General features: G+C 40.2%; 2 protein-coding genes across 7 annotated transcripts; both read right to left on the reverse strand.

Annotated features, from left to right (window-relative positions):
* Window positions 1–771: 771 nt before the first annotated feature.
* Window positions 772–93,264, reverse strand: eml1 (EMAP like 1). 6 transcript variants are annotated; one of them, XM_072689683.1, is made up of 24 exons: window positions 93,125–93,264; window positions 41,903–42,085; window positions 36,076–36,205; window positions 31,772–31,822; window positions 28,156–28,290; window positions 26,679–26,707; window positions 24,702–24,728; window positions 19,247–19,376; window positions 14,397–14,546; window positions 11,656–11,725; window positions 10,997–11,107; window positions 10,760–10,855; window positions 10,416–10,550; window positions 8,958–9,057; window positions 8,371–8,522; window positions 7,013–7,138; window positions 6,018–6,149; window positions 5,716–5,783; window positions 5,329–5,417; window positions 5,109–5,206; window positions 4,751–4,838; window positions 3,140–3,235; window positions 2,872–3,002; window positions 772–2,239 (listed from the first exon to the last, which is right to left on the reverse strand). In XM_072689683.1, the coding sequence occupies exons 1-24, from the start codon at window positions 93,150–93,152 to the stop codon at window positions 2,114–2,116; spliced, it is 2,481 nt and encodes an 826-aa protein (XP_072545784.1). In that variant the 5' UTR covers window positions 93,153–93,264; the 3' UTR covers window positions 772–2,113. The 6 variants fall into 6 exon arrangements, with proteins under 6 accessions (XP_072545784.1, XP_072545780.1, XP_072545779.1 ...); XM_072689679.1 differs by lacking the exon at window positions 93,125–93,264 and adding an exon at window positions 68,248–68,868 and having other exon boundaries at window positions 10,997–11,104; XM_072689678.1 differs by lacking the exon at window positions 93,125–93,264 and adding an exon at window positions 68,248–68,868.
* Window positions 93,265–105,916: 12,652 nt separating this feature from the next.
* Window positions 105,917–116,009, reverse strand: pkdccb (protein kinase domain containing, cytoplasmic b). Its single transcript, XM_072689701.1, has 7 exons — window positions 115,401–116,009; window positions 113,575–113,691; window positions 110,997–111,268; window positions 110,081–110,160; window positions 109,882–109,989; window positions 107,356–107,532; window positions 105,917–106,046 (listed from the first exon to the last, which is right to left on the reverse strand). Exons 1-7 carry the CDS (start codon window positions 115,941–115,943, stop codon window positions 105,940–105,942), a joined length of 1,404 nt encoding a protein of 467 aa, XP_072545802.1. The 5' UTR covers window positions 115,944–116,009; the 3' UTR covers window positions 105,917–105,939.
* Window positions 116,010–122,276: the final 6,267 nt, after the last annotated feature.

A 122,276-nucleotide genomic window follows, 5' to 3' on the forward strand; every position in this document is an offset into this window, starting at 1 on the left:
CTTTTAAATTAAAGGATGTCCCGATCTGATCCAGTGGATCGGGATCGGAGCCGATCCAGGCATATTTTAATGGATCGGGTCTCGACTATTTTAATCCTGATCCAGCTCAGAGGCTTTGTTTTATCCCCAGTGTTCAGAGTGCCATCTGGTGTCTTCAAGGTGCGCTTAACTGATATTATTGCACAGCCGGCAGAAGTAAGGACATTCTCAGAAGGTAGATGAAAAAGTTTAAAGGCAGCAGTGTGGAGCTGTTTAACAGGGGTGCATTAAAGCATAATTTCTTAAACTAAAATAATTGTGGAAATTTATTTTTTACTGAAATAACCACATAATGTTAAAAAACAGTTATTTCATACCAATAATCAACAAATAACATTTCAGTCAAGAGTGTGTACCACTACACACACACACACAAACAAGACTTGACTGCAGTGTTTTAAAGGAACTGGGAGCTGAATGGTCAAGGAGAAGAGTCAGACTGGATTAAAGGTATTAAACACTATAAAACAGTAATTTTAAGAAAAGTCTGCCCAGAATGTCTCATTATTATTACTGATACTAAAAATAAAGGGATTTTACTTCAGTATTAATCAGCAGCACATCTTAACTAAACTGTGTGGCTAAATTATTTATACCAACACGAAGCTGATACTCAGCATTAAGAGACTCAGATTCGATCAGTGGCAAAATAACCTGATTAAGACATTCCTGTTTTAAATGTCAGTCCAAGAAGGTTTTCAGACACATTTTGCTCATACTGAACAGAAAGTGTAAAGCACAGCAGGTTTTAATAGACTTAATCCTGAACATAGTATCAAAGGTTGGCAGGTTAGAGGCATTACACATCCTGCAAGCGCATGTGTCTACCCAGCCAATACCACTATGGCTACTGATTCATTTACATGCTATTTTAAAATATCAGCCCACCCTGTCAAATGTCGTCTGTGTTAGGAACAAATAACACTCTTTCACAATTTTCAAACCAGGGTTGAGATTTCAACGATATGTCATCAATAACATGAAAAGATGACAACCAAGCTTGTGCATGCTTAGACAGTTTTAATATACCAACTACAGTCATTAAAAAAACCCTGATGAGTTTCACACGCCTTCTCTTTCAGTGCAAAAAGGACTCAAGCATGAATATGGTCGTTAGAGGCTATAGAGAGACAGTCGGACACATAGTAGTTTAAAATGATTACATTATTAGACTCGCTGGCACTGATCAAAAAAAAAAAGAGTTACATGTTAACGTTGTTTAATCTAGCCAGGATATCGATTGATTTCCGTTGGAGCTTGATGATGGTTCTCTCTGGGAGACATGTAGAAATGAATTACATAATGCTCAACAGTTACATAAAATTGCATGAATTGCAGTGATTCTAAATGATACTTAGAGAAGAGATACAGGCTCTGAATGAGGATTATTGTACCTCAAACAGGAAGTGTTGGCTGCTTTCGTAATGTCGTTTTAAAAAGACCCAGGTCATAAGAGCTGATCGTAGTGATACAAGTGGAGATCGTTTGGATCGCACAGTGCTATATAAGGTGAAATCATGCAGTTTCACCGTCCAAAAATGACAACTGACAAATTTGCTGTTCGAAAAGTAGACTGGTAACTGATATCAAACACCTTGTTCCAAAAACAAAAAACATGGTTTTGAGGAAATCATGAATTCACACTGAATTTCAATCACACAGGAGTGCCTGCAATACCTAATGAGGCCAGAAGGTGGGGCCATGAACCACTCTCAACTACAACCCCTTTACGCTTCCTTGTGACTAGGCAAGAGTCAGTTTTGCTTTGGCATCACATCACACGACATCTCTTCTAGAAAAAATGACCTCTCGTTTGTCACTCCAGAGTAAAAGTGCGAGTTGAGTTTTTTTTTCCTCAAAGCTGGGCAGGTTGGGAGACAGCTCTTTATTTCAAATGCTCGGGGGGTCCTGAGTTGTGCGAAAAGCGAATAAAAGCAATTAAAATCGACGAGTGTCACCCGACCTCATCGCATTACAGTATGCCTCTACTTAGTCCCCCTCCTTGATCCCAACGAAAGTGAAATTGGAATAGTCCTGTTTCTTCGCTTCACGTGGTCTTTCTGTCAGTAGTCGTTTACACCACTCTCCACTGCATGACACTCATGTCCTTTCCCCCGGTGGACACCAGGTGGCTGTCATCGTAGAGGAAGTTGACGTTGGTGACGTGACTGCTGTGGCCACCGTAGACATGGCTGGGAGCCTGAGGAGAAAAAAGAATGAGTCAGAAGGAGAGAGTTGATGTGATCCACATCGGTAAAGTACCTCATTCGGGTACTTTCTGGTTTAAAACACTCATGGCAACTCAGGAAGTACTTATCAACTGACGTGTCTTTGCCCCGCCCACAAATGTGTCTTTTTGAGAACTCTTGTGAGATTGAACTGGCATTACATAACATTGTCAAAAACCATTGAGAAACTGGAACATATGAATTCTCAGAATTTGCTGCCATTCAATTAAAAGTGTGCCACTGGCTGCAACACAATGGCAAAGTATGATCAATCCACCTTGTGCTTAACAGTTGGAAAGGTGTTCTTGAAATCTGTAGGCATGTGGTCAGGTCTATTGTCTGTTTAATTCAGGTATAGGGACCTCCTGGGTGGTTTTTGATTCTTTTCCTGCTCAGGCACACCTGATTCAACTCACTAGGTTTAAATCAGGTCAAATACTACGTTTGGTAGGTGTGTTGGGGAAAGGAAATTAGCAAACTGTGCTGGCCTCTGGTCTTCAGTTCCCCAATGGATTAGCTGGATCAGCTGCACTGCAGGGTGAGGTTTGGGGACCGCTATTCTAAAATAATCAGTTGTTTGATGGAATAAGCACAGACTGCTTACTCTGGACTGAGAGCAGGGGAACGAGAAGAGATGAACTTTTCCAAAATCATCTCCGGTGGTGAGCAGCCTCTTCTCATTGGATCTGCACACAGCGTTGATGTCCGTACCGTCTGAGCCATCTGGCCATAACCCTGAGACAGCACACGCACACAAAAAATCACAACCTACCTCAGAACATGGCTTATTATTTAGTTAAAGGACCTCAACAGTCCAGGCACATTTTCAGCAGGATTTACTGTTAGAATTCCTATAATAGTTTGGGCCTTACCAAACACGTGGAAGCTCAGCGTACAGGTGAAGGTGGCCCATGGGATGTCTCGAGTGGTCTCTACGCTTACCACTTGTTTACAGACAGAGGGGATCCCTGGACAAACAAAAAAGAGGCTCTGTATTTGTAGCAATCTTCCAACAAGTTATCAACACTACAGTTTATCACAATCACCCGTCAACAGCCATGCTGGACAAAACACAGAGCGACATTGGCAAAAAAAGAACTTATTATATCTTAATTATGTGTCATATAATGACAATGTAGCCACTGTTTTGTATGTTTTAAAAGATCTGTCTTCTTGACTTGATATATCAAAAAAGCAATGCAGAAGGCCACTTCGCTAATCAAGTGATGGAGTGGGTTGAGGATTGTGGTAGTATAGCTGATGTGATATGATGACCAGAATAACTAGATTTAAATATTACTGAGAGTATTACTTATTAGACTGTGTTAAATGTTTGGAGAGAGAAAAACGCTAACCACTATAGTGGAGTGAAGAAAAGGTGCAGTGATTATCAGTTAATATACACCATATGGACAAAAGTATTGAGACACCTGCTCATTCATTCGTTCTTCTCAAATCAAGGGTATTAAAAAGAGTTTATCCTGCTTTTGTTGGTGTAGCTGTCTCTACTGTCCAGGGAAGGCTTTCTACTAGATTCTGGACCATTGCTGTGGGGATTTAATTGCAATCAGTGACAAAAATGAGGTCAGAATGTTCAATGATCAATACTCAACCTCATCCCCAACTCATCCCAAAGGTATTAGATGGAGCACCATCATTCCAGAGAACACTGGAGTTCCACTGCTCCACAGCTTAATGCTGGGGGTCTTTATACCCCTCCAGAGCACGCCTGGCATTAGGCACGCCCCTGATAGTTTAATGTTTATCTGCTCTAGAGAGTCCTATTATGTTGGCAATACTTCTCTGCAGGGACTAGGCAAGCTGTGTGTGTGTATTTGCCCAACGATGTCAGCAAAGCGTGCAACTTAAAGAAGTTGAATGCGGTCATTAGCAGGAGTGTCTACAAACATTTGGACTTACAACGTGGACATTTTAAGCAAACTGCATTAAAACTAAAAAACGGCCTGAGGTAGTCATCAAGTCCAGAGAAAAACACACTAAATCCTGATGGACACTTATATCCAGTATCATAAATTATTCTAATATTTTATTTGTTATCATTGAAGTGCACTTGTGACACATGTGTGGGTTTTGTATCAAAACTGACATCATATGTTTTGGAATGACTGTTTTCCCACCTCAGTTTATCCCTAACCACTATTTAACAGGCTGTTTTACCTACTGTTGATACCCCAACTACCCCTACTACCTCTGTTTCTATTAGATGCCCTGTTTTATCTATTCAGCCTTGTTTAAGTTATAGAGAGTGTTTTATCCTGGGCTGCTTTTTGAATAAGGCTTAATGCAGGGCATCCAATTGGAAAAAAGTGGCAGCTTATTTTTCATATAGGAACTGTGTAGTCTGGGAAGTGAAAGATACATAAAATGTTCTCGTATTTATAGTACATAATGCTATTTCAAAAGCTTGACTATTCCAGTTGTCTAAGATACTCCTTCTATCCTATTACTCTAGACATACTTACAGTAAAGTATCTCATAGTCTCCAGAATTGGACACAAGGTACTGAGAATCGACAGACCAGTCTAAATGAGTGATGAAACTTGAGTGGCCCTGCAAGAGTTAACAACAACAGAAAATAGACTACAGTTAAACAATAGAAAAAAGAGAACAGTGACAGTTTATATAATGTACACAATTATATAAATTTACATCCCTTGTTGGATATTATAGGACAAAAAATAATATAAGCCTACATATATAATAGTTAAATATATTAAAGTGTGTTTATGAGCAACAGACAACTACATATGGCAGATAGGACACCATACAAAAGAGCATGTGAGGTGTTTTGTCAGTTTAGACATTAAAACAGAAACCTACTGAGCACTTTCCCACTCTGCTGTACTTCTTCCCGTTTTCAGCCACAGCGTAAATGTAGATGTAATTGTCATGTGACCCGATAGCAAGGAAGTTGCCATCTGGAGAGAAAATGCATAATCAAGCTTAATAGCCGAGCACCTCATTTATGGTGATTCTGTCTCTGTATTTTCACATTAAAATAAAATGGGATGATTAAAGCGGCTGTCAGAAGAGCACTAACCTGGAGCAAAGCGCATGACTGAGAGCTGCTCGTTCCCATCTGTGTGCACCGTGACTAGATCCTTCGTTTCCGTATCCAGAACAAGCCACCTGTACATTTATAACAGGAGACTGAAGCGTATAGAGCGGCACTGGCTGAACAGCTTTGAAGGTTATCAAAGACTGTTTTATTTTAATGTGTTTTTGATATAATGATGATGACTTCATGAATAATAAAAATGGCAAAAGATAGCTGAACAATGGCTCTGGATAAGCACTGTGGTGGTGTTTTACATTTGCATAATAATTAGCTGTTTGAGGTCGTCCACGTATCGGACGATTAGAGTTTTGCAGGAATGTTAATGACGTGTCGGAGACCCCTCTGATGAGAAGCAAAGGATTCTCTCACCTGCCTGTCTGCGTTCCTATGGCAACCGTCGCCCCAGAGGGATGGAACCCGGCTGACTGAGCCGCGTCCTTTCCACAGAGAAAACACATGCACGCACGCACACACACACACACACACACACATCTCAATCAGACGCACTCTGCCCAAGCCAACTCATCTCAGGCATATTAACACCTGCAGTCTATTAGAGGCTTTATAAGGATAGAGCATTCTGAAAATTGACTAGGAGTACAGAAGACAGGTGGCTTGTCTTCATGGAGTCGATCCCACCCAAAGTGATTTGTCTAGAGGGCACAGCTCACCTCCATCGTCTTGGTCCAGAGAGGCTGATGTGTGTCAGAGTCCCACAGACATACCAGTTTGTCATGGCCACAGGTGAGGAACTGGTGCTTCAGTGGGTGAACGGCCAAGCCCCATAACTCATCCGTATGACCCTGAAAACACAACACCCTCATCACTCAAGAGGCCAAAAGACAGATTAAACCTAGTCCTTAACTACAAAAAAAGACTTACATTCAGAACGTCCTGAGAATACAGCTGAGTTCATGACTAGCTCGGCCATTTATCTTCTATAATTAACATACATGAAAGCGTCTGAGTCAGTGTGGCATTACTCAACTACCTCTGGAACCCTAGGCTTAGTCTTAAACCCTATTCGGACAGGATAGTTTCGTTGTGCATGGCACAAATACCTCAGGTTGTCTAAGTCTGTGGCAAACCATAATAAACCCAGAAGATGACCCAAAGGCAGCTTTAGGCAAGTCATTGTGTGGCATAGCCTATAGCCTACATCCGTGTTTTGAACATGTAGCTAATTATTAAACAAAATTTTCATTATTATTACAAGTGGGCTATAAGAGTGGTCATCATTATATTTTTAAAGGTGACGGCAGTGTTTAAATTGGGTAGCCACGCCCATCTCAGTCATTTATGCCAAGATTTCTTATCCCTTGTAAACTTATGAAGAGTGTTTCATTCCAGACTGCTTTTAAAACTTGCCAAACTACAGCCAGTACGAATGAAGGTCCTTCACATAGGTCAGTCATAAAGGCACAGTAATAAAAACAGTGTGGTTAAATCAGGGGAAATTAAATAAAAGAAAAATGTAACATATGTCTAGTTAAGAAAGTGAGGGGTGAGTGTGAACATCTTCAAGGATAATTTGAGCTCAAGGTTTTGGGTTCAGTAATAAAGTTAGTTAGTAAATAACAGCATATATATTTTAAAATTATCTTTAGATAACAAAGAAGATTGTACTGCTGCTCGAAATATCTTCACCCATGTCTGCTGTTCCCACCTGGGTGATGGGGGTGAATTCCCCATCCAGACTGCCCTGCAGGACATAGTTTTTGGTTGTTCCAATAAGAACAGTCTCTCCTCTCCCCTCAGCAACCGTGCGAATAGGCCCATAAACTTCAGGAACCTGCGGAACAAGTAAATACATAAAAAAAACTAATATTAGGCTATAAGCCCACAGCAAACAGCACTTTACTGTAGTTCTGCACACAACTGATCAAACACAAAAATTTTTGTTCTTGGTCAATTTAACTCACTGTTCATCCATAAATAATAAAAGGTATTGTTCTCTAAACTATAGTTGTGAAGGGTGAAGGTGTAGTTATAAAGGTGAAGGTGACTTTGTGTGAAGGTAGTTTGTGTGTTGATGAGCACTGATATCACAACAAGGGGTTAAAACGCATGTTGTACTGCATTATTTCCAATGTAGTACTTTGGACCAGTGATTTTGGAATTGGTTGGGCTACAGGGTGTGGAGAAGTGGGTTATTAAGAAGCTACGTCATGTGTAGGGGTCCAGGGCGTATTTATGCTTTACACCCAGTGTTTCCAGGTAAGCTCTGGTCCCACCACGACCCTGACCAGGACAAGCGGATAAGAAGATGAATGAGTGAAAGGGCAGAACTAAGCGGATCCTCTTGTAGACCAGAAAGGAGAACCAATCAGGTTTGTCGCACTTTCAAATTGTGACCTTTTACATACTAACATGCGTGCAAGGTCCCCTCAAGAGAATTCAGCTGTCATTTGCCTTTACATGCCACAAGAATCATGTCTGAAATAATCCTGTTTCTCTGCAGGTTATTTCCCAGTAATACACCAGTGAAATGAATGCCTAGTACAAACGAGCACATAGTAGTGTAATGACTGGCCAGTATTATTGAAATTATGTTAAATGGCAGAGGGAGTGTTTCCTATGATGCTTACTCTGCCATTTAGTGACGACTAAAGCCGTATTCAGACGTTGAGAACCAGGAGCTATGTTGCACACTTTGGAACTGAAATACAGCAGCGTACCATCTCAAAGATATTTTACTGATACAGCGATCCCCACACTCTAAAACGGGTAGGATAGTTGTGCTGCGTGGCCATCCATTACCACTAAATCTTTTGTCACCATAACTGCACATTTTATCGCCGGTGAGTGGAAGCTAGCATCTCATGTGCTCCAAACAAGAGCAGTGTATGAGGGTGACATGGGTGCAGATCTGGCTGAGCTGTTAAAGAATGCAGCAGAGGAACAGTAGATCACTAAGAAAGATTTAGGTGTAGTGATAATGCTCCAACACGCTAGACCTGGCCTCTTAACAAGTGCTCCATACACTGTGGTTGTTTGTCTGATATGATAATGACACTGCCTCACCTCCACTGTTTGAATCTTCTGGTAATTTCCATCCCAAGAGGTGAGCTTGCGGTCCTTCCCCCCGGAAACCAGGGTGCCGTTTCTCAACATGCACAGCGCAAACACGCTGCTTTCATGTGCCCCCTGAATGGCCAGGCTAATGCGATTAGAGCCTTCAAGACAGACACAGAGCAGAGCAGCACATTAGCCAGCATTACCCTCGCTCTCTGCAAGGTCAGAAACCATCACCACTCCACAGGACTGCTCAGCAGAGCATGGCCCAACACTGACTGAAAGCCTTTCAAAACACTTCCGAGACATAGAGTCTAAAAGGCACGCAGCAAAACAAGTACAGCCTTTAAATCAAGTCCAGTGTGTACAGCTGCCTCACCTAACAATTTCTAAAGCACATGCCGGGCCATGCTTGGAATAAACCAGTTTACAATGAGTTTATGAAATATTCATGGCACATCAACAAAAATCCATTTTACTAAACACTGAACAATAATTTATTATGTATGACAGAAAGTACATTCCGGCTTTAAAACGTAGGTTTATTGAATGGCTTTGCGGGCAACCACAATTCAGTTTGTCACTGAATTATTTACCTTTGCCCCATACAAGTATATTTCCGCTGGAGTCACCAGTGATGGCGTCACCGTTTTCTGAAAAAGTCACACACAAGACAAACTTGGGCTTCTCTTGTTTCTGCAAGAAACATAAATATGGCTTTATTTTTTAAGCAGAAATGCACCAGGCTTAGTTCACAAATGAGAAATATTCATGCATCACAAAATATTCATCAGTACACTCACCGAGCACTTTATTGGGAACACCTGCACATCTACTCAATCATGCAATGAGCCAATCAGCCTATTGTGTGGCAGCAGTGCAATGCAAACGAAATCATACAATATGGCAGCGGAACACCACGCCAAGTTCCACTTTTCTCAGCCAAGAACAGAAAGCTGAGGCTGCAGAGGTCACAGGCTCACCAAACTGGACAGCTGGAGACTGGAAAAACATAGCCTGGTCTGACGAATCACAATTTCTGCTGCGGTACACAGAATTTGGCCTCAACAACATGAATCCATGGACTCACCCTTACTTGTGTCAGCAGTCTAGGCTGGTGGAGGTGGTGTAATGCTGTTGGGATGTTGGTGTAATGTTTTCTTGGCACATTCTGGGCCTATTAACATTAATCAATTATCTCTTTAATGTCACAGCCTATTTGAGTATTATTGCTGACCATGTGCATCCCTTCATGACCACAATTGACAATGAGTTCAGCGTTCTTCAGTGTTCTTATCAGTCACCAGTCTGGCATCCAACAGAACGTGTGAAGTTTGATATGTGGTAGAACGGGAGATTTGCTGAATAATGCAATCATGTCAACATGGACCGTTATTTTAAGACCTTGTGGAATCCATAACATGAGGAATTGAGGCTGTTTTGAGAGCAAAGGGAATCTTTAGCCAGTATTAGTAAAGTGTTCCTAATAAATTGCTCAGTGAATGTATATTATATTTAGTGCTGCGCAAAAGTCAGCCAAACGACAGTCATGATTTATTCATCTCAGCAGTAAGTGTGCTTTGCCTGTGATTTAATAAATAAAAAAAAATCTGAGAGAGCTGTTTTACAAGTTATTAACATGTGAGTTAGAAGAACACAATTAGAAGGACGCAGGTTTAGTTGTTGACTTCTCTGGTAACTCTAGACACTGTATTTGTGCATTTCCATCAGCAGCTCACCTCATTTACTTTAATAAAAGACTGATTAGATAAACTAGGCTGGGCTGCATCGAGAAAAAGGAAGGAAATGGTTAAGCTAACAGACTCACGCACAAAATAACACTGGATTGTTTATTTGTACTGATTCTAAAGTTAGAGCTTTTGAACAAATAAACACTTACTGCCAAGATAAACAGCTCTGCATGTAATTTTCTGAGAATATATATTACTAGATTATTACTATTGGTAAAGCATAATTTATCCCTATATTTCAGTTATATAATTAAGCATATGGGAGAAATCAGTGTAAATCACAGGAATATTCTGTGGGCTTACCTCGAACAGTCCCTGTTTCTTCACAAGTAAGCCTTTTTCTAGTGACCAGAAGTAAAGATGGGACTTTCCACATGTTACAATTATGTTAGCATCTGTCGGATGGAAATCAGTAGCAAAAACTGACTCGTTGGAGCACTGTGATAAAAGAGAACAACAAAGAACAGGCATGCTTAATGACATGAACGCTAAATAAAAAGCTAAGAACGTGACCTACAACACACTGCCCTAATAGTCTTAATGATATCAGATGCAGAAGGCATGTCGCCCTTTACTGCACAGGCTTGGCTAAAGGTCAGATTGAGAGTGTATGGTCAAAACATCAAGGGTTTTTATGCATGGCGCACCTTGACTTCAGCTAGTCTCTCTTCCCTCTGCCAGTCCCACACTGAAAGCACATGGTCATTGGAGTCGTCTACTACGCACAACCAGCTGCCTCCATTCTGAGTGGACACAAGAGACACAAACCATATAGTTACACGTTTTCATTTCAGAACAAAGGATGTGTCCAGTGAATAAATTGCTTTTGTCTCATTTTAATTAGGCCTAATTATGAAATACGATATGCAGAAGCTGTTTCTTACCGATTTGGAAAAGGAGAGGCACACAAGAGCCCTGTCGAAGAAGCCAGTGCCCAGAACATGCAGTGTGTTTAAACTCACAGAGTCCCAAACACGCACATGAGGAACCAACTGCTGCCAAAATACAGAAAGCATTACTGTGCAGCTAGAACAAAATATCAGAACATCCCAGTAATAACCAGCTAATATAAACTGAAATTGAAAATTGTGCTTTTGTAGGGTTTTTAGTAACACTGAGTATATTTTTAGCTTATAATATATCATAATGATACATTAAAACTGAAACCCTGAGAACTGACATTTTGGAAGTGAAACTATATAAAGTTACACAAAAAACGTAATAATTATAAAATGAAATACTGAAAATATAAAAAGTGCTGTCACTCGATTAAAAACTGCTGTTACTCATCAGATGCTGCTCATTTTGTTGGATGCTACCCATTTTGACTCTGACTGATGAAAGAACATGACAGTAAGAACCTTTACTGCATAACGTTTGGCCAGTGATTTACTGACGTCTGGAACAGTCAGTGAAGCTCTTTTTCCATCAGCTTTTCCCCCCAGATCTATGATTTTCTCTACAGGGTTAGGTCTCGAATTCAATATGATGAAAAGTGTCATTCCGTAAAGTCGTCTGATGTTTCTTTGATGGAATCTCTTACTTTGCCATCCAGGGACGTGCCAGCCACTTGTCCTGTTGCTATGGTGATTTTATCAGGATGGACAGCTAGGCTTCAGGGAGCGAAAGAGAGATGACAGTGGTGAACAGCAGTGAACAACGGTGCAAAAGGGGCAGCCACAGCGATGATGACGTAGCACTAAGACAGGATATCTGACGATAGCAATTTTAAGATGGTCAGAAGATTCTAACACTGGAATTAGTGCAGGTCACTATTACCACTTTATTTGTACGTTATCTGTAAAGTGAAGAGTAAAATGCATTGAATTTACTTGACTTACAATGAGCACATCATTTCCACATAAGAAGCAACATGAGTATTATCTAATAGTTGGTTAATGACTGTTAATAGTTATATAATTGCTTCAAATGCATTAATAAATGCTTCAATAATTATGCTTCATTTATTTTATACTACAAGCATGCTAAAAATGAACCATTATTATGAATATAGAAACGATTATTAATAATATTTTGTTTACTGTTTTTTGAGACTGACTGTAGCCAAGAAATTATGCAACTTAAAAAGTGCTTACATACTTGCATTCAAAATAATAAATAACAGCTTAGTTAGGAGTTACAGTTACAATAAACTGTGATTTACGAATTATGAATATCAAATAATTATTTACCAAATCCTTAAGTTATCTAATCATTAGTTAGTTTTATTAGAAATACTAATGAAAAAATTAACTCAATTAATAATAGAAATGGAAGCATTTAATAATGTATTTGTAACAGTTATATAACTATTAAAATGTATGAACTAATTAATATACAGTATTAAAGTAGCTATTTATTGTGGCCTGTTATTATTGAATGTTACAATAATACAATACAATACAATAAATCAACAAACTCCAGTCTTCCAGGTTACTTGTGGCAATAAGTATGCCAATTATGTTCTTATGCCTTTTATTAATGCAGAAACTTTGTACACATTTCAATAAAGCACACTCAAATTCAATACTTTTCCAATGCAATTAAAGTCAATTAAAGAGCAATATATGTTAGCTCAGAGCTTCCTGCTTTTCAGTGACTTCTAGCCATTTCAACATCTGAGCATAATGACAACCAAGATTCACACTACTCTATAATTAGCAGATTACTCCTTTACACTGAAAATGATGACTAGCTATCAGACGCCTCAGAGCTGTATTGAGCTGAAGGTAATTATACTGATTATAATTAGAGCCTCTGTCTAAGTAAACAGTGTTCACTGCTGTGCTGCAGCAAGTGTAAATGTTCTAATAATTAGCAATGTTATCACAGAAGGAAGGACACTGTTTACTTTATGTTCCTTCAGGAAAGTCAAGGTGAAACACAGCAGCGGAACATTGAGCATGACTATTTCCACAACAGCAGTAATGCAGATAAGAATAAAAGCTCTGTTGAACTGTGCTACACAAGTTTAAGTCAGGCCACATGTTAGGTATGGCTATATTCCCTTAAAAAAATAATAAAAACGAACTGGAATCTTAAATAAATTGGCAATGAAATTTATGTTTATCATCTATGACTAACAGCATGGTATTAAACAATATTTTCTTAAAACAACACTATGGAACATTGGCATTTATTGTCCTGATACAGTTGGAAGTGTAATTTTTGCTTTGAGTCAACACTAAAGGACCTGTTTTGGATGAGTTCTGAAGTACAGAACTGTCACTGAAAGTCAAAGAAGCGTGTGGGCCAAGTCGGTAGAGTAAGATTATAGGACTTAACGCAAATATGACTCGGGTTACACAGCGTCACGCAGTTCTTATGAGCGTTTTATATACAAGAATTATAGAATTACAACTGTGTTTAGGAGCACTGTGTGCTGAGTCCAAAGTAGCAATGACAGCGATGCTATTCTCCCTATTACAGGTCAGTGGAATATCACAATGCTTTTGAAGCTGTTATTTTAAGGAAAAAAGCTATATATTGTTGCTTTAATATAGGTCATTATTACTTTTATCAATTTACATTGCCGTTTCACATAGCCCTGTAGTATTAACCAAGAGTTCTTTAGAGTACTGTAGTAAAGACAGTGGTTCTAGACACAACTAAGACAACTCAAAGAACCATATCATATTTCCACCCTGCACTATGTATTGTTATTGTAACAATACAATGTGCAGTGTGCAATGTGCAATATTTTTCCCACCCCCACACATTTAACTGCAATTAAGGGTCAATTAGCAATTATCTGTAAATAATCTGTAAATAATATTGTTTTTTTTTGTTGTTTTTTTTTTACTTCTATTATTTATATTGTGTATATAGAGGTAATTTATCTATGTTTTGCATCGAAATGTCTTGCTATCCTTAAGCTGCTGTGACACTGTAAATTTCCCCACTGTGGGACTAATAAAGGATTATCTCTTATCTTATCTTATACTGTGATCATCAGTTAATATGCCAAATACACCCTACAAGCAAATAGGAGTTCTCTATAGACCTGAAAAAGATATTTGACAATTATGAAATGCTTTTTGGTGCTATAAAGATCCCTGATTGTTCTTAATTTCCAAGAGTAAGAAATGCAGGTTCTGTGTTGGTTCCATTAAGCGTAAGAGGTTAAATGGTTCTTTGCCTAGTTAAATGGTTCTTCAAATACAAGGAAAGTCTCCTGTAGATGGTTCTGAATAAAACAGGTTTTATATAGCACCAAAAGAGTGCGTTTGGTATATTATCTGATAGTAACATTATTAATATTATACACAGCATTATGACTCTCACCACTTGATGTCATCAGTGTGTCCAGTGTAGTGTCTTTGCAGCTGCTCGTCCACGTTGTACAGAACCACCACAGATGCAATGAAGTAAACCGTCTCTCCAGTGGGAAGCAGGTAGAGATTGGATCGACAATCACGGCCCCGGTAGCCGTAGCTGGCTGTCAGTCAAGAGCAACAATTAAAGCAAAGGTCTGAGCACAGAAAATGAGGCTATCAGGCACTAATTCAGCTTCCAAAGCAATCATGGTGATGAGTTACGTATTCACTCAAATTTCTCATTTCTCATTTTTCCCCCCACTTTGGAGAAGCGCTGCGGTGCTGACAGATCACCCAGTGCCACCTTGTGCAGCTGAATGCACAAGGTAATCACAGAGTGTCTAGAAATGTGTTTCTCTCTAGCCATGCATAATCCATTTCTGTTGGGATCTGCCTGATGCATCAGGAGCAGGGAGAGAACAGGCAGCAGCAGGGCTGAAAAAAGCAAGCCATATCCCAAGCACTGATAGAGAGAATGCTTGGTCTTCCATGTAGGTTAAGGCCACTACCACTCTTTTAAACTTGAAGTAAAAAATAGTAATTAATACAATCTTCCTTCCTTTCCTTCTCAGTAAGAAACTGATCTGATAGACACACCCACACAGTGGCATGCAAAAGTGTTATTTTTGGGACCCAGTACTTGGTCAAAATTATTATATTACTTTGAATAGTGAGTAAAAGATCACCTGCTTTCCCAAAGGCATGAAGTTAATGCTTTTATTTTAAGCGATATCACTTCCATATTATTTTAAAATTTACAAATTTACAAAGGTAAAAGAGCCTTTTTTTCCCCCTAAATATGACTGGGAACAAGCCATAGACCTAACAATCCAATGAACACCTGAGAGCCTGACAAGACTTGTCTAAGGGGTCAAATCTTTTGGAGTGCTCAAACATTTGTTAATGAACATGGTGTTCCTTTCTTTTTTCACTATAAAATCCTTGTCTTGCTTAGTCTTGTTCACAGCAACATCAAGTACTATATTGTTTTTGTTCTAATTTTGTTAAATGTTACACCCTTGTTCATTTCACTGTGTATTTGTACTGAAATGTAGCTGAAATGACAGTAAAAGCCACTTGACTTGAAAGTTTGAGCAGGGGTGCGCACTTGTTGCATGCCACTGTATATTCATTGTTTGGGAATAGTGTTTTAAAATATTGATTTAAACTGAAATTTCCTCACTTTTAGTTTTTATAAAAGAGCCTGGTGTAGTAGGTAAACACCTTGACATTTTCAAAACACAGCATTCACTGCTCAGTCCATACCCTTCATATATAGAATCTAATCTGCAAAAATAGCCCATTTAAAACTCGAAAACCAACACATGTGCAAATATCGGCCTATTGCGTTATAAGGAATATTTCAGAGGAGTATTCTGAATTGCTACATATCTCCGTTTTAAAGGCACAGTAACAAAAACAGGCCATTTCATTCTAAGGGATGAAGTGAGGTTGCAAAAATAAATCTGGTCATTTATCAGTATATAAGCCCCAGAAGGAAGCCTCAGGAAAATCAATAAAAAAGTAGGATATGGACCCTTTTAGTATTTGTAAAAGCTTCCTTGTTTATCTTTTTCCAATCCAGAATCCTATATTGCTTAAAAGCCTGCGTGTTGTTTATTGTAGTTAAACTTAAGTAGTACTCAAAACTATTTTTAAAAACGGATTATCTTGTTATCTGCAACACAGCTGCTAGATTTCTGAATTACTAACATAATCTATAGTGACAGTTCTGGTGTAGATATTAGAAATAACGAAAATCCAGAATAATGAGTCATACTGGAATGTGGCTGCACATCCTCTCATGCGACAGCAGCCTCGGAACACAAGCTGATTTCCCTCGAGGTCTATCATGACCTCCATGTTGGAACAGAGATGCATTATGCATAGATGGGTCGGAGGCATAACATATCTCAGTGCTGCATCTTTTGATCTGGGAACCAGGGCTACTGTCACGCAGGGAAACTTTTTATATCCTTCATGGAAGCAGATTCCCATCTGTACCTGATTAAGAAGATTAAAAACTGCTATTAAAGGACAAGCGATATTTTGGAAAACAGCATGTGAATATAATGTTTGATGCGGCTGGCGCATAATAAATACAGTACATATATTACAACATGTAAAATGCTTTTAAATGGGGTTTTAGACAGGAAACTGAATAATCTTCCCTGTTGGCAGTTTATACTGGTAGACAAGGTAACTGAATGGACCTCAGAAAGGAATGTGTCCTTGTGGAAATACAAAGCAATGCACAGAAAGTGTAGCATTCATATTTGCTACAGTCTTCCCTGATGGATTGCCTGCTCACTCTTTGTAGAATACTTTTTTTCATTACAAGAAAAGACATTACAGGTTCCTTTTATCCAGGGAAAACAACCATATTCACAGTGCTTCTACATTTTGATGGATTACATTATATAATTATATTAGATTCAATATTTTGAGTGTAACAATTGCTAAATTAGGACAGTGTTTTATAAAAGAGTTTACCAATATGGCTAAAAACTAAACAGAATAAAAGCCTCTACTCTACTGCAAAGGTTTCACAATAGTGTAACTCTGCTCTGAGGATGTGACTGCATTCAACCACAAGAGCATTAGTGGGGTCAGGTCTGGATCACAAATGCCACTCCGTGTCACCCCGATGGTATTGGATGGAGCTCCATTCCAACATTCCAGATAATGCAGTGCCACTATTCCACAGCTCAACGCTGGGGGCTTTATAACCTCTAGCCATTTAACATTTCGGAAGCGCACATTGGGCTTGGTGACAATAGGCTAATGTGCAGCTCCCCTTGACCATCCCTTTCTACTGACAATGCTTTTCTATGGACATTCCATATAGTCAAGGCCAAATTGTTGGCACCTCTGCACTATGTACATACTGTGCCCTTTACTTAGAAGGTTTCTGTAAAAGTTATAATAATGTGCTTCCCCAAAAGCTCTTTTGCAATTTCGAACAATGTTTTCAGCTTTTGATGATTTGGAAAAAAACAGAGGGAGAACTCTGGTCTGGGGCTGGAGTTTAAATGGCTTCTGCTTGTGGAAGGAGGTCAGTCATTCCTCTGCTAAGTGAAACCAGGAATCTTAGATGGGGTTAAAAGGGGAGACGGGGTGGTGGAAGGTTGACTTGTCATAGACACGTTAACCAAGGTAGAATTTAAAAACACCACATTTTGCACTCATCTGTCCACAAGCCATTCTCAGAGAAGGATTGTGGCTTCCTAAAGTAAGTGCCAGTAAACTCCAGTCAAGCTTTTTATGTCTTACTGTCCTCTTGGGTCTCCTACCATACCGACCAGAGTGAGCAGATACTGTTGTACCTTGTGTTTTCAGGTCAGCTAGAATTTGGTTGGAAATTGACAATCCGTCCATGCAATTCTTCTCTTCCATCCACCACTTCCAGGGAGGTTAGCTGTAGTGCCATGGACTGTAAAAACCTCTTAATGACGTTGCGGACAGTGGACACAGGAAGACTGAGATCTCTGGAGATGGACTTGCAACCTTGAGATTGTTCATACTTTCCCATATTTTTTTCTCACTCATTTTCTTTTTGATAATTCTTTGCTCTGCTTTCTTTTCTCTCTGTTCAGTGAGTAAGACTGAGTCCACGTTTCTCCATGGAAACTGGTTGAATATGTGATTTTCATATTTCCAGCATATGTTACTTCAGAAATACAAATGAAATAACATCACATAATTGAAATTCTTATTCTTACAATGGTAAAAAAGGTACGAATAATGCTGCCCAGTGCATTTCTGGAGTTCTGTGTGGAATGATATCAGATTTGAGTTTTGTTCCCATTCAAATAAAATAAATAACTAAACACTTGAATACCAAAGCAAATGTCACTGCAACATGTTTCTGGGAGAAGTGGTGAATTTTCTGAAAGTGTAGAGTGTCGATATTTTTGGCCATGACTGTAGGCTATGTGTGTGCATTTGAATATATGTATCAGTAGTGGGTGATTATGTACTTCAGCTGTATTCAATTTTGGGAATACAGTACAGTGTATCTGATAAACAGATCTGGAAAAAAGACCAGCATATTTAGTTTCTACAAATATGGAAGAAACATTCTTGTCTGTTATATGAGAAAAATGAAAGGAGCTCAGCTGCGTTGTTTCTTGGTTATTGACTGAGAGGTGTGATTCTATAAGCAGTGCTGATCCAAGCTGCTTCTGAAAAAGAATGATTGCTTCCATTTGGAAGGCCAGCACACTCAGTTCTCTTGGCCTGCACTGTACAAATGACCTACTTCAGTGAATTTCTCATGCGTGCATTCAGTCACTGAACATTAAACAAATACATCTTCTAATTATGTTCCAAGTTTAAAATGTTTTAACTTGTTTATGTAAGTCAAATCGTTAAACTTTGTTCACCTTTTTTTGGTACCTTATTTTGATACTGCCAACTGACCCACCCGTTTGTAGCTCCCCTAGCACTAGCAATGCTCCGGACACTAGGAGAGTTAGGACTTAACACGTCTCTACCAATACATGCAAAGTCAGCCACAACTTTGAACTGTCGCCAGTGCGGCATTGCTGGGCAGCCGACATGCTCTGAGTAAAGTGGTGGGTTTCCAGCAGAAGGCTGCGCCGGCCAACATCCCTTAATGATTGATGAGGGGAGAGAGTGCCATCCACCCACCCGAGAGAGCACGGCCAATTGTGCTCTTTCAGACTAGAGTGTTATTCTTGTGCAGGAGAACAGCAACAGTGAAACAAGCAATGCATAAGACCCAAAAGCAATCAAACCATAAACCGTCACAAACCTCATGTCTCCATCATAGGTAGCATTGACTCAAAAGGATACACCCAGTCTAGCTTCAGCTTCTTAGGAGGCAGGTCGGCCTTTGCTTCTAGACAGTACGTATCCACCAGTTCTTTGGGCATGTACATGGTGATGGGCCGTCCCTTCAAATACATTTTGACATATCCTTCTTCTAAAAAAGTGACAGATTTTCAGAACAAGGAACAACACTGCCGTGAGTCTTTGTAACATAGTCTGTGTAACAATGTGAATGTAACATTTTTAAGTTATATTAATGTGAAATATTTCTCATGGAGTCACACATGGTTGTGTGTGTTCACTTGTCAGTGGGTTTATATAGATGTTAAGCAAGGTTAGAACAAGATGAAGAAAGAGGTTTAGAGAATTTACCCAGAGATTTACATTAATAAAAGTACTGCAAAAGAACAGCACAGAAAAAGTGTAAAAAGAAAGAAAGAAGTGAGGTCCTTTTGCTTCATTTTATTACGTTTCTGATATACATGAAGTAGCAACACACAACAAAACAAAAAGGAACAGTTAAGTGCTGCTAGTTTCCTGGCCTCACAGCTTTAGTAAATGTGTATGACATAAAATTAAAAGTGAGCAGACATGCAGGCAAAGCAAATGGGGGAGACATTCACAGTGAGTTAAAAACACACTTAAAGGGGAATTCCACCACAAACAAAACTGCTTTTACTGTGTGTTTGTGTCTCCTGGTGCATTCTGGAATGCTGCTGACACGAATGTCCTTGCTTCACTTACTGCTGGACCATAACCCTTCAGGTGATGTGGAGATGCTTGATAATTCTTGATAATACTTGAGAAATGCCTGTGAACAGAGGATGCACTTCATGTTCCTGAAGGTTTTATCGACTGACTTAAGCCCCTTTATACCTTTATACCTTAACCCTTTATGGTTGTCCTCAGTCATTTGAGCCATGTAGGAACTTCACGAAGATCAAGCATCTGCTGTTATTTCATTGAAAGAACAAAGTGACTTATTTAGATTTTCAGAAAAGACCAAAAGCTTCTGTGGTCCTGGATTTCCAGAGCTTTGTAAAACTGGGGTGTGGCATGTGTCACGAAACTCCAAGAACAATATATGGTTATGGAGATACACTATATGTCCAAATGTTTGTGGACACGCCTTCTGAAAGAGTGTCTAGTTGTCTAGGCCCTGTTAAGAAGTACTGCCAATAAAATAGAACCTATTGGTATCATGCCTAATGCCAAGTAGTGTGGTGGTTGGTGTGGCGCAACAGATAACATCACTACCTACCAGTGAGCTGCCACACTACGTGGGAGACTGGGGTTCGATTCCCGGTCTGGGTGACTACGCTGCGCTACACCAATAAGAGTCCTTGGGCAAGACTCCTAACACTACACTGACCCACCTCTGTAATATGAGTAACCTTGTAAGTCGCTCTGGATAAGAGCGTCTGCTAAATGCCATTAATGTAAATGTAATGCAAGTATGGGCTAGAGGAGTATAAAGCCCACCAATATTGAGCTGTGGAGCAGTGGAACTGTGTTCTGTGGAATAATGGTTGTCCTTCTAATGCTTCTGGAGTATTTTATTTGAATTGGTAGTTGGGGATAAGGATACAGCTTATATAACGTTTATTTGGTATTTATTTAATATTAAAAAGACATCTATTATCCCTTTAGTGCAGTAACTGCCTCTACTCTTCTGAGAAAACTGCATTCAGCTACGAGAGCCACTCATCTTAGAAGTTTTCAACAATTATTCTAGAGAACACAGTTCCACTGCTCCTCAGCCCAATGCCAGGGAGTTTTATACCTCTCAAGCTGACACTACCTCTCAAGGGTGACCTTAACCTCTTGAGACCCTGCATCCTCATATGGGCATTTCTGCTTCTCTGCACCATGATACTTAACTTTTTAAAACCTTGACCGTTTGGCCTAATATGAGGACATTGTTTTAAATGACTTGAAGGAAAGTGTTTAGTAGTTTTAGTGTATTTTTTATAATTATGCAGTGAAAAAAGGTGGATTCTGCCAATACATATCCCAGAAGACGGTACTACTTCACAGCAATGACTGAGTACACATTTATTTGTTTTCTGGTTTTGATGAACATGAAATACAGCAGAATTTGGTGGAATTGCCCCTTTTAAAAAAATCTGACTAAAGCTTAACAAAACCAAACAGACAAATCAAAAAGGTCAACCATGAAACCGAACATGCAGAAAGTGACACAAAACAGCTTAGTAGCCAAATAATAAAAGAAAGAAAAAGAAAATGGCAGAACAAATGAAAATAAAAAAAGTTGTTGAAAACCACTGAACTATTTGCAATATCAGAGCTACAGTCATGATTAGTAACAGATTTGAAAGTACTGGCTGGGGGATTTGATAGGGCTCCTGTAGCTGGGCGTGTCTAAAGGAGAGCAGTTGGACTGAGAGGGGCATTTCCTCAGTGGGAGGGTAAACGGCGGGACCTTTGTGCCACCAGGCCGGACCACTCTGCTGGACGAGTTCTTGGCCTCTGGAGGTGTGTTTGTAGAGCCAGAGGGCACGGCTGATGTGGATTTGGGGGGCTCAGTGGACGCAGTCCCTTTTGCCGGCCGGTGCAGGTATATCTGCACGGTCACTAGGTGAAGTGTTGGGATTGGAGAGGGCCAGTTGGGGGGAGGGGCAGAGAGGTGGAATGAAGTATAACGAATTCACGGTCAAAAATCATCTCTCACATCCTCCAAAACCACCACAATTTCAAGAACATGAGCTACTGGATCACAAAGGAATGTGGGGAAGAGTTTGGGAACACATCCTTAAGGGTTATGCCATGCGTATTGCTATACTTTTACTTTATTTATAATAATTACATGTTTTGTCACATTGTTAGGTTTACATTCTGTATACATATATATATATTGCAATATACTGCAATATACAAACTCATAGTCATCTACAAACATTTGACCACTGCTGTTTAAATTACATGTTCTATATAAGTACACATCCTTTACAGGAAACAAACAAATATGGGCTTAATATGGAAAATGTGGACATTTTAAAATGTAACATTTATTTATTTGCTAAAAAATAAAACATAACACTTTAAATGTGCCGTATATTTTGTAGATGACATATTTTATGTTGTATTTTTTCCCTAGATATGTTACATTAGGCAAATTAACTGTCACTGTGTATTAAGATGTACAGAAAGTAAAGGATGTGTTCTAACTTTCACTTATACAATCAACCACACATGTAATTTGACCAGGAGTGCCCAGACTTTTGCATATGACGGTACAATAGGCCAGGGTGATTTCTTAAAATAATTATTGCACCAGATGTACTTAAATGCTATTATGATTTATTATGTTTATTATGATTTGATTTAGCTTACCTTTTAACTGAATTGCTGAAAGTCATATTCTAAATAATATGATATGATAATAAACCATTTGGTGAGTTCAGCATATGCTTTTACCAGTGTAAGTTGTCTTTAAATCACACATTTACTGTTTTAACAGTAAAACGGAATAAAATCTTCTTATTACTTAATTTTATTTAGCAAGTTGTTCATAACTAAAAGAGTTCTTTGTAGTTCTCTGTCAGTTCTCTTACGAAACATGGATATTACCACCTCTGAAGCACCCATAAATAGTTCATAATCAGCCAGGCTTACACAAATTAAGTCAATCTCTCCACTTATTTTTAATGAGTTAAAAGTGATAATTAATTTAAAATAAAGTGTATGATGTTTATTGCTGTCATCAGCAATGAATTCAGCTTATAAGGGTTAACTTTTTTTATTTTTTTTAATTACGTTACAGTGTTCTCTGGGGAAACAGCTACATCACTGGGGAATTGTTTATTAATGTTTTTAAGGGGAGAAATTTGCTAATTAAGCAACTAGCATGGTCACCAGTATGGTGGTCTACAGCTTTTATCTAAATGTGTAAGAAATCTATTATGAGAAACTTAAAAAGAAGCATTCCCAAGAAAATCCAGAGGCACTCGTTTTTCCTGATGAAAAATTCAAGGCCTCTAAAGGACTGAAAGTGCAACTACTGGAGCCTGAAGTGAGGGCAGCTCTACTCTTATTGCTGACAAGTCTTTAAGTGGGCTGCCGGGTAACTGCAGCAGAATGCGTGTTCCCATGGTGCATGTGAAAATAAGCGCCGTAGGCTGTGAGCAAACACACAGTGTGCCTCTCGCAGGTTAACAGCTAGTGTATCAGAGCCACTGCAAAATCACAGCAATCAACCACAGGCTGACGACACACTCTCGGCGAGGTGTTAGAGAGAGAGTGCTCATTAGTCCATTGGGAAGGCTTGCACTTTGGAGGTGAAGAAGGGGTTTCTGTCACACGCACATCTATCACATCAACCCTGGCCCTCGCCCAACACAGCTCTAGGAGCATTGGTTTTGTGATGTCCTAAAGCCAGACAACACCACTCTGAGTCAGCTAGCATTACCATCCAGTCTACTAGAGAACAGTAGTCTTACAGCTACTAGGCTTATGTAATAGTTAGCGGGCTTTCTACAGGAACAATGATTTTCAAACCTCACCCTGATGGACCCAGATAGTAGTTTTTTCATACTTTTTATACTTCTGTTTGTACGTTTATACTTTTAAATTATGCCTGTCAAAGTAATAGAGAAATCTGGAGCCAAGCATTGATATCAAGCATAGATATCAACTACTGCTACTGCTGGTTTTGTTGTGATGCCCTGTTTTTACAAGCAAAAACACTCTTATTCCTGAGCTAAATTGCTTTAAATAATGTGCTTAGGCCCACAACCTCTGCAGAGTACCATATACCATTGCTGTCATCCAACAATCTTGTATCTCCAAAACGATAACTTTACAGGAGAAGCAAAAAAAACATAATGTAAAAAATATTTCAGGCCAAGTCTGGACCATTTCTATTGGTCCATTCATTATAACATTTTGCACAGGAGCTACTGGAAGTACAATGCAAGCTCATCATGATCCTTTCTACCTTATGGGTGACCTGGGTGACTGCTTAGGGCCACACAATGCCCAGAAGCACCAAAGGTTTGTTTGTTTGGAAATATTTTGATTATATGTTAATATTTGCATTATATCTAGACAGAGTGACTTAAGCATATAGTTAGCATAACACAATGATAATTAATACGCTTCACTAACTTACTTAGTTACATTAGCCGCATAGCTCCGGTGCAACACTAAAGGAGTAAACTTTGGACACCATGTATGTCTTAGCTGATCACAAAGGAAAAAAGTTCTGTACATTTTAACTTTCAACAAATTTTTACTGTAAAGCTTTAAACTACAGTATAATCCAAGTCCAGGATTGAAAAACATTGTTCTAGAGAATCATAAATCTTCTTTGTTGAGGCCAACTGGCATGAATACAGCTCTAAAGATTAACACCAGTGTATTTACAGTCACTATGTGCCTGCATAAAGTCTAGCTTTAGGATCACACAATGCCTACAGAGCCATCTGGGCGGGGGGGGGGGTTGAGGATCAGGGCCTACCTTTACAGTGCGTCACCCGCCGCATCCCTTTGTAAGTGTACAAAGACAGAGACAGAGTGTGAGAGGGCTCTTACAGAAAGTTAGAAAGAGAGAGAGAGAGAGAAATCCCTGCTCATAAGATCCTGGGTCACCCTGTGTGGTTAATTACTCTACAAGGCCCTCCAGGGGAGACGTCTCTTTGGACCTCTGCTCTAGATAACAAATCACTCCTGTTAATTTGGTGTTTGGTTAATTCACTTAACATCTGGACAGAGTGCCGTGATGACTTCAGCTAATCAGCGGGATTTGGCATGAGCATTACAATACGGTCAAACATAAGCTGCATGCCCGAGGCAGGACAGCTGATCGAGTAGCCTTTCACACTAGAGCAGAGACTAGATTTGAACTATTACACTTGTGCTTGCTGTATTGTTAGCATTCAATCATATAATGTTTATCTAGAAAATCTGCAGATATCTTCTGGTATTTGTTATCAAAGCCTCATGTGCCTTGGTTTAAAGTAATATTTTAGCAAATACAAAACAGCCAAGACATGTTAGGTCCCTAACATGATGCTAGGCTAACACTGTCAACAAAAAAACAGATTTAGACTGTCATCAATGTCATCTCTGAATTATGCATCCAAAATGTTTACTTATTTTCTTTAAAAATGTATTGAATATCTGAGTAAAGAAGTTAAAAAAACAATTTGGTAAAATTGCATAGATAGACCTTATTTAAATATTTCATCTAAAATGTTTAGCTCTGTTTGTCATATAAACTAAAGCCCAGGTCTTCAAATCTGAACCTTGAATCCTGTCTTGGAGTGTGTTCTGGGTGTTAAGGGAACAGTTCATGTAACTGATTGGCCGCTAAAGGCTTTTTTCCGGACCCAAGTCCGTTCCGTCAAGTTTGATACATTTGGTCAACTGTGAAAGATGTTTTCAACCCCAGGAGCATCCCAGAGCACCAATCCCTGCTCCTCCTAAAACTCACTGAATTTATGTAGATTTGATTGGTGACATTGTAAATGCAGCGCTTGTTAGTAACATTAGCCTAGCATCTCCTATCCGAAACCAAAGATGTGAACATGTCTTTGCTGATAAACGGCATATGGGTTAAATGATAAATCATTTTCATTTAATTTTTCACCAAAGTTTTCCTTTGGCTGGTTTTCTGGTCAGGGATAGTCGTGGTCTTTATTTTCCATGTACAGGAAAGTTTCCCTTCTACTGTCTTTGTGTCTTCTAACCTGAACCAAAACGACTAAGTAAAAGATATAGGTAAAGGCCAGCAAATATTATATGACTGCTGTTGGAACAAAACAATCATTTAAGCATTATAGTCAGTCCAGGGAGTGCTAAAGTCTGCGGTAGTAAATAATTTCCATGACTACAGTTACGTCAGTGAAAGCAACAGAGTAAACAAAAAGCAAGCACAACAGAAAACTAAAAAGTATGTTGCAGTTAAAGGATGGATGAAATGGGTTACTGATGATGGATTGGGTTGTTACTAGCTGGCTGAATGAATTACTACATTCCTCAATACACACACACACACATACACAGACACACACACAACACCACACGTCACGCTACAACTGCCAGTGAATCTTTGCGAGCTGAGACTGGAGGAGGCGAACCCATAAGCTTGAAGTGATCTGTCCTTTGGCCTTGTTTCACTTCTTACATTGAACAATGGAAGAGATGATTCACTGCAGGCAAGCACTCCATTAATAACAGCGCCTGTCCTCTCACTAAACTGAACTCCAGTGCAGATAATTGAAAGTGGCAAACGAGTTCAAATTGGTAACCTTGGGCCATCATCTATCTTCAAACTGTGATTATCAGGGTCAATGGAAAGTCCAGCTCTGATGCCCTTCATTATTTCCCATAAGAAAATAACCGCATGGATGCTTGCCCCGGACTCCTCCAATCTTGGCCCGTAATGATAAAACACTGCATGGTAGCAAACATCTCAGCGGCAACCGCCACTTACCAGCGCTGAACACAGGCTCCCTCTGTTTGCTGCAGGAGGGGAGAAAGGCAGCACGTCATTTTTCATGCCTCAGGAGAAAAATCACTTAAGTAGGACAGAACCAGGACTAACCTACAATATCGATATTAAATCCCCCCAAAAGCTCAGGATAGTTCAGGATAAATGGTTTTCCATACCCAATATGACTCATTTAGATATCAAATTATTTTATATTTAACTGATGATATCTGAATGCACCATGAATGTGATATTGTTTTGCACTGCAACACAATCCACCCTGTTAGATTTTTGCAAACTTGCAGACACTCAACTAATCACATCAATGTGGAACAGGCATGCTGACAACCAAGCAGACCGAGCATTTGTGTCCTAGTAACTATAACGTTTACCTTTTAATAAACGTGAAAAGGATTCGTTCTGCGTTGTGACGTGCGAAAGCAGCTCAAATGTAGTCATGGACATCCATGCAATATGCAAAGGCAAGTTCTAGCTTTTGAAATAGGGGACTGAATCACTTGCTTTATTCTTTTTTTCCAAAATGGAAAGTAGTCTGCATAGTCTCACCGTTTACTCCGTTTGATAAGGAACATTCTTTTTGTGGACAGTATGCCTAGTTGTGTGTTTTGTGAAGTAATTGCACAACTTAATTTGTGTTTGGCATTGATGCAGAAAGCTGATGTGTCTAAAAATTTTGCCTTTTCTTGTTGATAATTACATTTACATTCAGTCTGTAAAGGCCTCTAGGTCTCAAAAAACTTAAGTTAACTTAAATATAAAAAAAAATTATTAATGCAATTACGACCTTTTTGTCTTTTTTTATTTAATAAGAAATTTGAAATTGGAACTACATAAAGTAGGTACACATGAGACATATGCACAACCTTCAAGTCCTGACGAATCCTATTTCTCACTTGGATTACGGGCAAGTAACGTTCAAGTGCTTTTGTTGTCTTAGCAACATGAAAAATTGCGGCTAATGTGACGTTATAAACTTGCACCGCACTAGCAGAGTGGAAAATTAGCTATGGACAGAATGAAAAATAGCATTGTTATATGGCAAGGTAATAGCACATAGATTGCAGGCTGAAATAATGTGCACAAGCAACCATTATCAGCAGCTGCACTGTTAAAAAGAAAGAATTATATGTACCATCTAAAACTGATTCCGTCTTCTCCTTGAAAAGGTGTTTAAGTATTTAACTTCCAAGTAGGAAATTCCAATAGCAGGTGAAGGAAGCGAAAGACCAGCCTTCAGTTAATTACATTTTCATTGGCCTAGTTGATAGATTTAGATTTACTTCACAACTTGAATTTACTTCACAACCTGGAGTTTTACTGTGTGTTTGCGTGGACAATATGCTCCTTATCATACACATCATTTCTCTGTAGCGCATTACACATATATGTGTATTAAACAGATGGTCGAAGTGTGTCATTAGAGCAATGAGCTATGCATTGTGTCTGTGTTGTGCTGTACCTTTCACTGGTTCTCTTCCCGCTTGAGTTGCTCCCAGTGGAGCCAGTGCGTGTGCGGTTGCTTTTGGCCTCTCCTCCGCTGTCTCTCCTGCTAGTGGGACCCACCTGCTCTGAAGAACTCGTTCTTTTCACAGTGCTGAGAAAGGAGAAAGGAGTGCAAGACATTAGCTTAGTTTTTTGAACACAGTGTAACCCAGAATATTCCTGTCCTGCAATGATTGGGGAGTAAGTGCAGTGACATACCCCTTGCAATTAATTAGCATTTTTAATTTCTATCTGCTGTAACTGAAGGATACGGCTGATTTCTAAAAATAAAACATTGAAAAGAACCAAGAATGGTCTTCAAACTCATTTATAATAGAAGCCAATGGACAGTTGATGAATTTCATTACTAAAGGATGTGGGAACACATAGTTTTGTACATTGTCATGTATTTATCTGTTAAAATTAGATGTATTTGTTAATTATAATAAGCTATAAAGCCTTGTAACTTTCAATGGAAGTCAATAGAAGTCATTTCGGAACATTTCTATTGGTCCATTCTTCATAAATATTGACACAATGTAAAAAAAAAACAAAAAAAAAAAACCCTGCCAGATTCAAATTATGTCAAACAGAAGAAATGGAGACTTTCAGCATTAACTTCAACATAGTTTTTACAGACCCCTAACTAATCATGATGCAGCACATAGACATTAGGTCAAAAAATGCTGGAATACTTCTTTAAAGAGCTCTTCCTGAGTTGGAGTGGACATGTTAGAGACAGTAAAGCATTAAAATGTGCAGGTCAAGGGTTGTCCAGCATCAACATAGTGAGCCACTAGTTTAAAGACCATAGGAATTAATGCAGTTACATATAAGCCTGAGCTGCTTCTGTAAATCTAGAAAAGTACATGACCATGCCTCAGAAAAGGGGCACTCTTCATGTTCTGTAGTTTTCAGTACTGAACCTTTTCAGTATTTCTCAATGCTCGGTAACTTGTAGCGAGGAATGTTTTTCACACATCAGCTCATGCTTCAGTCAGGAACCTGTGCTGCACATGTGCATAAACATTTACTCAGAGAAGAGGAAACAGTGCTGAGGAGATAACACTAGAACCACAGATCCCCCCCCCCACCCAGCATACGCCACCACCAGCCAGCTACAACAACTCCCTATCCTTTACAACAGCCGAAGACAAACACGAAACACATGCTCAACACAGGCCCACAGCAGCTGGAAGGGGAAACATGTTTTTATTTGTTTTTCTCGTGACACGCTCATCACCAGATTTGTGATGGCTTTGGGAGGACGCAGAGGGGTGAATGTAGACCGCATGTCCTTTCACACGCCCCAACAAAAGAAAAGGCCCTATCAGCAGTCTATTGGTTGCCAGGCTCAAGCTTAATCCAAGCTGCATGGACAAAGTTCTTTCAGGCCAGCCATTGGTGGCTGATGTTATCCTCTGTGGAGGGAGCTGCAGGATGTTTGAGCTTGAAGAGGCACTTTGTTATTAGCGGCACTTTAGACATACAACTGGAGGGGGTATAGAGTTAATCTAGAGACTTCACTCACTATAGTTCACTTTAGTTCACTTTAGTTTGGGGTGGGAAAAGGTCTGTTGGAATCGAGCAGGAGACTTGAAACAGGCCGAGGACAATGGAAACTATGGGACTTTGTGTTAGAGCCAAAGAATGTTCAGTCCCCCGATTGGACTGGTTGTTTCCTGAGGAATCGTAAAGCATCCATGGACCAAATGAGGCCCATAATTGGAATCCTGAATACTACTTTAGGATGGACTATGAATACTGGCTTTCCATGTGAAGTCCTCAGCCTTACAAGCTACTACAACATAGTTTACAACATAAGTATTCACTCAAAACCTCTTAAAGTTGTCAATGTTGTCTCCAATTTATATTTATATTATGAACATATGATGTTAGCATACTGTATCAGCTGTTTGCAAAAAATGGTGCATGTTGAAATTCCTCTACATGCAGTGTAGTGACATACCTGATGCTAAGTAATTAGCATTTATTATTTATCTCTGTAACTGAAGGGTACGGGTGATTGGCATAAAAATATTTTACATGTTTCTGGACTCATTAATAATAGAAGCCAATAGGCAGCTGATGAATTTCATTACTAAATGATATGTGAACACAAATTTCTGTACATTCTCATGGATTTGTCAGTCTAAATAATATATATTTGTAAATTAAGCTAGAAACAGGGCTATTTTGGTCTTTTTCTTAGTTTTCCAGAAGGAAATAATTCATAGAACTGTAAGTAGCAATCACACAAAACCCTTGTTATCTTCAAGTTAACGTAAGTCATTTTTGGAAAAACAGCAGAAATAAAGACACAAGGTTTTTGTGCGACAGCTTTGACTTCTACAGTTTTCACATGCTCCACGTGGCAGATTTTTGAAGCCAGTGTACATGTATATTTTGTGGCCTTACATCTCCAGCCAAAAGAAAAAAAGGGATGTGCACAACCACAGTGTTGAGAGGGGAGAGACCCATTTTTTGTACAACTGCACGTTATTTGTGTGTGAAAATGAAGTCAGTGTAGCCTTCATACTTCATCCTCAATTCTTTTTTGAAGCGTGACTGTGTTTCGTTACACAAACATCCATTTGTATTAGAGGTGGCATGTCGGTATTGATTGAAGAAAAAAAGAATTAATCTGATCCAATCCTGTAACAAATCTAGCCTGTAAGAACACATAGTCACACTTTGTGATGTTATGTTGTTAGCTGTGTGTGTGTGGCAGAAAGGTAAAAGTAAGAGTCAGAGGAAAAGGAGATGGTTAATGAACCTCTCTAAGAAACATCTTCTCAGTTCTGCTCAGTTCTGTTTAGTTCTCCTGCCTTTTTATCTTTCTGGCAGGAAAAAAAAATCCCAATAATTATGGCATACTCGGCAGAATGGTCAAACTCTCTCTAACTGCAGCATGGGCAGAAGTAAGGGCAACACATGCACTGAGAAGAACTACCTAGCAGAGAGGACAACATCCAGCATAATAAATACCCAACACCCATTGGAAATCGGACATTGATTCCTCTGCCACTTCCTAATTGTGTTGGGGTTAATCTGACGCCTAAGGTCTTCAATTCTACCAGTGAAGTTTCAACCAGTGGGAGAGCTTGTTTAGCTGTGTCTACCTAAATAACACTGATTAAAAAATCCTGATCGGACAATAAAAAAAAACAACCATCATTCTACTGATGTTTTTTCTTAATGCACTAAAATTAGGCACTAGGGTCCCTCACTGGGCAACAGCTAACAGTTTAGCAGCTGCACTGTTAAAAAAAAATAAAGGTACTACAATAGGTCATTGGAGCAATGGCATTAATCCATTTTTGATTCCATAAGGAACCATTCTTGTAAAAAAGATGTGAGTGTGTAAAACCTTTACATCGACTTTGTTACACCATTAAAAGGTTCTTTACACCAACATCTAGTCTACAAAATGGTTCTTCATGGAAACCAAACATGGTTCTTCAAAGAACCCTTTGTAGCAATCTCATTTTCTCAAGTGAGACTTGTATAGTCATGGTATAGTGCTGTAAAGTAATTAAAGAGATACAGTTCATGGTTTGCAGGATTCCTCAAAGCTGGGAAAACACTCTCACCTGAAGGGTGGTCTGAGAAGAAACTTGGATGAGCTGGACAGACTGGACACACTGGACAGAGAGCATGCAACATGGGGAGGGAAAGGAGACGAGGAGGGGACAGAACAGAATTCTAAGTGAGACAAGAGCGAGACAAATGGCACAAAGACATTTGAAGGAAATGAGTGAAAGAGATGAAAGTGAGAGAGAGAGAGTATTCAGTGTTTATTAGCTTCACAACAGCTGCCACGTTCACCATTTTTTAGTAATATACTTACAAAACTGTTTTACAAGAGGATGCCTTGTGGATCTTAAGCCACATAGAAGACATCAGTAACAGATGTGCTCTTATTAGCAGCTATTGTTGGTTATCGAATCATTAACCTCACATTAATATTTTAAGTGGTGATGTACTAGCCAGGACACATTCAAGCATCTGCTGAGGAGGCCCACATGATTGTTCAAACATTCAAAGCAAATTGAAGTCTGGTCTCTGAGCACATTGGCAAACAACATATACATTGTTCACTAATCCCTATCAGATTAGAGTCACTACATAATATGGGTGTCTGAATAAGAAACTGACGTGGGTCAACAATCTGCTTTGGTGAGATAAAAGAAAATTACACATGGGACTCAAAGAGGGATCAAGTTATTTTCTCTGTCAATGTGTTTTCTGTAGTCTTAGCATGTTTAAACCCAGACACCAACTGAGCATTCATAACATTGTCTTGCTGGCTTTGGGTGTATCCAGGGCTGTGTCACGCCTCCCATTCCCTCTACTGGTTTTCTCAATCCTAGGGACTTCTAGGGAATTTCAGTCAGTGGGAACTAGCAAGTAAGTACATGTCCACTTTCCGTTTCATTATGCATACTTATCTGTTAGTAAAGTATTACTATTGTTTCTCCTTGGTTTTGGCTGCATCCGAATTGTGTACTACACAATAATACACTAATAATAATAAGGTTTATGCTATATGTTAATCCTAAAAGTGCGGGTTTAGCAGGTTAGTACTACCCGTTTTATACTAACAATAAACAATATAAGTGAGCACTGCACTGCAAGTCACTACCCCTGTATCATTATACAGATACAGTGTACACAAAGGTACATAACAGTGTACCTTTATCAATATTACATACTACATACTCAAAACCAGTCAGCATTACTGATTAGAGCTTATTTGGGGCATAGGCCAATGTCTATCCTGTGTATGATCTGTAGTTGTCCTGTTCTCTTTGTTCATTAGTTCTGATTTGCTTTGGTTTTTGACCTTCTCACACTAGCATTTTTTTTTCCTGACCTAGGAACGCTTGCTCTGAGATTTCCGGTGTGTGTGGAAGCTATCCGTTCCTGGCGCCGCGTTTGGGATTACGTGATTGGTTCACTTTGTCATATGACTTCTTGTACTACATGGCTAAAAACCTTCTCATACAAGAATGGCTGCACAGTAAAATGCCATGACTCCAGATAGCACTGTTCTTCACTGCTTGAGTGTATCCAAGGAAAATAGGGCAAGTAATAAACCTACCGCTTTGCGTTGTAAAGTGATTCTACAGTATTTGTGTGAAATTCTTCTGTGATAACGAGACCTCCCCCAAACAAAAAATGCCCTTAGTCCCATGTATCGTATATTGCTCTACTTGGTCTTGACCTGGCTTGTTCTACATGCTATGCTTTTGGATTGTTCTGTGAATATTACAGTCAACTCTTTCAATTTTCCAGCAAGCATCTGGATCATATTTGCAGCGTTACAGGCTGCCATGATAATTAAATTAAATTAAATTAAATTAAATTAAATTAAATTAAATTAAATAAAAACAAATGTAAATTTGCATGAATTTGCAACAATAAAGCATCATTTCAGTTGTCTGGTCTCTTTTTGAGATATAAAACTGGAACAAATAGCAGACATGTGTGTATTTAATAAAATTGATGGATGTTTACGCTATGCAGTGCTCCAAATAAGTCAACCGGTGACCGGGTCATGGAAGTCCTAGGTTCACTGATGCAACCCATTTTGGCCCCAGCCCTGAACTTACAGGACTTAAATGCTGCTAGCATCTTGGTGCCAGATACCACAGGACACCTTTAGAGGTCTTGCGAAATCCATACCTCGGCAGGTCAGAGCTGAATAAGGGGAATCTACACAATATTATGCAGATGGCTTTAATGTTATGGCTGATTGGTGCATTGCTTAATGTGACTGAATCAGTGTAGTAATGCTGTATAAATGGAAATAGCTAAAATTGGGGGAAAATGTTTGTCAGAAAAAATCAAATAAATAAACAAATCAAAAAATGACTTAATGTGGTAAAAAGCATTTTTCTCTTTTTACAGGGTGATCATAAAATCAAGTGCTTCAGAAAAATATTGCACACTAACATAATGTACTTTTGCATTTTGCAAAAGCACATTCATTCTTAATTTTGCAGACGCTGAACGCAGCTCTATTGACCATATGCATTGAATACACGCCATTCCATCATCCATCTACTCCGTCATCCGTCCGTCCACCCTTAGACTATCATAAATGAGCTCCAGGCGTGACAGCGACTGACGGAGAGAGCAATATTTTGTGTGTGTGATGGAGGAAAGATTGATTACCTCATCTCCTTCCCCCCAGTCATTCTTTCACACAGTGCATCAGAACGCCACAGCACTGAGGCTGACATCACCACAACAGCGGTGGCTTCAGTCATGAGGAATGTCAGGTTGGGTCTCAGTGGAATTGCGTGACAGCGAGAGATTATGTTATTGGTGTCCTGAGACATGCTGGCATTTATAATGTAGAGCAGCCCCCCGCTGTAGAAGTACTACAGAGAGAAATACTGAAATTCAAATGAGCAAGGTATGCTAATTTTATTGTTTCTGGGGACAGCTGGTCAGTTACAGATGATAAATTAAGAGCAGAATCCAAAAGGCAATCTGCTGTGGAATGAGGAACTCCCATGAGGAAATTTGTAGTTTGAGTAATTGTGACAGCCTTAACGGCACACATTATTATATACAATATTTTCAGTATATAATATCACTTCAGTATATAGTAGATTATACTGTATAGCAAAAAAAAAAATCTATGACACTATATGGGCTATGTGAACAAATGTATCGGGACACACCCCTTAATCACTGAATTCAGGTGTTTCATTCACTCCCATTGCCACAGGTGTATAAATTCAAGCACCCAGCAATGCAGTCTGCCTCTAAACACATCGGTGAAAGAAAGAGAGCACTGAATTTCAGTGTGGTACTTCAATAGTATTGCAACACGTCAGTTGGGGAATGAGTTCCAAACCTGCTGTTAGAGCTGCAAGGGGCATCCAACTCCATATTTATGCCAACGACTTTAGAATGGGGTGTCATGAAAGGTGTAATGTGTAGGTGTCCAAATACTTGTCCATATAATGTATATACACGCAGTACTGTCCAAAGGCTTTAAGCACCTCTGAAAATTGGTGCCTGTGAGTTTAAAAGCTCCTCATCTGGGCAGTAAGTATTGATTTACTCAGTAAAACACTACAATCAGAGTAAATTAAACTAAATACTATCCAAAAGCGTAGTTCTTTCACATCACTGTGTTCATTAAAACATCTCCAAAGCTCACCCTATGGAAGTCTAGTACTATGATGGTTAATCAGGTGATCTGGTAATGGAATTAAAACAAATCCCTGGGAGCATCCAGAAGAAACTTTAAAATGAGAAACTATTGTTGCTTTTACTGCATTTATGTTTACATGCATCTGTTCTAATGTGATCTGGGTTTTTCACCAAAAGTCTGAGAGGACTGGTTTTAATGGTATTGTTACGGAGCTCAGGAAGGCAGTGTCTAGTTCAGACTGCAGGCTGTACCTGAATCCTTCACTTTGATGTAGTTCCGTAGGTTAGTCAGCCCTGCTAGTATATTTACAGAGTCCAAATGTTACAAATCAGAGCAGAATCAAGGAAAGTAGACAGGATTACAGGATCAAAGTTTCAGTAAATGTTTTGAACACACCACACAAGAAAGTATCTGTCTATTTGTAGTGTCATCTGTTTATTCATATACATTCGCATCCCTAGTGTATATGTGTGTGATCTGTAGTTCATTATCACACCGCACTGAGAATTCAGTGAACTGTCTTTAAACAACATGGCATAAACAAGCTCTTCTTTATTGGTCACTCTGTTTCTTAAAGACCAGCTCACTCATTTCTAAATGTTACCAATCAAATATGTTTCGGAAAAAAGACATGAGGCATGGGACAAGACTTAGCAGCAGCCATTCTAAAGTTAGAGACTTTTCTTCTAGGTTAAATTCGGAATCAGTGCTGTAGTGTCCCACCTCTTGGTCGCTGGTGTATTGCTGTCCTTCTTGGAACCCGAGGGTGACGGCAGTGTGCCGCTTTTCTTTGGTAGGACGGTGCCATTGTTGACTGTGGGCCTTAGAGGCAAGGCTGCGATCATCGGCCTGGCTGTGAGACAAGAGGGCAGAACAACAAAAACGTTGTTATATTCCGAGAACAACAACAAACTGATTCTCCTCTTTCTGTTACATATTCTAAATTAAGAATATTAGGAGTTCCCCCACAGCATGGGCAATTTGATATGCTCAGTGTGTTTTTGTATTTATATGCAGAACAGAGAACAGTTTACCGTAGGCTGAATTTAGACCTTCGTTATAGGTACCATGTTATTTGAAGGCTATTTGCATAGAACCACCATAACACCTGCATATGCAATATGCAGCAATACTTGAGTATTTGTGAGCAGTGTAGATGGAAGCTGGTCATAGAAACGTATACCTATATGCCTAGCCTTTTTAATTGGTTAATAACACTGTTAATAACACTGTAATGAAGCATCATTACCAACTAATGGAACTGTAAGGCCCTTTATGGCAGTATAATGTCCACCTAGCAACACTATAGCAACTTCCTAGCAATGACTTAGCAACACCATAGCAAACATCTGTAATACCATTCCAACCAACTTGCTCCACTATAACCTCCATCAACCAACCACCTAGCAACACCATAGAAACCACATGGGATACCTTAGCAAGTGCCTAGCAACATCATATAAATAACACACCAACCATTAAACAGCTCAGTAGTACCTAGACACACCTTAGCAGACACTCAGCAACTCCATAGCAGCCATCGGGAATACTATAGCAACTGACAAGCAGCATAATATCAAGAACCTATCAACCATTATACAACTCAATAGCACCTAGTAACACCATAACAGCCACCTAGCAACACTGCAGCAATTACTTAGCAAGTACTAAGCTGGTCAAATCAATTAAGCAATGCTGTATAAATATGCTATATTGTGTATATGCATATGTTATGAAGTCCTCATATAGGTAGCCTTCAAACAAAATGCTTATTAATTATATAAAGTGAACTGAATGCATTACTGGTGGATAACAAGTCATCCTGAACCCTAAGAACAGTAAGGGTTAAACAGCCACTGTGGAAACTCTATATAACTCTATATATCTCTAATAACACTAGATAATACAGAAGAGTTCATTCCATAACTTCCACAAGGTGAAGGCAATTAATCAATAAGCAGCAAGTTTGATGTATTGGGATCAAAAGCATATGGGCCTACGAGAGAATAACAAAACTGTGGGATGCTGTTAATAATGACCCAGGAATTATGTCCTTTACTGTTCATGGGCACAGTTTGGGCGTCCTGGATGGGGAGTCTCCCTTTGTTCCATTTTAGTAAGCATCTACTGACAGCAGAGATCTTTATTTATATTACCCTGTAAGCCTGCCTTGTTAAATATTCATCTCTGCAGAGTTGCTTGGGCTTTTCGTGTTTCTCTCTTGGCTGCAGAGCGAATAAGCAGCCTGCTTGGCATTGCGTACTTACAGAGAGATGCTGCAGAATGAGATGAAAGAGACACCAATAAAGAAAGAAACAGCAAAAGACAGAGGGAAAGAGCGAGAGAGGCACAGAGAGAAAGATAGAGGGAGTGAGAGAGAAGAAATGAGACAGAAAGAGAAGAAGCAGAAAGCTCTCAAACAAACAGGCCAACTTGGAATGTCATGGATTATGAGGAAGCAAAGCAGACGTGACTCACGCCATGAACACTCAGCACAGGCACAAACTGAAAACTGAGGAATCTACAAGAACTGAGTAGAAAAAGGCATCTTCTGAAGAAAGAGCAGAATAGCTGTGCAGTGGCTAGGCTGTTTCTTTGTGGTCACTAGTGTGAAAGTGGAGTTGCTACATGGTTGCAAATGAATTCCAGGTGGTCGCTATGCTGCTGCGAAGTGTTTGCTATGGTGCTGCTAAGTAGTTGCTGCAGTGTTGCTAGGTGGTTGCTATGGTGTTACTCTGTGCTAAAGAGTTGTTTACTGATTGGTAGGTTGTTGCTAGGCAGTTGCTATAGTATTCCAGATGGTTGCTCTGGTGTTCCTAAGTGGCTGCTAGGTGGTTGCTATAGAGTTGCTAGGCACTTGCTAAGGTATCCAAGGTGGTGGCTAAAGCATTGCTAGGCAGTTGCTTTGGTGTTGCTAAGTGCTTGCTACGGTATCCTCACAAGATGGTTGTTATGTATGGGTATTGGTTGGTAGATTGGTTATAGTGTTTCAAGATGGTTCCAATGGTATTTCAGGTGGTTGCTATGGTGCTGCTAAGCAGTTGCCATAGTGTTGCTATGTGGTTGCTATCGAATTGTCTAGTGGTTGCTAGGTTGTTGACATGGTGTTGCTAGGTGGTTGCTATCAAATTGTCTAGTGTTTGCTAGGTTGTTGATATGGTGCTGCTAGGTGGTTTGTATGGTATTCCAGACTGTTGTTTTAATGTTGAGAAGAGGTTTGTTGATGGATGGTATAGTGCTGCAGGTGGTTGCTATGGCATTTCAGGTGGTTGCTAAGCGATTGGTTAGTAATTGTTGCCTAGTGGTTTCTAGGCAGATGCTATGGTATCCCAGGTAGCTGCTATGGTGTCTCAGGTAGATGCCAAAGTGGTGGCTGTGGTACCCCATGTGGTTGATAGGGTGTTACTAGTGTATTGGTGCACTAGTTGGTGCTACTAGTGTCAGGTTGCAGAAACCTTTGTATCACATTCATTCCTATGGAATAAAATTCTGTTAAAAATCAGGTTGAGCAATCTGAAGTTGCTACAGTGTCAGTATCGTAAACTGTGGGAGGAGATAACTGATGATAAAAGAAAAAGAATATTCAAAATCAGATAAGAAACCTTCGCAGCGCACAAGCATACTAAATGTCTCACAGTATGTGACGGGGTGCTTCAACCCCCAGACTGGCAGCTGGCAGTGCCAGTTCCTGTAGCCTGGCTAATTAGAAAGTGTGCGTTATCAAAAGCATGCCAGTGTGCTTTTAATCTAAACTTTAAAGTTACCCCAATTATCTTCCACGTCTCTGCTGGACAGGAGACAAGCGCTAATAGCAGTTCAAGACCAACAGATCATTAGAAAGCAAAGGCGCTGAAGGAAAACACACTGCTCCATTTCAGAGTCATTAGAGCTGCACGACAGATTGTTTGTTAATCATTAACACTACTATTATGGCCAAAATAGTGCAGGTCAACATTTTAATGAATTCAGCAAAGCCTGTTTAATATCCAGTATATTAAAAGAATCGGAAATGGCAATACTAGCATTGTGTTCATATCGTGCAGCCTAACCCTTCAACAGGTGTCATATTTAATCACACTCAAAATTAAACTGAATCCAAGGAAAAGAACCTTTTATCAAAGCAGACATGCATGCAGATACACAGTAAAGAGAGAGAACGGTTACATAACAGATATATTCAGCCAAAAAACTATCCACTTTCAGTGGTCATGCACTCTCTTGTGCTCTTGTGCAGTGTGTGTTTAGTTCCAGTGTTGTGACAGCCGTGGTGCTCTGTGTTAAACCACACACTCCGCCTACCTGACTTCCCACCACTGCCGTCTGCAGAGACAGATTTTCTCATCCCTGCTGGTTCTTTTTGAACTCATAGCAGAACGGGGGAGGAAAGAGCAGAGGAGAAAACTGAAGCAGGAGAAAACAGAGCTAGAACGTGATGAGAAAAGTTGAAAAGGCTGGAGAAGAGGCAGAGAGACGGGGGAGCAGCAGAAACTGAAGTGCCTCACGTTCTCATAAAACAAATTTCTATGGATCTGTTTTTGCTCTGTAGGGCTGACAGATAACAATAAACATCTGATAAACCACTGAGACCAAACGTGAATCAACAACCAAAAGCAATAAATGTAGTCTCTGAGACGAACCACAGACAACAGCCAATCGGGGGATCACAGAGCGCATTAACTAATTCTTCAGTCTGACAGAATGAACAATTGGGGCTGCATGACATGGAAACCACGCTGTGGTTGTAGGGGTGGGTGATATGACAATATTTTATCGTATTGTGATAAATTTTGTTATCATGATACACGATATACCCTATCATGTTACATTTTAACCCTTTCGTAAGTACAGTCCCTGTAGCTGGTCCCTGGTTGGTATGGTCCCATCCCTAAAACACAGCAACACCTGTGTTAACCAAAATACATTTGTAAGTCATTCCAGCCACATGACTGCTTTTTTAAACGCATTTGTCAGCCGTGCTTCTGATAATTTAGCTATCACTTCACTTAACCTCAGTACAACTTTTCTGACATCAAATTCAGAATGTACTGATTCCTGACACTGTAAACAAGCATGGCTACACCAAAGAGGCTGAAGTTATTCTCCAGCTTCTTACTGTATTCTGTTTGCCGTTCCACCTTAAATGGTAACTGCGGCATTTTTTTGTCATGAAATTAAAGCAAAAAAAAAATACAAACACACAATACAAAATATCACCAAATTCCTGATCTGACTCTTGATTCTCCACACTGTTCTTTAGACAATGTATAGCTGAGTTACTGAGTAATGGTCACTTGCCAAAGGGTTGAATAAGAATCATTGTAATAAGGGTTAAATAAGAATCAAGTATATTACATAGTTTTAGGCATCTGCCACTACTGATACATTTTGTCAGTGTGTCAAAATATCACTATAATTATTATGTATCGTGAAAATACCACCATCGTTTTACCATATCACTCAACCTTACCATTTTATATGTATATATACACAAGAATAAATGAGAAAGCAGGAGGTTGGAGACCAAACGTTAAGAAGATGAACAAACAATCTCATAGTACAACATGATCTTGTGTGTGATTTAGATTTTATGATTTTATGATGATACGAGTGGATACGATGGATACTAGTCCAATTATTTTTTGAAAATATTTCGATTCTAAAACCTTAAATAATGCAGACAGTAAACAAACAGCTGGGTCTTTCTAATGAATTTCACTGTGCCACTGTTTCCCTGCTAAGAGTTGCTTCAGGCAACTGTAGGTGATATAGGAAAAACAACAGCTAAGCTTTGAGGTGGCAGACCAGTCACGCTCACAAAACAGGACAGCTGAAATGTGTAGTGTGGAAATCACTGCGGGAATCATCTGTTCTTGTTTGAAAAACCAAGTTCAATTACCAAGTACAACTGCATCTGAAAACAATGTCCAGATTAGAACTGCAGGATCACGGGGTATAGAAGGAGCGCACATAAAATGTCCACATACTTTTGGCCATGTAGCGTGGTTAAAGAATGACTTGATTATTATTGCTGCCATTATCTTTGATTAATTAGGAAGACCCTCAGGCCCCATCATCAAGAGATCACTGCCATCTGGGGCGTTCTGGAGGTCATAATTGGCTTTGGTTTTTCTGGGAGGGCAGAGTGGCCCTCCCTCTTCCCCATCACTTAGAGAGATGCTAGTCAGTATGGGCGTCTGTAAGCTGACGTAACAACTACATTCAGCTGCCCGATGACACTGAGGCGCACACAGAGGCAGTCTGAAAACATGTGGAGGCTTAATGTGACTCTGAGGAAAAACATGCTAGCCTTTAACCTCCTACATGCAGGTAGCATCGTGTAATGACTCTAAAATACTGGGGGGAATTCGGCATGACCAAAGAACAAATTAGGAAAGAAACGTCAAAATTTTGGTCAGGATGGTTTCCATGTTGCAGCCTTCTTCAATGTCAGTACTGAATCTGCCAATGAATTTATTAATGATTATCAAACACCATATCATGAAGCCCTAACGTGAAGTGAGTGCAGTTGAAGTGAGGATGTTTGTGATACCTTTGGTTGGTCCCTTCCTGCTGAGCATGGCTTGCTGCTCTTCAGAGATGTTGAGTCTTCTGACCACGTCGGCCAGCGCAGACTTGAGCAGCTGAATCTCGTCCTCCTGCATCTGCACACGCTGCTCCAAAGAGGCGATGCGGTCTGTCACCTCCATACTGCTCGCTGCAGAAGCGCTGTCATCTGTAACACACATACACACACATTTTCTAACTCAACAAGCAGCAAATATGTTAGAGCAGTATGGGGGGAGGGGAATCCTTGACACAATTCCAGTGAGATTGGCTTGACTGATTCCAAATGTTTTAAAGAATAAGACAAAAAACAGACAATACGGCACATTTTGAGGGAATTTTTAACACAGGCAAAGATTACTGAGCTTTAATGTAATGGGTTATAAAAATAGATATATGTGATCAGGCAAAACAAGACTAGACATAAATAGATGAGGGTCAAAACAAAGCAGTGAACCGGGCTGGTTTGTTGGCAAATGAGCACAGATGAAACTGCACAAATGGCACATAAAGAAAAGAGACAAAAACCATACAATAACTCTTATTATGCAACGGAAATTGCTGGCAAAACTTTGCAATGTAAGTTACAAAAAGGCGTAACTACAGGGACTTCTGTACAAACTGGTGGTTTAAGGGGTTAAATACAGGTGTATATATAACAGCTTTTTAGGGGAGATAAGCTTTATGACTCAAGCGACTGGTAACTAATGGTCGAGTGACTGCTGACTGCAGAAAGCTGAATTACATTTTCCCCCCGTGGTTTTGGATCTGTAGCTCACTTGCTTAACTAGCTCGACTCCATCTCCACTGAGTATTAGACAGCCCAGTGCAGCTGCTGTTGACTAACTGCTGTGATACCGACACAGCAAGTGTTGATGCTAACTTGTGTCTAAGAGGAAAGTCGAGCGACTTGGTTTTGGGAAAAACAGAAAGGTGAAATGAAACTGGCCTGAAAAGGCCTAAAGGCTAAATACCACAGCCCAGACTGCGTTTCAGCTAAGTGAAGCTCAAATCACACACATTTAGAGGATAAAGCCTCATATCTAAGAGCCCAAAGTCGAGTGAACGGTCATATTAATGTTTTCATGTGTTTTTTTAGGCACATTTAGCAGACCGGGTTTACCATGTTTCCTTGCTCTGCCTTTCAGTTGAACTCAGCGTCACTAAACTAGCACTTACGGTGGGCTTGTTTTTTTCCCACCTATTTTCCGAGCTTACCCAGCACCCCAAGCCTATGGCTCTCTAAAATGCACATGGGGAAATTAGCTTATTTGCGCTTGTACTAGACAGACACAGAGCAGAAATTTGCCACATCAGACACGTCATAATTTTGAAATACTGTCCTCCTTTTAACTGGTGCATTTTCTCCTGTACAGTGATACTCAATCAGCTCCGCCATTACACACACACACACACACACACACACACATGCTATGCATTTTACCATTCCTCCCGAACAATGTACTTGCAAATAAATGTTCTGCAGAACAGTTCGGCTTTATGTGACCTATTTATATGATGATCAAGAAAAAAGATGCCTGCTTTACAAGAGCCAGCTGGGGTTGTCCCGACATGCCCCCTCCTCATCACTCACAAACAAGTCCCTGGTTGTGTCATGCTCTGGACTAACATCTGCTGTCTCTGACAGTGCTCCAATCTCACTGTCTCTCCTTGGTCTCTTTCTCTCCCTAGCCCAAGACTCGCTACTCAGGTTAATAAACTGTGAAATGGCTTTGAAAATAAGGGGCATGAAATATTAATAAACACCAGAGGTCTAATTCCCTTGGTGATTGACAATAGTATCTCTATTAATTATGCAAAAGGAAGACGCAGCTGGTAATTAAGGCAATAAAAATATTGGTTTTAAATAATGCTGTGTGTTGGTTTACGTTGAGTTAGTAATGGTGGACCAAGGGGAATGTATGACTGTATTTCCACACAATTTGCTCAATGTAGTGTACTTTTTTTGTGTATGCATATCATCACTGTCATTCAAAAACCCTGTGTCTTTTTGAATCTAGCAGTTGTCACAATTCCATGTTGAATGGACCAATAGAAATGCTCCAAAATGACTTGAAAAATGACTACCTTGGAACATACTGAACTATGGAACATGGGCTTTTTTCCTGGGCTCCCCCCACAGCCTGGGAATAGTAATTCACACACGGAGCCACCACTACAGGACATGGTTTCTTGGACAAGATGAGAGAAGCATGTGTACTTATGTAATATAGAGTAATACTACTAGATTTTGCACAAATATGGCTTGGGTTACACAATAGTTCTAGACAGTCAATTCTCACGAACAGTATCCTGCCTGCTTCACTAAATTAACATTCTGCTAGTAATAGCATGCCAAGTCCAGAGTAGTAACGACAGTGGCGCTATTCTCCCAATTACAAATCAGTGGAGCATTATGTGGCACAATGTAAGGGCAGTGCAATGATTTTGAAGCTGTTTTTTTAAGTAAAAATGCTACAAATGGTTGCTTTAAAGGATCTGCTGCTAACGTCTTGGTGCCAGATACCACAGGACGCCTTTAGAGGTCTTGTGGAGTCCATTCCTCAATGGATCAGAGTTGTTTTGGCAGCAAGAAAGGTACAGTTCTGGGTGGTGAACCATCCTAGCACTGATGCAGCCTAGGCACCAGCACATGACACCGTGTTACTGCTGAGCTGAGAATGGTCCACCACTCAACTAATACATGAAGTCATTATGCAGTCCTGTGCATGATGCAGCCTTCTCAACGTGGTCAACATGGTCAGAGAATGCAAGTATTTCTAAAAAAGTGACTCAAAGACACTATCAAAGTGGTCTGAATCATGGCACATGGTCGCATTGCTCTAGCAACACAGAGCCATTTATAAGATGATGACCACAGTTATTATGGATATAATAATATCAATCCATATCATGAATAAACATGTTAAATGTTTCCAGCAAGATCATTTCAGTAATTAATTTAAATAGCTTAAAACGAAAACAGTTTATAATGATTGTACGTCCCTATTTCAATTCAGCTGCATAATTAGGAACCTGCCTCACTAACACACACACACAACTGAACCCCATTTAATGGCCTCCAGCCACTCCACTTAAAATTCAGCAGCCGTCGCTGCATTAATGATTACAGTGATTACTGTACAGGGGTGATTAATGCCCTTGTGGAGGTAAGCTTCTTAATGTAACACTGTTTTGCCCTGTAAGATAAAGTCTGACAGCCTTTAGCCATACCTGGCCACATTAGCACATCATGCTCTACAAGAATGCCTGTGTAAGTGGGCCTAGTTTCGAGGCGAGGAACTTCAGAGGCAAGGCAACTTCACATATTTTCTGAACTACTCAGTATTAAACACACGCCTGATCTCATAACAAAGACTTGTCCTCAAGTTCAGTGTGTGGTGATTGGGGTTGTTTGTGATCAGCATCCTGCTGTCTTTCCGAAAATGCCTCATTATTGTAATTAGAATAAGTGCAGCCTAGTCTCAGCAGGAGAGCTTTCAATGATATAATAAATGGCAGGTGGATAATGATAATGTAAAAAATGGCAAAGACACAAAATGTTAAATGTGAAACATTTAAGAACATGATGAAAGACATTAAATGAGTTGTATCATCATTATTCTGTCCAGGACCCCATGACAGAGCCTAGGCACTGTTGGTTTTTTTTCATGGTCTGTGAAGTGCTAATGAAATGGAAATGTAGCAGTTATATTCAGTTCATTTGATACATTGAATAAAATTGAACTAAAAATCGGGAAATGTCATAATGTTAGGAATATACAGAGGTGACAAAATTATATAGCTTGTGCTATACTGTATACCTTCATGTACAAGCAGAACAAAATACTGATGCCCCTACATTCTAGGATAACAACTCTAGAGTGAACCGGCCTACGTCTGTGACTGCTTCAACAGACATGATGGAACACTGGGATGCTTTGACTGCCCAGCAAAAACACTGGACCTCAGTCCCAGTTCTCACTCTGGAATTCTCTATTTTACTATTTTAGTCTAAACATAAATCCATGTTTTGGAAGAATGGGCTAAATGGACAGGTACTTTTAAGAGGCTTTTAAATACTGAAATGACAGGCTGTGCAAAGAACTGGTGCTGTTATACACTCAGAAAAGCATACTGTGTATGACGGTAGCAATTAGGTTTGGGCGGTAACCACTTTTTTATTTTTCATACACAGTCTCAAAATAATACGAACACAGAACAGAAATTTGACATATCAGACACATTATAATTTTTAAATACTGTCCTCATTTTGAGATAACAACTCAATTTTTAAATATCGCTGTATACAGTAGTAGCGTTATACTGCCCCAGCCTAATAGCAACATATATGACTATTACAATAACACACTTACTCAGCCAACTGGGTATCCCTTAAAGTTGTAGTCAGACATTTACATACACTGAGGTATTCAGCCCCAAGAACACTGTACCAACTGTTAAGCATGGTGGTGGGAGCAACATGCTGTAGGGCGGTTCTCTTTCATCACTTGTTCGGTATCTCACTATGGGAAACATTCCCCCTGTGAGGGACAGCACCACAGGTGACATATACCATTAGGCAAGCACGGGAGGAAAGGTTTTCACCTAAGAGAGTGAAAACAGCTCATTTAGACCTGCACATGTTTATATAAGGGGCAGGTGCTCCCTTATAATTGCTGTGATTGGTTTGTCAGCTAATTGCCATAGGTACCGCCATGGTCGGTTACACAGGGACTGTTTCCCATAGTGAGAAACCTCAAGGTTTTACTGCCAGAGGAACTGGTACATTACACAAAGGGGACTACATCAGAATTCTCAATCAGAGATCTCAATCAGGCCTATCAGTCCAAATTTAATTGAACTCAACCACTTCTGCCAAGAAGAGTGATCAGATACTCGACCAGAATTCTACCAGGAGCTTGTTTATGGCTACAAACAGCATCTGGTGAGGGACATTTTTATTAAAGATGTTGTACACTTCTTATCCATGATGAGTTTATGTAAACAATCTAATTTATATATATAGTACACCTCTTTTGTTTCTGTATCCATTACACTAATACACTGTGCAAACCACAGATATGACTTTGCTTGAATTTTCAAAGCTGTTTATTCCGAGGTGCTATGCCTAAGCATCCTGCGAACGCTAAGAACGTGAGTAATGCACGGCATTGTGGGCAAGGGCACACAAAGGGAAGAACAGATTAATTACTGCACCGTTTTTGAAGAGAAAGGATTTGGCGCAGTACAAATGGCTTCTGGGGAGACAAAGGTTTCCATTCCTTTTCCAAAGCAAGTAATGGCTTTTTTTGATGATGCAATAAAACTTTGATTGAAACCTTCCCATTTGGAAAAGACTGAATCTATCGTTTTCACTTTAAGCTCCCTAAAGAAGATTTGTTCTCTGTGTTCTCGCGGAGCACAAAGGCGCTTTTTATCCTTCTGAGGCCACTGGAGACATGGTACTAATAACCAGTACAATGGAGGACTGTCTCCGCCCAGATAGCGCTCAAATCGGTTGCCTTTACATAGTGTCCGTTCCACTCGCACACTTTCGCTCAAAGCACTTTACACGAGTACACAAAGCTTCTCCGCACTTCACACAGAAACACTGAAAGGATAGGACACACCGTTAAACACATAGGTAATGAGATCCCTCATAAAACACAAATGTGCCCCTTAAACTGATCTCAGTTCTGCATGATTGCCAGAAAGAATTAGGAAGCCTGTCCTTTGACCACATTAGAAAGCATTAGGGGAAAATGGTTCAGTGCAGCGTGGTATAGCTGGGATGCAAATAGCAATCCTCGCCCATCATTTAGAAGAGATCAAATGATTGGCAAGCATCCATATCCTGTGGTCCATGTTCCATTAAGCTAATAAATTGGTAAAACTGAAAAAAGCACTTCCTTTTCAATCACATCCAGCCCTTTTCCCTTTCTGTCCCTTTTCTTCCCAGTAATTTCACTTTCTCTCTTCCTGCAATCTAATCGGACGTCGGCCCATCCCAGGTCCTCGTGCTCACACTGATGGAAATGTCTCTGACAGTGTATCTGCAGTGCTATCTCTCCTCTCTCCCCACCTTTTCGCTGTCTTATTTTCTGCCCTCCTGAATCTACAAAGATTAAAATGTCCTTTTTGGGGTTTAATCTCAGCCTGAAGCAGATTGGGTTGGTGGGTGCTGCTGCTCACCATTTCAGAGGTTTGCAGTCTTTTACTCTCACAGCTAAACTCTGATTGAATTCAATTCATTCAAGTTGTTTTTCCAACTGTCTTCTGTATCTGAAGCATACAGTCAGGTTACCGTGGACAGTAACTTCGACACGTTGAACAGAAAACGGTTCATTTGTACACATTTGTGCTCATTTGTTCTCTTATGCAATACTGTGAAAAGCTCAAAAGCAACCCTTTCATTGATTTAAATTCCACTGGCCAATGGCCATTAGTTACATTTTACTCATTTCTCAGCATCAGAAAACTTGTATTTACACTGAAGCCTCAACAACTAAATATGAATATATATTTTTTCAGCATTTAGTGAGTTCATTTCCACCCCTCCAATGTTCAGAACAGTCTACAGAAGTTGAAGCATTTTCTGCTTTTCATCATCTAAGTAATGCTACTTTCAGTGATGCTGAGGTCTGGATCCTGGAGTCGTCAGTCTATTGTTCTGGGAACAACATCATTCATCTAATTTGCTCTGAAATAGTCCCTAAAGCACAAAGGAGCATTTTATTGCTAGTGGGCTCTCCCTAGAATAGCAGTAGAATAGCAGAGGGTAATTCTACCATAGTACCCCTCATGGACAGCTGTACATCTGCATGTTGACAAGCGAAAGGATATCGAACCACAAGGATATTGAGACAAGAGGCCTCGGGCAGCTCCAGCTCCAAAGTTAATAATAACAATAATAATAAAACTTTTTATTTATTATTATTCCTTTCATGACATTCATGACGTCACATTCCGCCCCAAAAATCAATAAAACATACAGTAAAATTGGAGCGTTAATAAAAGCACAAAGCATCAATATAATTACCTTATTAAGCAATTAGAGAGAATAAGCCAATTTATGCAGACAGCACTTTTGAATTCTCTACCAGATTCCTTTTCACGGATATGAGGAGGAAGTGTCTTACACAGTTTGGGTGCAGCATAGGAAAAGGATCTGGTACCCACTGAGCTAAGATTGATTGCTAGTAGTGCTAAAAAACCTGCCAATAAGGTTTGCAAAGGACGAGAAGGAGTATAGATCTGAAGCAGGTCTGTAAGATAGGCAGGAGAGAGATCATTAAGCACTAAATGGAAATAATAACATTTTAAAATGAATCCGATGTGACACAGGCAGCCAATGTAACTGAATCAGCAAGGCTGTAACATGCTCTGCCGACTTGGAACGTATGGTAATCCACGCTGCAGATATTCTTCTGAATAAATGCTGAGTTGTTGAATGGGTTTGTGAGGAATGCCTGTGAGGATTACATTGCAATAGTCAATGCGTGGTGTAACCAGTGTATGGACTAAGACTTCTGTCGAATGTTGATAAAACAGGCCTCAATCTAGAAATGTTTCCAAGGTGTAAAAAATGAATCCAAGATACATTATTTTTATGATTGGAAAAAAGATTATTATCCAACAGCAACCTGTGTAGAAACAGGTACAGTAGCTTCAGCAATGGAAAGAAACAGATCTTACTTTTTGAAAGTTACATTGCAGTAGCAGTGTTCCGGCAATGGCAATGATAAAAACAATATTCTTATTACATATATTATTATTATTCTCTCTATTATTGTGTTCAATTAAAAATGATAAATGAATTAAGAGTAGGGTCTGGCTTTCTGGATATTTTTACCTCTTAAAAAGTCTGAAAGTGTTATTACAAACTTCCATTACCAAAGAATAGCCCCACCAGTTTCTACAGAAGTCCCTGTAGTTACTGAGTAATACATCTTAGTGTGTAATAAGCCTTGGAGTGTTAAAGGTGCCAACAAACATTTATTCAGTATTTGTCCACATTGAATGTATGAGATGCAGATTAACACGCCCTATGATTTGGTCTTAGAATAAAACACGTGTTTTACACTTATGGTGGTCTCATAACCAATTTAATGAGCTCTGGTCTGATTGGCTGGTTTCTCAGTAAGGTACCGCAATGGCTCACACAGAAGCCGTACAGCACAGTTTAGAATGGAATACCACAGAATAGCATAGCTATTGTAACTTTTCCTGAGTCTTACCAGATAGTGCTGTTATCCTGTCCTGTGGTGTGCGATTAGCTTGCTGATGAGATGGTTAGGTGGGACACCAACCTAGCAGCCTAGCACATATACCCGCTTGCTTCACTGGCTATCACTTCCTTGCTCGAATTTTAAAAAATTCCCATATTCTTAGGACATGGTGCCTGCCGGTTGGCGCCATCGTTGACTAGGGCATGAACTCGTTTTACCGCTGTACCACCGCTGCTGATCATCAATTTACATTTGAATGAGGAGACATCAGTGTTTGCGGTTCACAGTATGTACTAATCTCTTGTTTAACTACGTCAAACCTTTACCTCAACCAAACACTAGCTTTCACCTGACTTTTCATCAGTTGATATTCCAGCCAACATTTAATCTTTTCCCTCCCTCCTCCCTGCCTACCACTAATTTGGCCAGAAATTTGCCCAGGAGGTTGTCTTCCCCCTGACCTCCACGTACGGCAGCCTCTGTAAGGGCCCAGAGATGGGCTGACTATGAGGTCTATGCCAAAGACTTACAATTATTGTTATATGTCAGAGTTAAAATTATTGTTAAGATTACGTTTTTTTTATGTTTTCCTGTAGAGTCTTCTGGCAGAAATAAAATTTTTCACTCTATGGTACCTTTTGCTGTGACTAGGTAAGACATGGTATGGTAAATTCAAATCAGCCAGTCTAAAAAGTTGAACCAATGCATCTGAAACTAAAAAAGTTTAAGTCAAGTAGACTCTGGCTGCGATCTGAAGTCTGCTCTCCATCTCATTCTCTAGAATTCATACTGTCTCGTCCCTTTGAATACCGCTGACTGCTATTTTATCCTTCCGCAGACAGTGTGCAGGCAGACGGAAGGATGGTGTGGGTGTGGGTGTGAAGGGGGGGGCACAAATGTTGGTGGATTATCAAAGCAAAACGGACTCCCTTTAATGTCTCCCTCACAGCGCATTGGCCTCATTAATAAAACATCTTTCATCTTTGGGAGCTGAGGCCGAGCGTCCTCGCTGACTCACTCCCGACACTACATAACATCTGAGCTCAGCTCAGAACGAGAAATGAAAGCAAAATCACTCCAAAGCAGCTCTGTGAGGAGCTTTGGAAGGATTAGAAGAGCGGACGGCTTCATATTTCCAAGCCTTAGAGATTGCTCCTCTTCCATAATGAGGTAAAAAACCTAGACTGTACGCAGTCACTGGAGCGGCAGGATGATGGATGTTTAGCCCCCGTCATTGCTTGACTTTGCTTGGCAAAGTGAAGATACAGGCGCTTTCAGTATTCAGAAACTTGAGCACAGTTTGGACAAACAAGATGCATCTTCTGGGTGCTTTCTTCGACTGATGAGCTGGGGAATGACTCACGTGTAAACACCCCATGCAGAGAGTGAAAGGGAGGGAGGAAAAGCAAAAATGAGAGCAGAGACCCGTGTGCTATAAATGGATTACAACAGCTTGTGTTCTCACACCTTGTTGTTTTCATGACCTGAGGTCACAGATCCAAGGTCGAGAAGCTGTGCCAATTGACAGAGAACGTGAGGCATCAATGAGACAGTGCTAGAGAGCCAAGTCATGTGACTGAGCACAGTGGGAAACTAATAATCTAATCCAGGCCTTTCACAGGAGGAACAGGCTCTGAACAAATGGTGCACAATATTGGAGTAAACTTCTCACTTCATAACGGTTCAATTTGATTACACCTCTTTATGAAATGAATGGTGTTACACAGGTACTGATTCCATATGGGTATCGGTGCTGATTTTGGCACTATAATACAGTATTGTGTCTGCAGCAAGGAACATGCCGGCCTAATGGGATTATGTCATACCTGACACAAGCTGTAGCAAAACTGTCCACTGCAAAATCTGCAACGACAGTATCTCTATGTGTACAGACCAGATAGAAAAGTACACTGAGACACAGAACACCTTCCTTACTATTTACTTTCACATTTAAGGCATTCACATATCCAGAGCGACTTACAAAAGTGCTTTGCTATTTACCCAAGGATAACCTCAGCTAGCTAGATACCTCTATGTTTAGACACTACTAAACACAAGTCAATAAGGAGACCACTCTACTATTCGCCCAAGTATTTTCAGAAGAGGAGGGTCTTCAGTCAGCATTTGAAGACAGCGAGCAATTCTGCCGTTCGGACACCCAGGGGAAGTTCGTTCCACCACTTTGGTTCCAGGACAGAAAAAAGCCTGGACGTTTATCTTCTGTGGATTTTGAGGGATGGCGGGTCAAGCCGAGCCGTACTTGAAGCTTGAAGGGCTCTTGGTGCGGATCGGCTTTTGACCATTGCCATCAAGTAGGGAGGGGCTGGTCCATTCTTGGCTTTGTAGGCCAGCGTTAAGGTTTTGAATCTGATGCGGGCAGCAGCTACAGAAAGCCAGTGAAGAGAATGCAGCAAAGGAGTGACATGGCTGAATTTAGAAAAGTTGAAAATGTTGAAAATATGTCAAATAAATATGTCAGAAAACTAACCATGTGCACTGTGTGCAAGACCAGACAACAGCAGACTGAGACAAAGGGATCTAAATACATGAACAGACAAGGAACACCTGGAGTTAACAAGGGAGCGTGACATGAAACGAGGCACAGGTGAAAACACTGAACAGGAGGACAGATCAGAAACAAACAGAACAATGTGCTTTCAAAGCACATGGTCAGGCAAAACACAGACAGGCATGACAGAATAGCACTGAGCATCTGAGCAAGTGAACAGTCAGTCCTTGAAGCTAAAGTGTTGGAAGCAGAAAAAACGGGCCAAAACTGTGACGGCTAGATTACTGGGTCAGACCATACATTCAAAACAGTAGGTCTTGTGGGGTGTTCCCGGGTATGCAGTGGTCAGTGCGTACCAAAGAAAAGGATGGTGGTCCAAGGAAAGACAACTGCAAAAACAAGCAACAGTGCCATGGATGCCCTGAGGCTAATTGAGGCTACACAACACCTGCTGTAGCACAAATTGGAGAAAAAGTTAAAGATGGCTATGTCTTATGAAGTGCAGATCTTGACAGGTCGACAGAGCTTTTTTGGTGGCACAAAGGGAACCTGCATAATACTAGGCAGGTGGTTTTTATGTTATGGCAGAATGGTGTACAGTATGACATTCTTTTCCAGAGTACAATAAATATTCCATTAAATATCGATTTTAAGCATCAAAATCCAGTCAAATCTAAAATCTGTCCATTGCAGTTTTGAATTAATGACAATTGATTCTAAGATTGCAAAATCCATGCAGTTAAACTGCCAACATCAGATCAATGCATCATGATGCACTGCTGCACATTTACAGCCCTTGTAAATGCAAACAAAGCACCATAATCAGGAAGGAAAGTAGCGTGCCGCTAGCTAAGTGGGGCTTATGAGCTAAAAATACAGGCTAAAGGATCACCACAGGAACTTCACGTGTGACCTCTAGTTGAGGTAACGGAAGAATACATGGGGGTGGGGTGGAGAAAGAAAAAAAGTGGATGAAAGGTTTCCAAACAGCTCCCAAGGGACCGCAACATATGTCCTTCAGAGATCCTAAAGGACTCTCCAGACAACGGCAACATCCTTCTTCCGGTGACGCTGAGGTCAATTTGTTAAGACAAGACCCCCTCCTTTTCTTAGTCTTTGGTTCTTAGTCTTTCGGCTGTTTTATGGTTTGGGACAAGGGTCAGGCAAAGTTGAAGCTCACTGGGGGATTGTGAAAAGATGGCAAAGGAGAAATTATGTTAAAGACTAAACGTGAATCCTGGGTGCTATAAAAACACGCTGGGTGGGCATTGTAAAGGGCATTTGATAGATCAGCAGCCAGCACAAGCCAGCCTCGTGCCAGTAGGTGAAACACAAACAGCACCATGAGGGTGGAGGTGTGCGGTTTATGGGCGTGTTCATTAATCACACCAGCCTCTTTCTCCACAGGCTCGAGTCAGTTTTTTCCCTAATGTGTCACAGATCTGATCATTTAAATGCAGCGGGAGAATAAATCAAATTTTCCTAATCAAATTTGAACCACTTTCATGCAGGGCTTAATACATGACCGTAGTACAGTAACGAGAGTGGCCAGATCAGTGGTTCATGGCTTATAGGCACCTATGTTATCATACTGTCATCCAGGGTCAGCAGCATTTTCGCAGTGACTATAACTTGAGAAAATATGTGCTGCAGCAATAGCAATAATTCAGTGATGATGAAAGGCTACCTGGTCCAAATGCAGCGTCAGTTTTTGTCAGTAAACCTCCCCCATAGCAGTCAGTACAGAATATGACCTGGTGTGACCTGCAGAGGGAGAACATCAGTGCCCCTCCACCCCCCACCAGTGCTCCTGGCTCAATGGCATTAAAGCAATAAGGGGGGTGTGGCGAGTTCAGACAATGGTGCTGCACCGGCAAGCCATGTCGTCAGGCTGCAGGAGGCAGCGGGGCTGGGAGAGGATTAGAAGAATACTGAGCCGATCCCGCTCGCTGTTATCCTTAAGCTCCTAGGGCTGGTTTAACTCCCTCTGATGATTGGATGTCTAAGGGCTGTTGACAGTGGCTGAGCATGTTGTTTAGGATCACAGTAGGATGTAAAGAAATGGAAAGGCCATGAAGCAATATAAGTGAGGATTCACTGAATAGACTACACAGCCAGAGCTTTGAGGAAATGTCTGTAAGCATGCATTAAATTTACATTCACTATATGTACAAAAATATTGGGACACCTGCTCATTGAAGTCAAGGAACTTATCCTTCTTTTGTTGGAGTAGTTGTCTCTACTAGATATTAGCACATTGCTGAATTCACTCCCCAACCGATCCCAAAAGTATTGGCTGGAGCACCATCATTCCATCATCATTTCAGAGCACCATCATTCACTTCTCCACAGCTCAGTGCTGGGGGGATTGAGCCTCTAGCCTATTGCTGTCATTAGGAATAGTGCCAAAAGATCCATGTTTATCTGCTCCAGAGAGTCCTATTTTATTGACAGTACAAGGGGCATTTACACACCTGTGTCAGCAATTAAAATGGGGTTCAAATGAATAAAAGGGTGTCCACAAACATTTGGACATGTTGTGTATTTTATTTTTGGCAATATTCAGAACTATGCGAATTCCGTATAAAATTTCTTAAACAATTTGCAATAATGCAGCAGCCTCCTTAAGACCTTGAAGATAACAAATTATATACAATTTTATATATATATATATATATATATATATATATATATATATATATATATATATATATATATATATAAAATATTATAATACTATTTTTATATATTAATCCTAATGCAGAAACTACTATGAATCATTTGGTATCTGTAAAATACATTTTGGGGAATTGCACAGGTTCTCCATTAGGGCCTATGGCACTGGTGTTAATTATGACAGTAATGTAGATCTAAAGGTGAAGAACGGAAGTGTGGGCTTATGTAAAGATGTATGTATTTTTTGCTAATATCCATTTGGCCATTTGAACATTGTTGTGTCCATTAGAAATGGACCTTCCTTCTGATTTGATCCATGAAGCTCAAGTATCTGCCAATAGCGAGTATGGATACTAAGTAACAATACCACGTACAGCTACCAGTACCAACTTCTATTTAACCTAACAACACGATAGGTGCCTATAAATCCTGATATTTATAGTATTTCACCAATTTTATTGGGTGTTTTCTGTCACAATTATCTGTTTATAATATGTAAATATAATAGGTTTGAAAAAATGTAATGTCCAGGTGGAACCACTTTACATTTTAACATTTTAAAGCCCTGCAAACCTTAAACTGCCAGAGTGTAGAAACAAATATAAGTAAGAAAGCATTATTATTCTTAAAAGCCTTAATTAGTAGCTCCATTTCAGACCAATGGGAATGAAAAATAAGAGTTTATGCAGCAGTTTAACATTCCAGTACACAACTCTCTATATAAAGGAGCTTCATAGGTGGTATATATATATAAAAGTACATTCAATGAGTGTCTGTTACCTTGTGGATTAAACTTACAAATATTGCAAAATATTGCAAAATATTCCATTTGGTTTGTACATATTGTTGCAGCTGTTTAACTGGCAATTTCAGGTTTCTGTGATAGTACTGGCGCTCCCTATTGCTGATAGTGACACTGTAAGCTGTATCAGCTCCTCCCTTATGCTTTCCCACTTTACTCTGATGAGCTCCTTCCCTCGATGCCTACATCTTATCACTGACGTGTATTGACAGAATTATTGCATTTGTATATCGCTTGGCCAATATCACAATAATCATTAACAAACAATTTCCTGGACTGATATCGCTGGTACAGATATATTAAGATATCTCAAACCATAACCTATGTGGACTAAAGAGTCTAAAGAGTTGCCTCCATCCTCCTGGACACTTGCACCTGCTACCTTTCTAAAGGACCAGCACAGAAAAATCCCACTCATGGACTCACCCAATGCTGCTGGCCTGCCGCCAACCACAGCCCAGCACAACACTCACGAACCCTCCTCTAACCCAGCTTCTCGTTTATCTCCTTCTGCCTGCTCCATCACCCAAGCTTCTCCCTACAGTAACAGCCTCTGAAGCAGGGCCTGGCTCCCGCTGTTGTCACCATAGAAATGAAAGAAACAAGACAAACAGACCTGGCACTGGCACGCTGGAGTACAGGAGCGAGGGAGCTTTCTGCTGACTCATGCTCTCCTGGGGGACGGCTAGAAAACGCAGAAAGCTCTGACGCTGACGGAAGAGGCGAGGAGATGGTGTCAGTGTGCTGGGATCAGTACTTGGAAGAGGAAAAGTGGGCCAGGGCATTAACTCTGCTTTCCAGCCTCGGACACAGTGCTCTTTTCAGCTTGAGGGTGGTGAAAGCTCTCTTCCACACACACATATACACACAAAAAGCAGGGCATTGTGAACAAACAAGCTGTTGGGTACAACAAGCAGTGTGCGCACAGTTCTCACAAATGAGTGTGTTGTTCTAAGGGTGGGACTGGAAGGGGTGAAAGTGCTAAAAGGAAGATATACAGCTGACAAGAAGGATGTTACGAAGGGATGATCGTATGTCACCCATTTGGCGCAGTAGAGTGAATACTACAGTGTCCTGCGAAAACAGAGGACTATTGTGGCATGCTGGGTATGCTGATAGTAACTTCGTCCAGATATAGGCTATTCAGTTCTACAGTGCTGTGAAAACGTATCTGCCCACTTCCCAGTTTCTTATATTTTTGCAATTTTGTCCCGTTTAGTCGAAATGATCAGATCTTTCAACTAAATTTTATTTAAAGCAGACATATCTCGCTCCTGGACACGCCCTACAGTCAAGACATGTAATTTGCGCTTTGAGCCACCACTAAAGGATATACATTTCTGGACAAGCTGAGACATACAGAATCGGCACTGAAAGTGAAAGACGTATGTGAACTGATTTATTCAAAACCTATATCACCCATGGGAAAAAGTAATTGCCCCCTAAACCTAAAAACTAATTGTGTCACTGTTGGCAGTGACAGCTGCAATCAAAACTTTTGCAACATTTGCATCACATTAGCTTGTGATAAATGTTTTACATCACTGTGAAGCTCTTTGAGCTTCCTATTTAAGGTCTTGCCAAAGCAATGGGATTCAATGGGATTCAGGTCAGGACTTTAGTATTTGGTGAAACTTTGACTTAAGCTTTGACTATTCGTTCATAGTTTTTTCCTATATGGGAACATATTTTTGAGCATTCAGTAACCTTTCTTTTTAATTAGTAAAAGAGACCCTATGTATGATGAAAGACTTTTAATTACTGACATATAATGTCAGACTACCATATGGATTTGTGGAATATTGAGGCAGGCATGCATGTATTTATGTTTAAAATAATTGAATAAAATATGTAAGTTAATAAGTTTTACATTTTTTTATACTTTTTTTAAATCACTTTTTCAACTGGATCAACCTACTTATTTATTTCTTTAAACATAAAACTCATTCATAAATAAAAGGTCAAGCTTTGAAACAATAATCTTAGATGTTAATGAATAAATTATCAAATAAAGCACTTTTGATTTAGATTCTGAAATATTTAAGTCTCTAACAAATAGCTAAACCAAAAGAGTGACCTGGCCTACAGAAATCACAAGGCAGATGCATGGTCCTACTTCCCTGTGTTATAAGTGGTCAAGCAGAGATTGTCACCTATAGCCACTAACCTAAAACTATTGCTGTTTTCGATGTTGCTGAAGACAGAGCATGCATTTAGGTCGTCAGAATTCTCCTTCAAAAGTTCAGAATCCCTCCATACTTCAGACTTTTTCTGAAAAAGACTAAACTCTCAGATTCAGCCTGCCCCACCAGAGCATGTTGTCATTTATAGTTTCTTTTAGCAAGCGCGCCAGATAGCCCCACTAGAATATCTTTTCGATTCCTATTATTTTTCATTCTTTCTTAAAATGTAATCATTGCGCATGTTTGCAAGCTTTCGTCTGTTTTCCCCCAAAAAACTCTAAGCTTCTCGACTTTCAGGGGCAGCCCTAGGCCGGCCACTCCTGGGAAGGTTTACACCTGTTCCAAGAATCCTTCATTTGTACATCAGGGCCTTAGCAATTCCTTGCTCTCCCTTTGCGTCACATCTGTATTTTAAAAATGTGGCATAATTGTGCTGCTTTTTGAGACCTTCTAGTCTGCTTTACCTTGCCAGACATGTTCTATCTAGGTGATGTTTAGATTCAACAGGTCTGGCAGTCATCATGCCTGGTTATGGCTAATGAAACTGCAGGCAACTGTCAAGTAAATTTGGTAGCTAGGGGGGCAGTTAAGTTTTCCTCATGTATGATACAGGTTTTGAACAATAAACAGAACTGTCATTTAATTGTTTATTTATGTAGTCTTAATCTTATATTAAAATTAGCTTGGTGATTCATAAAACATGCTAGGTGATTCATTTAAATATGCTAGAATAGAAGAAATAGGATACAGGGGCCTAATACTTTCTCACGGCACTGAATTCTATTCTATTCTCAAAGACTAACAAGGCAAACCCTAACACTTTAATCATCCTATCCCAAAAACACTGAGGCCGTGAGACTGGTCTTGGACGGACTTAATGGAAACACAAAGCTTATTCATTAATTTGTGGCCTAAATAAGCAGTCATGTACAGCAGTTTTAACACCATTCACCACATACTCATTTACTCTTTACTCTCGCAAAACACCAAAACAGATCATTACACACGCAAGCGGTTCAGAAAAGAATCAAAAGGCTATAATTTAGCCAACCTGGCACCAATCCCCTTGTGGACAGCTGTGGTGAAAATATAGGCTAGTTGTTTGTGCTATTTCAAAGAATTAGCATATTTCCAAACAATTTGAATAATCCTTCTGCTTGACAGTCCCATAAAAGAATCTTTTGTTCTGGAAAACCTTGCCAGAGAATGAGGGAGTGGAATATCCCCAAGCCACCCCTACGAACCAAAATAGCCCAAAACTGCCTCTTTAGTGCGACACGTCCGCTTCAAAATAGCACCTTACACAGACATCACATTTGCACTTGACCTGGACTGCACTAGAGTTAAAGTACAAGAGACACCACATGTCTTTAAACAATACAGAGCCCGGAGCCTATTCTGGGTAACCTTGATGGGGGGAAAAAGCGTAACTTTGACTTTGGCTGGAGTTCAAACCAGCATGAATTATGTATTGGATGGTATTTTGAGGAGAGTGGAGAGCAGAGTGGAGTTTGCAAGGAAATGAATATTTGATTTGTAGATTCAAATGAATTTGCTGTGGCATGGAAAGGTTTGGACAAACCTGGTCAAAATTACTGCTATTGTGAACTAGCTAAACAAATAAGCCTGAAAGATGATATGATTTTCAAAAGGACAAAAATGAAAGATGATAGGCTTCTTTTAGGGGTGTCCTAAACAAGGTTTTTTATTGACCGGATCAGAATGTGCCTTTTATTTATTGATCAGAATGTGCTAATATACAATTGTTAACATCAGTACAATCACTATTTTAGTAACAGTTCCTATAACCAGACATTTTAAACTCTACAGTGTTTAATATCTTACAGTTCAGTCAGACTGACCTACCTGACCATTCACCTCACAGTTCCTTTACAACTCAGCAGTCAGATGATTTAGTGTGTGTGTGTGTGTGTGTGTGCATTAGCCTCCTCCTCGGCTACAAATGTGCTGTTCAGAACTGGTTTAGAAGGAAAGACAGGTACAACAGAGCATTTCCACCACAGTTTGGTTTCTAACCAGGCATAATTCAAGAGTTTAGGCGGGACAGGAGTATTGTTAGTATCTTCCCAAATAGATAATTAAGCAATAGAACACTAGAAGGAGTGTGTTATTGTAATGTAATAATTGGCCAAAGATCTGTTCACCATAACAGCGCTGTATTTTCACACTGTACCAGGTAAAGCCCTTAAACCAAGAAGTAATGTAAAAGCCCTGAGCAAAAGAAATTAAGAATGACCTGAAATGAAAGTAAAAGGATTAAGAAAAGAAAACACAAAAAAAAAAAAAAAAAAAAGTTTGTGTGGTTGGAACTAACTGTTGAATAGAATGGAATAAAGTATCTGTATCATTGCACAACTAAAACCAAACTGGGTGGTTTTGGCAGCATAGACATAGAGGGCAGAAAATAGACAATGTTTACATTTTATGTAAGAGTGGAAAAGTTATAATTATATAATATTATTATATTATTATATTTCATGCAGTCAAAACAGTGGAATCTGAAGACAACACATGAGTACAACACTGCTGTCTAGCGGGTCAGGGTTTAAACACAACATAAAATAGACCACTGTTTGCCACGAATCTCTGCATGTAAACTAGGGATGTCTCAGTGGTATGGGACCAGGGCCGATTCAGACATTTTTGAATGGATCGGGTATTAGATATTTTAGTCCCAATCCAATTCTGAGTCTTTGTTTTAACCACAGTGTTCAGAGTGCCGTCTAGTGCCTACAATGTACCATTAACAGACATTATTGGCCAGCCGGCAGCAGTGAGCAGTGTTCTCAGGTAGAAGGTAAATAGAAGAGTTCAGAGTCTTTTAGTGAGGAGTGTGGAACTATTTAACAGTGGCACATTAAAAAACATAATATCTGAAACTTTGTAAAACTACTGTGTAAATGCTCTGGTTTTACCAGCGGGAGAACCACACGTTTCCTTGTTTTTAAAAAAGAGTGCATTCAGAACACACTATAGAAACACCATAGCACATTCACCTCACTATAAAACAGCTTTTTCACATCAGTAGTCAACAAACAACAGACACCAGTCCATTAAGGATAAAGGATAAAGGATAAAGGTGCACGTATTCGTCACTGTACAGTGTGGACTGTACAGCGAAATGTGTCCTCCGCATTTAACCCATCTGGTAGTGAACACACACTCACACACACTCACACGTGTTAGGGGCAGTGAGTACACACACACACCCAGAGCGGTGGGCAGCCAACTCCAGCGCCCGGGGAGCAGAGAGGGTAAAGGGCCTTGCTCAAGGGCCCAACAGTGGCAGCTTGCCGAGCCCGGGAATCTAACCCACAACCCTGTTATCGATATCCCGGCGCTCTAACCGCTGAGCCACCACTGCCCACATTAAAGTGACCTGACAGCAATGTTTTAAAGGAGCTGAAAGTGTCAGACTTGATAATAAAATATTAAACACACTATAAAACAGTAATTTTCGCTAGAAGAAATTTCTACTAAAGTAAATAAATCAGTCCAGAATGTCTCATTATGGACTAAAAATAGACTGCTACTAAAAATAAAGTGATTTTACTTCAGTATTATCTGAACTGTGTGGCTAAATTATTTATACAAACTCAGATCAGATCTGTATCTACTGAGACTCAGCATTAAGAGATGGTGATTCAATCAGGGGGAAAATCAACCTGATTGGGACATCTCTAATGTAAACTATTAATTAAGAATCGATACAGTATATAATATACTGATATTTTCTTACATCTCAAATGAATGTAGGTGCTGTGTGTCCTTATGAATGCCGCAATTCAGTAAAGTGGTAACTAATATTAACATTATAGAATTTAACCACTGAAAGCATGATCCTAGTTTACCACTCCCAAACTGACAATCAGTCAATACAGCACTGTTCTAATACTAACCTCTGACCATATTTCATTTTGTCACTGATATTATTATTGATATCATCAGAACGCTTCGTTCCTTAAGCTTGCCATTGGTATTAGAGACCAGATTTGCCCAGGCCAGAGAAAGCAGCTGGCATGACTCATCCTGCTCTCACTGCAGGCCCAGCAGTGCGCTATGGATTGTGCCATTCCTGCAGAGTCATCATTCACATAGTTTTCTGTGTATACAGTGTGTGTGCCACTCTCCAAGTGAGTCTTGAAAGGATCAGTCTGAGAATCGAACTTAAACCTAAAAACTGCAGAAAACTGCAAATTAACGCTGGACAAACTAGACAAGAGACAGGAATATCAAGGGGGAGAGATAAACAAGAAGAAAGAGAGAGAGAGAGAGAAACAGAGCTGTGAAAGGCTTTAGTGTCTTTAAATGAGAGTGAAGCTGAGTGGATGTGTTCAAAGCTGTTATCAGTAGAGAACGGGGGGAGAGGCGCTCCAGATAAAGAGGCAGCACAGGTCACGTGGTATCTGCCAAATAACAGCCGCCGAAAAAAGGAGAAAAAAAAGCCCCACTGCGCCAGTATCTCCCACTTAGGAGAAAACGACTTTCAGCCCTCAGCAGCCACTGTCTCTTTACCAGCACGCAGAACAATAAATGGCAGTGCAGGAGCCACAAGGCTAATGGAAATCGATGCGTGCCTCGGAATGAATCAGCGACGTGTGATTAGTTATTTTCCTCATATCAATATTTATTACGGTACCCCTCTGACAGCCTCACTTCAGGCCGAATGACGACAAAGCAGAGAACATGATTTCTGCCCCTGGAAAACCAGGTCTGCTTGCTGTAAGTGCGAGTGTGTGTTTTCGTGTAGTGTGTCTAAGAAGAAGTTCCCCGCAAAAGGATAAATGAGGTTTAATAGAGTGTAGCTAAATCCGAGCTCAAGGCTGAACTATTGTTTCCAGTGTTTCCGCAGTTCAATAGCGGTGGGAAAGCAAGAGAGATTTAGGAGAAGGAGCTTTAGTGTCACCTCTAGCTCTAGCGGGTTGGTGTGTTTTGTTTGGTAACGTGAGGAGACTTTAATCCTAATCCTGTTGCATGTGTGGCCATTAATAACTCTGAGGACGGCCAATAGTCAGACCTTGGATTCAGCTTCAGGAAACACTCTCATGGCAGCTCTGGCCACAGGAAAAGACAAAAGTCTTGCCTGATGCCAGATCAACACTCAACCCAGCACTCTGCTGCTACATCTGACTTGGAAGCACCCTTCTTTTTTTCCAAAAAATGTCAAAGAGCACTCTTTGTTTTTCACATCATTGATTTTTAGGAGATATTTCTGAGGAGGTTAGATTAAAGCGTGAAGCCATGGAAATAAAGTTTCAAACAGGAATTTCCACAAAATTAAGTTCAATAAATGACTCAAACATACAGAAAAATGGGACTTCTGGCAATCATGCAAGACCTGGTACACTGTCAAAAACAAAAGGTGCTACAAAGGGTTCTTTGAAATATGCCATCGAAGAACCATTTTTGGTTCCAAAATTTTGAAACTGGTAAAGAACCTTCTTCACACTCACAGATCTTATTTACCAAAATGGTTCTTTATTAAACCAAAGACGGTTTTTCTATGCCACTGCTCAAAGAGTCCTTTGTAGCACCTTCATTTTTAAGAGTGTAGACCACTAAAACACATCTTTGCTTCTTTGCATTCCATTGGTAGAAGATCTTCAGATCTGAAAAAAAGCTGTACGTGTTTCTGTCCGTCTTTCTACGACAAGAAGACGACTCAACACTGTGTTACTGAAAAAATGTGAGGCTGATTAAGAAACTCTTGCTGAGAAAAGCAAACAGACAAAAAGTGAAGAACATCTGCAAATGAAACAAAGAACCTGCTGGTGTTAGAACAATGACTCCAACAATGAGTCTAACCCTCAACATTATTAGGAGATGATAGGATTATTTGGATGGGCAGCAGAAAATGCAACCAGTTTGTAAGACTGAGCATACAAAAGGAAACCACAAGAGCAAGTCTATTTGTAACTACTGATGGTTTGGTACCGAACAGAAGAAGCAAACCTCAGATAACAAACTCGCTATGTGTTAAACGGCATCCCTGACCAGATGATCATTAAAAATCACACTGAATTTATGAACAAATTTGCAGCCTAAATGGGTTTGATTCACCCACATGGTTGCTGAAGACTGAAAACTGTAAATCAAGCACACTGGACATGCTGTGCAGTTTAATGATGATACTAAGTGTTGCAATAGCCTGCAACAGTCCTTTTCCCCACACTAACTGAGGGGGGGGGGGGGGGGGCGTGTGCTCGCCTGCAGCTTCTTGGCATATTTTTTCAGTTGGCTTTCTGGTGACACATGAAGTAATGAAGAACAAATGACATCAGTCGACGGCCGGGGCTTCAGCTGGCCACTGCACTGTGCAGTGACCTCATCGTGGCCCGTCCCAGCGCACGCACTCAATTATCCACAGTCCTGAAATGACACCTGCTCTATACAAGCAAGCTTTTAGAGAGCCCAACTGTCAACAAAGAAACATCAGACTGCCTTAGTTTATGACCCCTAAAATCTGGAAAATTACAGCTGAACTGCTGCAGTACAGTAAAGAGCCTTTTATACACACAGACACAGCTTGCACCACTGATAAACACATGAACTGAGCGGTGATTATACTAGACAATGGCCTACGAAGAGGGACGAGTTCTGGTTCAGAGACCTTGCTAGGCAGTGACTCTCACAACAGAACAGTACTCAAACATCAAGATTGGATGCCACTTAATATAATCACTGTTTATGTGCATTCTCAACACGCAGTAATATGAACAAAAGGACAGACAGAGAAGGTCATAAGAATGTTCAGAGCGTTTATAAAAGGTTCCAGGAAGGTTAGCCTGCATTCTGGAAAATGTGTGACGCTAATAATGGTTTGTGTTATGTTTCTCACATAGCGCTCCCAGTTAGAGACACACTACTGTTATGGAAACGTTGGAAGAAATCTTTCCAAAAGTAACAATTAAAAACATTGATACAACTGATACATAGTCACACTGATATTACACTGATATTTAATTTGATTTAATAATATGTCATAAAACATAATACAGAATATATCATATAATATTTACTGAATTTAGATTTATAATAAAAGTGTTAAAATTATAAACTTACATTACTTTTTGAAATATGCCTATTAAATGTAAAAGGCCAATACTCAATAAACTAATAAAAGTAATTAAAATAAAACAAAAGTATTAAATAAAAAGGTTCTTAAAACATTCAAAGGACTTGACATTGAACTTTCTAAGAACAAAATAAAAGTGTTATACTGACCAGAAATTATAGCTCTACAATTAATCTGCTGTGCGCTGTGCTGTAATATGCCTAATAATAACGGATGCATATCAACACCAGCAGACGATTGCTTCTAAACTTCTTGACATTGGACAGATAAATAGATTTAACTAGGGTTGCAACAGTATAAGATTTTAACGTCTCAGAAAAACATTATGGTTTGGAATTTGGATGAATGATTTATTATAGATAAAACATTTTAATTTATGATTTTATAATAGAAGTATATGTATGTGTCCCTTTTGTTAATTAAATAAATAAACACACAAATATATAAATACATTTATACAAAAAGCTGCACAGCTTTTTTATTGTTTTATATCTAGTTAAGTTTTTTCGCTATCAATTATTCTGCTTAATATTTTTTGTACATTAATTGACTGACATACTTTTCAATACTACATGTTTCAAAACAAAGCAAGGATAATTGGCCTGGTTTAACTGGATTTAGTGCAATATTTTTTATATTATATATATTTGTATATGTGGCACAACTTTGCTGCTTGTCTCAATTACATTCTAATAAACCTTAGCATAATAAAATATTGTCAAAAAATATTTTAATATTTTTTTAATATATAAAAATATAATATTTTTTTAGCACACATATCCTGATATTTTGCTGTACTGCCCATCCCAAAGTACTACCGGTGTCTGAGCATTCAGCATTAACATATATGTGAAAAACCATGTGAGGGAAAATATTGCATATTGGCATCTGCCTACAATTCCTATATTGGTGACCCTCTACTTTCAATGCATCAGGGCTGAAATAGTCAATGTTGCCTTAATGTTTACTCTTATAAATAAAGGTGCTTCAGAGGGATTTATGAGTGATGACATAGCAGAATGGTTTCATAAAGAGCCATGTTTGTGACAGAGATGTGTGAGAAACCTGACAAAGGTCTAAAGAACCTATAAAGGCTGTAAAGGCTCTTACACATGGTTCTTTAGGAATCCAAAAATGGATCTTCTGTGGCATCACCAAAACATCCCTTTCTAGCACAAATAATCTATATTTTTAAGAGTGTTCAGTAAACAGTACACCCTGTAGGTTTGCTGCACGTTGACCTAATCTGTGCTAAGTTTAACCAACAGCACCTGTTTTACAGGTAATGCAAGCACAGAGGTAACCTAGCCTGTAAATGTCACTCATTGCTCTAAAACCGAAACTGAAAAAGACAACTGCAGCTTTTATCTACTCATCAGGACCCATCAAGAAACATGAAGCCAGCACCACACACACACACTATCTCCACTACAATTAGTACAATTACTACAACACAAGCGTAAGCTACCAAATCTGAGGTGTGTTTTAATACCTTACTCGTTCTAACTAGTGATGAAGGATCATGCAACAGTATAATCTTTGGACCTGAGAAGTCACATGAGAGTCCTTCAAGAGAGAGAGATTAATGACGTGGCCTGGAACAGAGCTGCATGCACTTTTACTCATCCAGTAATGAGGTAAGCCCCTATTCCTCATCCTCTCCCCTCTCCTCCCTTCCCCCAAAAGGCCCAGTCAGCCAGCAGCTACAAGCATCGCATCATCTCTCCCACAAACACACAATCATCTCTCACACACACAATCACTGGCTGCCACTGCAAGCACAGTCGGCTAGGACTAAAGAAACACCCCGAGAAACACCCTACCAACCAGCAGCTGAAATAGATTTGATGCATTCCTCCTTAGCTAGGCCCTGTAGATCCGTTCAATTAGCTTTTGTATAATTAGAGGTTGGAGCACTGTGTCTACATTACTGTGCATTAGTCACTCCGAAATCTGCCTCGGAATGGTGGCTGAGGAATTAGCATCATCTAGGTCAGCCGGCTAGGCAGGCCAGAAACAGACAAGGAAAGGCTTTAAAATACTTCACAGTTCTTAGTCGTAGCTGGGATAGTGAGACATGCAGACTGACATGCCACCGCCATGGACAAGACACGATTACACAATGCCACTGTTTCTCTTCTGATGCTGATATTGAAGTTCTTTGAAGATCCTGAGTATCAACCAACACATATAATATAGCAATGATGGGCCATGGCCTTCCATTATAGTCCTCAATGTTCATAGAGTCATTTTAGCATCTAAAAGTAGTCCATCATGCTATAACTCCCCTAACACGCCCTCACAAGAGGAAACACGCCTAGATATATATTTAATAATTTTTTTTCTGCTGATGTCTAGTGTGTCGCTTCAGTATTAAGGTGGCAAAATAATATTTCGCTATTTTTTTTACTCAATTTAATCAACAACTCCCACAGTTTAGAAGCGGGGCACTTTAGTTAAAGTTAGAAAATAATTGATTAATTTAAGGGAATTATTTATTTAATCGAAGAAACGCTTCATTAAATCGAGGAAACCTTTTAAGCCTCTAAATATTATTATTATTATTATTACTATTATTATTATTATTATTAATATCATTATTATTGTATTACTAGTTTTGCTATCAATAGACATGGACAGGGTGTCCTGGACCCTCATCCTCAGTGCCAGGTGTGAGGAACTTTCTTCTCCAGGTCACTTCTGCACTTATTTAGCTACTCCAGGTCACTCGAGGCAGCCCAGCCCCGCAGGAGCCCCGTCCTCTGTTTACTCGAGGCAGCGGGGGAAGAACTGGAGGAAGAGAGAGAGGAAGAGAGAGAGGCGATTAAGTTTACCGTTACAGAACTGCAGCAGCGAGGAGGTGTCGTACAGAGAGCTGTAGCTGGAAAAGCCGTCCTCCATTCTAGCGCTGGTACTCCTCTCTCCTCCCGTCTTGTCGCCGTTACTCTCGCTGCTGGCTCGCCACGGCGGCTCTCTCTCCATGCAGGGCCGGGGTCAGCCTGCTGGTGTCAGTTACCATGACAACCCCTCCACTCCGGGGCTCGAGGCACGCGAACTCGGTCACTGAGGGTCTTCTCCTTCTTTCTCGCAAGTTTTCCACCAACGAAGGAGGATTAAAAAGATTTAAAGTTGTGGAGAATATAAAAACAGCGCGTGCTGGGTTGGACCGACTTCGTTAGCTGGCGCTAGCTGTATTCCTGCGTGTTCTCCTTAGCGACGGCGCGGCCCCAAACCTCCACGAGAAGAACAGCTTTAGACGGCTCGAGCTCTGGGAGCTAACGACTGTGTGTGTGTGTGTGTGTGTGTGTAAGTGGGTGTGTGTATTTGAGCGTGTGTGGGATGGGGTTTGTGTAATGTCACGGACACACTGCTGAGCTCGCCAGAGTCCTGCCTCGTCCCGCGCTGATAGGGCCAATCAGAACGTGTGGTGGGCGGGGCTTTCCACAAAAACACACTTAGCCCCGCCCAGCTGGGTGAGCGATGTTTAGACAGAGCGAGAGAGAGAGAGAGAAGGAGAGAGAGAGAGAGAGAGAGAGAGAGAGAGAGAGAGAGAGAGAGAGTTAGGAAGAAAAATAGGAGACAGCCCAAGAAACTAAGCAGGAGGATGACTTAACGATGACTTAGCTGCTTTGGCAAGACCGTTCAGAACTCTCCCTTCAATGAATCCTTTTAGGAGCCACAAGATGAAGCCTGCTTAAGCTTCAGAGGCTAAAGAAGGCTATACGCTGTATTTATGAAGACAAAATGGGTCGAGGAAATAAGGCTTAGACGTGAAAGCATGATGGCACACATTCTAAAAAAGCAGAGAAAAGTCAATGTCCAGGACGAAGCAATGAGTGAAAGAAATATAGGAAAGGTAGATCCGACAATTTGACATCAGAAAGACAATGGGCCTTAACGGTGGGGCTCAAAGTGGTACAGCGGACCAAGGAGCTACCACCATAACCAGAGGATCACTGGTTTAAATACAGAGTCATGCTGCCTGCCATCAGCAGCCGGAGTTGTAGAGAGCACAATTGGCCTTGCTCTCTCCCTCTGTCCACATATCACTTCTGTGTGATGTTGGCCGGCATGGGCATCTGCTAGCTGCTGTGTCTGCACTTTTCTCCAAGCGCGTTGGTTGCCCGGTGATCTTGCATCGGTGGCAGTTAGAAAAGAGGCGGTGGCTGGGTGCACATGTGTTGGAGGAGGCATGCGTCAGTCCTCACCCTTCCATTGTTGGAGCATTGTGTGTGATGGGGAGAGTACTAACAAGTGGGTTGGGTTATTGGCTATCTAAAACTGGGGAGGAAAATTGGGGGGGGGAATGTTGTGTGGATGTTAACATTAAGGCGGCTCACCACCTCAAACTTAACCCCAGCAAGATGGAGCTGCTGTACTTCCCGGGAACTGCTGGACCTAAAAATGATCTTGTCATCTCCTTTGAGAACTCACTGGTCACTCCTTCTACAGAAGCTCGAAGCCTTGGTGTAGTCATGGATGATCAGTTGTTGTTCTCAAGTCATGTTGCAAACGTAACTCGGTCGTGCAGATTTCTCCTGTACAACATCCAGAGAATGCAACCCTTCCTCTCTAGAGAGGCCGCCCAGATGCTTGTTCAGTCTCTCGTCACTTCCAGACTTGACTACTGCAACTCTCTTCTGGCTGGTCTCCCTTAGCGCACCATCAGGCCCCTGCAGCTTATCCAGAATGCAGCGGCACGGGTCGTCTTCAATGTTCCTAAATTCAGCCATGTCACTCCACTGCTGCGTTCTCTTCACTGGCTTCCTGTAGCTGCTGTCCGCATCAGATCAAAACCTTGATGCTGGCCTACAAAGCCAAGAACAGACCAGCCCCTCTGTACTTGATGGCAATGGTCAAAAGCCGATCCGCACCAAGAGCCCTTCAAGCTTCAAGTACGGCTCGGCTCGACCCTCTATCCCTCAAAATCTGCGGAAGACAAGCGTCCAGGCTTTTTTCTGTCTCTGGATAAGAGCATCTGCTAAATGCAGTAAATGTAAATGTAAATGTTAACATTATGAGGTTTAGCAGACGTTGAGTTTTGGTCCCCATACCTCACAGCTAAATGTTGCTATTTTATGTCAATATGACGTTGATGGGACTTAACCTCACAACTTAAAACCAACAAAAAAATCTGAATCAGCTGCCGTCACTATACTACGCCACTGACATTAGTTGTTGTGCTGACAAACTATACTTTAAGCCAGTGGTTGTCAACACCCTGCCCTGGGGTCTTCCAGGACCAGGGTTGAGAACCACTGCTGTAGGCAAAGTCTTTTGTAAAGACTCATAACAATAATAGAAGATTATTTGGTGCTATGTAGAACATTAAGAGATTGCCTTTGTATATAAAAACACATTTACCAGGTTATGATTAAGCAGTTAAACATTTATTTTGAGTTGTCATGGTTCTATATGGAAGCACTGCTTATGTTAAAGAACCTTGAAGAACATAGATTTAAAGGATGTAGGGATGAGAGGATAGATACTGATACTAACTATTGATACTTCTGATCATGGCAGTAATTCCGGAGGTCCTTGCAGCAGCAATCTGAATATCCATCCTTCTATTAAACTATTAAAAATATGTGTCTTTAATGCTGAAAAAGTGAAAACGTGACTGTAGTAAACAAAATATAGGAACTAGATCCCTTTCCACCTTTTCGTTTTACTTCAAATCTAAAGACACAGAGCTGGAACGATAATAACAGTTCACCTAGAACCAATTCACTTGAAGTTTAGGCTTCAAAATAAATGTTATAATGTCCATATTTACTGATTGTCACTGCAGAAGTTCTTTTTTACATTAGAAAAAGGACAGTATTGGTGTATTAGCATTTTAGCTTTGGCATTTTTTTGGGAGGACAATTAGCTCTAAAACAAACTACTTAACTACTAAGAAACCGGTCAAACTGGGAAAAGATGGACAGAGAAAAGCAGGGGCTTAGCAGAATAAGCAAAGAGACAGCTCCTGCAGGAGACGGGTGGAGGGCCTTGAGTTTTTTCCTTCATCTTCTAGACGACACAATATGTGACATCATCCTTTCCTTCTTTTATGCCATGAATCCAAACAAGCTCAAGCAATCAGTGCTGAAGCTAAACATTGTCATTCCAAGCCTTATCGAGCCTGGAACGAATAAAGGAGCAGTAGGAGAAAGAGAGGGGGGGGGGGAAAGAAGGAACTAAAGGCTTCAACTGGGGCCTTCAGCAGACATCACAAGGGAAAAAACCTTTTTAAATTATTCAGCGCCCGGGCGCTCGCAGAGCCATAAGCATAAAGACGATTGCTTGGCCTACATTTACAGCTCTTTAAACAAAAGAATATACGGCCGGGTTGCCACGAGGAGCCTCTTTGAAGATTATCATGCCCCCTTGCAGCAGAGATGGAGCCCCGCATTTTGAAGTGCCGTTCCAGGCCTGTGTGCTCGCGATTCGGCCTTGGCTGCCACCTCAAAACCTACAGAGGGGGGGAATAATCCCAGTTGAATCACAAGAACCAGCCCCTCCTTCTCTCCCTCACCCTGAGGGCAACCCTCTGCGCCAGTTCAGTCATTATGCAACGGGGAAAGCCTCAGTAGATTTGTATTTGTAACGAAGGTCAGGAGAATCAAGCTCTGAATACATGCTCTCTTAGCCTCGCTTACTCCGCTGACACAAGCCCTACTGTCTGGTTCACTCAGGCTCAAATATACTTAAACACAAGGATGCAAAAGTCGGGTCACAATCTCAGAGTAAGGATGGAGAACAGCACATATATTGATATATATATATATATATATATAAGGTTTTACAATATTAAGGTTTACAATTAATGTCAGAATTAGTGTTTTCTGAAACACTAAGCAAAAAGGATTCCTAACAGTAATGTAAAAAGGGTTCTCTGACTTGTAATAATAGTAGAATCTGCTGCTAGAACAATTTTGAGGTTCTTTAAACATCTATAAGAAGGTTTTCTTGTGGAAAAAAAGCTTAAAACAAGCAGATTAAAACAATTACGCATTCAAATGATGTTGTATTTATGTTGTCATGTCATAAAACCACTGCTTATCCTAATATAATGTAATGTAATAATGTACATACAATTCTATAAATTCATATGATTATATATCTAATCTTCCAGATCTTATCTTGACAACGATTTTTGGGCATCGGTTGCTTTCCTTTTCAGATCTTTTGTGAGTTTCTTTAGAGAGCCCATGGTTTGAAGAGTCAGAGTTATTATTATGACGATTTCCGCTGTGTATCTCGTCCCGCAGTTTTCAAGATATCAACATCATTTCAACTCCAGTCTGCTCAGTTTGATTATGATAGCTCTGGATCTTTGCAGCTTTTTTCCCCATAGGACTGAATGGGCTGCAAAACATACACTGATACAAATACACTAGTAACATCCAACCAACCACAGTAGCCACGTGGGAACACCTAAGCAACTACCTGACACACCATATCAACCACCTAGCAACCCCCTAGCAAACACTAAGAAACATCATGTCAACCACCTAAAATACCATAGCAATCACTGTGCAATACAAGAACACTAATCTAGCAAGCAGCACCTAGCTACACCATAGCAACCACTTAGCAACAACTTTGCAACACCACAGCAACCTCCTGAGATACTATAGCAACCACTTGGCAGCCCCACTGCAACTATGTAGCAAGACCATAGCAACCACTTAGTAACAACTTTGCAACACCACAGCAACCTCCTGATATACTATAGTAACTTGGCAGCACCATTGTGACCACCTAGCAACAACTTTGCAACATTATAGCAACCACCTAGGATACCATAGCAGCCACCTAGCAACCACCTTGCAACATCACAGTAACCATCTGAGATATATAGCAACAACCTACCAAGACTATACCAACTATAGCAACCACTTTGCAACACAATAGCAACCACTTAGAAAAAACATAGCAACCACTTAGAAACAACATGTCAACCACCTAGCAACCAACTTAGCAAGACCATAGCAACCATTTAACAACCACTTTGCAACACCAAAGCGACCACCTGTGATACCATAGCAACCACTTAGCAACACTACAGCGACAACCTGGGATACCATAGAAACCACTTGGCAACACCAATAGAAACCACTTAGCAACACCATTGCAACCACCTAACAACCACTTAGCAACCACAGAAACAACCTAGCAACACCACAGCAATCATTTAGCAACACCATAGCAACACCATAGCAACAGCATAGCAACTGGAAAGTGGGAACCATTTAAGCTGTGCAACCAGTCTGAATTTCCTTCCAGAAATACTCTTTTCTGTTTATTTAATGTATTTTTTAAAAATAACTTTACATTATGACTTGCTAAACTTTTTGTTTTATGTTTGATTGTCTATAGAGGCTATGTTCAGTACTTCTTAAAAAATCTAATTGTGTTTTGTGGCCAAGGATGCCCACACTGAATTTTTCCATCTGCCATAACAAGATGTATTGTAAATGTATTCTAATTTTATTCTGAATGCATTACTTGTTTATGTATTTTAATGGAATACATCACTGAATACATTTAGGACAGTGTATTCAGTATTCAGTCATCACTACTTTCTTCAAGCATTCTGCCCAGCTCTGCACATCTCTAAAATCCATCCTGAAGTTTGAACTTGGTCTACACTGTGGTGTACGATATTTGTAGAAAACTGTGTAAATGTGGTTTTAAGGCTTTAAGGTAAAAGGTTAGTGGATTTGTGTCGTTGATATTGCTGTAAATTGCAGTCACTGCAGCACAGAGCAGCACGCACAAGGGCTCCTAATGACAATTTTAGTGCCTCGGTTCTCAGCGTGATAATCATGTCCCAGGGCGCTCAGAGGGGAAACTGAACTCATTGGTGGTGCTGAGAGATTACAGGGGGGAACCCCCCACCCCACCAACCCTACTCAGCCAGAAAGAGATGGAGAGGGGGGAAGAGAGAAAGAGAGCGAGAGAGAGAGGCTGAGTGAGGGAGGATTTATCATCACAGTGTTAGACAGGGGATCCCTCGGGTGGCAGCTGGACGGCTCTACAGCCTGCTATTGTTCTCCTGTTATTCTGGCTGGCCTCCAGTCTCTCTCTCTCTCTCTCTCTCTCTTTCTCTGTCACCGGCGTTTGTTTTTATACCTTGTCACAACATGGGGTCAAAATAAAGAAACAAATAATTAAGTGTCCGTTGGCTTAATTCGTATAGAACCTTTACATTATGTGGCAGTTCTTTAATGGTTTAATGGTTCTTTAAAGGTTTGTAAACTTGCACATCTCATTTACAATAATTAGGCCGTCAAAGAACCATTCACTGAAACCTTCTATAGTGAACCAAAAATAGTTCTTTTATGCTATTGTTCCACATTTGCCAGACTGCCAGTCTTTGTATGTAAGTACACTCTAAGGGTTCTATGTAGTACTGAAAATCGGTTCTTAGGGTCAATTTGATAGTGGGATTTTTGCCATTTTTAAACGGTTCTACAAAGAACAACCTCTACATCTACAAAAGTCCTAATCCTAAGAATCTGTTAACGAAGCAAAGAACCATTTAAGCTTTCAAACAATTAGATTCTGTAAGTTGCCATGGATCTGTATCTAAAGAGCTCTTTTTAATAAGAGTGCACCTGTATGTAATAGTCATTTCCAAAGGCTTAACCTTATCCCTTACTCCTGTAACCAAATAGATTTTTGTGGCCTTTATTTTAATCAAAAAGCTTTTGTAAAGATCACTTTTTTGTACAATGAGTGGTGCCATAGAAGAACAACCATGTTTGAAGAGTTTTGTGTATCCTTTTATAGGTAAAGTAGTGATTTTGTACTATAATTTATTATAATTTATTTATAATTTATGTTCTTTGTTTATTTTTATTTAATTTCTAACAATTAAGAGAACAAAATGTGATTTGTCTATGGCACCTCTTTTTGACATCATTATCTTAAAGAGTGTACCCCTTTTCCCCCTGGTATTCTTTCACAGTCTGGACAATGTATAGAAAAGCAGTTGGAGGTCAACATGTCCAAGCACTTATAGAACCTTGCAGTTGAGTTCAGCAAAATCATATAGCACTTTGGGCCAGTTTCTACCTGGCATTAACATAGGGTTTTGTATCTGGATACACTTGTTGTCATTAAATTGCGGCTCCAGTGTGAACCAGATGAGATCCGATTCTACTTTCCCATGTAAAAGTCTCACCAACACGTACATTATTCCCATTTACTTCCAGTAGAGAAAGATTTCTCATCAAAGCTCTCTTGCTCCAGGCGACTGTGAACCGTTTAGAGGAACGGTGGCGGTTCTACAAACCAGTGGAAAAATAGATGGTTCTCACAATCCCGTAAAGGCTCTATCAGAAAATGCACTAGACTATTTAAACCAGAAGGGAACAAACCCTGTAACACTGCTCTCATATACCGGTTAATATGCACGAGCGCAGGCGTGCACCCCCAAATGCACCCAGCGAGGGAGAACAAGAGAGAGAGAGCAAGAGGAAGAGAAGCCAAGATCTACTGTAATGATTATTCTTATTTACGCTATTTCCGCCTGCCTGACGGAATCCGATCACAGACCACCAAAATCGTAGGTTAATACCAGGTGTAAACAGGCCCTTATGGTACCTGATAATTGACCCAGCGAATCTTCATATTCCCTACACTGTGGCTTGTCTACAACATCACCAACTTGAATAGTGGGTGCCAGATTAAGCACAATCAGAAGTAAGAGTTGTGGCTGCAAAGAGGATTAATGTGGCCACAGTCAAGCCATCTGCTGGTGAGTACATTCTGATTTTGGGGGAGTTCTAGTTCTAGTGGAGTGGTGGATCTCTGGCTTTAATTCATTGGTGGGTTAGCACACACTCAAAGAAATGAAGCTGCCCAGTTATTGGTTTTAATCGGGTCACTGAGTGAAACGGCGTCAGTTGTGTTTCTTGATTAAAATAAATAAATAAAGTAAATAAATAAGTAAATAAAACCTTATTCAGTAAAGCTCAAAATCTTGCCCACTGGTTGCTGGCAGCCTTTATTTGTTGTTTTGCTCATTATATTCACCCTGGATTACCTTGGTTTTACTCTGGATTACCTTCTCTTTGGTGTGGCTTATTCTTAAACCCTCTAGGATAACTGCCTAGTATGATTTCTGCAGGTTCTTAGAGCAAGTTTCCATGCAAGAACCTTTCTATAATGGCTGGGTAGCACAGTACCAATGTACACCATATGGACAAATATCATAATAAGGGTATTTCAAAAGAGTTTCCCCTGTTTTTGTTGAAGTAACTGTCTCTACAGACAATTCCTGCCTACTAGCTAGGACACCAGCACTGGAAGGTCCTTTCTTGAAGACTAGCCTCCGAGAGATGTAAAGCTAGTCACCACGTCTGAATGTGCTTGGAGGAAAATGCTGCTAACTGCTAACTGAGAAGGGGAAAGCATTGCTCCGAGTAATGGGGTAGGAAATCCAGAAATCCTGCGCTTTAAAGTGAGATCAATGTCCCGTTGATAAGGGCCAGCACCCAGACAGTAGTGCCACTCGGAACTTGTGAAGAACCACAAACCTTCATATAATATAAAGAATCTGTCCTTACTTGTCCTAGAAAAGAGCATCAAAGAGAGTTCAACCCTACAGTCAGTATACAAATCTGCAAATCTGCACAAGTTGCTTCACCATTATAATTATGATTCTCCACGAACACATTCCACCTACCGCGCTTGCTGGCATGTGATAATAAATGTCGGCAGGTTACGGGGGTAATCTAGGGGCAGCAGAGCAAAGCAACCCCTGCGGTTTAGACTGTGACTCCAGCTGTAGCTTTCTCTGCTCGATTGCTTCCTACCGAAGAAAACTAATGAGAATTACATAGAGCCATGGCTTCACTTAATAATGTTCAGATGTGTGTGGGCGATTGTGCGTGCATTTGTTTGCGTGTGTGTGTGCGTGTGTGTGTGAGACAGGAGATGAAATTGCACATGCTGGGTGTGTGAAAATCATCAGTGATATTTTGATTCAGAACAGATCCCTTCACAAGCCTTAACCTTCAGGACGTGCTTCAGTCAAATATGTCGTCCAGTGATCATTTCCATGTGAATACAATTTCCACCAGGCAGTCTCGCCAAAAAAAAAGGGTTCTTTGCCCTGGAAGATCCACTATGTTAAAATAAATCCCTTGAACAGGCTGGTCTGCTGGTCCGCTGACAGGCCTAAAGTGTTATCACATACTACTGTTACCAGAGTTTATTTTATTCTATTAGCACCAGTTATTACAGACGTCCCTATAGTTACTGAACAATATATCTCTTACAAAAGTGCTTTGCTATTTACTCAAGAAAAACCTCAGCTAGTTTGAATAGGCTGACAATTTAAAGATACCTCTAAGTTTAGACACTACTAAACACAAGTCAATAAGGTGACCACTCTGCTATTCGTCCAAGTACTCTCTGAAGAGGTGGGTCTTCAGTCTGCGTTTGAAGACAGCGAGCGACTCGGCCGTTCGGACACCCAGGGGAAGTTTGTTCCACCACTTTGGTGCCAGGAAAAAAAAAAGCCTGGATGCTTGTCCTCAGTGGATTTTGAGGGATGGCGGGTCGAGTCAAGCCGTACATGAAGCTTGAAGGGCTCTTGGTCGGCTTTTGACCATTGCCATCAAGTATGGAGGGGCTGGTCTGTTCTTGGCTTTGTAGGCCAGCGTCAAGGTTTTGAATCTGATGTGGGAAGCAGCTACAGGAAGCCAGTGAAGAGAACACAGCCGAGGAGTGACATGGCTGAATCTCACACACAGGTTGTGATAATGTACTTACTACAAAAAAAACAACAACAACACATAAAGACAGTGTAAAAACCTCTGCCACAATTTCTTTACTGCCACAGTTTCTGTGTCTAAATGGCAGTGTTTGTGTCTCACTTAAACTATTGGAACCACCAACGTTTTCCAGTGGTACCACACACAAATATGGACAGAAGAGTACTGACAGCAGCTCTGTCAGTACCCACATCCGTATTGAACACATAAACTGAGCATAAATGAGCCTTTAGGAAGTTATCAGAAACATTCTCCTGCCCGCTTCACCAAAGTTACACAGTGCAGTTGCCAAGCCCAGAGTAGAAAGAATAGAGATGCTGTTCTCCTTGTTACAGGTCAGTGTAGAATCAGCATGATCTTGAAGTTGCTATTTTAAGGTGCAATGCTACTGAGATGCAGTACTAAAAATGTCAGGAGAATATTTGACTAAACTAAACAAAGTTAACTGAATTGACCTGATTGCAAACGTATACTTCACCCATATGAAAGTGATGATAAACACATTTGGATTAAGTAAAATGAGTGCATCACTTTTTCAGTGTGCGACGTGATGAAAGGAAGGAGTTGGAATTTAGTCGGATTTCTATATTTAGCCTCTTAGAAATGAAATCCTAAGGGCCAGCTGTCCACTTTTTGGAAGCCCAGGGAAATATCAAGCCATGTTTGTTGTTGAATGTGTCACCACCTAGCAACAGCAGCTGTCTATGAAGAAGCCTGCCTTCACTGAATTTTCTTTGTCACTGCCAGTACCACAAGGAGAAAAAAATAAATCCCGACCCATATAAAATACAAAGAGTAGAGTGTGTGGGTGAAGCACAAGGCGAGGCTGAACGCTTTGCTTCCGCTACAGCCTACTCATCCCCAGCTCCATCGTATCAGTAGTCGACATTCAACAAATTCAACTGTGTCCTGCAAAGATCCGGTGCATTTTTAAACCAGAGGGGGTCTCCAGATATCCGAGGCATCCGAAGCATCGGCTGAATGGCCTACAGTCATGTTCCAAAGAGCAAGATCTTTTGCTCGGCTTGCTAAAACAACTGTGCAGCTATCCACTGCAACCAGGAAGGATTTATGTAGTGGCATGAATTAAACATTGCCTTCAAGTGTGGAATTGGTAGTGCTCTAAATTTCACACTGTCAATTTCACTATGACAAACAAAATGCAACATATTATATTAGTGGTATGAATTTATTCTACATATCAAATTAGGGCAGAATATACACCTGCAGTAGACACACTGCTAAAAAATCTCAATAAATGAAATATTCCATTTGAAAGTCTTTATTGGAATTGGAATCATACTCAAAATAAAAGTGGAAAATCAAATTACAGGCTGATCCAACTTCAGTGGAAATTCCTCAAGACACGTTAAAATGAGGCTCAGTATAGTGTGTGGCCTTCACATGTGGTGGATGTTCTCCTGAGGGATCTCCTCCCAGACCTGGATTAAAGCACCAATCACTTCTTGACAGTCTGTGGTGCAACATGGCGTTGGTGGATGGAACGAGACATGATGTCCCAGATGCGCTTGATTGGATTCAGGTCTGGGAAACAGGCAGGCCAGTCCGTAGCATCAATGCCTTCATCATGCAGGAACTGCTGACACACTTCAGCCACATGAGGCCTAGCACTGTCATGCATCAGAAGGAATCCAGGGCCCACTGCACCAGCATATGGTCTCACAATGGGTCTGAGGATCTCATGCCGGTACCTAATGGCAGTCAGGGTACCTCTGGCTAGCACATGGAAACAAATGCTTCCCCACACCATTACTGACCCACTGTCAAACCGGTCATGCTGGAGGATGATGCAGGCAGCAGAACGTTCTCCACGGCGTCTCCAGATTCCCGTCACGTCTGTCACATGTGCTCAGTGTGAACCTGCTTTCATCTGTGGCACAGGGCACAGGGCACAGGGCACCAATGGCGAATCTGGTGTTCTCTGGCAAATGCCAATCGCCCTGCATGGTTTTGGGCACAAGCCTCACTTGTGGACGTCAGGCCCTCATACCACCCTCATGAAGTCTGTTTTTGACAGTTTGAGCAGAAACATGGATATTAGTGGCCGGCTGGAGGTCATTTTGCAGGGCTCTGGCACTGCTCCTCTTGTTCCACCTTGCACAAAGGAGGAGGCAGCAGTCCTGCTGCTGGGTTTTTGCCTTCCTACGGCCCCCTCCATGTCTCCTGGTGTACTGGTCTGTCTCTTGGTATCTGCTCCATGCTCTAGACACTGACACAGCAAATCTTCTTGCCACAGCTCACATTGATGTGCCATCCTGGATGAGCTGCACTACCTTTCTACAACTTCTGTGGGTTGTAGACACCGCCTCATGCTATCTCTAGGGGTGAGAGCACTGACAAAACGCAAAAGCGACCAAAACATCCAGACCAGAAAGGATGAGAACAGAGAAATGGTCTGTGGTCACCACCTGCAAAACCACTCTATTATAGGGGTTGTCTTGCTAACTGCCTCTCATTTCTACCTGTTGTCTGATCCATTTGCACAACAGCAGTGTTGCTTCCTAACTGGACTGGTTGATTTCACAGAAGTGTGACTGACTTGAGTTACACTGTGTTGTTTAAGTGTTCCCTCTATAATAGACCTAAATTAGCTGAATCAATCAGTGGCACCCTGTGATGGACTGGTATTCCTGCCTTGCGCCCAACAATTCTGGATGGGCTTCAGATCCACAATGACACTGACAAGAAACAAGCTGATAAAAAGATCAATAAATGAATATTTACAAATATATGTTCATTTTAGGGCATACACCCTGCACTGCCTAAGCTGGTCTTTGATGGTCAAGGTGGTCGTAAAGCTGGTCATACCCAGACAAAAACATATCCTATGCTCGTTAGCTAGTTATATGACCAGCTTGACCAGTATGTTGCGCTTGACTCTGGTCCTAGTTGGTCATGCAGGTCGACCAGTTTGGTGATGCTGGTTATGCTAATTCTGCAGCAGAATGTTTCCATTTTTAAAAACCGGAAAAGATGGAAAATAGTAATGGTAATATAATAGTAATATACACCTGTTTAAAACATTAAGTATTCATTTCATCATTAGCTTCATGCCTTTTGGAAATCAGGTCATCTTTTACTTGCTTAGCTATTCACAGATTACAATTTGTAATCACTGTTCATGTGTTTGCGTATCAAGAAAACCTTCAACAGCCAAAGATTTCTCTACTACAGGTTAATACCACTTGTAAACACAAGGCCATGCTTGATATAAGCATAATATAGCAAAACAACAGGAACCAAAGTGAAAGTACTATGTAGGCTATGTGTAACTACAGGTTATGAGAAATTTACCAACAGCAAAGCCAGAGAGCCCAGAAGAACTAAAATTCTGGGAATTTACTGGCATGGATGACAAACCCATCCCTGTTCTTGCTGGCGTTCAGAGGCCCATTCTGTAGCTAACATACTATAATAATTTTCTTTTTATCATTTTCAGCTCAGTTTGATTCTACTGCTAGAAGATTTATCATAAATACAATAATTTCTTGTAGTTTAGGTTTATTATGTTTAATCAAAAAGCATCAAAACAGAAAAAAAAACATCTAGTTTATAACATCTAGCCCAGCATTGCACCTATTTTTGTTGGTTATCCTTTTATTTATATTCCTCCATGTGCTTTTTTGTGAGTTATGGGGTCTGTCCCAATTGTTAAATTGTGACGATGCCCTGTGTAACTTTAATGTCTATCTTGTGGCTAATTAAGCAACTGGTTAAGCATAACAGTTTATGTGCTCCATCCAGTTCTGTCTCACTTGCCACTTTCCTGCTCTTCCTTTATGTCTCACTTTGGTAAATCTTATCTAACTGGAGGCACAGACACAGAACATCGACTGCCCTTGGGATTAAAATGGCAGATAATCCTCAGGGTTGTGAAAAGGTATTATCTGGTCTAGATCCTGCATTAACAAAGATTTCTGCTGTTCAATCAGTAAATGAGTTATAGAGGATGCAAATGAAGCCGTACCACATACCTGGATCAGTGTAGTCAACTGTGCAGTGATTTAGCACAGACTAATTAAAGATGAATATCACACACATTAAACATGGCAAAAGATTGTACCCATCAACATCCATATCATCGTTGTTATTTGTTTTGGTCCGATCATCTTATAATTCTGACACTGACAATGCAAAAAACAACTGCCAGATTCCAATTATGTCAGAAATGGAAAATTAGCAATATGGAGATTTATTACAATGTTTTCTTCAAGACAGCAACAGTATATTAGGTCATGGAGTGCGTCCATATACATCATGTCATAGCAGTTACTGGATAACCTACAGTGAAAACTGAATAATACACTTTAAGTTTAAGGGGTTCCAGCACGCCATTCATTGAGTTTTGATACTTTCAGGATTTAACCCAGGTTAAGTTAGATAATGGGTTAAGTTAGATAAAGATGCAATGCTAACTCTGTGGATTAGCAAGAGTCTGTAAGCCAAAGGTCTAGCAGATTTTTTTTTTTAGAAAAAGAAATACTTTCTTTCATCAGTTATGGCTCATATAATAAATGTGAGATATTTGTACATGATATCTCATAATAATAAAGATATGTTCTCATTATTATATTTTACAATGTATTTTTATGACATATCTCATAATAATGAGAGACTTCCTCTTGATTAACAAGATGATATTATATGTCATAATTAAGCCATATCTCAGAATAACAAGATCTTTTTCAAAATTCTGAAATGATCTGTCATAATTACAGCTTTTGTCATTTTTATGACATAATATAATAATAAAAGACTTTCTGTCATAATCTGTTGTTTTTATGACATATTTCATATTTCATATATATTATATATCATAAAGATCTTATATATCCTAAAGATGAGATTTTTTCCGTCATAATTACAACATAATATGATGTTTCTATAACATTTCTCACAATAATGACATCCTGTCTCATCATAACAAGATGTCAAAATTACATGTCATTCTGTCATTACATGTCATAATACTCACATAATAATTATGACTAATAATTAATAACAACATGCTACAGGATTTCAATAAGAGGTTAATTTATGTAAAGACTCAACACTAACACAAAGGTCAAGTAAACCAAAATTAAACAAAGCACAAAATACATAAACAATGACCCCAATGGAAATAATGACCGTATGTTTTTTTCTGTTGTCCCTGACTAATAATATTTGGATATTATACCAAAATTCCTTAAAGGTGTTTATTATTACATTACTTGCATGCAGCACAACAAGCAATGACAAAATCGCACTGTATTCTGTTTCAAAAACAGCTGCATTATGCAAAATTGCTCCCACTGCCACCCCCTTCTCCCTCTGTCCCATACTGACCGATGACACAGCTGGTGTGAGCGGGCCGTCGGATTGCCTGGCGCTCAGACTCCTCTGGGACCCCTTTCTCCCTGGCCTCCGGACCACCACCTGGCCTGGGCGCTGTCGCCATGGCACCCTCAGCGTCTCCGGTACCCAAAAGCTGGGTCCCGCCGGCAGATGGGAGGGTGGACGGACACTGCTGTCCCATCGTCATGCCCGCTGTCTCTGCCCCCACGCCCCTCCCCAACCACGCTTACATTGGGATGAAGATGATGGCGAGGTCATCAAGGCCTGGATTAGATCTGGTAAGCCCACTGGGATTTCCCCCCAGCAAAGCCAGTTATGACACATTTAACACATTTGTCCACCAAGCCGCACCCCAACACCCCAAAACAATAAGGCTAAAGCTAAACAGCAACAGTCCACCAGATTTTACCAAAAACAAACCCACAACAGGACTTCTCTGTTATGCAATGAAGCTATGTGGTTACGCAACAAATGATGCAGTCCGAGTTGGTGCACAATCATACAAAATTCAGAGACAGGATTTATGTCACCAGAGTTAAGTCACCAGATCTGAAGGCAACGCACCACTTGGCGAGCAAATCCTTAATGTCATATTAAAACCTTTCTATGTGTGTGTAAACATTCATGATGCCTGGACAAAAGGAAATGGTCCAAAATTTCATAGAAATACATTTTCAATTAAGGTACATTAAGACTAAATGATCCACAGCCTGAAAAAAAACAAATATTATTATTTTTAAATGATATTTTTAAATGTATATTAATATTTAATTTAATTTAATATAAAATAATAATATTTCGATATTTATTTAATATAAACCTGGTTAAGTAAAGTAAAAGAGTGTTTTAGTATTGGGATTGCTCATTAGTATTGCTCATTTATTGTTTCTTCGGAAATTAAGAGTACTAAAAAAGAGTTTGTCCTGCTTTTGTTGGAGTAACTGTTTCTACTGTCCAGGGAAGGCTTTCTATTAGATTTTAGATTTTGGAGCATTGCTGTGAGGATTTGATTGCATTCAGCGATAGGAAAGTCCATCATTCCAGAGAACACAGCTCAATGCTGGGGGGCTTTAAGGCCTTCTAGCCCACCCCTGGCATTAGGCATGGTGCCAACAGATTCATGTTTATCTGCCCCAGAGAGTCCTATTCTATTAGCAATACTTCTCTACAGGGAATAGACAAGCTGAGTGTGATCTGTGTCTGCAATGGGTGCAACCTAAAGTAGCTGAATGCATTCATTAGTAGGGGTGTCCACAAACATTTGGACATATGTTTAAAGGCTGAGATTGGACAAATGTCTTTGAATACTTATGATACTTATATCATCTATGCTGCTCAGTGACACTCAGATTTCACTGTGTTCAAAGCCAAGACAATATTAATTCATTAATTAATTCAATCAAGTGTGCCACTGAGGCAAAAAGATGAATGTAATATCTCACAATAATAATACATTTCCTTCAAATATGCGTTCTATGTGTTCCATGTCATAATTATAACATGCTTTTACATAATTACAAGATATTCTATGACATATGTATCCTTTTTACAACATATCTCATAAGAACAAGCTCTTTATAACCTAATTATGACATAAAATCTTGTAATAACAATGTGCGAAAGGGATATTCTATACCATAGAAACATGAGCCAGTTTGTGAATGAGGCACCAAATAGGGCAGCCAATCAGAACAGAGGTAATTTCTAAAAGGCACAGTAAGAAAGCCAGGAATAATGAGAGGTTATACAAATTGTCATGTAAAATGAATTTCAACTCTTTCTAATATAAAATTCCTTGCATGTTATAACTGCAACATAAAGTGGGGCAGAGCAGAAACACAAAACATCTGTCTTCACTATGTCATGTGGCCTAGAAAATCCTCATGGCTCAGGTCCATCATAGGGTATCTGTTATTCTCCCGTATACAGACAAAGACAGCGTAGTTCATTCAGCTGAACTGGACTGTGTTAGACAGCGAGTATGCTGCTGATTGCAGTGGTTTGCCATCAGAGTGCATAAAGCTGTAGGCACCTTCCCTACATCAGTATTTCAGCTGTGCCCTCATGCCTTCATGTTCTGTGAAGCAGCGACAACATTAATCACGTCTGACTCGGCCTCTGGATTTGTGTAAAGCCCCCTCCCCCATTTCCTGCAGAGAAACATACACACATATAAAACGCTACACTAACAAACTCACACATGCTGTATCTCTCTCTGGGGTCACAGCCTGAAATACACGCACCATTTCCCTCTGAAAGCTGAGAACCCCCGTCTTAATCAAACAACAGACTGGGATCCAACCTAATGTGCCATTCTGTGTCATTCTTAATGAAATGATGATTATGATATTGTAATATGATTATGATTATGGTATTGATCTAGATTTAAATGTAGAAGTCAAAGCCCTCCAGTTAAGATATTTACAGTGCTTCCGTGACCTACATACTAAAGCTCTGAGCCCACATTGAAGTTCTAAGCACATCTGAAATCCATGACTAGTGATCTTCCAAGGCAAAAACACTCTGTAGTTTGGTTTTGCTAGGTTTATCTATAGATGGGGACAAAATGTATGCTCTACAGAACAAAACAAAAGTAGCCATATGCATTATTTCTTCTCTATTACTTGCCTTAACGAGAGAGTCAGTCCTGTCAGAGAAGGATTACATCAAGGTTCTTCAAGTTTCAAGATGTTTTTCAGTTGTTTTTAAGGCCCTTGATGGAGCTGCACCTTCCTATATCTCAGAGTTACTAAAACCTCATTCTTCTCCCAGGTCCCTGAGGTCTTTAAATGAGTTGATCTTAGCGGTTCCACAGTCCCAGCTGAAGCTCAAACATGACCGGGCTTTTGCAGTTGCAGTGCCAAGACTCTTATCTGTTAGCTCTTTGAATTACACGGATGTTTATTTGGACATTGGTGTATATGTTGTGCATAGTTTTTGCTTATTGGATCTTATGTCTACTTATGTGTCCAACACTTTGGTTTAACGTATCGATGCTGTCCAATGAAAAACATGTATTCTTTATTTTATTTTTTCCATGGTTTGAACCATATAGCTGCTCTGTACACCGTGTAAATAGGTTTGGATGACTGGACCAATAGAAATGCTCTAAATGTCTAAAAAAAAAAATCTGACTAGCAAATCTGACCTCTAGTTGAATTGTGCACCAAGTTAATTGAAGAATAGGCTAAAATAAAAATGACTAAATAAAGCTTACTTGACAGCTTTGGCACTTATTAATGCAAGAAGATGCATAACCTAGTTTTATAAAAATAAATGACGTATGCAGCTACTTTTTAGTACATTGAAGTTTAGTACCTTTTTACATAGAGTGAACTGAATGTACCTGAATGTGAAACTGCTGCAGAAGCACTTTTAGTTTATGAACTGGCATTTTTTTTCACTGCTCTGAATTGGGAATTTTAAACACTAATTAAAAAGCTGTTTGGTCAAACTCAGCAAGATTATGCTTCCGTACCTGCACTTGTTTCTGCATTGTGCATTGTCAAATTATGAATTTTTATAGTTCATAGCTCTGAAACATTTCAAATATGCAGTTACTCAACCAGTACATGCTGTTCTTTCAAGCGTATTATCCCTTATTTAGGATATAAAAAAGTGTAACACTGTAGATATCAGGATCAGGCATCCAACAAGTATTTAAGTCAGAGTTGGTATGGCTATCTGTACTCAATATCGGCAGAAAATGTAATCGACTTGAAAATCTAGTATCAATCTTGGAAACAAAAAAGTGGTATTGGTGCATCCCTATAGCCTACATCTGCCAGCCTACTGTGAGCCTATCAAACCGCTAACCAAATATATTATTAAACCAGACGTGAAACAATTCACTGCAGTTTACAAACAAATAACAAAGTAACATCCATCCCAATACCCATGGACAACTTACAGGTTCTACTGGACATTTCAGACCTTTATTAATTAGGTCCTGTCTTGTGACAGTTGCCCTGAGGGATAGGCACCGACTGCTGTTCTTCACACAGCTAGCAGACATCTCACTTCACATTAACAGCACTCACTTCACATTAGCACTCTCAGACGGCAAGGCCCTGTCCGTCTCTGTGTCTAGAGCCTCAAACTCAACATGCTAACACATGAGGCCAGGAATCTATTAGAAGGCCGGCAGAAGGAGGCTATTGCATCAGACCTCCATTAAATAAATAAAGGGGAGGCGATGCTGAAACATAACACCTTACATTAGAGACTGGAAAAGCAGCATTCCCAGCATAATGTTGATTCATTACCACAAGGCACTAATGATGTAATGCTACAATCACTGAGTGCGTTTAACGACGTTAGAGTATGCCGGAAAATAACTGATGTGTATATGTGTACTTTTTGGGAAATACTTAGAGACCTCTTCACGTTTCAAATTGATCTCACTTACCTTGACAGGGAAATTAAGACTAGGCCACATGGCTCTTGTATTACATTGTTTGGGCTGACATGAATTAGCGTGGGCTAGTGCATTAATGAGGAATGACCTTTCACTCTTCTGCTGAGCTGTAAGTGAATGAAGGCCAGTGGCTGTTTGTCAGTGAAGCAAAGCTGTCAGCTCTCATCATGAGAATAATATGTTTCATTTAGAGTATGTGTCCACTGAGGAAGGAGGCGGCGCAGTCTAAGGGTAAAGGATGAACGGAATAGGCAGCAACATTACAGTGGAACGGTCTAACTGAAGCCTGACTGAAGATAATACAGACTTTACAAGATACAGTGTGTTTGTTTGTTATTAATCTGAGATGATTATCTGGGCAGTAATTGTTTAGTTGCCCAGTAAAATGCTAATATCAGAATAAATATAAATAACATTAATGCAAAACAGAGTGGTTCTATAATTGTCGCTGTGTTCATTAAAAGATCTCCAAAGCTCTCCTCATGGAAGTGTTGTAATATTTATAGTTATCATCCAACACCTGGTTTGGCAAATCAGTGATTAATGATGTTGATCAGGGAATTATTTAGCAGTGTGCTGGCTGGGGGCGTTCAAGTGATATCTGGAATCGACCAAGATATATCAACCACTTTCTTCTAAAGGAGAAATTCTTATTTTTTATTGTATTGTATTAATATATAATAAATATATCTTTATATCTTTCAGTTATAAAAGTCCTAATATTTCATATATTTCCCAATAATTTTCCTTTATGTTGTTGCAGTACAGCTACACAGCACCACCTAGTGGGAAAAATATGGAATTAATGGATCTTCATCACAAGGCTATTCAAAATGTGAGACATTTAAACAGTTGCAACAAACACCGATCAGCCATAACATTAGCACCACTGACAGGTGAAGTGAAAAACACTGATTATGTTCATCTGCAGTGGCATCTGTCAAGGGGTAGGTATATTAGGCAGCAGTCAGTTTTTAAAGGTGATGTGTTTAAAGCAGGAAAAATGGACAAGCGTAATGGACAAGAGCCAAATTGTGAAGGCTGGTCAACTGGGTCGGAGCATCCCCAAAACATTAGGCAGGTCTTGTGGGGTGTTCCCAGTATGCAGTGGTCAGTACATATTAAAAGTGCTTCAAGAAAGGACAGCCAGTAAACCGGCAACAGGGTCATGAGCACCTAAGGCTCACTGACGCTCATGGAGGCCCCACCTCACAACTTACGGGACTTAAAGGATCTGCTTACCAGATCCTACAGGACGCCTTTAGAGGTCATGTGGAGGCCATGCTTCGACAAGTCAGATCACAACAAGAGGGTCCTAATCAGTAACAGGCAGGTGATGCTAATGTTATGGTCGATTGGTGCAGAATACAATAATGCAGTAAATAAAACTGTAATAAACCTTGTGTAACCTTATGTTTCACTCAGTTAATGTGAGGCTTGAGGCCAGGTTTGGGATTTATGCTTATTCAGCACGATACAACACTTCTCCTGTTACACTAGATTATATAAAGCGGATTGATGAAAATCTGTGCCTCATCAAACAAAGACTTTCTTCACAATACTGAATGGACTCCAAATCCTGGCCCAACTGTGCAGCACTGCACACACAGCTTACGTTTATAGATTACACGTTGCATGACTAAGCAAATACCAAGCAAGTCCTCTTGGGAGACTGAACAAAAATAGTGAAGACCACAGCTTCAACAGGCCTCATCCAAAGACACATTGTAGGATATGTTACACTGAAATGCACCAATTCTTACCTTTTCTTCATTTCCCAACCCAAACTAGTCATTTGAACTGACTAGACTTGTGATTTAAGGCCATAAACATAAACTTCCCTATCTGCTCTGGCTGTAAACTCCACTCCAAAAACTTGGCCATTAATGACGAAGACAATATGGCATTGGTGATAATGTGATTCTGTAGTGGAATCACTTATTTAGCAGGACTCATGTCAAGAATTTGTTGCTTATGTTCTTACAACTGTACTCAAACATGAACCCGCTAAGATCTTGCCTCTATTTAGTGAACCAAGAAATAAACACTGATCAGCCATAACGTTAAAATTACCTGCCTAATACTGTGCCCCTAATGCCACCCAAACAGCTCACTCTACAAGACCATGGTGCCATGTATGCACCATGCGTGGTATCTGTGGTGTCTGCTACCAAGACGTTACAGCAGATTCTTGAACTCCTGGAAGGTGTGAGGTGAAGCTGTCACAGATCTGACCTGCATTTGACCAGATCTGACCTGCTGTTCCAGCTTATCACACAGGCAAACAAAGGGCAAACATCTGACGTGATGTCAACGTGATGTAAAGAGTCCTGTTCAAGTAGGCAGTGGACAGGGGTTAGCATAGGCAGTCTGACTGGTCTGCAGTGACACAGACCCATATGCAGCAGGGTGTGATGCCCTGTGTGTTCTGAAACATTCATCCCCTAATATTCATTAAATATTTCTGCAACTTTATGCCACAATAGTCTTTCTGTTTGATTGGTCTGGACGGGATAGCTCCTCTATTGCTCTCTAGCATCAATCAGTCTTGGGCACCCACTACTGTCTTGCCCCTAAGACCCTGTTTCTTAGATACTCACACCTGCTGACTAGAAGCACCCCGCAAACTTTGCCATGTTGGAGACGCTGTAAATCAATCATCTGGCTAAAACAATGTGGCCTTTGTCAAATTCTCTCAATTTGCCCATTTCTTTCACATTAAACAAGTCAACGAGATCTGTTACTAACGTGCTGCAGATGTCATATAATCAACATATAATGAACATTATTATTATAATCAACATTATGGTCTTTATGTTTTTGCTCATTGGACTATGCTGTAGCTTCCCCTACATACAGTATCATGGCACAGATCACATTGTAAGTTATATTGGCAATAACAATAAAAAAAGGTTTATGCATGTAGTGTATTAGATATGTGAGCGGAAGAAGAATCAGAAAGGTTGTAACTAATCCTCTGTCTCTGGCAAATATTCTAAGGACTGCTGCACTACATACACCACACAATCCAGCAGTGAATGAGCAAATGTGAGTATGGATTAAACGCATCAATGCACTGTAGAAATGGAATTTTATTATTTTCAGAAGTAGTTTTAGGCATTAAGCAATCCAAAAATAATCCTCATGCCTCGTGCAACGTGATGGTGAACTTGGGGAATTAAATGACAAATCTCCTTTTGAAGGGGCAGAGGACGTGACAAGTGCAGATGTGCAAAGCATAGTCATGTTATAATACTGCAAAGACTGACAATGTTAACAGTAGATGTGCATTACTTTGGATGCAGACTCTCTGGCAAAAAGCCTTCAGCAGTCATTCTTTTCTCTTTTGTAGTCAGCTTGTAATAAAGTGTGCTGTGATGTGGAAATAGAATATTGCAGTATAATGTAAATATTGAATAGAAAGAATAATGAGAGGAGATAAACACTGCATAGTAGAATAGAACAATATTTGGGGAGCTGCATCCAATATATAATAAATAATAAGAACAGAATAAAACAACGGATGGAGAAAAAAATCAAAGAACAATTAACCAATGATGGAAATAAACATTATAGAGTAGAATAGATTAAAATAAAACAACGACTGGAATAAAAGAAATAGAATAGAATGCAGTAATATAAAGGATACGCAAGAGAATATAATAGGTAAATAACTGGGGTACATATAGAATAGAATAAAATAGAATAGAATAGAATAGAGTAAATGTATAATAGAATAGAATAGAATAGAGTAAAGGTATAATAGAATAGAATAGAATAGAACAGAGTAAATGTATAATAGAATAGAATAGAATAGAGTAAAGGTATAATAGAATAGAATAGAATAGAATAGAGTAAAGGTATAATAGAATAGAATAGAATAAAGGTATAATAGAATGGAACAAAGTAAAATAGAATAGAATAGAGTAAATGTATAATAGAATAGAATAGAATAGAGTAAAGGTATAATAGAATAGAATAGAATAAAGGTATAATAGAATGGAACAAAGTAAAATAGAATAGAATAGAGTAAATGTATAATAGAATAGAATAGAATAGAGTAAAGGTATAATAGAATAGAATAGAGTAAAGGTATAATAGAATAGAATAGAATAGAGTAAAGGTATAATAGAATAGAATAGAATAGAGTAAAGGTATAATAGAATAGAATAGAATAGAATAGAATAGAGTAAATGTATAATAGAATAGAATAGAATAGAGTAAAGGTATAATAGAATAGAATAGAATAGAGTAAAGGTATAATAGAATAGAATAGAATAGAGTAAAGGTATAATAGAATAGAATAGAATAGAATAGAATAGAATAGAGTAAATGTATAATAGAATAGAATAGAATAGAGTAAAGGTATAATAGAATGGAATGGAATAGAATAGAATAGAGTAAATGTATAATAGAATAGAATAGAATAGAGTAAATGTATAATAGAATAGAGTAAAGGTATAATAGAATGGAATGGAATAGAACAGTGCAGGCAGGTGCTGCTGCTGTATTTAGCAGATAAAGCGAGGAGCAGGAGAGGGGAGCTGGCCTGTCCCGCACACTCAGGAGCAGATCTATTTATACCGGATTGTTTTTGCTGTGTTGCCAGTAAAGCCCAGCCCTCAGCTCTCCCCAGACCGCACACGTTATCTGTGGGAAGCAGCCCATCCGCCGCCGTGAGCCCTGTTATGAGTGCTTACGGTGCGTAAACGCCTGCAGCCAGAGAGCCCTACAGACACCACAGCACTCAACTGATACTCAGCTGAATTTCGCCCACCCGGCTGATGGCAGGGCAGAAGTGGGCCTTGAAACAAAGCTTAATATAGAGCAGCTTCAGATGACCACAGGCAAATACACAGAGGCGCAAGCAAACTCCCTGCTAAACTGCCCAGCGACACTCAAACGGCCAGAGCTCTGAACACAGGATGTCGCTCGTCTTTCACATAAGTCACTGTCCACACACACATTTATAGACCCTGTAAAAACTACACCTCCCCCGCCATGCACTAAATCTTTGATGGAAATGACCACTGCTAAAGCGGCCATATAAGGCCACATCTCTGCGCTCCCATCAAGTCGCGGGAATGCTTTCAGGATGCGCTGTCCTCATGGAGCCCGTCCAGAAACTAGCCGAAAAGTTCTCTGACACTCCACACTCACCCGTAGCGTGTCCCTCGCAGTCTGACATCCTCGCCCGTGGCGCAAAAGCCCCTCAAACAGGTGTGTTACAGCACTTCTCCCGCACAGGACGCACGCAGGGAACCAACAAGCAGCTCTTTGGGACCGTGAGCACCATCCAACCTGCTCCAGCTGGTCGAGGACCACGAGATGCTAAGAACGCATATCGAGCCCGGTGGGCCGCCTGCTATTGGACGATAAATGTGTTTACACCCTCCCCCCCTCCCCTCCGGAGCGCAGTCCATTTAATCTGACTGGGCCTTTTACACCAGCAGGCACCGCGCCAGAGCATGACAGCAGCCGCTCCTATTTTAATACCCATTAGACCACTCAGGCTTCTGCTCAGCTTCAGTCCAGGGTCTGAGGATGGGAGCTAGCTAGTACCAGTTAACCTACTTACCTAGTTAGTTAGTTAACTGGGTCACCAGTTAGTTATTTAGACTAGTGTAGTTCAACATACTCTAAATAAATGGACAAAAGTATTGGGACATCTGCTGTTTCATTGTTTTCATCGAAATCAAAGTTATTAAAAATAGTTTATCCTGCTTCTTCTGGGAAGCCTTCCAGGGAAGGCTTTCTACTACATTTTGTTGAAGCATTGCTGTGAGGATTTGATCGCATCCAGCACCAAAAACGTGAGTGAGATCAAGATGTTGGATGATCTCCACCCTACCTCATCCCCAAATCACACAAAAAGTCCTCCCAAAAGTAGCTCAGTTATATACATATATAACGTACATATATAAAATATACATTTTAGTAACTCAGCTCAGTGCTGGGGGGCTTTATACCCCTCTAGCCCACGCCTGGCGTCAGACATGGTCATGCCCATAGGTTCATGTTTAGCTGCTCCAGAGAGTCCTATTCTATTGGCAGTACTTTTCTACTGGGAATAGACGAGCTCTGTGTGTGTGTGTGTGCATTTGCACATCTGTGTCAGCAAGGGGTGCGACTTAAAGTAGCTTTTGGACATATAGTGCATAGTGAGTCATGTTCATAGAACATTAGAAAATGATTTGTATGTAATACAGCCTAATATCTATAAACGTGAGACTAGGCAAGAGTCACATGAGAAATGACTCACAGCACCGTCCAATTTTCCAGATTCTTGGTCTCAGTTCAAAACCGGTAACATCCATCAGATGGCGCTATTGTAGCATTTCTCAGAGAAGGATGTCAGCGTTTCCTGAGATGTAAGGATTCAGTGCTTGCTAAACCGAGGCAGACTCCAGTTAGTTTCAAGAAGGTGAAGGAAAGCCACAAAGCCACAGCCACAAGGTCTTGGAACAAGCAGCGAATTTCCAGAGACTCACTGAGAATCTAAAGAAGGGGAATAACTGAGTATAATTCATTAAAAACATGCTGTAATAAGCAACACATGGAAATATCAAGATAAATACCACCCAAAGGGCCTTACAAAAGTTGAATGAACCTTGACTAAATGAAATGTAAAATGCCTAGTTGCCTTAAAGATCTTGTATCATGGAAATACATGTTTTTCAATTTTCTGGGATTAGTTTTAAGTATGGAAACAAAACAAAAAAAAAAACAAAAACAAAACAAAAAAAAAAAAAAAAAAAAAAATATATATATATATATATATATATATATATATATATATATATATATATATATATATATATATATATATATATATAATATAGCCATCTATTCAGCCTACAACAGTTTAGCCCAGTTTAGAAGTGCTTCAGACCTCACTGAGTCGCGACAAAGGACAGCCAATCAGAGTGTATTTACATATACTCAGTCCTAAAGGCACAGTAAGGGCCTGTTTATTGTAAAGGATAACACAAAGGGGTGGATAATGATCATGCAGAAATGAATAGTGAATGTTGTGGGCAAATAAAAACACACATATATTGGGTTTGCGAAATAAAATACAAGAAAATTGCAGGATGATTTAACTGCTCCACAGCTGACTTTCAAGTGTTGGAAACATTTGAAATGAAAATAATTCATATTTGATTTATTTTGTCATTTCGTTTAATATCTTTCAGTAATTTCTTTGAACTGTTCTTTTTCTGTGACAGAATGAGTGAACAATGTACATCTTTAATAGACAAAAAAAATGTCATCAGCACAGTCAAAAGTATGCATACAGGGTAAAAACCTACTTACACTACACCTAATATTTGGTTAAATGTTCCTTAGCATGTTGCACTCTGACCAGATGCTTTTGGTAGTCATCAACAGGCTTCTGGCAGAATTCTGGTTGGGTATTTGACCACTCTTCGTGGCAGAGCTGGTAGAGTTCTGTAAAATATATTGGTCTGCTGGCACAAATCTGACTTTTCAACACAGTCCACATGTTTTCGATGGAGTTGAGGTCAAGACTTTGGAAAGGCCATTTAAAAAAGCTTAAAATTAGCCTGCTTTATTCATTCCACAGGACAAAGGTGATTGTCCTGTTGGAACACCCTGTTGTCTTCATGTTTCAGCCGTCTAGCTGACCTGTTGAGGTTATGCTGAAAGATTCTGAGTTCGTCCACCTTCATTATTTCATTCACTTTGTGCAATGGATCAGCTCCACTGGCAACAAAACAGCCCCAGAGCATACTGCTACCACCACCATGCTTCACAGTTGATACAATGTTCTAGGGGTTGAATGCTTTATCTTTACTCCTCCAGATATTTAGTCTTGTCTGACCATCAAATGTTTCTCTAGAAGCCTTTTCCTTTATCCATGTGTTCAATTGCAAACTTTTTAATGCAACTTTGAGTTTGAAGATTTTTCTTGAATATATATTTTAGAGCACTTATATTGAACTTGGAACCTACCGTTGTTTAGAAATGGCACCAAGAGACATTCCTGACTTGTGTGAACCTACCATCATCCTTTGTGGATCTGCATTGAGCTTCTTAGACCGTCCCATTTTACTATGTCTAATGAGTGCTGTCAAACTAATCCTTTTTATCTGAGCACAGAGAAGCTATCAGCTGTTGTCAATCATGATCACCAACAGGAAGTTAAGAGGTTCTTACAAGTTAGAACTTTCAGCAGCACTGAATGAATAATCTAAGCTGTTAACTCTGAATGTGTAAGTTTGCAAATAATAAATCAAATGAATTATAATGTTTGTTTAAAATTTCTGACTTAATTAGGCACCCTGTTTATTTACATGAGGTTTTATGTGCTATGCAGTGAAAGTCCATTAAATATGTTTGACCTGCATTGATTATTTGGCTGCTTTGTGTGACTACCATAGAATTTGGTCTCTTTCAGCTTTGACTGTCTTGGTGTGTTCTCCAGGCCTTAAACAAAGCTAATCAACACTCTACCTTGACCTATCTGGGTAGGCCTATTTGTCAGGTCCTGGGAAGTTGTTCAAATGGTACTGCAGTATATATTACCTCTCCTTTGGTGCCGACTAAGCGGTCTGTCCTTGTAAGAGGCCTAAGTGTGGCAGAGTGATTCACAGGGCTCTCAGGCCTGTGGGCTTGGCTTTCTCCCCAGGCTCTGCAGGACCCCCACAGACCCTCCGGGACCCCTACCTTCATGGCTCTCTTTGATCCTCAGGCCCTGTTTGCAGGAGAGCTTACAGTGCGACTCACTTTCTCCAAACGTAACCTCTCTCCAACCCCTCTGCAGCAACCTACCCACCCCCACCCCAACCCCTCTAAACCCCACTGAGTTTGGAGCAGGCTGCCTTGTTTTCTGTGGGTAATCACTGAAAATTGCTTTTTCTCCCTAATGCACTCCTAAAGCACACAAGGCCAGTGCCCATTTTCACAAATTGATCATAAAACGTCTAACGCCCCAGCTGGTCTTAGCTTGGTGGATTTTACTTTGCCAACAAGGCCCCTCCAACTAGCCAACGTTCATTCCAAGCACGGTTTGACCACAATTGATCATTAGTGCATGCAGTAGTCAAGGCATGTAAAATGCAAAAAATTCATTTAATTGGTATTCTTGAAAGGATCTACCAGGCCTAATGATGTCAGCTAATGAACTCTTAATGGTGACGGATTTAACAGCCTCCTGAATGATCCCTTAACTGTTTTATGACCATGGAGGCAGACTGCTAATTACAGTATATGCTTTACCTTTAGTGGTGGTATTTCAGCTTTCTGTGTAAACTGTGATAATGAGATTACTGGATAGGTTTAGGATGCCTGATCTTGATTGTCCACGAGCCAAACAAATAAGTCCCAATGTAGACCTTGTTTGATGTGCCACACATACAGTAAATAGGTGAGAAAACTGTTGCACTGTAGTACCTCATATGTGAAACATCTGGAATGGCTTAATCTTGTTAAAATCAACTTTAATGTAATCAAATTGACTTTACTTCATCAAGGTCGGCTTTCTCAAGTCTGTCGACCAATAAACACACATTAACACCTCTACCCCCATTAGCACCATTAGCAAATGGAAATTGGCTAGTAGCATCTTTTGATAAACTCGGCAGCAGAATGAACAGGGTTAGGATATAACAGGCATAGAAGAACACAGTACATGAAACAGTGTTACATAATCAGAATATATTAAAAGAGAACTCTAAAGAAAGAGCCAAGCTGTCCAGTTGGCCCTAGACGAGAAAAATAAACTATGTGTGTGTGTATATATATATATATATATATATATATATATATATATATATACATAGTCTACAGGAAATTCTGGTCAGAATTGTGTCTGGGGACCCAGGGGCCACCAGCATGTTTCAGGGCTGGTGAACTACTTATAAAAATCAACGAAGATTTTTCAGACACCAATTTCTGTAAAATAAACCCACTCTAGAGGGAACTGCATTTTAATTCACAAGCCGTGAAACATAAAGCCACAGAAAAAAACACTCAAAGATCCTTTTCTAGCACCTTTATTTCTAACTGTGTGTATTAAACAGCAGAATTTGTCCCATTGGACAAATTGGAAATTGTATTGGTATTTGGTGTAGACACACAGGATGGTTTATTGTGGATTTATATGTAAGGGTTTTCTTGTGTCTTTATTGGAAAATGTGGTTAAAAATAATGAGTAATCCTAAAGGAGCTAAAAGTAATCAGATTATGTTACTTTAATATAGTAATGCTTTGGATTATATTACTATTACATATTTTAACAGGTAATCAGCAATCTGTTACATTTTTAATGTAACCACCCCAACCCTGACTATCTAGTGGCCTCATATATTCATATATAAATTCTTTGGATCAAGCTACAGGTTACATTATTAACATACATGATAGGGACAAAAGTATCGGGACACCTGCTCATTCATTGTTTCTTCCGAAATCAAGGGTTTTAAAAAAATAACTTATCATGCTTTTGTCTCTACTTTCCATGAAAGGCTTTCTACTAGAGTTTGAAGCATTAGTGTGAGGATTTCATTGCATTCAGCGACAAGAAGGTTAGTGAGGTCAGGATATTGGATGATCACCACCCCACCTCATCCCCATCTCCCCACCTCATCCCAAAAGTATTGGCTGGAGCACCATCCTTCCAGAGAACACAGCTCCACTGCTCCACAGCTCAATACTGGGGACTTTACACCCCTCTAGCCCACATCTAAATTATGGCATGGTGCCATTAGGTTCATGTTTATGTATTATATTCTGTTGACTAGACAAGCTGTGTGTGTGCGTATTCACACATCTGTTCTAGCAATGGGTGCTTAAAGTTACTTAAACTTAAAGTAGATGAATGCATTCATTTGAAAGGGTGTCCACAAACATTTGGACATATGGCGTATATCATCTTGAATATGTATCAGAATACAGTTTTTAAACAATTCTCACAGCTCTGAAAATAAACAGTACAATTTGAAGTAAACCTTGAATATGAGCTGATTACACTAGCAGCCCAAGGTTACATCCGAGCTGTGGTCATTTCTAGAGTGGACTACTGCTGCTCTACAAAGAGCTCATCCAGAACTCGGCGGCTCACCTGATCTGTAATCCCCCATTGGCCTCTCATGTGACTTCCACACTGAGATCACTCAACTGACTCCCTGCATGACTTGTGCCTTGCTTTTTATAGGCTCTGAAATGCTCAGCTCCATGTTACTTCAATTTCATGAAACTGGGCAAAACCTTTTTTAACAAGATTTTAACATCTGGACAGGTCAGGTCACTGGACATAACCAGGCTGATTAGTGTGCAGAGGTGAGGCATATGAACTTTCACCTACCTTCACCTTGATTTTAGGCACCCGTACAGGTTGGCTTACTTAGTGTTTAGCAGGTAATAGGCCAGCTATATAACTGCTGCATATTGGTTGAGGCAGTGGGTCATTTGAATGCCAGCTCTTCTCAGCTGAGGGGCAGTAAGCTTGCATGCTGGCTGACTTACCTTCAGTAAACTGTAAACCTGGAGAAAGTTGATCATACTGACTGTTTCCTGACTGACTGTTTATTCAGTGTCTCTTTTGAATTAATTATTTTGTGCCAGTGGTTAAAAAAGGTTGTTTGTAGACATGGCTAACATAGAATTTACATATAATAGTTTTGAATCTTCAAAGCTGGGCCACCCCTTTGATGTTATGGGCAAAAATTCACATGGCAATGTTCATGCCAAAGTTGAACTAGGCGTGAAGTTTCGGATGTGAAATGTACTTGCTTCAATACAAAATCATGGTTAAAACCCATTCAAATGAGTGTAACTTTACTAGTGTAAACTTGCAGTCAGAAGCCTAGCGTGAGCACAACATAATTATAATAATGGCATTTATTTTGACTGGTACTTTTATCATCAAATGTTAATTATTTTGTCATTAAACCATAGGAGCTGCTGTGTGTGTTGAAATTAATTATAAAAAATAAGAAGAATTGAAAAAGTGCTTTAGTCAATACGTTTTCTTTTCTTTTACTAAATGTGGGAAAATATGCCTGATTGTCACTGGTAATCAGCAGAGGTGTAGACTATTCCTCTAAATTGTACTTCAAAAGAGGGGTTCTGAAGGTTTCTTTAATAAACACTTCTATAGATAACCAAGACAACTCCAATGACAAAAATCATTCCAAGGCTCAAATGTTTCCTTGTTTGGTCCCTGCTGAAAAATCCAGCTCAGGACCAGCTTTTGCTGGTAGCTGGTTTTTGAATGTTTCTACAGACGAAGACGCATCCTATGTTGGTTAGCCAGCACTTGAACAGAATAGTGTATGCTGCATTTGATTATGGTCAAGTAAGGTCATGCTGGTCGACCAGCGTGGTGATGCTAGTCATGCTGGTTTTGCTGGTCAACTAGCTTGGTCTTGCTTTTTATACTATCTATCTATCTATTGTATCTATTGTATATATATCTCTTGTATATGTGTGTGTGTGTGTGTGTGTTATTATTAAAAGCAATTTAACTGGGTTTATTAACTCAAACAAACCATGTGAATGAAACATTGGTCGATTTGAAGTATTTACATAATTTTTAAATATATATTTTTAAGATTGGATAACAGTAAAACCATTGTCACAATGTGTATAGTATAGAGTGTACTTTCACAAACGCTTTGCAAAAGCAGATCCGTGGAATGACCTACATCAAATTCCGACGACCCGACTGAAATAAATTGCATTACATTTGCATTACAAAGATGATGAGACGTGCCAATAAATCATCACTGATCAAACTAAACTAAATGTGCCCTCTAAGTAGCTTATTCGAAGGTGCACAAAACCTCCCTGCAGGCTAATAGGCACTTCAAGTCTGCTGAGAAGCAACAGTAAACCAGTCACGAGGTTACCAGACTGTCAATAACAAAATCCTCAGCAAGCTTTGATTTTTCCAGCAGCCATTTCCACAGCACCAGACTTTCAGCTCTCCAGGCTCTACCAAACCCTACCCCCATCCACAGTCTGTGATCCATAGACCAGCCCTTATTGCCCTGTCCGGCCCTGGGGCAGGAGAAAGGGCCACAGCCAGACAGAAGGTGATTTACAGAAGCTGTGTGTCAGGTCATGGCGCTGGAATGAAGGCCTGGTAGACCCACCATGATGAATGAGTTGGGGTTGTTTGAGGAGGAGGAGGAGGAGGGGGGAAGAAGCGGGGGTTACCTTCAAACACAAAAAAAGCTGATCCAGGAGTAAACTCTGATGTGGTGGGAGTGTGTTCAGGGGGCCTGAGACTTTAATGTGACACTGTGGAAGCCTAAGCTAAGCTAAGTCCTTAAACTGCAAGGGCCTGCACGTGAATCCACACTTCAATCGACCTGCCCATGCTCCGCCCACAAGTGTGTTCTTTTGGAGCTACCGTTGCTTCGTTTTTTTTGGCAAAAGGTATGGATTTTGTATGTGTGTGAGAGCTCACACTGTTAGGATTGATCAGGTGTGGTTATTTTTGTCATGTCAACGTCACCTACACCTCACTATTTTCAGTTAGCTACAACATGGTCCAGCTTGGAGGCATATTATTTTAAACTGGATACTCTGGATTATGTAGCATGATTCACAGATCTATCATTAGGCTAAATGGGCTTTCGTCTACATTCCATGAAGCTTGTCAACCTCACAGCTTTCGTTGTGGAAGATGAGCATAAATAGGCCCATTATTTTCTCTCGTAACTCCATACACTCAGTTTCTTAGTCCCTAATTCATAAAAGTTAGTAAATTACTGTACATATGATGATGAATGTCAAGGGGCTGAAGCTGGAGAATTCCAAACTGCTGAAGCTGGAGCAAAATTATTCAAAGTAGTTTGATGTGAAAAGCTCCATTCTAGAGAAACCTAGGAACCAGACGTCAGGAGTGTTTACTGGCTCTAAGAGCTGCCTTACTGGAAGGCGTTGCAAAAAAAAGTTTTACCATAGTGTTTAGAGAAAAAAGAATAACTGACAGTAGTATTGGCCTAAAATCCATTGTTTGTACACTGTAAGACATTGTAAATAGAAAACTTTTCTTTTTCAGGATTGCTGCAACCATTGAAACCATCATTCAAACTACAACATGGCAACTCAGAAAACACAAGTTCACATTTGACATCTTGACCCCTTGCTTCTATCACCACCACTGTGGTCAGCAAATCAGTCAGCAAGTTTGCGCTGTAATGCACCATATAACATCGAACCACTGAGATACTTCACTGACTGAATTACACTGAAATTAGACAGATGGAATTCTCATTTCATCCTCAGCTTTGGTACAAAGGAGGCTCACAGTGATCGTTCAGATCCACTGGAAGCATTAGCGCTTGCAACGTTGCAAGGAAACTAGGAAAACAGTCTTATCTCTTATATTAATGATGCTTCCACATTCTCTATGTATTTCAAGTGACATAAAAGACTATTAAAGATTATTGATCTTATATTTAAACACATTCACGCGAGCAGAGAGATCACTGGCGTCCTTCGGCAGCAGAACCCATCCTGCTAGCATAGGACCTTGATTAGCTAAATTGTCCAAGTCAGTAGCCAGACAGAGAAGTCCACTGTTTTGCCCCTTAGGAGCTCTTAAGAAGGCCTTTGCTTTTCAGGCCTCAAGTGCAGCTAGAAACAACAGTGTCCAGAGGCACTAATGCCCCTTAATGCGTTTCCAAGCCGACAGCGCTGGCTTGTTTTTGCCTCCATATCATTTCCAGATGGAGGTCATGAATAAAAACGATGGAAACAGCTCAAGTGAAACTGGAAACTAAAGAAACAGAATGGCGAGGAGAGAGAGCGGGGTGCAATAACAATCCCCTTCATTACCACCCCAGCGGCCAGCTGTAGGTTTAGCCCACAGGAACAGAGCCCCACTGTGTGAACCACGAGGAGGTAGAAAAGAAAGGGACCTTTTTCTGTGCTTCCTTGCTCTTAAAACAGCCTGGAGAATTCTCTGACTACAACAAGGTTTAGAAAAGGCCAAGGGCACTGTGTTTTGGCCTTAAAGTAACTACTATACAAAAGAATGACTAGACCAAAGTTAAGATTTGAGAGTTTTTAAAAATTACACTCTTGACATTGTGCTCTAAGGAAATGTATGATTCCTGCTTTCACACATACTGCATTCCACATGGATATGAAAAAAAGGAGTCGGAGCATAGCTTTGAACCTTTCTCGGACATGGCCTGTTGAAATTCCAGCTGGGCCATGGGACGCATAGCTTTGCACGCTTGGCCGAAAGCAAGCAAGAAGTCATGGCCACCATTACCCTGTCAAGGCGTGAGCCAAGATAAACACAACCAGGTCCAGGATTTAAGATGCAGGAAAGGCGCACTGCAGACTCCACTTGGAGGCCGTGATATTTTTTGTGTCTCCTAAGGACGCTAAGGAAAACCGCAAAGACTGGTGTCACAACTTGTAAATCATCCCGATGGTATCTGCCGGTACCAAAACACTTGTATGCTGCCTTTTGTTAGAGCCACAGACCAGATGGGGCAAACCCTGCCCTCAGGTCAGTTCCATTACTGCTGATTCACTTCCATATTCGAGTCATTCCCATTTTCAATACGTAATTTAGTATAATTACATGAGATCTTATCAGCGAGTGGACCCCAGTTTAAGGGAGGGCAGAAAGACAATAAGTTCCACCTTATCCGACCCCCCTTTACCCCCTAGTGCAACACAACAAGCCCTGGGCACTGTGGAGTAACCCCTGGGCCTGTGCTTATCTGTGCATATCTATAATACCCCTCCCTGAATGGAGGGCCAGATGGCTCCCCCTTATTCGTGTGCTAATGGCAGATTTACTTTAATTGTTCTTAATGCGCTTTTTGTTTTTCGGCCCTCTCCATGAGAAAAGGGCCCCCAAACAGGGAGCATTTACATGCAATAATTTAACCATAATGACTCCACAAGTGATGCATTAGCATGCAGCAGAAAGGTTTTGTGTAAACTTTGTGGGGCACGGTATGCCAAAGGGGTTCTCCATTGAAACGGTTTACAGACTGAAGTCACGGCAGAATGGACGGAGTGACAGCTTGCTTACAGATTACCTTGGAGGTGAATAAGAGAAGGAAATCAGTTTTTTTTTTCAGATTTCAGGTTAGTCATTGAATTTGTCCAAAGAAGAAAAGAAGCTATGAAACAAAAACACGTTTATTTACTCCTTTGCATTACAAAAAAACACACCACATAACACTTCCGCACTTAAACAGACATTAATAAACTCGTTCTCTGAAAGAACAGCAATAGCATTGCATCCATTGGATGGAAATGAGAAGAGCAGACTATAGGGCTGCAACAATTGGTTTAAAAAAGTCGATCGATGACACTGATTGTAGTAAGAGGTTGACACAGCATGAAAAGCGCTCTATGACAGATTTAAACCTGTATTTGGGACCATAATTCAATTTAATCACTCTTGAATGACATGTTACACTTTGGTTTCATAGCAGTTATTAAATAATTTACAGTAGTTGCTGAATAATAGGTCTTAAAAGTAAAGCCTGGGGTTAATGGGCCTTACTCACTAATGTTTTCATATTTGTTCAATTTGGGACCCAAAACCCATTTGATTTCCAATACCTTTGTTGAAATCTTGTCAATACCAATTGGACATTTATTCTTTAAAAACTATTCATCTTTGAAATGAGCTGGTTAAAGTTATTTGAAGCACTTTACTTAAGATGGGCTTCTAAAAGTATTCAGTCATGCTCAAACTACTCAAACACTCTACAACCCCTCAGGCAGAAACACATAGCTAACAACATGACACATTGTGAGCCTAGATCTGTGACACCTGATCTAGCATTGTCTGATGATATTGATCCAATATCGATACCCACAGACAATGATATTCCATATCTAGCTGCAATACAATATAGGAAGTGTGGGGGGCGCTGTGACTGGAGGAAACAATGACGCTGCATAGATGAATCATGGGCGCGGGCAATACAGTAAAAAAAACTTGGTATCACAGTTTTCATGATATGTAATTCTTGTTACAATACTTTGCCTTAATAAACTGGAATGGACCAAAAATCTCCAGTAGTGCTACATTCAAAAATATGATCAGACTGCAAATCCAAATGATGGCCTTTTTGTATTGAAACACGCAGTTGTCCATTGTTCTTTAAGTACATTCTCCAGGATTTGGCTACAGATCCTATCTAGAGTGGCTTACATTTGAATCATGTTACACAGGAAGGTGAACGTAGTGTTAGGAGTCTTGCCCAAGGACTCCTACTTATTGGTGTAGAGTGGTGTACTTGCTTGGCCAGGGATTTGAACCCTAGTCTGCCACAGGCGGTGTAAGGCAGTGTTATTACTCACTACCTATGCTACAACAAGCACTAAGTACTAATTATATCTACAATATGCCCAGAAAAGCATTTTGCAACATTCTGTCGAGATAGCGATAAATTAACATTACCTGCAGAAGGCGTAATTGTTAGATTCGCTGAATGATCAAGCGGCCGATAAATCGCAGCCCTGGTGGACTTCCACAAGTCATCCGTGACATCTTATAACAGCCATGTGTTCACGGAACTGCAGCTCAGCTCCTGCACAGCTGTTGCTTCTGTCCGTTCTGGCCTGTTGGAACACTGTGCTCAAAGATGCGCTGCGTCTGGCCGTGTGAACATCAAAGGAAATCTGTATAAGAGCTTGTTTTCTTTCTTTATGCTTGCTGTAGACCGTACAGAACCGGCTCGATGTCCTCTGATTCAACTGTGCCAAACAAACACAGCAGAGAAGGGGGGAAAACACAGAGGACTAGGTGTTTCTTTTCTTGTAGAAGGAGTAATTATACCTGAAGGGAAATCCTTTTAAACACCTAGCTGGCAGCATGTAGGATTGGCAGGCAGATCAAACGGCCTTTGAGTGAGATGCCTATAAATACATCACATTCGTTCGCTTCAGACTCCTCCCTGCACCCCCCCCCCCCTCCCCTCGTGCTTCTCCATCTATTCTTATCCATTCTTTTTTCTTCAAACTGGGGTAGCTGTCGAGACCTTGACGCTTTTCAGGTAGACCGTGGAGCTCACATCTGGAAGCAGCTGGCTGAAGCCACTCCTAAAGGAGGCGAGATGTCGACCTGTGGACAAGTAAAGGCAAGGAGAGCCCAGGGTTAGGAACACAGCCTCAATGAAGATGTGCTGAGATGATTTATTAACAATGAGGAGTGCTAGCCACAGCTGTTCATTTGATGTCTGATGTATTCACACAGCGGTCTGTTAATGCGAGCCTGTGGAATTTACTGCCTTGCATGACTACCTCCTATATTCATAAAATACAACATACAAGATCTCTTGACACATGGAATATTTTACAGTTTAGTCATGTGCAACATCTTTTCTCTGTCTTAAGAAAAACGTCCTACATGCTCCCACCAAACACTTTATTAGGAACCCCTGTACATCTACTCATTCATTTTCAGCACAACAGTCTCTAGACCTTACTCTAGACCTAAAACACTGTTGATGAGAGAGGTCAACAGACAATGGCCAGACTGACTCAAGCTGACAGAACAGGCCACAGTAACTCAGATAACTGCTCTGTACAATTGTGGTGAGCAGAGAAGCATCTCAGAATCCACAACACGTCGATTCTTGAGGCAGATGGGCTACAACAGCAGAAGGCCGCACTGGGTTCAACGTCTGTCAGCCAAGAACAGAAAGCTGAGTCTGCAGTGGGCACAGGCCCACCAAAACAGGACAGTTGAAGACTGTTTTCTCAGCACATTTTGGGTCTGATAACACCAGTCAATCATCACCTGAATGCCACAGACTATCTGAGATTTGCATCCCTTTAGGACTGAAATTTAATGGCAACTTCCAGCATCATAACCCACCATGCGCAACTAGGTTTCATGAAAATGAGTTTAGTGTTCTTTAGGGGCCTTTTCAGTCACCAGATCTCATTCATCACTTTTGGGATGTGGCAGAACTGGATGTTTACAGCGTGAAAGTGTTTGTAAGAAATCTTCAGGAATTGTGTGACGCAGCCATGGCAACATGGACCAGAATCTTAAAAGGAATGTTCACAACATCTGGTAGAATTGAGGCTCGTTTGAGAGTAAAGGGAGGCCATTCCCATTATTAGCATAGTGTTCCTAATAAAGTGCTTGGTGAGGGTATTTATTCCCCTTTTATATTATATTGTTTATTAAATGACACTATACTAATAACTCATAGCTTAGCTTCAGCTTTGTAAATCAAACGTGTATCATCTTGCCAATAACTCATCATAACACATCTATGGGATCATATAGATGGCTTCTATGAGTTATAAGTCACCAAGCCAAGCATCTGCTGCTTTAGGTTAGTAGGGCTGACTAATTGCTGGAGTTAAAACATGTAGTTACCCATTAAAATTCATCTAGTTAAATCGAGTTTAATGCTAACCTGCCCATGTCTTTTGGCTGCTGAGGGAGAAGCTGGTGCATTGTGGGTGAGAGCTGCAGATGTGGGCAGCCTCCAAGGCATTGTGCACAGCCAGCACGCATGCCTGCTGCTCGTAGGATGGCCAGCATCTGTATTCCATATTTCCAGCAGTCTTCATGCCCCTCACTTCAGCATAGTCTGAGCAGAGGAGAGAGAGAGAACGAGAGAGAGAGAGAGAGAGAAAAAAAAAAACACACGTCAGACTGCAAACTAGTCAAAGACTCACACAAATCGGCAGTAAAGCTCATCTGCTAAGCATTAGTGCGTTCGGCGTACATGAAGAGAGCAGACGCCTCCCGCTTTAGTGCTCTCAGCAGAGGTGGCAGGGTCTCACGTTACTCACTGGCATGCCTTTGACTTCATATAAGAGGCGGTTTATGGTGGGTGTGTGTGTGAGTGTGCTTGTTTTTGTATGTTTGCAGATCATTTCCTCTATTCCTTGGTATATTCTAACCAGTCACAATGACTAAAAAGGGTTTCTAAGAGGTTTTAAATTAGGCTTTGTTATGATATTAATGTCTTATTACATTGTTATTACATTATTAAATAAATAGAATACCTATTTTATTGCCATATTATTTTTACTTTTAGGTTTTTACATATACATATATCACTGTACAAAGGTCTTAGGCAGACCTATTTATATCAGCAGTATGTGTGTTTTTGGCAGTAATTACAAATATATAAAAATAAATACAAATACAGACATAAAACAGTTATTGATATTTACATTAAAGAAATGCAACTGAATACACTTTTCTACTGTATGGATTTGTTCACTTCCTTGAGGAAATGTTTGGAAACAGCTAAGCTAACACACTGCCACATATCAGATCACAACCTGTTGTTTACTTGTTTGTGTGTATTCTCCTAATTTTTGGCATAAATAAACACCTACTGCTTGCATAAATATTTGACCTCATGACACACATTTGACCCCATGTCCAGACAAGGATTTAAAAACAAATGTGAGTGTTTAAGACAGCAGCAGAGAAGCAGAGACGTGTGTGTAAGACAGAAGTAGAGCCAATGTCGCTACGCAGAAACAAACACCAAAACAGTGGCTTGCTCACAGATGATCCCCTCTCTCAACGCGTAGAAACATTTTACGAGAGCCGTTGAGAACTTGTTTGGACATAAGATTTTGAAGCTTCTGACAATGTCTGGCTGCTTTTTATGCCTCGCCGCTGTTGAACCCTGGCCATGTGGATGATTTATGGATGTCAAAGCTCAGGTTCTTCACACAGAAAGAGAGAGAGCGAGAGAGATGGGGGGGCGGCACATGGGGGGGGGGACAGAGGTAAAGCCCAAAAGTCCTGCAGGGGACATCACTATTTCACCCACGCTTGAAGACAGATTAAGTTACGCCGTTCCTTTTTACGACCGATTTGCACATCTGCTTGAAGGTGCCGTTGGAGTTATGCTCTTGACATTAATATAAGCACATTTCATATTCATAGCACTGCCTCAGCCGTCTCCTGAAACGCATTCAGAAACAGCAGTGCTCTTTGTTTGGACAAAATGAAAAAAAGATCTCTTTTTTTGAGCGTTAGGAGCTGATATATGGAGTGCAGCCTGATAAAGACCTAAAAAAACTGTGCATTTTCTCTGTAGAACCGCAGAAAATGTCAAGGAACAAAAGATTTCCAGGAAAAGATAGAACATCTGTTCAATATTCCTTTAGAACATGAGGACTGGGAACTAATTCATTCATAAGTACGCTGATTTCTTATCATCCAGGGCAGCCATGAACCTAAATGATAAGTTTTTGATTTGGAAATGAGGAGACTGGTCACTGGTTGTTCTTGTAGTTTATGAATAAAGAACCCGCCTTTCAACAAAATGGGACACTCAGCTTTCTGGTTATGCAGCGAGAGGAGGAAGCCCCCCCACCTCGTTGCGTAGATCTGCGCTAGATCTCACATTGTTTTGTGCCTTATTGAGCCAAATGTTCAGAAACTGTATTTTGACCTTCAGTTTCCAGTATGTTGGTCTCTTCCCATTCATAGAGATAAAAGCCTGGTCTTGTATGACTGGAAATAACTGCCCAGCAGCGCTGAGTGAACAGGCTTGCCATTAAGGACCCTATTTCAATTCAATGATGGTCTTGAGTCTTATTAACTGATGAGTTGAATCGGGAGTGATAGTCTGATTTAATGAGGTACAACCCTAAACCCTAATTGTATGCAGAGGTTCTTTGAAGCTTCTTCATAATCCTACAAATTTTGCTTACAAACATAGCTCTTTAAAGAACCACCCACCCACTGAAAGGTTCTCCTGTGGCCTTCTTCCAAGGAACCCATTTTGGCTGCTTTTATTTTTAACAGCACAGAGTGGATTCAGCAATTATGGGAATTATAGGAGGGTTGTGCAATAGCTGCAGTTACAGGAACCTTTGTTTAGACCAACATGTAAAAGCCTGTGGAACAATGGATAAAAATCACCATCTAGCACAATATCAGAGGATAGCGTTTACTGTGGTCTTACCTTTAATTACTGATGGCGGCAGGTTCTGCAGATGCAGCCCAGACTTGTATACATGCAAAACCTCTTCAAAGGCCTCCAGTGTTTCTTTAACATTCTTTTTCAGCTCCCCTATTGCAAAAAAAAAAGACAGTTAGTCATATATTCACCAATCAAGACACGTCTTGATGACTGAAACCACACAGAGAAAAAGATTGCTCACCCGTGGTGTTCATTATCCGATCCACAAGAGGCTTCAGCCCTGTTGGAGCTTGATGAGGCAGCAGATAGATGAAGAAATATCTGAAGATGCAAGAGGTCGGTTAGCATGTTACATCCTCCAGCTGAACACCATCAGTCACATACATTCCTTTACAGTGGAAAACATCAGCTGACTTTTCCACTGTGTGACTGTTTCATTAAGAATGGACCAAGAGAGATGGTTTGAAATGACTTCTAAGGCTTTTAAGGGAGGTTAACATATTGTCGCTGTTGCTCAAAACGGTGTAAAAAAAATAATTTTTTTTTACATTTATTACTTTTTCAAATAATTTAATTTGGGAAGCTGCCTTTTACATTGTATCACATTTAGTCAATGAACCAATAGAAATACTCTAAAATGACTTAGAATAAAATCTTTTTACATTGATTTCCACTGAAAGTTATGATGGTTTTTACCTTCTCCTGTAAAGTTGTCATTTTGGAGTTATAACAGCAAAGATATGTAATGTTAACCATACATTTTCATAAATGTGTGATTAACTATTACACAGCTATATAAAGACTTATGAAAATATGACAGAGAACACTGTCAAGTGTAGTTTTACAGGTTTATCTGGGTTCAGAGCTTTTTTCCTCATCCGATAAAGTTATCACTTCAGAAATGCAAAGTTTTCTTATCAGACAGCGTCAATATCTTTCGCCAGTCTGCCACGTGGAAGCCTGCTGTAACTTAAGCTGCCCGATCAATGCGCTTCAGCTGCCGCCTGTGATACTCAACACGGTGGATAATTAATCAGAACAAGCGCAGTGGGTGGGGAGGCCATAAAACTCCCTCGCTCCAGCCCTGCGAGACACTTGTAAAACACGCTCTTTATCATCCAGCGGAGACAATAAACGAGGAATGTGGGCGATCTCACCTGTAGGCATTGTACAGGTTCCTCATCTCGTTGAGGCCTTCGCACACTCCGCTGGCCGAGCAGGGGACGGTGAAGTTGCGGAGTGGGAACTGCAGGAGGCAGTCCGAGTCCGTCCGGCAGGAAGGCTCTTTGACGCTGGCGTCGTCCAGATCGGTCAGCTTCAGCTCGCCGGACACTGTGATGAACTGGCGGGGCTGAAAGTCTAGCAGGGCCACGGAGCCCAGCGGAGAGCGGGATAAGTACTGAAGAAGCCTGACCAGGCCAAGACAAACCTAGCGATGAAGAGAAAGGGTTTCATTCAGAGATTTCACTGTAGGTAAAGAGACATCATATGTCAAAAGTTTGGGAACACCTTGTCTTCTCAATATAAGGTCTGCTTTTCGTACTTACTTCTCAATCATGTAAGAACATACACCTTTTACAGGACTGGTTATACCAGCTGATATGTTGTGCAATACACTGTTTCAGGCTGATCAAAGAGTCTGAAGAGTTACGAAAAGCAGGTTTCCCCTAAATAATGGTGGCATGAAATTATCCCTAAGGTACTGAAAAACTTAATAGCTTTAAAAAATCCAAACCAACAAAACTACAACATTTTGCAAAGCCAGGTGTCACAAAAATGTTTGACAGGCAGTGTATATCTGATATGACTTCACAAGAAAGGTACCACGCGGATGCCTGGTATTCACATGGCTGTAAGGGATATGTTCAGCGCTGCTATGCACAACAACATATGATCTACACACAGTTCTACATGGCTGTCCTAAAGCAGTAGTTCCTACCTTCAGCCCTGGGGACCCTGTGCTCTTCACATTTTTGTGGTTTCCCTATTCTAACACACCTGATTCAACTCAACAGCTAATTATCAAGTGTTTGATGAGGTGGCTGAGGTGGGCTTAAGCAGACAAAACCCAAGAATGTGCAGAGTGTGTGGACCACAGGACCAGGATTGAGGGCCTAAGAAGAAGCTAAGCAGAAGCGGCCGAGGCGTTGAATTTCCCTCTTACGTGACTGCATTGGAGTTATGGCATTACACTACAAGCAAAAAGGCTATATAGTCCTGAAAATGGGTTCCCTGGCTCAACCATAGTGGATACGTTTTGTTGATATAAAGAACCATTTGTAAAATGGTTTAATAAAGAACCACCGGTAGTTTTTTTTTCAGCATAGAGAAGAACCGTTCCCAGGTCTTTGGTCATGGTTCTGTTAGAGGTTAGAGGTTTTATCATGCTCCTGGGAAATGATGACTCCAGCTAGTGGTACCGAGCAACTGATGGTGAACCAGTTAACCTCTACAATGAACTCCTTTCATCACCTAATACAGTTCATGGAGCAAGCATGGTTAACCCTACTATTAGGTGGTCATAATATTCTGACAACACTGTGCAGAACCATTCAGTAAATGGTTTGATGAAGAACCATCTGCATGAGTTTTTCTACCACACCTTTTAGCAGCCTTATAGGGCAAAGAAGCATTTAAACATACCAACTCTCATGGCTCTGTATAGCACCATTTACTAAAGAAGGCATGAAGATGACCTCCCCTCCCCTTTTCTGATATGTAGAGAAACTGCTTTTGATTCCCTAAATAATTTTTCAATGGTTGATTCTCTAAAGAGATTAAAAGTAAAAAAAAAACAAAACATAATCCATATAATCCATATAATGTATTTCCTTGTATAGGAAGACTTGTTTAACCAGGCAAGGGGACATTTGTTTTTTTAGAACTGCCTTGGTTCTGTATAGACTCCTGCCTTTACTAACAAACCCTTGAAAAAACATTTTTTGAGAGTATAATTCATTAATGAAAAAAGCTCTGCATCTGATCTAGGTATGCGCTCTTTTTACGTGTGCATACAAATGTGATCTGTAAAGAACCTTTTTTCTTTTTTTAGTTTAAGGAACTTTCATATAACATAAAGGTCCTAATGGAAGGCTTTTCCTAGACCTGCCAGACCAAGCTGTGAACCATTTGGGAATATTAATTAAGAACCGTTTAGGAATACGTATTGACGTAAAAAATTTATTAGTTATCGGGGGTAATGACATTACAACACTGTAGGTGGCCACTCATTTACTATTCACCCCAATGCTGAATTCATCAGAGCGGTTCAGCATATAAAGGGAAGACACAAGCCTTTCCAATACAGCCAATCCTCCCTAACATGATCACAAATCAAAGACGGCCAACAATCTGCACCTGCCTCTCACGAACCGGACACCTCCATGAAGTATTTCTCCCTTCCTGAAGGCTGGTATCAGATCCTCCCGGTGTCCTACAGATCTCCATAGAGTGCTCACTTTAAAGAGCTGGCAGAGACATCCGAGACAGACATCTGTCCCTCAGAGTATTTGATCAAGCTCAGCTGGTATGGAGATAGGGCTTTAGTTAATCCAGCCAAGTCAAGAGAATTTTCATCCAGCCCCCTCCTCAGGTATGCCCTGTGTGTGTGTGAGTGTGTGTGTGTGAGTGTGTGTATGCTGGGGGATGGGAGGAGAGAACGGTGGGTGGGGAACTCCTGATTAACTCTCTGCAGGAGGGGGAGTGGGGGAGTCTGAGGGGAACTGAGGCTCTTACCCGAAAGCGCTCTTCCCAGGGGCTCTGCAGGAGCTGAATCATCTGCACTGGAGTCCCCTGTTCCAGCACTGCCACGATCCCCCCCACCAGGCCACTGTCCTGGCACTGACCTCTCAGCTGCAATGGTCAAACAAGACAAGTCTGTCAGAACTGCAACCATTAGCCAACATCAAAACGTTATGGTGTTAAACTGTTTTAACAGCGGTGCACAAATACAGCGAGGCCTTCTTCTGCTCCTTCTTCACCAGCTTTCCTGTAGCTCCTGTATCTCAGAAGTAAAGCACTAAGCATCAGCTAAAACAAGGGTTTCTTAACATGAGCCAGAGTTGCTGCATTCACCCCACAGACACTACCAAACAGAGGAGCCTAAAAGATTCCTCAAGAACCACTTGAGAACATTAGGAGCTGTACAGAAAATTAGATTCACGAGAGTAAGGAAACATTAAATTAAATTACATTATTTAACGTTAAAAGAACCTCCTAATAATGTTGATGCTAAGTTCTTCCCAGAGTCATACACTCTAGTCCAGAACCGTTTATTCATTTGTATGAATGTTGTTAAAAATGAGTTTCTTAAACTGAGCCATAGTTCCTGCTTTCACCCTATACACTCCTAATATATAATTCCCTATATACCAAACAGACAAGCCTAAAGGGTTCTTTGGGGTGTTGTTTTTCTTAGATCCAACTCAAGAACCACTTGAGAATGTTAAAAGTTATAGAAAAAATAGATTCATGAGAATGAAGAACCTTTCTAAAGATCTGTTAATGAACCTTCATTTTTAGGAGCGTTCTTAAATAACAAGACGTGTGAGTGTGAAGAACAGCTTTAAGGTTAAAAGAACATCCGCATAAAGTAAAGGTTCTATGCTTTCCCAGAACAGGCCATACTAGGCAGGAAACACTCTCAAAGTGAGCCATTTTTCTGCATCCCCTCTATACATTCTACCAAACAGAGGAGCCTAAAAGGGTTCTTTGGTGTGATGTTGTTCCTAGAGCCTTACATCTAACTAAGAACCACTTGAGAACTTGAGAGATTCTTAAGAGCTGATTTTTTAAAATGAGATTCATGAGAGTGAAAAGTCCTTCAAAAGATCCTTTTAGGAAGCTTTATTTTTTAAGAGTGCTCTTAAATAATGAGACGAAGAACATGTTTAAGGTTAAAAGAACCTCCACATGATGTAAAGGTTCTATACTAATGAACCGTATCATCCTAGACAAGCACTGTTCCTATTTCCCTATACACTCTACCAGAGGAGCCTAAAAGGGGTCCTTGGTGTAATGTTGTTCCTAGAGCCTTACATCCAACTCAAGAACCACTCGAGAACATTGAGAACATTTAAGAACCTTCTTTTTAAAATGAGATGTGTGAGTGTGAAGAACATTTTTAAGGTTATAAGAACCTCCACGTGATGTACCAGTTTCATCCTAGAACCATATGTCCTTGCCAAAAACTATTTAGGAGAATTTAGTTTTATGAGTGTTAGAAAATCTAAAGTCTAAAGAAACTCATGAATTTAAAAATTCAATCCAATGAACGTTTCTTCTTCTCCGAGACCTGCCTGTCCAAGCCAAGAACCATTTAGGAACCTGTAGTTATTTTAAGTGTTGCTGTTAAATGGTGTTAAATGAGCACCGTGTGACACAGCAGCAAAACATTCTTTAGATGTGAGTTCAACCAAGTCTAACCCAATTTGCCACTTAGTAAGAGCTTCAGAATAGCTGCATCATGTGAAACTGTGTCAGTGAAGCCCTCAGATGTGTCTCATGAGCAGACAATCGCTCTCTTGTGATCCTGAAGTTCTGCCACCTACACAACTGCCTACCTTTACAATGTTGGGGTGCTGTAGCCTCTGCAGGAGGACGACCTCCTTCCTCAGCTTGAAGGAGACCAGCTCTTGACAGCCCTGCGGATCTCTGAAGTCCTCCAGGCAGGACCTCATGTCCGAGCCCTGCTCGTTCACGGATTTCAAGGCCACGGCCGAGCCTTGCTGGGTGACAACCTTCAGCACTGTTTTGGTGTAACCTGCGCCTAGGAAGTCCACCACTGTCATGCCGCTCAGCTCACTGCATCCAATGCCCCATCCAGCGGTGGTCGAAGCGTCAGTGCCCCCCAAAGTCTCATTCACCGGTGGAGCTTCTGCTGTCTGTTGCCCATGAGAAGTTGCATAAAAGGGAACCAGCTCTTGCTGTCTTTCTCGAAGCTGCTGAAGCAGCTTTTCAGCAGTTAAATCCAGGTTCAGAGCAGCAGCATCCTCAAAACCCGTCTCTCTGAGACCGAGGTGCCATTTCTTCAAAACTACCGTTAATGAAATAATCGCCAAAGCCAGACAGCACGAGGCGAGAAACAGGCTTCTGGCGGAAGACATGGCCGGTGGTTACTGGGTATCCTCTCTGCAGTGTCCACTGGTGTACTTCTCCCCATTCGGCTCCTTCATGCTTCCAGTAGCAGCGGCAGTGTGAGTGCGTGTATCCTCCTTCACTTTACTGGAGGTTGGTCGTGTAGCCTCGGACTGTAGGAGTAGGAGTTATACGACACGCCCAGGGGCGGGGCTTATTGCTTTTGGCTCCGCCCACGGTCCTGATCACGCCCCCACCCCACCCCTCTCGTGCACGTTGTTAACGTACAGCACGCTATTCCCGATACACGGTTTAGACTCATGCATACCAGAAGCTAGTGCTATATTTGAACAACAAAATGGGCACGTGAGCAAAACACTAGTGTGAAATATGAAATATGACGTGTAAAAATCTAATCATAACATGATTAAAAAATCCAGCCGAGACCAGCTTTTGCCGGTTGCTGCTCTTTGATGATCTTCAGTGGTCAAACGGGCTGACCAGCCGGACGTGAGCTGGACTAGGTAAACACATACGCCGGAAAAGCTGGCTGGTCAGGCTGTTGATACTGGTTGACCAGGCTGGTTGAGCTGGGGTCTTCTTATCACTTCTTTTTTCAGTTCCTTTTAATTGGGAGAACATTTTTACTAGTATTCATGCAATGCATATATTTAGACATTTGGAAATTCGAATTATTGCATATTTGAATTGATTCATTATTAGAAGTGACTAATTTGCTAAATGTACAAATGTAGCCCCTTTTTGTGTAAAAAAAAAAAGAAAAGAAAAAAGATACATTTAAAGACATTTAAAATACATTGCATTTCATTCACTCTTACACAACAAAATTGTTTATATACCAAATATAAGCTATACTTTAAAATACATTTTATCTATGGATCTTATGAAATAATAATAAACACAGATATGTAGCATATCTTAAAGTATTATAAATAAACATATGGCAGTTTCATAGGCACAGATAGATAGACACAGTACAGATGCAGTTGGATATATATATATATATATATATATATATATATATATATATATATATATATATATATATCTTGTATTTTAAAACGGGGTCATACAACAAATGTTAAAATGTAAATATTTTTGTTACATAATATATTTAATAAAATACAATATTTGAATTCAAATATATTCATTGGCAATTTTATATATGCCAAATATAAGTTTAACAAAATGAAAAATATATTTTGAAATATAAAAATATATATATTTTTATATTTAACAGATACATTTTGGCCACTGCAAAAATGTATTTGATAAATACATAATCTTTTAAATATCATTTATTTATTTCTATATGGGATTTTATGGGAAAAGAATTTCCATGTGTAACAATTCAGGTGTTACCAGCAGGAATCACTATTTAAAACATTGATTTCCAACATGTCAGAAATGATTTTTATGTGTGAAAAAAGACAGAAATTGTTAGAGAAATTGTTCCTCCCATTGTTTTAATTCTCAGATGAGGCATCAAGTCCTACTGATTTTTACATGCTGACATATCATATGATTTGTTTTTTATTATACATACCACAGTTCATTTATTTAACAGTGTAGCCTACAGAACAGTGTAGTCTACATAAAAATGGGTACGCTTGACATTGGTCATGTGCACAAAAGTAGGCCTCAGATCCTTCAGATCCTTCAGAGGATTAAATTATCCTAATAGTCAGCGGACTCTTCTGTACCATTTCTTTTCTCCCTTTGCTTCTTACCGCCAGAAGTTCTATTTTTACTTCATCAGTCCTCAGGGCCTGTTTCCAAAAAGCATCAGGCTTGATTAGATTTTCCTTTGAAAACATCGGACTGAATTTTGTGGTGAGCGCACAGAAAATAGTTTTCCTCTGATGACGCTTCCATGAGTCCATACTTCCATACAGTATTTATTCAGCTGTCGCTGCACATGAAGTCCTTCTGCAGTCAAACAGGGCTTTTAATTGCTTTTCTAGCAATCATTTGAGCAGCTCTCTCTTTTCTTAGTCTTTCAGAGAATAACATGACCTCTGTCATTCCTCTTAACTGTCATTTCATCTTCTACATACTTTAGCTATTCACACTAACAAGGATTTTACCAGGGTGCCTTTATTACTACTGTTTCTCTATGCATTGCATTGATCTCTTAAAGTGTAGAGGCAAATGATTCACTGAGAAGTTTAAATGGAACTGACATCCTTCAGACAGTAGGGGGTAGCAAAGTGCCTCAGGCCTTCTTCTCCAGTATACACCAAACACATCCCTGTGAGAAATCAGGACGAAGCCTGTAAATATTAGCAATAATTAGTTTGACTAATGTATCCAAATGAACATATAAGTTATATCAATAAATATAATTACACATAAATTACACTAGTGGCAAGCACACTATATGGACAAAAGTATCGGGACACCTGCTCATTCATTGTTTCTCATGAAATCAAGGGTATTAAAAAAGGTCTATCCTGCTTTTGTTAGAGTAACTGTCTCCACTGTCAAGGGAAGGGTTTCTCATCGATTATGGAGTACTGCTGTGAGGATCTGATTGCATTCAGCAACAAGAGCGCCAGTGAGGTCAGGATGTTGCATAATCAGCACCCCACCTCTTTCCCAACTAATTCCAAAAAGTATTGGATGGAGCACCACCATCTTTCCAGAGAACACAGTTCCACTGCTCCACAGCTCAATGCTGGGGGATTTATACCCCTCTAGACCACACCTGGCATTAGGTATGGTACCAATAGGTTCATACTTGTCTGCTCCATAGAGTCCTATTCTATTGGCGATTCTTCTCTACAGGTAAATGATGGTCAGACAGTACAATCAACTCTGTATCTCATCACGACTCAAACAAACACTCCATTAATTCTGCTGAGCATGTTTAATCCAAGCAGCTCCAGCAGGCAGTAACCTCTTGTGGTCTTTTCACTGCTTTTATTAGGGAGATGTTGAGTGGTGTTGAGATGCAGCAGGGCTGTAAATAAACCCTTATGTTCCAAGCTGGAGAAAAAGCTGGCACTGTAAATTAGCATGGGCGGCAGTTCAGAAACACCCCTGATCCTGAGCAGACAGGGCTAAATGAATCCCAGCAGCAGCCAGAGAGAGCGCTGAACACATGATACATAATAGAAAGGCCTCTGGATAATCCGCCGTCTGACAGATGATGCCTCCCCCATCTCGCTGGTGGATCAGGATGTTTATTGTAGAATGACACCCGTGCTTTAAAGGGCTCACATCCCACATTTTTCTTGTATTTCTAACCTGAGGTCCTCTAAGGACATGTGTGTGGGGTGTTTTGTCCACCAAACACAGCCGCAATTCCTTTGTACACAGCTTGAGGTGGCACGATACCATTTTCTCTTTTTTTGACATGGTAGCAATACTGAATTTTTCAACTTTTCTTAATCTCTAAGAAAGAAGCAGGCTGTTGTCATTAATTTAAAAACAATACAGTCAGGGCCATAAGTATTTGGACAGTTACACAGTTTTTGTAATTTGGTATCTGTACACCTCCTCATTGGGTTTCGCAAATCAGGATGTAATCGAAGTGCAGACTTCAATTCAAGAGGATTAAGTGTTTATAAGAATTATAAATTATTATATATATATTTTTTAACATGGTCTCCTCATTTTCACAGACTCAAATTTAATTGGACGATTGCTTGATAAGCAGTTTTATCGGCCAGATGTTGCTCTTTTCCCTTGTTATTTCATGACAGATTAAGGATATTAAAAAGAGTTTATCTTTGGTGGCCGTTAATAAAAAAGAAAGGGGCCATGATACTAGTGAAGGTGGCCATAATTAGGCTTAAAAAACAAAGCAAAGAGGACAGAAACTTTAGGAGTGGTCAAATTAACAATTTGGTACATTCAGAAAAAAAGGGGAAATGCACTGACAGGCTTGAATATTCCTCCACGAAAAAATAACACGTTCTTAAGCTAAAAAGGCCTCGAGGAAAGACAAGAATCAACACTGGAGGGGCTTGTCCGAGATGTTGAACATTAAGAGCTGCCAATGGCCTCTAGCCATCTTCTCCTCAATGTGTGAATAACTTATAACTGGCTATATAATGTTCCATGTCTGTTTTCATGAGTGACTGGCTAGACAAGGCTTGATAACGCTAGCTGAGTAACGTTAGCTGTTACAGATATTATGAATTTGTTTAGCAAATACTACAATAGTTAGTTGGCGTACTGCGAGCATTGCTGTGGAGCCTGTTATGGTGATGCTAGCGTGACCTAACAGTTGTGGCTAGATTGTTTTAGTGACTTTTAGTGATTGTACAGTTAGAACAAAAGAAAGGTAAAGGATATCTGAGGCTAGGGCAAGGACCATGTTTTTTGCTCTGTTGTGCTCTCCTGTGTTTAGATGCCACTTTCTCTGGAAGGTCAGCCACACAACAGACAAAGTAATGATATCTCATAGCTATATGTTTTGGTTAAGGCCACTAAAGCAAAAGCATTACCTAACAAGCAAAAGCATCAGTTATGTTAGCATAGGCTTTATTTATGCTAGCTAGTATCAGGGGCATTGCGTTCTAGCTACATCTCACATATAGCTTCATGCCGCAAAGGAAATATTTCATGCATGTGTCTGACAGTAAAATGACTAATATACAATAGTATTAATAACTATTATTATTGTTGTTGTTGTTTTTATTAGTAGTAGTAGTATTTAGCTAGCAATATTATTAGCAATCATAATATATATATATATGTATATATATATATATATATATATATATATATATATATATTTATTTTTATTTTTTTTTGACAGTTGGAAACTGGCAGTTGTTCTTTACATGAATGGACCAATAGAAATGCGAAGTTGCCATTTTGAAGATTTTTAAGGTTTGAAGGTTTCTGCATTACAGCACTGATATGGATGATCCATATTGAACAGGATCCCCTCTCTTGTTTACATTTCTGTCCTCGACCACTGAAATGTTTCTTGTGCCACTGGCTGCCACACAAACTCAAAGCATGATCGATCCACCCCAGACTAACAGTTGGAAAAGGTGCTCTGCACCTTTGTTCCTCCTTTCATTGTATGTAGATACCTTTGTTCATTGCAGGCACATTTTATAGCTTCATCCATGCACAGAACTTCCAAAATGTTAGACATTCCCTTGAAAATGTCTAATGCAGAGTTTTGTGAAGAGGACACACAAAAACATTTCTTCTCATGACTCTTCCATGAAGACAGAACAGTGTGCCAGCACTCTAGAGTCTGCCTAATCTCCCTAAAGGTCTGTTGGAGTCCAACTACTTATTATTAACTAGTCATATTATATATATTATAAGGCAAGCAGCGGGTACAGCTGGTTGTGCCCCTCTAAATTCTGTGTGTGCCCCAATACAACAAGTACTCTAGAAACCGCACTGCTGTCACTCTCATGCAAAAACCTGGCAGTTGTTCTTTACATCGCATCAGAAATTCGATGGACCAATAGAAATGCAAAATGCTTTTGTTACACTGACTTCCATTAAAGGTTAAGAAGGTTTTTTCCTTCTCCTGCAAAGTTGTCATTTTGGAGATTTGGCAGCAGTGATATGGATTGTCTGTATTAAACAGACTAAGAAAATTCCATGTTCCAGTTTTCCATGATATGAGTATGAGAACATGTAATAGACTGACTGACTGACGCAGGGATGATATGATGATAGCTATCTCCACCAGTTTAACAGGCGAATTAACATCCATGCTAAAGTTCAGCTTTTGTAGTAACTCAGCACTGCCAACTGCACACGAGTGGAAGTAGAGATTAAAGATTGTGTCTGCATGAAATGCTTCCATTAAGTCCCCCTCAGGAATAGCGCTGTGAGTTGAGTAAACCTTTTCAGTAATAAAGCAACTCTCTGTGCATTAAAGGAACCATTCATCAGTGCATGCTGATTCTACAAGGAGTATCTGTGATGCGAGGGCTTTGATTTGTGCTTCAAAACATCACAATGAATCATAAGATGCTAACTATGTACTTACACACAGCACTCGATTGGTAATCCAGACTGCTGTAGAAATTAAAGCGATATTTCAAGGAACCTAATTTAGCTCAGTGTTACTGTGCTGCCTTTATTGTTTTTAAAGGTTAGATCATATATTTACAAGAGATTAAAAAATTATAGAATTAAAAACATATTTTTAATATAACACACACACACCCCAAAACAGCCCATTCTACAAATCCTACTTACTGCTGTGGATTGGACTTTCCAGCTCAAACCACAGGTAAAAATGATGCACACGTACTCGGCCATGACCCTCTTCCATTGCTCCAAGGTCCAGTTCTGAGGGCCGTGTGTGCATTGTAGGCACTCTGACAAGTGGACAGGGGTTAGCATGGACACTC

The sequence above is a fragment of the Salminus brasiliensis genome, chromosome 10, assembly GCF_030463535.1.
Source record: "Salminus brasiliensis chromosome 10, fSalBra1.hap2, whole genome shotgun sequence".
NCBI classification, from domain to species: domain Eukaryota; kingdom Metazoa; phylum Chordata; class Actinopteri; order Characiformes; family Bryconidae; genus Salminus; species Salminus brasiliensis.

Coding starts and splice junctions, on each gene's coding strand:
- eml1 (XM_072689678.1), bottom strand. CDS start 68,395: ATGGAGAGAGAGCCGCCGTGGCGAGCCAGCAGCGAGAGTAACGGCGAC. Junction 19,377..24,701: donor GCGGGTGACGCACTGTAAAG/GTAGGCCCTGAT, acceptor TCACTTTTTTAG/AAGAAGGATATGTCAAAATG. Junction 8,523..8,957: donor TATACTTGTATGGGGCAAAG/GTAAATAATTCA, acceptor TCTGTCTTGAAG/GCTCTAATCGCATTAGCCTG.
- pkdccb (XM_072689701.1), bottom strand. CDS start 115,943: ATGTCTTCCGCCAGAAGCCTGTTTCTCGCCTCGTGCTGTCTGGCTTTG. Junction 113,692..115,400: donor AGCACCCCAACATTGTAAAG/GTAGGCAGTTGT, acceptor TGACCATTGCAG/CTGAGAGGTCAGTGCCAGGA. Junction 107,533..109,881: donor GCCGCCATCAGTAATTAAAG/GTAAGACCACAG, acceptor TCCTCTGCTCAG/ACTATGCTGAAGTGAGGGGC.